The following is a 135,204-nucleotide window of genomic DNA, read 5'->3' on the forward strand; positions in this document are numbered from 1 at the left end:
ATAAACATTCATTAAAGTGTATAAAGTTCTTACACTGCAAATAAAAGCATTAATTCATTAAATCTTTATTATACAGTAGTTTTTTATCTTTACCTTTCTTTTTTTTTATAAATATTCTTTTCAATTTACCTTCAAACAATAAACATATGTGAGTAACTTATTAAAGAAAAGGGGTTTACCACTTTCTCATTTTTCATATATTATTTTACTTGTATGGGTAGAGACTTTGGGACAATCCAAACATAGAAGTTGGGACAGTGCAAGTATAGACTTTTGGGAAAGTGCAAGTAGACTTTGTAACTGATTATAAGCAGTTGAAATAGGTCAGCTCGTCTGATACGGGTTGGTGCTACAGGTGTGTAAACTCTCACACAGTGCAGGTATGTGCAGCCTGATGATAAATGGACTTCATTTGGCCTATAAAAGGACAAACAGCTCAGAATAACAGAAAACTTTAGCCGTTACGCTGAAATGAGTTTTATATTACAGTACATGGACAAAGTATATTTTGGAAGACCTGCTAGAAATGTTATTGTTTCTTCTGAAATTAAGGGTCTTTAATTGGAGTAACAGTCTCTGCAGTCCAGAGAAGACTTTATATGAGATTATGGAGCATTGCGGTGAGAATTTGATTGCAGGAATATTAGTAAGGTCAGGAGGCTGGATAAAAACCACCACTGCTCCACAGCTCAATACTGAGGACTTAAAACCCCTATTGCCAACATCTGACATTTAGCATGATGCTAAAATGTGTTTATCTGCTTTAGAGATTCATACTCTGTTAGCAGTTTGTCTCTTTTACAGGGCTCAGACAAGCTCTGAAGGTGCATTTGGACATCTGTGCCTTTTTCTGGTCTGAATCAGTTGATAAGTTTGTTTACTTGCAGCATTTTCTTTATTTTTTGGTCACACAGGCAAAAAACGTAAGCGCACCAAAATCTTCACCAATAAACCATGCAAGCGTGCTGACTCCCCTGATTTGTCAGAGCCATATATATATACAAATATATACAAATGTATATATATATATATATATATATATATATATATATATATATATATATACATTTGTATATTTGTGTGCAGTGTGAAGCTGAATGTGAAAAGATTGCATTTTGCACTTTTTCCCGTAGTAAACCGAGAGGCGTGGCCGCGAGCAGTGAATGCTGCACATACAGTGTTTAGTGTGTAAACAGCGTAGCATGGAGCAGCAGCAAAGACACTGTTGTTTTAAATAACGGTGATAATTATCAAGATAATAAATTAAGTTAAACAGCACCTGAACAGCCGTTTAAAATAATAAGTCGAGTCTAGATCAACGTAAGACTCATGTTCTCACCACAAACAGAACAGTGATGGAAAAATGTAATCTGTAATGCACAAAAAACCTTTTAAATTCTACTATAAATATATATAACAATCCAATTAACTAAAATAATTATATCTTTTTTTATTTCCGTTGCATTGGAAGCTTGAGTGTAATATTATATATTTTATATTGAGCATTTTATTTCATAAACTATCCCTAAACAGTAAAAAAAAAAAAAACATGATTATTTTAAATTACTTGTTACTTTACCTCAATGGTTCTAGTACTACTGTCTCATCCAGTAACTTGCCAGGGCCAAGTTACGTGCAACAAAATGTTTTATAGTAAATAAAATACATGATGTCCATTATAATGAATGCAGGGTCTGAAAGGGTTACTAACTAAACTAAATAGTTCTGGTGTGAAAACACCCTAAAGTAAAGCTGAAAGAAGCATTAGAAGGTGTCAAATGAAATGCTATAGTTGACTATTAATCATGTGAAAAGGTTTTCGCCACCTTGCTGTTCCTGCTCCCCGTCATCGTCCAATCCCAGCTTTCGCTGCCGCTGGACTGCGCCGACATCCATAACCATGATAAAACCAGCCCAGCCGAGTGTACACCATCTACCCAATCGGACCCACTTCAGCTGTCCGGGTGCACTGTGACATGGACACAGATAAAGGAGGATGGACCGTGAGTTCTGATAAAAATCAGTAAATTATAAAAAAATACACCTTAAAAATGGACTGTATAATATATCACTATACCTACATTTAGAGTATTATTTATACATTCACCTTAATATCAGAGACTATGTCTCCACCTTCTCAGTGTATAAAATAAGAATATCTATATTTTCCAGGTGTTTCAGAGGAGAATGGACGGCAGTGTGAATTTTTACAGAGGCTGGGATCATTATAAGACAGGATTTGGGTTTGCAGATGGAGAATACTGGCTGGGTGAGTGAACCAATTTGAACGCAGAGATACAAAACAATAATTTGTGTTTGTAATAGAAGCATGCAGTGTGGAAATATTTCACACTTCTACTCTGTGATAAAAACTCCTGCATGGAAACCGTGGCACGCCCAAAGTGTAATTACGGTGCGCGGCAGTGGACAAATATCTATTTTATTAAAGGAAACGAAACGAAAATCTGAGATGTCCGCCCAGACGGGACTAAAATTACCGGAGGAGCACGGAGTTCAGAGAAAAACAGTAGATAATTCAGCCTGTAATTTTCTCAGAGGACGTCTGAGAAAAAAACACCTACATGATCGTTCTGGACAGGAATAAAATCACAGAGGATAAAAACACACATAAAAAAGAAAATTAGCCAGAACCTGACTCCTTCCAGAACAACGATACCTGACTCTGTCCAGAACAACTAATGCCTGACTTGTTCCAGAACAACTAATGGCTGACTTGTTCCTGAACAACCGATGCCTGACTTGTTCCAGAACAACCGATGACTGGATCTGTCCAGAACAACCAATCCCTGACTCATGCCAGGTCCAACATTCTCCACCAATGGATCTATCTGTACTTGTTGATGCACACTGTGTAGTAAAGCATAAAGAGGAAAGTAATAAATTTAATTATTAGTATTATATACCTGCTGGTTTCAGGATTGGAGAACCTCTTCCACCTCACCCTGAGGAAGAAGTACGAGCTGAGAGTGGACATGCAGGACTGGGATGGAGGATGGGCTTCTGCTCAGTACTCTTCCTTCTCTGTGGATCCGGAGAGCTACGGCTACACCCTCCACGTCAACGGTTTTATTGATGGAGGAGCAGGTCAGTGCTGTTTAATAGAACTTTCAATCACAGTTACTTAGATACAACTTAAATTCAACATTCAATTCAATATTGCAGTACCCATTATATGTTTATTATATAAAACTCTACCATAATGTGCAGTAGATAATTAAAAATTGTCATGATAAATACTAAATTAGTAGATACTGAATAACCAACAGTATGTACCATTTTTTTCTGGGGTACAAAATAATACACAATTGATAATAAAAAAACATGTATATACAGGGGTTAGACAATGAAACTGAAACACCTGTCATTTTAGTGTGAGATTTTAGGTTTTAGCAGCCTGGTGTTCAATCTTCATTAATTGCACATTGCACCAGTAGGAGCAGAGTGTGAAGGTTCAATTAGCAGGGTAAGAGCACAGTTCTGCTCTAAATATTACAATGCACACAACATAATGGGGGACATACCAGAGTTCAAAAGAGGACAAATTGTTGGTGCACGTCTTGCTGGAGCATCTGTGACCAAGACAGCAAGTCTTTGTGATGCATCAAGAGCCACGGTATCCAGGGTAATGTCAGCATACCACCAAGAAGCACCAACCACATCCAACAGGATTAACTGTGGACGCTGTAAGAGGAAGCTATCTGAAAGGGATGTTCGGGTGCTAACCCGGATTGTATCCAAAAAACATAAAACCACGGCTGATCAAATCACGGCAGAATTCAATGTTCACCTCAACTCTCCTGTTTCCACCAGAACTGTCCGTCACCACAATCAATTATTGTGCTCTAAAACCAGGAGTTTCAGTTTCATTCTCCAACCCCTGTAATTGGTAAACACTCTTTTATTTAATGTAAAGCTACTATATGCGCTTCGTTCTTGCAGGTGATTCTCTGGAGTATCACAATGGACAGAAGTTCACCACCTTTGATAGAGATCAGGATGCTGCTTCTCACTATAATTGTGCAGCAAGGCATCGTTCAGCTTTCTGGTTCCAGGCTTGCCAAAAATCAAACCCCAATGGCTTATACCTGTGGGGACATGATGACAGCGCTTCTAGAACGGGGGTTCTGTGGTCCCACTGGAAGGGACATGATTATTCTTTAAAGTTCATCAGCATGAGGATCAGACCTGTGTCTTCAGCTGTTTAACCAGAAATAAAATATTCACACTGCAATCACAAGCATTAAATGTAGCCGTAAGTGGTGATTATTGGGGTCCAAGCACTTCTGAGTAATCTTGAACAATTGAAATAAACATTGGTGTACTTTAATAAAGACATTCCACGTTGTTAAAGATGCCAGTGGATGATTGAACCCACAACCTTGCAGTTCAAAGGTGCACCCATAGAACCTACAAAGGGTTACAAAGGGACTCAACCCCTACTTTGCAAAATTGACAAGCCTTGCATTATTATCACTTTTATGAAATATTACAAAAAAAAAATATTTCGTATCTTGACTTTGTGGAAATAATTCGTAAATGTGGTCACAATTTGACAGTTATATACAATATATCCAGCTATACACACAGTCCAGTCTTCTCTGATTATCTATGTACTGTAGCCAAAAGTTTTCTTTGAGCATTACACTAAGATTTCAAAGATTGTTTTAGGACCCGATTTGTGAAAATCCAGTGAAATGTGATTTTTTTTAACATAATTCTTGAATAATTTAGCTGTCATGCGGTGATTTAACCCTTATTTAAGATAAAAACACTACAAGATAATAGGGTAACATTTTTACCCAGACAATAGAGATCACACTGAAACCTTCCCAGCTGATTAACCCTCTTTTGGCCTACTATTGGTTGCAATTCATTACATAACTAACGTTAGCTAATCGTAGCTGAAGCTTACTGCTAACCTGGAGAAAATCAGCAGCTCGGCATCTGTCTTGTAGTCCTTCTGGACTCCAAAGACAACACAAAAAATTAAAGTGTGATGAACACAACGTGAAAAGACTGGAATGTAATGAACACCATATTAAAATTTTGGAGTATTACAACCCCAACTGTGACATAAAATATCAGTGTCAAAATAAAAGACCATACTACAGCAGTGTTTCAATATCTTCAAATCTAGTAGAAAGTCTTCTCTGTACAGTAGAACAGGAACAGCAGGATGCATATCAAGTTTTATAATCAATATTTAAATAAATCTCAGTCTGATATTTATTTAGACTTTTATTCTGAATGTTTCTGTCAGATTAAAATCAGATCAGAGATTAAATCTATCTGACACATACTTGGCAGCGCAGTTTACTGATGATCGTCTTTCTCATAAATCAGAGACACAAGCTTTAAAAATAGACCCAGCCGACAACTATCTGATCTGCCTTAAGAGAAATCTCCCTAAACACGACCAGAGAAAATCCCCAACAACAACATCAACACCCGGTACAGGAACCGGCATCTGGCTGAGGAAATTCACTTTCCAGTGGGCTGAGAAGATAATATTGAAGATCGTTTTAAAATCGACCAGTTCTCTTTTTATTTTTGTAAATAAATAATTGTAAATACAAAATAAAGTAAAACATGTATTAAATGTATCGTGCTACATTTCTGTCTTTGTATTTCTCCAAACCATGTACAGAACCAGTCAAAAAATTATTTCAGTATTTTTATTTATTTCCTCCATAGTAAATGAATAGTGAAGTGATCTATCAAATTATGAAGGAACACATAATGAATCATGTAGTAACTTAAAAACAGTGTTAAACAAATCTTAATACTCTTTTAATTCTGATGAACTAATCCTTTACAACAGAGTGTCACATCCTGGTCTTGTCTCATGTCGCTGTGTTATTCCCACGTGACCTGTGCCCCTCTGTGTCTCCTGTCAGTACTTTTCCACCTGTGTCTATTGTAGCTCCGCCCCCTAGCCCCAGGTGTTTCCACTTCCCTTGTGTGCTATAAAGCCTTCCTTTGTCTCTTGTCCTTCGTCGGTCTATGCACTAACCTCTGTTGTTTTGTCTCTCCGTGTTTCTCCGTGTCTCATAGCCCTAGTCGTTGCTCCGTGTTCACCTCAGTTTATCTCTTGTGTATGTTTTCTAGTTTCTTGTTTCATTCCTCGTTTCCCCAGTTCCCTGCTTAGTGTTTAGTTCCTTGTTCCTTCCCTGTATATATCCCTGCCTTGTTTAGTATTGTATTTATTTAGTCCCTCGTTTGTTTCTTTGTTTATTTACTCCCGGTTTGTTTGTTAGTTATTATTTATCTAGTTTAGTTCCTTGTTGTTATTCCCTGTTTGTTTATTATCTCTAGTTTGTTTATGTTCTCTAGTCTCCCTCGTTTATTTTTGGTTTATTATCTTTGTTATGTGTTTACTTGTTACTTTGTTATTTATTTAATAAATTATTATTTGTTTCGCCCTTACCTGCACTTGCGTCCGTTTTCCTCGTCTCCCTGCCTGGGTCATCCCCTTTCCTGACACAGAGAAAACTCTTACTCTTCCTGCTCTTTCCTGGGGCGGTCCTGATGAGTGCCAGTTTCATCATTATAATGTTTTTATAGTGTTTGCTATTGCACTTTGAGGGTACTTTCGAAGTCCTAATTTTTTTTTTAATTGAAAGAAAGATCATTTTAATTACAGTAATATTTTACCATGACATGTCCACAACAGTGGACCGCTGGATGTGTGTATATATTTATCAATGAAGAGATCACTTCAGTTTCTGAATCAGTTTCTCTGATTTTGCTATTTATAGGTTTATGTTTGAGTAAAATGAACATTGTTGTTTTATTCTATAAACTATGAACAATATTTCTCCCAAATTCCAAATAAAAATATTCTCATTTAGAGCATTTATTTACAGAAAATGAGAAATGTCTGAAATAACAAAAAAGATGCAGAACTTTCAGACCTCAAATAATGCAAAGAAAACAAGTTCATATTCATAAAGTTTTAAGAGTTCAGAAATAATCAATATTTGGTGGAATAACCCTGGTTGGTTTTTAATCACAGTTTTTTTTCATGCATCTTGGCATCATGTTCTCCTCCACCAGTCTTACACACTGCTTTTGGATAACTTTATGCTGCTTTACTCCTGGTGTAGAAATTCAAGCAGTTCAGTTTGGTGGTTTGATGGTTTGTGATCATCCATCTTTCTCTTGATTATATTCCAGAGGTTTTCAATTTGGTACAATCAAAGAAACTCATAATTTTTAAGTATTTTTTTTCCCCACGCTTCTGTATTTTGTTGTTCAAAGTACTGCAAACTGGTTGGACTGGTTTAGTCCTCACCTTCTTCAGACAGATCTGAAGCTGATAAATTCTTTGGCAGGCTGGATCTGATATACAGGAACGAGCAGCAGAGTTTCCTCATGCTCAGCAAGTTTGATGTTCTGATAAAATCATGTAAAATAAAGGTCATGGCATCTCATGGGCACCTAATAGGCATTAGCAGCCTGTGATGACCCCGTTGGCTCAGTCTTATTTTTATTCTTTGTGTTCAAAATGTAATTTTAGGAATTTGGATGATAAAATGAATAAATACGTCCCGTGTCTATGTTCACTTCTGTCGGATATTATACAGATAAATAGATAAAGTCCTTGTTTTTGAGAACTGAATTAAAGACTGAATAGCTAGCTAGCAATTCTGAATAGAAAGCTAAGTTCAGCTGACCAGAATCCCTTCTAGACAGTTAGCTTAGCATAGCCTAGCTAACCCAGCTAACAAATTAATGCCCTTTCCTTCAGTAGAAAGTTAATTTATTTTAGTTAATTTATTTTCAGTAACTATCACTGTACTGATAATAATATAGACATATATATACATAAACTCCTCATAGCGTAGCAGCCAACGCCAGGAGGCAGACTATGCAGAGTCTATGTATATATGTGTCTAAGCCATTATCAGTACAGTGATAGCGGTGCTCGGAGCTGAAGCTAGTAGCATTATGGGATGTAAACAGTGTTTTTAATAAGCTTCTTCTGCACTTTTTAAGTTATTAATGCCTGGTTTTAAATGTCAGGACTCTCCGGATTCTGGCAATGAAGTGTGGAGCTACTTTGAGCTGGATAACGGTGTAAAAAGCGATTTATCAGCAGGGTAAATTATGCCCCTAGAGCAAACCACTAGTGTGAAAATGCCCTTACTCTCATTTGATTTGAGTTTGCACAGATGCAACAATAGTTTTGAGTGTTCCAGTGTTTCTTGGTGACCAAAGTGAGCTAAATAGTTAAATTTGTTTGTAGCAAGTTGCAAGACTATGATATTTCAGTGAGATTTAATGGAATTTTGTTTAGAATTAAAATTCAGTAGTTTTTAGTCATCTTCTTGATGCATGATCCTCAACTTTTAGAGTTCAATGCATAATTTTATTTTAGTTTTTAATGCAATGTAAAAAAAAAATCTTTGCACAAAATAAACAAGAAACCGATATATTGCAATATATTGCAACCCGCAGGCATTGTGTTTACTGCGTGCAACACAGAGCATCTACCTGCTGCATTATTGCTGATTGCAGGTAATTTCTTTTGTTGCTATTAGAAATACTGGAGGATGACCTTCCAGAGCTGCGGGGAATTCACGTCATCGGTTAATTCCAGGAGAAAAAACGCAGACTAAACTCTATATAAATAAAGGTCAGTTTATTTATAAGCAGCATCATTTTCTGCAGCGACGACCGCAATCACAGGTAAGACTGCACAGCTTATTTAAACTCATTATGCAGTTTTTCACTTTTTGACTTTTTGATATAATGCAAATCTAACATTTTCTCTTCTCAGTCCATAAAAATGTTATGGTAAATAGACTAATAGAAATTATAGAAATGCACCAAAATTAATTAGCTTTTTCTTTTTCTTTTTCTTTTTTTTAACAAAAATAAGTTCAAAAAATTCCTAAAACATCTTTTTCCCAGTATGCAGCAAACCTCTAAAAAAACCCTTACCATTAGATATTTATAAAAGGACCCACCATAACCATCTGTAAAAAGCAATTAAACAAAACTTTTTTTATAGAAATGCTTAGTTTATGTATAGTCTATTTTGATTAAATGTTTCTATTTTAGTTTATATTCCTTTCTCTCTGTCTTATTTTTTTCTTTATTGTTGGTCATTATTGTTATTATTGACCTTTCTTGAAACCTGTTTTTATGTTTCTTTATTTGTTTTTTTACACAGAAGAAAAATGTTTGCACACATGGTGAGTTTGTGTTTTTGCCTTTTTTTTACTTTTCACCATAATATGAATTTTATGACGAGTGATCAAACTGATGAACTGATAAAAATGCACAGTTACTTAATAATAAATATTTTAACTGATGTTTAATTTATGTCCATTCTTTTCTTCTATTCCTTTATGTTTTTTCTTTGCATAACAACAAATTGGATGCAGTAAACAAACAAACAAACAAGCACAAAAATGCATTTATATATATATATATATAAACCAACTTTCTTAGATTAGATTTAGACATTTTGCTACACTTCTGCTGTAAAACAAATTATAACAGGTAAACAGCTGTAATGTAGTTTTTAAATTATATTTTTGAAACTGATGATAAATGATAAGTTTCTTTGATTTTATCAAATTAAAAACCTCTGGAATATAATCAAGAGGAAGATGGATGATCACAAACCATCAAACCACCAAACTGAACTGCTTGAATTTTTGCACCAGGAGTAAAGCAGCATAAAGTTATCCAAAAGCAGTGTGTAAGACTGGTGGAGGAGAACATGATGCCAAGATGCATGAAAAAAACTGTGATTAAAAACCAGGATTATTCCACCAAATATTGATTATTTCTGAACTCTTAAAACTTTATGAATATGAACTTGTTTTCTTTGCATTATTTGAGGTCTGAAAGCTCTGCATCTTTTTTGTTATTTCAGTCATTTCTCATTTTCTGTAAATAAATGCTCTAAATGAGAATATTTTTATTTGTAATTTGGGAGAAATGTTGTCTGTAGTTTATAGAATAAAACAACAATGTTCATTTTACTCAAACATAAACCTATAAATAGCAAAATCAGAGAAACTGATTCAGAAACTGAAGTGGCCTCACTATTTTTTCCAGAGCTGTATAAATATATAAACATGATGCATTGTTTATTTGTGCATGCTATGAAGTGTATGGAATAAACCATTACATTTTGTAGGATTGTTATTTGTATTTATTCTAATATTAATATTTTAATAATAAACTACTAAACTGTTCAGTTAAGCTTATGTTTCTTGATAGTCTCCAACGTCCACAAATACAAAAAATATACAGTTTTGTGATTTTAATATTCTCAACTCAAAGTGCTGTACACAGATAACTATAAAACATAAAACAAACACTAAAACCATCAGACAAGATAAAAATAAAACAAAGTAATTAATAATAATAATAATTAAAACAAATAAAAAAGTTAAAAAACATACTAAAGTCTCATTTTGGGTCAAAAGCCTAAGAATACAAATACTGACATTTTATGTTAGATGTGCATCTCAGGATGTCTTCTCTGTTATTATTTCTGTTCTGATTGGTTGTTCAGCTGCTGGTGGTTCTCGTGCTCCCCCTGCTGGTGAGTTATGCTCCAGCTAAATCAGTTCATATAGAGGTTCTTCCTCTGGACTGTGAGGATATCTATAATAACGGCTCGGTGCAGAGCGGGGTATACACCATCTACCCCTCGGGTCCTGAGGACGGGCTGCAGGTCTACTGTGATATGGGCTGTGACGAGTACGACAGCCGCAAGGACGGGAAGTGGACCGTGAGTAACTGATCAGGGGTTTTGTGGGAATGGTAAGAATTAGGAAGAGCTCCTCTGACTGTAACCAGATTTAAAATCTGATTTCCAGGTGATTCAGAAGAGAGTGGACGGCAGTGTGAACTTCTTCAGACGGTGGGTCGAGTACAAGAACGGCTTCGGGAGTCCGGAGGGAGAGTACTGGCTGGGTGGGTTTTCCAGAGGTTTTTCCCTTACTTTGATTAGGGATTGATTAGATGATTTACTGGAGAATTTAATGCACATTTCAATAAAGCCATTAAGGAGATGGGGTTGAGGAAGTGATGGGGTTGAGGGAGGAATGGGAGGTTGAGGAAGTGAAGGGATGTTGAGGAAGTCAAGGGATGTCAAAGAAGTGATGGGATGTTAAAGAAGTGATGGGATGTTGAGGAAGTGATAGGGTTGAGGAAGTGATGGGATGTTGAGGAAGTGTTGAAGTTGAGGAAGTGATGGGATGTTGAGGAAGTGAAGGGATGTTGAGGATGTGAAGGGATGTTGAGGAAGTGAAGGGATGTCAAAGAAGTGATGGGATGTTAAAGAAGTGATGGGATGTTGAGGAAGTGATAGGGTTGAGGAAGTGATGGGATGTTAAGGAAGTGATTGGGTTGAGTAAGTGATGGGATGTTGAGGAAGTGATGAAGTTGAAGAAGTGATGGGATATTGAGGAAGTGAAGGGATGTTGAGGATGTGAAGGGATGTTGAGGATGTGAAGGGATGTTGAGGAAGTGAAGGGATGTTGAGGAAGTGAAGGGATGTTGAGGATGTGAAGGGATGTTGAGGAAGTGAAGGGATGTTGAGGAAGTGAAGGGATGTTGAGGAAGTGAAGGGATGTTGAGGAAGTTAAGGGATTTTGAGGAAGTGATGGATGGTTGAAAAGAATCCTAAACTACTATATTCTTCAAACTGCAGGTCTGGAGAACTTGTTTCTGTTGACGTATGCGAATAAGTATGAGCTGAGAGTGGACATCGAGGACTTTGAGGGAGGCAGTTCCTACGCCCAGTACAACACCTTCTCCGTCCAACCAGAATCCAGCAACTACAGGCTGGAGATCGGAAAATTCGTCAACGGAGGAGCAGGTGAGCAACCAATCACACCTCTTGATTTACCTGTGAATTATCATCTCAAGAGTAATACACTTGTATCATCCAACCAACCGCAGAAGATACCAGAGCAACCACCTGGCAACACTGTAGCATATATTTTGCAACAACACCACCATAAAATTCAACTGAGATTGACAACTGCAACCACCTATTAACCACCAGAGATACGATAGCATCACCATAGGAACCACCTCGCAAAACCGTTGCAACTACCAGAAGATTGCAATGCCTTGCCAACTGCCTACTAATGCATAAGCAACACCCCAGCAACCACCTGAACCAGCAGATCAGCCACCTCTCAGAAACACTTTCACCCTAGTGGCCACACAGCATCAGCTCAGCCCGCATTTATAGTTGCATTATTAAGATGGCTTGCAACACCCTAGCAACCACCTGAAACATGTTAGCAACTGCCCACAGCAATCACCACAGATTATGGGTCCAATGGCAATAAAGATATTTGTATGTGTATATTTGTATGAAAGCAACCACCTGTAACACCTGCCAAGAAACACCATAGCAACCACTTTAGCAACTGCCTAGTGTGGCAGTGTTTGCACTTCCAATTAACATCACCTTAACAACCACTTGGAATACCTTTAGTAACTGCTTTGCAATACCTTAGCAACCACCTGGAATATGTTAGCAACCACTTAACAACATCTTAGCAACCACCTGGAATATGTTTGCAACCACTGTTAACAACATTTTAGCAACCACTTGGAATACATTGTTAGATGAATAGCAAAAACTTAGCTACCACCACAGAAATGATAGCAACTGCCTAGCAACAAATTAGCAACACCTTAACCACCACAGATATGATAGCAACCACTTAACAACAGCTTAGCAAAACATTTAGCAAAAATTTGCAAGCACTTTTTAAATCATAGCGTAGCACAGCACCCACTAAACAATGACCTGGGTTTTCAAAGCAACTGCCTACCTCCTTAACTCCTTAGCAGCCACTTGGTACACCATAGCAACAGCACAGCAACCACTTGTCACACTCTTCTGACAAAAACAGCTTAGCACTCAAGTTCAAAAATTTTCAGTGTTATTAGTGAGCTATTTCCCACCAACTTAAAGTTCATTCACAAACTTTTCCCTTTCTTGTTATTTTTATTATAAATTCTATTATTATTAATCTCGTGTTTTTTATAGGTGTTATAATAATGATGCGTGGTGTGATGCTCCCCTGCAGGTGACTGTTTGTATTACAACAACGGGCGAGACTTCGCCACCTTCGACAAAGACTACGCCGGCTGCGCCGACGCTTACGGCGGCGGCTTCTGGTACAACTACTGGCCGTGTCACTATGCCAACCCCAACGGCCAATACAAATGGGGCGCCGTGCCGAACTCCTACACAGGGGTCATGTGGGCCACCTGGAAAGGGTACTATTACTCCATGAAGACCATAGTGATGAAGATCCGCCGGATGTCTCTGGAAGAGCTGAACAATTAGCTTCACCTGACGATTCCTGACCGACTACTAACACATTCCTCCATACCGTCGCTGTCCAATGAAAAACGAGTATCTCCATTTTTGTCGATTTTTAGTTTACTACAAAATTTGAACAAACAAACAGTTTCGTACATTGTGCCAAAATTTCTTGATGAACGGTCCAATAGAAATACTTCAAAATGACCGTTTTTACATTGACTTCCATTGAAAGTTTAGAAGGTTTTTTCTCTCTCCTATAAAGATGCTATTTTGGAGATAAGTGGTTTTCATTGGAAAGCGATGAAATAACCCTAATGGATCAGTAATGGATCAGTACTTGTAAATAACTATAGAAGCTTAATCTCACGCTGTGGTTTAGGGCTAATTTTTTTTTATTCAACCTTATATTATTATATATTTGGGAATGATCTATATGGACTTTATCTGATGATTACAGTTTGGTGATTTTGGTGCAGATATTGTAGTTTTTACATATGTAAATCAAATACTTGTCTGTCTTAAAAACATATATCATGATCTGTACTTCTTCTTCTTCTTCTTCTTGTTCTTCAATTAAACACTATTTTTCCTAACAAATCGCAAAATAAATAATTGCACTCTGTTCCATGCTCTCTTCTTTTATTGTCTTCATAATAAACGATACTTATAATTAAGCTTCTTTCTATAGAATTGTCTTAAAAAAGTGCTTTAAGCTTTTGATTATAAACAGTTTGGACATACATTACACTACACTACCGTTTTTGACAATTCTTATAGAATCTAAACCGATATCGAGAATGGCTACAGTTTGGTATCTCAAAATAGTATGTCAAAACTTTATATTTCTGCATATATTTTATATCAGTGTTTTATACAGTTTTTTTGTCGAACAGTGGAATTAAGCTACTTTCAGCCAAAATCAGTTCAGTTAATATAAAAAAAAAATCTGTAGTAACACACTGCCCTTTCCCACCAAAGAATAGTAGATATAACGTCCTTATAAAGCAAAACTAAACAGGAATAAAGTCTAATAAAAGCATCTTCATCCGTTATTGCATTTAAGCACATTAAAAGCAGATCCATCATTAGTTATTGTATTTACATTCTACTAAAATACATTCATTTACAATCAGCATATATGCAGCTGAAACACTAGGAAACAGCCTAGTGCAAAATCCCGAATTATATTATTATCAACAATAACATTTTAATATTTTAACATATATTTATATGTATGTATATATGTATATACATACATATAACATTAAAGCTTTTAGAAAAAAAAATGTAGGCGTGGCCTAAGCTTTTGTTCTTAATGGCTTTATTTTTTCTCCTTACATTATTTTTAACTTTTATACTTTAAGTAGTTTTGAAACCAGTACTTTTTAAAATACTCTTTAATTAAAGAGTAAACAGCTTGAGTTAATACTTCTTTAACTTCTACAGAAGTATTTATTATTAAACTCTAGTATCTATACTCTTTTCTACAGAGTAATGAATGGGAATGTATATATATTTTATTGTATTGTATATTGGAGCGCTGCTATTGGTCAGGATTAGGGTGCAGTACCGCCTCCCGCCGCTGGGTGCCGGTAGAAGCGCTGTATTCTCTCTGTATCCGCGGTGACGTGTAGCAGTGCTGAGTCCGGAAGAGCGCGAGCGGCTCCGCAGCGCGAGGTAAACAGTATAGATAATTTATCGGTTATTGATTAATCTGCGGGTTTAATCCGCGCGAGGACCGAGCTCTCACACTCAGCCATGGCCCGGGTATCGCTGCTGCTGCTCCCGGTCCTTCTGTCCGTAACCCAGGCCCGGATACACCGACTCTTCCTGCGCGTGAGTAACTATACTACATTAATACTCAATAATACTACACTCAAACTCCACTAATACTCATATTAATACAGTTATCATTGTAATAAAAATAAACCGACTCTTCCTGCGCGTGAGTAACTATACTACCATCAATACTACCAATAATACTCATATAAATACTACAGTAATACTCTCATTAATACAGTTATTATCATAATAGAGGTAAACCGACTCTTCCTGCGCGTGAGTAACTATACTACATTAATACTCAATAATACTACACTCATACTCCACTAATACTCATAATAATACAGTTATCATTATAATAATGGTAAACAGACTCTTCCTGCGCGTGAGTAACTATACTACCATCAATACTACCAGTAATACTTCTATAAATACTACAGTAATACTCTCATTAATACAGTTATCATCATAATAATGATAAACCGACTCTTCCTGCGCGTGAGTAACTATACTACATTAATACTCAATAATACTACACTCAAACTCCACTAATACTCATATTAATACAGTTATTATCATAATAATGGTAAACCGACTCTTCCTACACGTGAGTAACTATACTACCATCAATACTACCAGTAATACTTCTATAAATACTACAGTAATACTCTCATTAATACAGCTATCATCATAATAATGATACACCGATTCTTCCTGCGAGTAACTATACTACTTTCAATACTACACTAATACTCATATCAAAACAGCTATCATCATAATAATGATACACCAAATCTTCCTGCGTAAGTAACTGTACTACCATACTACTACAATTATACTACACTCATACTCAATAATACTATACTAATACTCACGTTAATACAGTTATCATTATATTAATTATACACTGACTCCTCCTCCACGTGAGTAACTATATTACACTACACTAATACTCATAATACTACAGTAATACTCTCATTAATACAGTTATCATAATAATGATACACTCTCGACTCTTCCTGCGCGCGAGTAACTATACTACCTTTAATACTCAAAAACACTACACTTATTCTCACCTTAATACTACAGTAATACTCGCATTAATACTGTTATTATCACAATAACTATACACCGACTCATCATGCACGTGAGTAACTATACTATACTACCATCAACACTAGACTAATACTCCTATAAATACTGCACTCACTCTCAATAATACAGTTATCATCATAGTAATGATACACCGATTCTTCCTGTGTGTAAGTAACTATACTACCCTCAATACTATACTTATACTCTTAATAATACTCTAATTAATACAGTTATCATCACAATAAAGATACGCCGACTCTTCCTGCGCATGAGTAACTATACTACCATTAGTACCAGTTATACTACACTCTTACTCTTAATTCAGTTATCATCATATTAATTATACAGTAATACTCAATAATACTACACTAGCACTTCAGTTATATTACACTAATACTCATAAATACTACACTAACACTCTCATTAATGCTGTTATAATAAATAGACATTGACTCTTCCTGTGTATAACTATACTACCATAATACTTATATAAATGCTACACTAATACTTATAAATGTTACACATACTCACATTACTACTACAGTAATACTCTTGTTAATACAGTTATGATTATAACGACCATCTCTTCCTGCGCATAAGTAACTATACTGCCATAATACTACAGTTCTTGAAAGTTTTTAATGAAATTAAGTTTAATACAAACAATGTAAAAAATGTTTTTTTTTTGTTTTTGTTTTTTTATCAAACTGACAGTGCACAATCTTTGCAGTTCTGTGATGTAGCTATTTTTTAATCGACTATATTTAACCAGAATTTATTAATTGAGAATAACACATTGTGTATGTATTCTGCATGAGCAAGTTATAGGTGTGATATAAATATGATAAATGATGTTATATAATACTGTGTGAGTTATTCACTGTATGATGAGCTGTACTCACTGTTGAAATTTGTTAAATGGTAAAAGTGGCTTAATTAATCAAAATACTTGGATATTTAATCACATGTTTTTATATTTTGGATCTATCATCTATCATCTTATCCATAAATATTGTATAGAGCTCCATCATATCAGAGAACGCAGTTCCTCCACTGCTCTACAGATCAGTACTCTATAGAGCCCAGGCCTGGTTCTAGCTTTATCTGCTCCTGATAGTCCTATTCTATTGGCAGTACTTCTCTGTGTTTCAGCAGTAATGGGTGCAGCGTACAGTAGATGAATAATGTATTTATTATAAAGGGTGGTCTCTAGCGTTTGGGTGTTTTATGAACTCTCTGTGTAACTTTAAGATTAACATTGTTAACAATGTAAGTCTTACTCTAATTCTTCATATTTACACAGCGCCAGTCAAAAGTTTGGACACACCCTCTCATTTATTTATTTTTTTCTGTCCAATCAGAGCAGAGTATTTTAAAATAATGTGACTTTCTCTCTTTTCTCAGAACGAGACTCGGTTTGTGGTTCATCTGAACACGTTTGGTTATTTTGTTAATGGAACTCTGGAGGTTAAACTGGTTTCCCTCCAGCTCCCAGCAGAGGGCAGCACTGACTCCTCCACAGTGAGTGTAGAGTTTGTGTGTGATTTTTTTTTGTGGGTGTAAAATTGTTGTTTGTTTGTGTTTTTAATTGTCAGTGTGGATGTGTTAATTTTTTTATATTTGTGTGTAAAATGTTGCGTGTGTGTGTTAGATTTTGGTGTGTGTATGTTAAATTGTGTGTGTGTAAAAGTTTTGGTGAGTGTCAAATTTGTAGTGTATGTGTTAAATTTTGTCATTCGTAAAATTTTTGGGGTGCAAATGTGTTAAATTTTGTGTGTGTGTTTGTTAAATGTTTGCGTGTTAAATTCTTGGAGTGTTAATGTGTTAAATTTTGTGTGTGTGTTTGTTGAATTTTGTGTGTATGTGTGTTTAATTTTTGGATTTTAATGTGTGTGTATGTGTGTTATTTTTGGCGTGTTAATGTGTTAAATTTTGTGTGTGTGTTTGTTGAATTTTGTGTGTATGTGTGTTTAATTTTTGGATTTTAATGTGTGTGTATGTGTGTTATTTTTGGTGTGTGTTTAATTTTTGTATTTTAATGTGTGTGTGTGTTTGTTAAATTTTGTGTGTGTTTGTTAAATTTTTGCGTGTTAAATTCTTGGAGTTTTAATGTGTTAAATGTTGTGTGTGTGTTAAAGTTTGTGTTAAAGTTTGTGTTAAAGTTTGTGTTAAATTTTGTTTGTGTGTTTGTTGAATTTTGTGTGTATGTGTGTTTAATTTTTGGATTTTAATATGTGTGTATGTGTGTTTAATTTTTGGATTTTAAAGTGTGTGTATGTGTGTTATTTTTGGCGTGTTAATGTGTTAAATTGTTGGTGTTTGTTAAATGTTTGTGTGTGTGTGTGTTATTTTTGTCGCTTGTTAATTTTTGGGATTTTAATGTGTGTGTGTGTTATTTTTGGTGTGTGTTTAATTTTTGTATTTTAATGTGTGTGTGTGTTTGTTAAATTTTGTGTGTGTTTGTTAAATTTTTGCGTGTTAAATTCTTGGAGTGTTAATGTGTTAAATTTTGTTTGTGTGTTTGTTAAATTTTGTGTGTGTGTGTGTGTGTTATTTTTGTCGCTTGTTAATTTTTTGGATTTTAATGTGTGTATGTGTGTTATTTTTGGTGTGTGTTTAATTTTTGTATTTTAATGTGTGTGTGTGTGTGTGTGTGTGTTTAGGTGGGCTTCAGTCTGGCTCGGTCTCGAGTGAATGGAGTTCTTTCTTATACAGTAAGTTTAAACTATATAAAATAATTTATAATATATAAAATAAATTGTTTTATTTGATATTAGTTATTACATAAAACAGTAGAGTTCATTTCAACTGTATGTTATGCTGTGGATATTAAATATGTTGCAATATCTCAGTACTTTAATTGAATAGGAATGGTTTTAAGTTCTGTTAAGGTGGAAAATATATTGTATATATATTTTTATTTTAATGTAATAGTTTTAAGGTGGATATTCATTCTGTTAAGGTGGATTTTGATGAATTCAGGTGTATTTTAAAGTGTGTAATGTGTCATTTCTGGTGTAAAGTAAGTGTTTTAAGGAGGTTACTGTGTGTAAGTGTGTGTAAGTGTGTGTTGTGTTTTTCAGGCGGAGGACACAGAGACGTGCACTCTATTAAAATCCAAAAGTGACGATACACTCATTCTGTTCACCATCGACCCACACACCCGCAGGTACACACTGTGTGTGTGAGAGTGTGTGAGAGTGTGTGAGAGTGTGTGAGAGTGTGTGAGAGTGTGTGAGAGTGTGTGAGAGTGTGTGAGAGTGTGTGAGAGTGTGTGTGAGAGTGTGTGTGAGAGTGTGTGTGTGTGAGTGTGTGTGAGTGTGTGTGAGTGTGTGTGAGTGTGTGTGAGTGTGTGTGAGTGTGTGTGAGTGTGTGTGAGTGTGTGTGAGTGTGTGTGAGTGTGTGTGAGAGTGTGTGAGAGTGTGAGAGTGTGTGAGTGTGTGAGTGTGTGTGTGAGTGTGTGTGAGTGTGTGTGTGAGTGTGTGTGAGAGTGTGTGTGAGAGTGTGTGTGAGAGTGTGTGTGTGTGAGTGTGTGTGAGTGTGTGTGAGTGTGTGTGAGAGTGTGTGAGTGTGTGTGTGTGTGAGTGTGTGTGAGTGTGTGTGAGTGTGTGTGAGTGTGTGTGAGTGTGTGTGAGTGTGTGTGAGTGTGTGTGAGAGTGTGTGAGAGTGTGAGAGTGTGTGAGTGTGTGAGTGTGTGTGAGAGTGTGTGTGAGAGTGTGTGTGAGAGTGTGTGTGTGTGAGTGTGTGTGTGAGTGTGTGTGAGTGTGTGTGAGAGTGTGTGAGTGTGTGTGAGTGTGTGTGAGTGTGTGTGAGTGTGTGTGAGTGTGTGTGAGTGTGTGTGAGTGTGTGTGAGAGTGTGAGTGTGTGTGAGTGTGTGTGAGTGTGTGAGTGTGTGTGAGAGTGTGTGAGAGTGTGTGTGTGAGAGTGTGTGAGAGTGTGTGAGAGTGTGTGTGAGAGTGTGTGAGAGTGTGAGTGTGTGTGAGAGTGTGTGTGAGAGTGTGTGTGAGTGTGTGTGAGAGTGTGTGTGTGTGTGTATTAATTTATTTGTTGTTGTTCTCAGTGTGGAGGTAAAGTCGTTTAATGAGAAGGACAGCACCTTAACAGGTTACAAGGAAAAAACGCAGGGTGAGTACATTTACATAAATTCACACCGTTCACACTCGTTCCAGTTTCATAATAGATTCAGATTTACTCCTGTTTACACACAAATCATTTTAATAGCAGATCCAGATTAACTCTGATTCACTGTTTACATTCAGTTGACTTTTCCAATAGATTCAGATTAATAATCCTGAACTACTGTTCACACTTGATCCATTTTTACAACAGATCCAAATCAACTCTAGACCCTTTTTACATTCATCTGATTTTTAGAATAGATCCAGATTAACTCTTACCCCATATTTCCATACAATCCACTTTCACATAAGATCCAGCAACTCTACAGCCATATTTACACAAAATCCACTTTTACATAAAATCTAGAATAAATATAAATTATTTGCACATAGTCTACTTTCAGGTAAAACCCAGATTAACTCTAAACCCATGTTTACACGTAGTCCACTTTTACATAAGGTCTAGATTAACTCTAATGCCTTATTCCCACACATTCCACTTTCACATTAGATCTGAGTTATCTACCTGTTTACATAAAGTCTAGATAAACTGTAAAGCCTTATTTCCAAACAATCCACATTCATATAAAATCCAGATTAACTCTAAACCCATGTTTACACACAGTCCACTTTTACATAAAGTTTAGAATAACTCCAGAGCCTTATTTCCACACAGTCCACTTTCCCACTAGTTCTAAAATAACTTCTAATATGCCCTTGTTTGCACTTAATACACTTTCACAACAAATCCAAATCAATTTTAAAACCGTTTTAGATTCAGTTTAGAATAGAATCAGATTAACTCTTAAGCCCTGTTCACACACAATCCACTTTCACAACAGAGTGAGATTAACTGTAACTCTGCTTTTACATTAGTTCTAAAATAACCTTAAAGCCCTTTTCACACTCGGTCCACTTTAACGACAAAACCAAATAAACTTCAGCCCTTGTTTACACTTAAACCACTTTCACAGATGATCCGGATTATCATCTGTGAAAGTGATAATATATGTGTGTTTTAATATGTGTTTTAATGAGGTTAAAATCTCTTTTTAGGAAAGGAAGCAGGAAAAGGTGAAGCAGGAAAAGGTGAAGCAGGAAAAGGTGAAGCAGGAAAAGGTGAAGCAGGAAAAGACGAAGCAGGAAAAGACGAAGCAGGAAAAGGCGAAGCAGGAAAAGGCGAAGCAGGAAAAGGCGAAGCAGGAAAAGGCGAAGCAGGAAAAGGTGAAGCAGGAAAAGGTGAAGCAGGAAAAGACGAAGCAGGAAAAGGTGAAGCAGGAAAAGACGAAGCAGGAAAAGACGCTGGTAAAGAGGTGAAGGAGAAGAGTGTGGAGACGGAAGTCGTCAGTGTGACGGTAGGTAGACCTGTGATGATCAGTAGAGTTAAATCAGCTGATTATTGATTATTGATTATTGATCTCATGTTTAGGGGAAGGAGATGTATGGACTGAAGCTGGCTTTGATTAAGTTCAAAGAAAACTCCTACAACTTCACAGTGAGTCTTTCACCAATCACACCAATCACATTCACCTTCAGTAATAAAATCCGTTAAATAATTTACTATATATAATATACAGTATGTCCCATGTATTGGAAGCTATAGAACGCTGCACTGACCTGTGGGATATGTGGGCGGGGTCTCCTGCGTTGACTGTGGATGTGCCCAATTACTTGCCTTCCCTCCGTGGTGTCATGTGACTCGTTAGCGTTAGAAGGTCTCAGGTGTGAATGAGGATCAGGTGTGTCAGTGGATATTCAACACAGCACCTCATGGTAAAGAACTCTCTGAGGATGTGCTTTATATAAAGGTGGAGTATATAAGGCTATAAGAAGATTAATAACACCCTGAAACTGATATACAGCACAATGACCAAGACGGGTTCCGTTAGAACATTGCTTCACTGGTTCCACCAAAGACAAAGTTGAGCCCATGAGTTTAGCTTAATATCCAGAGATTGGCTGTAAAACCTAAAGGTATGAGTATGAGGTCATCCTGCAGTGATCAGACCACACAGAGAGTGCATGGCCCTGTCCTAGAAGGTAGCCTCTCCTGAAGCTGATGCACAAGAAAGCCTGCACACAGTTAAGCATCGTGGTGGTAGTGTGTCATCATGGAAGAGGATTCCAGTGATAACCTCTCTCTCTCTCTTTCTCTTTCTCTCTCTCTCTCTCTCCCTCTCTCTCTTTCTCTCTCTCTCTCTCTCTCTCTCTCTCTCTCCCTCTCTCTCTCTTTCTCCCTCTCTTTCTCTCTCTCTCTCTCTCCCTCTCTCTCTTTCTCTCTCTCTCTCTCTCTCTCTCTCTCTCTCTCTCTCTCTCTCTCTCTCTCTCTCTCTCTCTCTCCCTCTCTCTCTCTTTCTCTCTCTCTTTCTCTCTCTCTCTCTCTCTCTCTCTCTCTCTCTCAGTTTAACATCACTATCGGAGCTGAAGATCAGGGGCTCTACAACCTGAACTTCCACAACTGCCGCAACATGAGACCCGGCGTCCTCAGCCCGTACTCTCTCAACGTAAGCACCGCACACTAACACACTACTATATCTGAAAAATAGTTATTCTGGATTTATATATATATATATATATATATATATATATATATATATATATATACAGCTCTGTAAAAAAAATGAAGAGATCACTTCAGTTTCTGAATCAGTTTCTCTGATTTTGCTATTTATAGGTTTATGTTTGAGTAAAATGAACATTGTTGTTTTATTCTATAAACTACAGACAACATTTCTCCCAAATTACAAATAAAAATATTCTCATTTAGAGCATTTATTTACAGAAAATGAGAAATGAAAGTTCAGGGTTCAGAAATCAATATTTGGTAGAATAACCCTGGTTTTTAATCAGTTATTTTTATGCATCTTGGTATCATGTTCATCATGTTTGGGCAGGTGGAGATAGTGGAGAAGAACCCGGCTGGTTTTCTCTCGGCTGCTGAGATCCCGCTGCCTCGTCTCTACATCAGCATGGCGGCCATGTTTCTCACCGCTGCTGTAGTGTGGACGTACACCCTGCTCAAACACCGGTAAATATTCCACCGTATGAGCCTGTTCTCTGCTGCAGGGCTCAATGCATATTGAGCAATGCCGGTGACGTAACTCATCCAATGTTGTTAATCGATAGCAATATCAGCGGCGGGGTCTTTCAATGTTGATGCAATAGCAATGACGGTGAATTTTTCATTATTATATAAACACGGAGTACCACAAGGATCAGTCCTTGGACCTCTCCTCTTCGTCATCTATATTCTTCCTCTTGGGCCTCTGTTGCGTCACTTTAACCTAGACTTCCACTGTTATGCGGACGACACCCAAATTTATCCTAGCACTAGTTCTATCAATAACCCACCCACTACTCATTTATTTTCTAAAGAGTAATAAGACCGAGCTCATCCTGATCAGCACTAAGTCGGTCCTCAATCAAACTCCTACTCTCCTACCCAAGTCCGAAATTTAGGCGTTCTTCTAGATTCCACTCTCTCTTTTACAGCTCACATCAACTCTGTGGTGAAAACTGCATTCTTTCATCTGCGCAGAACAGCTAAAATTCGACGATCCCTTACTCAGTCCACTGCTGAAATACTCCTTCATGCTTTCATTTCCAGCAGACTAGACTACTGTAACTCCTTGCTCGCTGGCATTAGTTCTTCCTCTATCCATAAACTCCAGATGGTACAAAACGCAGCTGCCCGTTTACTCACTCACACTCGCACCCATGAACACATTACACCTGTTCTCCAAAATCTTCACTGGCTCCCTGTTAAATACAGGATTCAATTCAAGATTCTCTTACTTACCTATAAGGCATTAAATAATCTTGCACCTCCTTCTTCTTCCTTACAGACCATCTCGATCCCTTAGGTCTGCTACTGCTGGACTTCTTAAAGTCCCAGCCTCTAAACTCCGTGGCTTTGGTGATCGGGCTTTTTCCAGACTTGCTCCTCAACTATGGAATTCTCTCCCATCTGCGGTCAAACAATCCTCCTCTCTTTCCTTGTTCAAATCTACACTCAAGACTCACCTCTTTTCTCTTGCCTACGGCCTTCCCTCTGTTTAATGTACTATACCACTTATCCCTGCTGTCTGTTCTCGTACTATGTTGATTGTCTGTCTCCACTTGTTGTGTAATGTTTCTATTTGTTTTCACAAATGATGACTGTAAGCGTCTTTGGGTTTTAGAAAAGCGCTATATAAAAATAAAGTATTATTATTATTATTATTACTATTATTATTATTAATATATTTTTTTATTATTATCTGAATTGTGTTCCTCTGAAGTAATAAAACCTATCAGTCCTGCTTAAAAATTATAAACATTTCCAAACTTTAAAAAACGCTTTTATTGTGGTAATTTCTGCCTCTGCATCTCCTCTCAGGTTCAGCTGTGGTTTAGGTGTGGATGATGTTTCTGCGTACTCTTTGGTACGCAGAAACATCACAATATGCAAATTAGTCAATCAATAGTACCGCCCCCAACGAGCTGCATCTTACCGCTATCAGAGGCACACTTCTGCTGCAGCAGCTCAGCCAATCATCTCTCCGTTCTCCCCCACCTCTAAACCCATACATCACTCAGTGCCCCTTTAGCAATGCCAGGGACCAGGTCTTCTAATATATGCATGTAGACTATTGGAGGAAGTTTTAAAACAGTTTCCGTTTCCAGTTTTCGACAGGAAATCGCTCAGTACTGAGATGATAAATGTCCAGCAGTACTCTAATAAAGTACTGAATAAAGTACTGACTTCTGATCAGGTGTGTATTAAAGTACTGTGTGTGTGTGTGTTTTTTGTTTCAGGTACAGTGTGTTTAAAATCCACTGGCTGATGGCAGCGCTGGCTTACACCAAAACCATATCTCTGGTGTTCCACAGTGTGAGTATGTGGGTCTGGGCTGCTGTGTGGTCATGTGATCACAGTGTTCGTATTTTCATTGGATAACGATCTTTCTCTGTTTCTATCTCTTATTTAGATTAATTATCACTTCATCAATAAAGAGGGTCATCCGATCGAAGGCTGGGCGGTGATGTACTACATAACTCACCTGTAAGTGTGTGATTAATTAACCCTGACCTGCCGAAAGTCACGGGACAGGAACTAGATTAGTGTATTTGGTCTGATTGGACGTGAGGTGTTGTAATAGCTGGGTGTGATTCTCTGTTCAGACTGAAGGGGGCGCTGCTGTTCATCACTCTGGCTCTAATAGGAACCGGATTCGCCTTCGTGAAGTACATCCTCTCCGACAAAGAGAAGAAGATCTTCATGATCGTCATTCCTCTGCAGGTACAGCTGATTTAGTTAATTAGTTAATTGATTAATTGGTTGGTTGATTGATTTCTCGTAAAAGAAAAGAGTGATAAATAAATTGTAGACAGGCCTAAATCAGTATCACGATATTTAAACATTTTAGAATTTATCTTACTACAGCAAAAATAAATGTGATTTTTCAGACTTTGAGTCAAAAGACTAAACTCTCTGTAATGTTTTGTCTGTTTTGTAATAAAAAGTAACCTACCCAATTTACCTGATTTAGTTTAAAATGCAAACATAAAAAAATTAAACACAAATTTCCCTTAACCTTCTATGGTACATAATAAGATCACAATACGTAACAAAAATATCCTAAAATAAAGCCTAAAATTGAAATAGCAAAAACACTTTATATTCATGTATATTTTCATGTATATTTAAGAAATTAGCAAAAAAATAAAAATAGCAAAGAAGTTTACAAAGTGTGTTTATGTATAATTTTATGTATTTTTAAGAAAATTGCAAAATTATTTGCTATTTGTCATTTTTTATGCTATATTTGCTAAGTTTGTGTATTCATGTAAATTCATTTATATTTGAGAAAATAGCAAAAGGCACTTTTTTTTCTTTTTTTGTTTTGCTATTTTCTTAAATGTACATGAATATATACTTTGCAAAATCGTTGAAAATACATATTTTTTTCACCAATGAAGAATGCAACATTTTTTTACAGGCTAAAAATCTGTGAAAACTGCAGTTTTAGATAGACGAAATTCAGCGTTGCACTGCCAGAGGGTCATGTGACCAGTAGTTTGCATTTTCATTGGTTAGCATAGGGGTTCCAGGCTCTTAAAGTGGTGTTTATCAATATTAGGTTACCTCTCTTTCTTTACATAGGGTCAAAAATTCAATGTTGCCTCCAGTCAACACCGTACTATAGAGGGTTAAAGTGATGTAGTTGTTGTATAGGATATAGCATTGTATAGCAGTGTATATAATTAATGAAAAGGTGAATTTATTAATAAATGAAGTGCTTGATTTGATTGGCTCTTCAGGTTCTGGCTAACGTGGCGTATATCATCATCGAGGAGACGGAGGAGGCGTCGAGCGAGTACGCTCTGTGGAGGGAGATCCTGTTCCTGGTGGATCTGATCTGCTGTGGAGCCATCCTCTTCCCCGTCGTCTGGTCAGTGGGCGGAGTCAGGGGCGGGGTTTAGGGGTGTAATTATACTTTTAATGCAGTGGTATTTACCTACTATATACACTATTTTGCCAAAGGTATTCACGCGTTTGCCTTCATTTGCATGACCTTAAAGTACATCCCATTCTTAACCCATAGGATTTCCACTAGGTTTAGGAGTGTGTTTATGGTGTTTACGGTAAATTTTCTTCCAGAAGAGCATTTGTGAGATCAGATACTGATGTTGACGAGACATAAAGGTCTGGTTCTTGACTCCAATTCATCTTAAAACTGTTCTATCAGGTTGAGGCAGTGGTCATGTTGGAACAGGACGGGGACGGTCCCCAAACTGTTCCCACAAAGTTGGGAGCATGAAATTGTTCAGAATCCTTACTCTGCTGAACCATTAATTGTTACTTTCACTGGAACTAAAGGATGGAGCCCAACTCCTGTAAAACAACCTGCACATAATCCCCCCTCAGCCAAACTTTACCCTCAGCACAGTCCGGTCCCCACACTGTAATTCACTAAGCTTCTGAGAGCCACTACTTTTGGCAATGTAGTGAATGTTTAATATGATATATAATATGATTATATAATATAACACTCGCAATTCATCTGAAAACTATATTATGTTATAGTAGTTTACACTTTTTACATAGCCTGAAGATGTATTTTTTTCTGTGTTTTTATACTTTTATAACACTATTAAACTATTATTGCTGTCTCCGTCCCAAAAAATGCAGGAAAAAAACGGCATTAAGTGTTATTATCTAAGCGATTGACACCACTAATGTAAAAATAATTCAATTTTGGGAAATATTACATGCATTACTTTATTTGCAGTTAAATATCTGCCGCTTAAATAAGTGTGTATAGTGAAGGTAATGACTTAGAAAATGTATATTTACAACAGTGTACTTTAATAACACACTGCTAATGGTGGTGCTCTGTGTTTTCAGTGGGTGTTAACATATTCTTTTTATGAATTTTTTATATTACAGGTCTATTCGACACCTGCAGGAGGCTTCCACCACTGACGGCAAAGGTGTGTGTGTGTGTCTAGAGCAGGACTAGGCTTAAATGTTGTGTGTTACTGTGTTTATTATTTATTAATGTGTTTAAATGTGTTTGTGTGTGTTTCAGCTGCAATTAATCTGGAGAAGCTGAAGCTGTTTAGGCATTACTATGTGATGGTAAGAGTGTGTGTGTGTGTCATAATTTTGTGGCCAGATTTATTTATATTCTATATTCAATTTTCAATTAAATTGTATTAATATAGCGCTTTTTACGACAGAAGTTGTCACAAAGCAGCTTTACGGAGAAAAACAGGTCCGTGTCTCTTATGAGCAGCACCACAGAGATGCCAATTATTGTGGGTACAGTACAGTAGGTGGTGCTCTCTCTTTCCCCTCATCACTCCTAGGGTGATGTGGATCAGCACAAGGCTGCGTCTGTGAGCTGATGTATCAGAACCGAGTCGCTGTGCTTTCCTCCGAGCGTTAGCGCTGTGATGCTACTCGGTAATGTTACAGCATCAGCAGCAGCTCAAAAAAAGGCGGAGTCTGACTTCACATGTATCGGAGGAGGCGTGTCCTGGTCTTCTTAACCCCCCTGGTGTTGGAGCATCACTAGTGATAGTGAGTGGGTTGGGTAATTGGCCGTGTAAAATTCATGGATTCAAGGAGAATTTATTCTCATTCATATCACATGTATTTTCACGATCCAGTTTACACCCAAAGAGCTATTAAAAATAAAAACATATAAAATAGACAAAATAAAATAGATAAAATAAATACACAGAATAATATAAAATAAGAAAGGGAAGTAAAATTATTACAAAAAAAAGTATACATAATCTTTTTAAAAATATATATATTTATATTATGTGTAATTGATCAATAATTTATGAATTAGAATAGAGATTAAACTGTGCTGAAATGTGAATCAGTTACTGAATCGTTTAATAAAATATTAAACTGAAGATTAAAATACTAATTTATTATAATAATCATATATTTCTTAATCATTATATTTTCTGTGTGTGTTGTGTTTGTGTGTGTGTGTGTGTGTGTGTGTGTGTGTGTGTAGATTGTGTGTTATATCTACTTCACCAGGATTATTGCCATCCTGCTGAAGGTCACAGTGCCCTTCCAGTGGCAGTGGTGTCAGGAGGTGAGACATATTTTACTCCTGTTAATACAATTTAAAATATATTTTTTTAGCTATTTGTATTACAATTATAACTATAACGCTACAGTCTTTATACGTCTCTCTGTCTGTAGTTTCTGATCGAGGTCTCGACGCTGGTGTTCTTCGTGTTGACGGGCTTTAAGTTCCGGCCGGCGTCCAACAACCCGTACCTGCAGCTTCCTCAGGACGAGGAGGACCTGGAGATGGACGAAGTGTAAGATACTGTTTACACACACTATAAATTTCTATCTGACGTCTGTGAAAAATATATTTCACACTTCTACTCTTTAGTCATAAAACTCTTGCATCCGGACTGCAATTATAAAAAAGTTTTTAGGCTTTAGTTTTTCTCGGTCACATGACCTCATCGCAGTGTTCAGTAGCTCCTCCATTTCCACTTTCCACTGTTGTGTTTTTTTAACGTGGATCTCCGTGGAAACCGTGGCGCGCCCAAAGTGTAATTACGGTGCGCGGCAGTGGACAAATATCTATTTTATTAAAGGCGAGGAGACGAAACTCAGAGATGAGCGTCCGGACGGGACTAAAATTACCGGAGGAGCACAGAGTTCAGAGAAAAACAGTAGATAATTCAGCCTGTAATTTTCTCAGAGGACGTCTGAGAAAAACACCTACATGATCATTCTGGACGGGAATAAAATCACAGAGGATAAAAAAAAATACATAAAAGAGAAAATTACCCAGAACCCCCTGAGAAACTAATCCTGTCTGGATGGGGTTTATCTCATTTTATAGAGCACAGTTTAGAGTGTGCACTGTTAAATAACATCGTTAACGTATAACTTTGGGCTGTTAGCATGAGAACAAACCAGTGATCTTGGTGTTGAGTCACTATGCAGCAAGTTTGACTTAATTAAGTAATCTGAATGACAGTAAAATGCAAATTTTTGTCAGAAAATGAAAAAAAGAAAAGTAGGTTTTCATTAATATTGGCAATGAGCTTACATTGTAACCCCATTGTGTTTCTTATGTGAGGTATTCGCATGTGGCCACCGGGGGCGCCACATCTCCAGTGGTTCCAGTTTTGGTTTGGCTCTTTATGATGTTAAAAAGTCCAGCCTTCCCATCATTCCTTGCTCTACGTTCACACAGAAAACTTTAATTTGGACCAATTAGATTTTTCTTTTAGTCTGTTAACACTGCAATATATTTAATGTGATTTATTATTATGATTTATGATTATTATTTATTATGATGTAATTAATAAATATATTGTGTATTTTTTCTCTGCGCAGGGTTACGGAGTCGGGGGCGCTGGAGGGAATCTCGAAGGTCAAGAAGACGTCGAATGGCCGAGAGCGACAGAGAGACCCCGCCTTGTGATTGTGATGTCACTGTGGGGGAGGGGCGGAGCTTGGACTTTTAAACCCCGCCCCCTTTTTCTTTAATCGCCATTCCGCCTGTGGGAGCTTACTCAGCGACCCTGGCCTGAGCTATGCAAGAGGAGAAGAGGCGAGAACGGTTTCGGAGTTTCCGAACAGTTGCTGAGCTTTCTGTACGACGAAGTGTGTGTGTGTGTGTGTGTGTGTGTGTGTGTGTGTGTGTGTGTGTGTGTTAAGGACTGTTTATTTGTTGAGATAGGCCTTCACTCAGATCTGAAGGGCTTCTTCTTTCATATCTTCTCCTGATTCCTCCTCAAAGCATCACCCAGAGTTCCCAGCATTCCTTGCGCTTCGTTCACACAGTAAACGTACGATTATCCCAAATTCGATTTCTCTTTTAGTCTGTTCACACTGTAATATATTTAATGTGATTTATTTCTGACAGTCTGAACAGTTTACGCTCCTAAACTGAAGCTCATACGCTAAAGAGCAGCATTCGCTTCACGTGAAGTTTCGGTTTTATTTTCTCCAGCATCTCAGGAGCTAGTTTACGATCTTTATTTGGACACGCCCACTTTTTGTTTTCCTGTTTTTGCCGTTTCTTTAAACGTAATTTTTTTAAGCTTTTTATATTTTTCTTTGACGCTGCAGAAGCTACAATGTGGTTACGATATGAGACTTCTAATATTATTTGCCTTTATTTTGAAAGGGGTTATATATGATGCAGATGTGTTGTATGAGTGTGGCAGTGTGAACAGAAAAAAAAACATACTGAATCTGATTTTTTCAATCCCGATTTGGTCCAAATGTGGTACTGATATTGTTTATATATATTTCCAATACGTTAATTTCATCAGATTTTATGCAGCTTTTACATTTCACTTACTAATGTAAAAGAAGAACTCAAAAGTGGGTGTAAATGGGTGTAAACAACCCATTTTTCATATTTAGATTCATATTCTTAGCTTTAAAATTTTGGTCCCCATTTTTAAAACCCACTTTGTCGGTAATGTGACTCCTCAGTCTGAAGGTCCACAACAGTTGATTTCATGAGACGTTTACGTGAAGCAGAAGAGGAAAAAAAGCCTGAAGCACTGAAATTAACATTTCTAGTCAAAATTACCAAAAAAAAATTTTTGGTCAAAAAATTTGATGTTATAAATTATTTAATATTTTTACTAATTTAAACAAAAACGTTTTTTAATGAAGTGATCATTGAAAACAGAACTGAAACTTAAAAAAAAAAACTTTTGTTGTTTTTACTGTTCACATTGCCACGGAAAAACACATCTGCAACCAAAAAAATGTAACCAAAAATATCATTTTTGGCCACTTTATTTTTTTCACACTGCTGTGTGAACGCAGCCATAGTCCTTTCCACTGATTCTTTTTTTCTTGCTCTCTTTTTTATCTGAGGGCAGTGGAGCTCCAAAGATGTACAATCGTTTGTAGAAAATCTACTTTTTGTTTGGTTTTGTTGTTAATTCAGTCTATTTTTTTCTTCTTCTTTATTATTTAATATCTTCTGTAAAGCGCTAACAAACTTTTATCTGATTTTGTCTGATAGCTGATGTCCTTAACCCATCCTTTATCAGGAAGAGTTGAGGTGTACGATTTGTTTTGGAACTCGATTCTTTACTAAATCCAACCTTATCAGTTACAACCAAAAAATAAAATTACATAAAATTACATCCACAGTGCACAAACAGCTGGTCTGAAGTCTGGATTAGAGCCGGTTTAACTGTTTACCTGGGAGTTAAAGAAAGTATTGAACCTATTTTTACAGGTTTTCAGAAAAAATGTTAATGACAAATACAGTACCAGTCAAAAGTTTGGACACACCTTAAATTCAGTGTTTTTTTATTATTATTATTATTATTTTAAATTGTTCTACATTATAGATTAATACTGAACTAATCCAAACTATGAAGAAAAATATATAGAATTATTTAGTAAACAAAAAAGTGTTAAACAAGCTAGAATATGTTTTAGATTTTAGATTCTTCAGAATAGCTCTTGCTTTTTCTTGGCTGGATTTTCTCAGTCAGTTTTATGAGGTAGAGTCTCCTGGAATTCAGGCTTTCAGTTAACAGCTGTGCTGAACTCATCAAGAGTTAATTACTAGAATGTCTTAAAAAACTTAAATCGTTAAATTATTAAAATTTCTTTAATGTTTCCTCAAATTAAGTGACTGCAAAAACCATCAAAAAATATTAATATGATGGAACTGGCACTCATCAGGATCACCTCAGGAAAGGAAGAACAAGAGTTTAAGTGCTTGTTCACAGAGTATTTTAGTTTGTTTAACACTGTTTTTAAGTTACTACATGATTCCTTATGTGTTCCTTCATAATCTGATAGATCACTTCACTATTCATTTACTATGTAGAAAAATTATATAAAATTAAAAACATTACAGGAAAAGGTGTGTCCAAACTTTTACAGACCTTTTCTCCTGCCTATTGTTTATAGTTTCTTCTAAAATCAGCTGCTGGTAAACTTTCTACAGAGCTGGAAACTTTAAAATGGTAAATGTGTTTGACCAACTAGACCATGATGACCCTGATGTGATATAATTACTTAAATAAACAAATAAATGAAGTTTATTGTACATATGTATTATTACCTTTCCATTCACCATCAAACAGCCTACAGTGTTTAAAGTAAAGCTCAGAATGATGCACTAATAGACCAACAAACCTTTTAGCGAAGAACCTCCAAATAACATAAGAACCAGTGACTTAGAACCATATAGTGTAATTTCTGAGAATACAGCTCTGTAAAAAATGAAGAGATCACTTCAGTTTCTGAATCAGTTTCTCTGATTTAGCTATTTATAGGTTTATGTTTGAGTAAAATGAACATTGTTGTTTTATTCTATAAACTACAGACAACATTTCTCCCAAATTCCAAATAAAAATATTCTCATTTAGAGCATTTATTTACAGAAAATGAGAAATAATAGCCTGAAATAATAAAAAAAAATATTAAAAAGATGCAAAGTTTTCAGACCTCAGATAATGCAAAGAAAACAAGTTCATATTCATAAAGTTTTAAGAGTTCAGAAATAATCAATATTTGGTGGAATAATCCTGGTTTTTAATCACAGTTGTTTTTCATGCATCTTGGCATCATGTTCTCCTCCACCAGTCTTGCACACTGCTTTTGGATAACTTTATGCTGCTTTACTCCTGGTGCAAAAATTCAAGCAGTTCAGTTTGGTGGTTTGATGGTTTGTGATCATCCATCTTCCTCTTGATTTTATTCCAGAGGTTTTTAATTTGGTAAAATCAAAGAAACTCATCATTTTTAAGTGCTCTCGTTTTTTTCCAGAGCTGTATATTAAGGTGTTGTTATATTCGTTTTAAACGCCAAACGGATTCGTGTTTAAATTTCACAGTGTAGAATTTTATCCTGAAATTTCTTTTTTTTTCTCCTGATAGCGTTGGGGTTTTGAGTCTGAGTAGATTGTTGGATTTGTACAAGATATTCGCAGTGAAAGAAGAGTAGTGTTTTTGTTACCAATTTTTTTGTTGGATTCACTAGAGAAAATTAATGGCTTTGTGTGAACTTCTAAAATTCTAGTTTTTGACACATTGAAACGATTGTCCTGTTTGTTGCCGTTTTAGACCACTTTTGATCAGTATTTAAAAAAAAATGTTATAAAACAAGGGTAAATGTTGCTATATAGCAATTTACCACTTGTTCTTGAAAATTGTACCTACTAATATAAAGGAAGAACCCCAAAGAAAACACATTATCTGAAGGCTATTTTTATCCCATTTGTTATTTAAAGAACCAAAAGTGGTTCTTCCATCATCCCATCATTTAAAAATCTATTAATCTATTAAAGATCTATTAATGTTTTAAGGATTTAAAACATACATCAAAATCATATTAATAGACATCAGAATATTATTTGAGCAATGCTACAGAAGAAACCCCTTTTAGGTCCCTATAAATACTAATGGGTCAAAGAATTTCTTTTTTCGAAACACTAGAATCAGTTTCTTTTAAGTACCAAAAGTGGTTCTCAAATGCCATCACTCATAAAAAAAACACGAAGAACCACTTCAGTATTTAATTCTCTGAGTTTTTTTTAGAAATAGTAGAACCATTTTTGTGGTATTTAGTGGTAATGTTGGTTCTTTAAAACAAATAACACATTTCTGGAGGTTGTCCTTGTATATGAAAAATTGTCTTTCCAGTCAAAGAAGTATGGAAAGTGAAGTACTCAGGTGGTTATTTGAGTTTTATTTAAAGTGGTTCTATAGATAACTTTTACTTTTTGCTATAAAACTGTAGAAATTAATAATTTTCCCAGACACAAATAGAAATATCAGTAATTAAAATATATATATTATGAATTCTGACTGTTTGAACTGGGGACTGAGCTCAGGTAATCAAATCAAATGCTATATATTTAATTTATCCTGGTTGTGTTTGTAGCTGTTTACTAGCTTAGCGTGATTGAGTGCCTCTCAATCCTTTTTGCCTTTCATCACTTGTTTCCGTTTTAATTTCTTTAGTTTCTTTATAAGCCTCTAAAAACCATAAATGTATTATTTTAGATCTTTAAGCTTTCGTGTTTCTGACTTTTTCTCAGGTCAGCTGGAAACTCTGGACTAGCCTCAGCTTCACCACTGCAGAGATGTTTAGCTAAGCTATTAAATAAAGCTAGTTAGCTTGTTTTATGAGGACTTCCAGTCAGTTTGTTTATGATGGCTAATTTTCTTTGCTAACGTCATAATCATCAATTCTGTTCTGCTGTATGGATGATCTTTAAATAAATAAAAAGTTAAAATATATATTTGTATCGTGTCTCCATTAGTGGGGGATATAGGATTTATCTGATTAATGGGTCACAAGTCATATTTTTATTTCACCAGTCATATTGTGTTCAAACACTAAAAATCTTACACAGTAAAAGTAAAAAAATTGAGTTAAGTTAATTTTGTGGCAAAAGTTTTAGACAAAATTTTATGTATAAAAAAAGTAAAAAAGTATATGTTTTAAATTCAAAACAGAAATAAATCTAAAATTTGTATGAATATTTCATTTTGCCAGGTTTGCTTTCATGTTTGTTTTTGAGTATTTTCTGTCGATTTTTGTGTAAAACGTTTGCCACAAACTGACTTCACAAAAATCTCCGTACCAATTTTACATGCACAATTTTACAAACAAAATACTCTCAAACACACAGGATATAAGAAAAAAAACTATCATTTAATTCATTTTTTAAAAATCTTTCTTATTTTTTTTTACAAATAATCTCAGTTTAAAACATCGAAACATCTCTCCAACATAAACATTATATGTTTTTATTCTTATTTTAAATGACATTAGTATGTATCTACAATGCAGAACTTTTTTTAAATAATGAAATAATCCTAGTTTTTGTAATTCTAAAATATTCAATATTGATTTAGATTTTTTTTAAATAGTTTTTTTTATCTATATCTATATCTAATATATATTTTCATCGTTACACAGTAGATTTCCAAACATACATTTAATTTCTTACATTTTTAGTAAATGAAAGGTTGTGTGGAGTTAACACAAAAAAGCTAGATACATAGAAAGGTTATAGTTGTGTATCTAATGAACAAAACAATAAGTATTACTATAATGAAATGTAAGTAAATTTGTATTAATTATTATTATTATTATTATTATTATTATTATTATTATTATTATTATTATTAGGTTACCCAAAGTAAGAAACCAAACAATCACAGGAAACCAATGAGAATAAGAGTTTTTTTTAGGGACCAAAGAAACCGACTCGGTGGGCGTGGCCTGTGCGGCTGTGACCCCGCCCCTCCCTGTCAGGCTCTGCAGTGCTGAGTGAGGAGCTGCGCGTGCAGGGATGTGAGTATAATATTATATCTGCTGTTTATAGCCTCCTTTAAATAATATACTTTAGTATTATGTGGTGCCACAGTATTATGGGATGCCTTAGTATTATGGGATGCCTTAGTATTATGGGATGCCTTAGTATTATTTTAGTCCCACCCAGAATGACCGGTTTACTGTGTGTTTAATCCTATATCTTATTTCAGGTGTGTGTGTGTGTGTGTGTGTGTGTGTGTGTTTGCTTACAGTACGTTTGGGAACATTTATATGAAAACACACCTGTACAATGGGGACTTTGTATTAACTGGTGTGTGTGTGTGTGAGAGAGGGAGAGAGAGAGAGAGAGAGAGAGTGTGTGTGTGTGTGTGTGTGTGTGAGAGAGAGGGAGAGAGAGAGAGAGAGAGAGAGAGAGAGAGAGAGAGAGAGAGTGTGTGTGTGTGTGTGTGTGTGGTCCAGGCTCAGTCTGGCAGCTTCAGCCACTGAAGTATCCGCATTAGTGTCAACTTTCTCCGCACTGCAGCATCAAACACTCACACACACTCTCACTAACACACACACACACACACTTACAGTTCAGCTTTGATCTTGCAGTGTGTTTTGGTCTAAGTTCTCTGTCTCACTAATATACATTTTGCATTTCTGTATTGTTTATATATCAGGAGGGTAATTAACCCTTCTGCTATCTTTACATTTACTAATACCCTTTAAATGTTATCTAATTCAGGTAGTGCATGTTTTTATTATGAACTAATAATGGTTCTCACTTTATTACATTATTTAATACATATGCATTATTAGGTTGCATTTACTTTATTAAGAATTTTTTAAAGATTATTCATGTGAATGTTAATGTTTGTGTATGTAATGAATGTAATGTCCAAGAACATTTTAAACACTGAATAGGATTAATTGACCCAAAGATGGGAAAAAAGAGGTGGTAAATTTGAGTAATCTTAAAGAATATATACAGATTGCTTTATAAACTCAAATCCAGAATTTTGTAATTTAAATATTTTTTTATTTGAAAAAAAAAAAAAAAAATATATATATATATATATATATATATATATATATATATATATATATATATATATATATATATATATATATATATATAAATGTTTACTTTTCTTAATCTTAATATTTTGCAAAAAAATCCTACATTTTTCAAATTTAATTTCTAAAATATTTAAATTTGATTTTTTTGTCGATTTTTGAAGAGATTCACAAAAATGTTTTTTTTATTTAACAGTCCAAAAAAATATTACAATGTTTAAACGTAAATTAACCAGTAGATTTCCTAACATAAATTTAATTTCTGACTTTTAGTGACACATTTTGTGCATAGTTTTAGTAACATTTTTATTGGTATAATTATTTTTATGTTTATGTCTCTTAGGTCTCCTTTCTCTCTCCTGCTGTCGTTGGTCCTGGTGGTGTTGGCTGAGGGTGGAGTTGGGTAAGCTCTAGACTCTCAACATACGTTTCAACATACATTTCAACTTTCTACATGTTAACAAAAATATTGCCTGACATTCTGAAGTTAACAGGTTGTAATGCTAGATATTTACATACATATAGGTTACTCCCTGTCTAGGAAACTGACCATAGTGTTATATTTGTATTTGTTGCAGTGTAATAAAAGTGAACTACACTCAACACCTCTAGGGGGAGCAAAAATACCAATTTTAGTAGCATAATATTGTATTAAGATTGTGTGTGCGTTACAGGCCAAGCAACTCCACTAACAGCTACTGCACTGAATCTAAAGAGTGTCTGCAGTTTGATCTTCTCTGCAGGACGAAGGAATATGAAGTGAGCTCTATCTCAAATAAGAGTAAATGTATATGTCTTAGATCAAGAAGTAGAGATGTCCTGATCAGGACTGACGCTGATCCAGGTGTATTTTAATTGATTATAGACAATTTAAACCCAGATCTATTCCTGATCCTTTGTTTTTACCGCTGTGTAACAGTATGGGTGTTGTGTGTTGTGTAGGTGCGTCACTACTCCCCGACCCGCTGGGTGTCGACTGATGCTGAAGCGTATTTCATGGGTGTTGGAGCTGCCCTGGCCTTCAGACGCCTCTATCAGTACATCACTGGGGCAAACGAACGAGGTATGTGTGCTCTTTATGCTCCTCCTACAACTCCACAAGCCCCACCCTCTCGTAGCTCCGCCCTCTGGTGGTCAACCACTGCAACCTGCACTCCGCTAAGGTCTGTTCGTCCAAGTCCCACCCTCTTACGGTCCTCTCATGCAACCCCTGCCCTCTTAAAATCTGGCTCTCCAAACGATCAACTCCATCTGGCAAACCCCACCCTCTTAAGATCCCCCAGCAACCTCTACCCTCAACTCGAGAACTGCCCCTGTAACCAAAATCTTCTAATGGTGCAACCCCTAGCTTCTCAAGCGCCACACCATCAACCACCATCCTCTCAAAGTCCATCCTTGCCAATCTTCACCTTTTCAACGTCCATCACTATAATCCCCACCCTCTCAAGGTCCTTCCTGTCAAACTTCAACCTCTCAAGGTCCTTCCTGCCAATCTTTACCTTCGACAGGTCCATCCCTGCAATCCCCACCTTCTCAAGGTTCTCCTTGACAACCCCCATTCTGTCAAGATCCCTCCCTGCAATTGCCATCCTCTCAAGGTCCTTCCGGCCAAACTTCATCCTCTCAAGGTCCATCCCTGCAACCCCCACACTCTCTCAAGGTCCTTCCTGCCAAACTTTACCTTCTACAGGTCCATCCCGGCAATCCCCACCTTTTCAAGGTTCTCCTTGACAACCTCATCCTGTCAAGATCCTTCCCTGCAATCCCCACCCTCTCAAGGTCCTTCCTGCCGAACTTCATCCTCTCAAGGTCCATCCCTGTAATACCCACCCTCTTAAGGTTCTCCTTGCCAACCCTCGCCCTGTCAAGGTCCTTTCTGCCATATTTTACCCTCTCAAGGTCCCCCTTTGTCAAACTCAACCCTCTTGTGGTCCACTACTGCAACCCCTTAACCTCTCAAGATCCCCCAGAAACCTCCACCCTCTCAAGGATTGCCCCTGTAACCAAACTCTTCTCATGAAGAGTCACTGCAATCTCCACTCGTTTAAGTTCCTCCCTGCCAAACTATACCCTCTCAAGGCCATCCTCTGGCAACTGCTTCTCTCAAGGTCCCCCTCTGGCAACACCTACCCTCATGTGGTCCACTTTCACAACCACCAACCTCTCAAGTACCCTTAGCAACCTCCACTCTCTCATGGACTGCCCTTGAACTAAAATGCACCACTGCAAACCCCACCCTTCTATCCCTGCCAACCCCCTCCCTCTCAAGGTTTTTCCTGCTAAACTCCACCCTCTCAAGGTCCTCCTCGGCAATTGCTTCCCTTTTATGGTCCACTACTGCAACCTCCACCCTCTCAAGAATGTCCCTGGAAACCAAAATCTTCTTATGGTTTATCCCTGCAAATTACCACCATTTCAAGGTCCTCTATTGAATTCCCAGTCCTGTTGTGGTCCATCCCTGCAAGCCTCATCATTTTAAGGTCTCTCATTCAACCCTAAGCCTCTTGTGTTCCTACCCTGCAACCACCATCCTCTCATGGTCTGATCCTGCAAGCCCCACCCTCTTAAGTTCTGTCTATGCAACCTCCACCCTCCTAGGATTCATTCCTGCAACCTCAATTCTTTTATGACTGACTACTGCAACCTCCACACTCCCAAGGTCTGACTATGCAACCACCAACCTCTCAAAGTCTGTCCATGCAACCTCAATCCTTTTGTGGTCCATTACTGCAACTGCCACTTTCTCAAGGTTCTCTGTTGAGTACCCAACCCTTTTATGTTCCACCCCTGCAAGCCTCACCCTCTCAAACCACTTTCATTTCAAGGTCTTTCATGCAACCCTAACCCTTTTGTGTTTCACCCCTGCAACCACCAAACTCTCAATGTCTGCCCCTGTAACCTCCACCCTCTTAGAATTAACCTCTTATTCTCCATTACTGCAATCCTAAACTCCCATGGTCAACCCCACCCTCTCAAAGTCTTGCCCTCTGAAGGTCCAAACGGCAACTCCACCATCTCACGTATGGACTGTATGTTTGTTACAGGTGTTGAGATAGAGATGACCGCTCCAGTCATGATTAAAGTTCCAGAGCAGACTCAGATGTGGGGACCAGCGCTCTACACCCTGAGCTTCCTGCTGCCTTCAGCTTTCCAACACAACCCTCCCGCCCCCACCAACGATAAGGTCTGTTTCGGACGTATTTTGCACTACTTGATGCCTTGATTTCGAACCAGTCTACATATGAATAAGGTGTGATGTTGAGTTGCGTTTTGATGTTTTGTTGTGTTTTTCAGCTGTATTTCACAGACATGCCGGAGACTGACGTGTACGTGTGGAGTTATGGAGGCTGGATGCTGTCGATCACCTCCAGACTCCACGCCCACCTGCTGACTAAAGAGCTAAACAGAGTGGGCGCTAATTACAACCACACGCATCACTACGCTGTGGGATATGACAGGTATGAAAACTCATGCATTTAGTTAGTGCTAAATCATCTGAGATGTTTTAAAGGGTGCTGAGTGGTTTAGCTATTATTCAAGCTATTCGATAGAAAATACTGGCGTTATGGAATATTAGCATGGAAACGTTAAATGTAACATTCCCAAAACATATTGTGTAAAATATGAAAACACTGACACAAGAAATGTTGCAGCGACATTACCAGAAAACATTAAACAAAAACATGTTAAGAGCATCCATTGTGTGCTGAAGGTCTTGCTGCATGACCCACATTCTCTTGAAATTCAGCTTTTTTCCTTCAGATTTTGCTGGAATAATTCAGAATTTATTGTTTCAACATTAAAGGCCCAGACGCAGCAAAAAAAAAAAAAAAAAAAACAGGCCCAAACCATGATACTACCACCATCATGTTTAATTTTTCTTCTGAGGTCATTTGCAATCTCTTTTATTCGTGCCATGATTCACTTCCATGCTTCCACAAATGTGTGGTGAAGAACAAATATTGCTAGATTCCTGCTTTTTTTTTTAATGAAACAAGCTCCGCCCATTTTTGTTCCTAACTGGACGAATGTTAACTGTAATTTTCAGTTCTACTTAGTCAAAAATTGTTAGCCAATACATAATATTGGATAAGTGATGTTAAAGTGACAGTACCATAACATTTAAAAATGTCAAGCACTGATATTCTTAAGTACTAACATCTATTTATTAAGTGCTGAGGGTCGTTGTCTTGCTGCATGATCCACATTCTCTTGAGATTTAGCTCACAGATAGATCCCTTTTCTTTGTATAAAACAAGCTCCGCCCACTCACATTCTAAACTAGACCAATGTAAACTGTAACGTTCAGAAAATGGACAATTCTGTCAACTTGTGGCAAGTTATTGTAGTTTAAAGATAAACAAACTACAGCAAATTACAATAAATACAGTAGATAGATTGCTAATGTTAGATGTTACAAACTGAATGAAATTGTAATGGTGTTTATATTTGTGTGTTTGTTTGTTTGTAGTCCTCTAAAACTCTTAAACAGGCATAACGAGGTTTGGTACCTGGTGGAGGAGGAGCCAGTGTGCAGTAGAACAACAGAGGAACCCACTACTCAGAACTCAACTGTTACTGCTACTGATACTTCTACTGATACTCCAACTACAACTTCTGATTCTACTACTTCTATTGCTACTACTAATGTTACTGATACTTCCACTGCTTCCACTGCAACCGTCAGTAATACCACTGCTACTGTAACTGATTAACCAGTAATCTCAACAACAAATCCAGCCGATGTCCTAGACTACTGGTTCCCAACTCTGGTCCCGGAGAACCTCCAGTCCTGCACCTTTTAGTGTTGACCCTGATCCAACTAATCAGCTTTTTTCATTAAGCAGTGGTCTAATTCATAGTGTTCTACATTTCTGCATAAATCAGACCAAAAAAATTCATTTGATTTTCAAACTAAAGTCCTAAAGATAAAGAGAAACAGAACCATATCAAAGAAGTGACGCAAAAATATCAGATTTCTCATTTACTTACGTCAGGAAATTATCCAATATTACACGCATGCAGCAAAAGTAAAGTTCGACAAAGTCAGGACTTTGACTTGGCCCAATTCCAAAATATTAACTTAATTATAATGTAACCGGTTTTATTGGAACGACTTTGAATGGCTGAGGGTCATTGTCTTGTTGCATGACCCATATTCTCATAATCTTGAGCTCAGGGACGGATGTCCTGATATTTTCCTTCAGAACTTGATGGAATAATTTAGAATATATTGTTACATCAATAACGCAGCAAAACTGACCCAAACTAAGATACTACCATCACCATGTTTCACTCTTCTTCTGCGCTTTTTAAAAAAATGTTTGCAAACAAATCTTTAAATTTGTGGTAAAGAGCTAGACTAAGTTAAATCCCTGTTAATTAAATAAAACAGACTCCGCCCACTCACACCTGACTAATTTAGTCTTAATTTTTCTGCTAATCCTAAAAGGCAACATATTTTTCCACTTGCAGATACTTTATATAATATTAAATAATTTCCTCAATAAATAAATGATAATGTTCTCTATTAGTGTACACAGGGTTCACAAGTACCAATATATATATATAAATATACTGTAGGCCTGTTATGGTAATTACATTGTGTTACTTTATCTATTTGTCGTTCAATATATGTACATGACGTCAATAATTTTTGATGTCTTCAGTACGGCCCGTTGTTTTTGTTAGCCCAATAATGTGATTAATTTTTAAACTTACTTTAAACAGCATTGTTAAATTATGTTTTGATTTAGTATATTTAACATCAAATTAACTGTTAATTCATTGCTTTAAAAAAGGGTGTAGCTGCATCTTTTTATCATATCATTGCATTTACAAGTGGCATAAAAGTGTCCTAAAATTACTGTTATTACTTATTGCAATTATTTTTTTTAAAATAAATATATATGCCTATTAGGAAAATATTCCGTTTTTTTTATTCTGAATGAAATAATTGCCTTAAGTAACATTATAGCTCTTAATTCAAATTCCTGCAGAAATTAATACATTTACTGGCATCAATGAAAGGCATCATACAGTGACATATACAGTACTATGCACTATGTTCAAGAAGCTGTCCTAACTAGCAATAAATATATATAATTATATTTAGTAATTTGTGTGAAGTGTAGGTAATCTTGTATTCTTTTTGAGCTCAATAATTATAAATGTATTTTAGTACAGGTTGACCTGCTGTATATGGAAATATTGCACTTATTAATTAATCTGTATGATGTGTTTATGTCTATGCAGTGGAGTTAAATAAAATATAAAATATAATAAAATAAGAGACTGGGTACGTTTTCACTGCAGTTTATTGTTTATTGTGTTCACGGTTAGTCAAAGCTAACCGGGTTCAGCTTACAATTAAATTTGAGAAACAGTGACATCAGATCCTGCTCTAATCTGATTGGTCGAGAGGTTCTTCAGGTACAGTGATGTCACTCAGGCCAGGAGGAGATTCAGTAGGCTTCTTTTCTGTGAAGTAGAAACAAGTATGAGAGAGCATGAGATCTACCAGAAATAAAAGTAGAATGAGATGCTGAGGAACATTTTATTAAATATTGGACACTTCTGAAAAATTCAGACATTCTTACTGTACAAGTATGTTGCTCTACATAAATCATCAGCAAACATATTACATTAAATACATATTGGAAATGGTCATCTTTCGTTTACATTTTTTTACTGTCTGAAATCAAAGAATTTTGTAATTTTAAGTTCTTAGTTAATTTACTCTATAAATTCATCATTCCAAGCTGTGCATTTTCAGCCTACCACATCTCCCATAAAGAAAATACATATAGGTAAAATATATGTATAAATATATTTTAAAATATAATGTAAACTTTAGGAATTTTTGCAAATAAATGCATAAAAACTGCCAGAAATGTATAATTGAAATATGGGTAAAAATACATTTTAAAACATATTTAGTACATACAAATTGGCCAATAAATATTTCCTTGATTATATTTTCAAATACCTTTGTTTTAGTTCAGTTCCCAAAAAACAGATAATCTGAAATACATCTTAGTGTGTGAAAATTCCATTGCCTTGTTTGTTTTTCCATGTGGGTAGTTTCCCCAAAATAATATATATATATATATATTATTATTATTAATTACATTTAATTATATTATAATTTTTCCATAAGGATCCCATACCAGCCGTGCAGCATCAAGCCCCCATCTTCACGCTGTTTAACACAAATACACCATCACCACAGTTTATTTTAATGAATATACTCAATATCACAACAATATCATCCACACTTCCAGATGATTTTACTGAGACTTCAGGGGCCGTACATTACCCAATCACGTTCTTTATCTGCTTTACCTACTTCCAAAAACATTGACATAAGATTGACATCTTAAAAAAAATCTAAATAGTTAAATTATTTTCAGCAAGACAGCAACAATGAATGCTGAGTTGCATGAACAAATCTGCAGGACTTTTGTTTGTATGTTTGAATTAAAAAAAAAAAAAAAAAAAAATATATATATATATATATATATATATATATATATATATATATATATATATATATTTCCACAATTCTACCTTTTTACCTTAATTATGAAAATCATTTTTATACATTTATTCTACAAAAACAATATGTAAAAGGTCAACTTCTGTTGAAATTATTTAAGAATTAATATTCTTTTGTTCTCTTTGTTTTCTTTATATTTTTATTTCCTAATAATTTTCATATTCTCACTTTATCTTATTTACACAAAGAAATTCTTAGCCCATGTTTAGTTGCTTTTGTCAGCTTTGATTTAAAGTTCCTTCAAGCAAAGAAGTGCAGAACTGGGTCTGAACTCAAGGTCCAGATTTAAAGACCTCAGCTTAAGGGCTTACAGAGCCAATTCATAACCAGGAACCAAGACCGTCAAGAAGGCCATTGGATACATTTAAATCTTAATAATCCTAGACCATGACGCATCCTTACCATCTGCTTTCACATCTGGTACCGACTGGACCTCAGATTCACCTGACTTCACTTCTGCTGATGCAGCTGAGGATTCAGATGCTGCTGATGGTGCTGCTGGTGCAGCTTGTGGTGCTGGTGCTGCTGGTGGTGCAGCTGAAGATGCTGAGCTCTGTACCCACATCGACGATCGGTAACTCATTCCAGGGAACTTGCTGAGATCTCCGGCAAACTCCAGCAGTGATTTGTAGGTAGAAATCTCTCTCTCCAGCTGAACTTTGGTGCTGAGCAGAAGCTGGTAATCTCTGGATTGCTGCAGAGCACTTTCCCGAACTGAGGCAAGCTCACCCTCCAGATTCCCGGCCAATCGACTCAGAGCCAGCAGCTGCATCTGCTTCTGCCCCTGAACGTCCACCAATCGCTGCTCCTGCTGGCTCTTCTGCAGAGAGACACAGGTATCAGAGGTGGGTTAGAAGGAACTGTGGAATTTATTGGGTGGGATAATTTAGATTTGGATGAGACTCCAAATCTAGTGCAATAAGAGGTACTTGGATGGAACTCAAAAGTGGGGACTCTGTGGGTTGCTTTGTTGGAAAAATGGGAACTCGAGGTGACCAAGTTTAAAATTGGGACTCGATCAGGTGAAAAATGGGGACTCAAGTCGATCAGGTAAAAACTGGGACTCTGGCAGATCAGGTGAAAAATGGGGACTCGGGTCGATCAGGTGAAAATGGGGACTCTGGCAGATCAGTTGAGAAAAGGGAGCTCAGGTAGATCCAAAGAAAAATGGGGATTTGTGTAGATCAAGTGAACAATAGGTATTCGGTTAGATCAGATGAACAATGGAGACTATTAAATGGGAAATATGGGGATTTTCACTGATTGGGTGGAACAGGTGAAAAATGGGGACTCATGTAGATCAGAGGAAAAGTGGGGATTTGAGTAGATCAGGTAAAAAAAATGGGTAATATGGTAGAACAGGTGAAAAATGGGGACTATCAATGATTGGGTAGATCAGGTGAAAAATCGGGACTCCTGTAGATCAGGTGAAAATTTGGTACTATCAAATAGTGACTATCAATGATCGGGTAGGTCAGGTGAAAAATTGGGACTCATGTAGATTGGGTGTAAAATGTGGATTTGAGTAGATCAGGTAAAACAAAATGGGGAATATGGCAGAACTGGTGAAAAATGGGGACTCAGGAAGATCAGGTGCAAAATAGGGACTATCAAATAGTGGTGACTATAAAATGGGGAATATGGGGACTATCCATGATTCAATGGGGACTCTGGCTTGCTTTGTTGGAAAAATGGGAACTCGAGGTGACCAAGTTTAAAATGGGGTCGGGTCGATCAGGTGAAAAATGGGGACTCATATAGATCAGGTGAAAAATTGGGACTATCAAATGGGGAGTATCAATGATCGGGTAGACCAGTGCTTTAGTGTTACACTCTGGTAGATCAGGTGAAAAATATGAAGTACCATGTTAGGTTAGGTAAAATGAAAGAGAGGTCAAATTTCACCAATACTAAATAGCTCTATGCTGGACTTGGAAATGGCTAAAGTGTGGTTCAGATCAGGTGTCTTACCTGCAGCAGAAATGCATCCAGTTCAGTCTGTATGGTGAGGATCTGGTCTCTGCTCGTAGAGATCTCAGAGCTTCCACTCATGGTAACTTCTGCAACCTGGGTCGTCTCCACATGCTTAGTTTCCAGCTAATGAAAACCAACAGTATTAGTGTGAGTGTTTAAGGTGCATTTGTATGTTTATCTAGTGTACCAGGTGCAGGACGTACAGTAGCTTTTAAAAGTATTTATACACCTTTTTTTCACCTTACAAACAAAAACTAAAATGTATTTTATTGATATTTTGAGTGATAGACCAATACAAAGCAGCACATAATTGGAAAGTGCACCGAAAATTATGCATGGTTTTCAACATTTGAATCGAATAAAAATCTGAAAAATAACTTGCCAATGTATTCCTCCACCCAATAACAATGCTCAGTTGTGGATCTCTGCAGCTCCTCCAGAGTGACCATGGGTCTGTTGGCTGCTTCTCTGAGCAGTGCTCTCCTTGTTCAGAGAACTATCCTTTGGGTGAACCATGGCCATGTCTTGTTAGGTTTGTAGAAACAGTTGTAGAATACTTTTTCGGGTTCATTTTTGGATGACTGTCTGAATTCCTTGGTCTTTTGACCAACTGATTAAAATGAATGATTGTATTTAGGGATTTCAGTGTAAAAGAGGCTGAATACTTACACTACCGTTCAAAAGTTTGGGGTCACATTGAAACTTCCTTATTTTTGAAGGAAAAGCACTGTACTTTTCAATGAAGATAACTTTAAACTAGTCCTAACTTTAAACAAATACACTCTGTACATTGCTAATGTGGTAAATGACTATTCTAGCTGCAAATGTCTGGTTTTGGTGCAATATCTACATAGGTGTATAGAGGCCCATTTCCAGCAACTATCACTCCAGTGTTCTAATGGTACAATGTGTTTGCTCATTGGCTCAGAAGGCTAATTGATGATTAGAAAACCCTTGTGCAATCATGTTCACACACCTGAAAACAGTCTAGCTCATTACAGAAGCTACAAAACTGACCTTCCTTTGAGCAGATTGAGTTTCTGGAGCATCACATTTGTGGGGTCAATTAAACGCTCAAAATGGCCAGAAAAAGAGAACTTTCATCTGAAACTCGACAGTCTATTCTTGTTCTTAGAAATGAAGGCTATTCCATGCGAGAAATTGCTAAGAAATTGAAGATTTCCTACAACGGTGTGTACTACTCCCTTCAGAGGACAGCACAAACAGGCTCTAACCAGAGTAGAAAAAGAAGTGGGAGGCCGCGTTGCACAACTAAGCAAGAAGATAAGTACATTAGAGTCTCTACTTTGAGAAACAGACGCTTCACAGGTCCCCAACTGGCATCTTCATTAAATAGTACCCGCAAAATACCAGTGTCAACATCTACAGTGAAGAGGCGGCTGCGGGATTTTGGGCTTCAGGGCAGAGTGGCAAAGAAAAAGCCATATCTGAGACTGGCTAATAAAAGAAAAAGATTAAGATGGGCAAAAGAACACAGACATTGGACAGAGGAAGACTGGAAAAAAAGTGTTGTGGACGGATGAATCCAAGTTTGAGGTGTTTGGATCACAAAGAAGAACGTTTGTGAGACGCAGAACAAATGAAAAGATGCTGGAAGAATGCCTGACGCCATCTGTTAAGCATGGTGGAGGTAATGTGATGGTCTGGGGTTGCTTTGGTGCTGGTAAGGTGGGAGATTTGTACAGGGTAAAAGGGATTCTGAATAAGGAAGGCTATCACTCCATTTTGCAACGCCATGCCATACCCAGTGGACAGTGCCTGATCTGAGCCAATTTCGTCCTACAACAGGACAATGACCCTAAACACACCTCCAAATTGTGCAAGCACTATTTAAAGCAGAAGCAGGCAGCTGGTATTCTATTGGTAATGGAGTGGCCAGCGCAGTCACCAGATCTGAACCCCATTGAGCTGTTGTGGGAGCAGCTTGACCGTATGGTACGCCAGAAGTGCCCATCCAACCAATCCAACTTGTGGGAGCTGCTTCTAGAAGCGTGGGGTGCAATTTCTCCAGCTTACCTCAACAAATTAACAGCTAGAATGCCAAAGGTGTGCAATGCTGTAATTGCTGCAAATGGAGGATTATTTGAGGAAAGCAAAGTTTGATGTAAAAACAATGTTATTTCAAATAAAAATCATTATTTCTAACCTTGTCAATGTCTTGACTCTATTTTCTATTAATTTCACAACGTATGGTGGTGAATAAGTGTGACTTTTCATGGAAAACACAAAATTGTTTGAGTGACCCCAAACTTTTGAACGGTAGTGTATGTATGTCAAACTTTTCATATTTTTATTTAATTTAAACTTTGAAGACCATGCATCAACTTAGTTTCACTTTACAATTTTGTGCTACTTTTTGTTGGTCTATCACTGAAAATCTCAATAAAATACATTCAAACTTGTGGTTTTAAGGTATAAATACTTTGGTGAACTGGAATGTTGCATAAGTAAGTGTACCTTCTTAGTGTACCAGTTCTCGATTTCTCGGTGGTTCTTCTCTACGATGGTTTCGTACTCAGAGCGAAGGTCGGCCAGTCGGCGAGAGAGATCCATAGAGTCGGCCGGCTGAACGTCCACAGTCAGAGTTCCTGCCACCTGCCCACGAAGACTCAGCACCTCCTGTAGACCAAAGGTAAAAGATCAGAGGTCAGGAATTTCCCATGATTGTTTGCTTTTTTGTCTGTCATCATCTCTCTCACCTTCTGATGGTTGGTGTTGATTGTATCACGGTCTTTCAGAAGGATTTGAAATTCCTGCAACAGGGTAGCGCTGTTTAGCTCATATTCTCTTCTGAGGGCCTTCAGGGCGGCGACGTCTCCCTCTACAGTCTGCCTCACTGCAAGTTCATTCTCGTACCTTAACCAAAAAACACATGGAAAAGATCAACTTCTAAATAAAGACTGAACGCTATTGCTCTGTTTTTACCCTCCAGATTTTGATTTTGTTTCAGCTAATCTCCCAAAGCCAAGGAATGCTATCAAGGTAGGCTTCTTTTATCGTCTATGTTATTAAAGAAAGGCACAATATCCTTAAAAATGCTCAAGCAATTTGATAAAGCAATTTTTGTACCCTTCACAGCCTTCTTTTACCCATAATTCTCTGTATGTACATAGCAAATGCAAAAAAACAGCACCATAAAAATTGAGCGAAAATGGCAAAAAAAAAACAAAGCTTCCAGAAATCAATCAATTAACCTTTATATTCACTCTGTAATCAAATTAAGCTAACAAAAAATAATAAAAGACTAAAAAAATAAGCCACTAAAAAGAACACTAGGATTATAAATAAAGTAAATGGTAGAAATAAGTTTAAAAAAAATCACAAAATAGATAAAAGGACAAAACAGATAAAAAGGTAATGGAAAAACTCAACTAAAACAGTTACAGGGTGTCTGAAGGTAGTTAGAAATTCAACGTTTGAAACTCATGAACAGAGTTCATTTTCATAAGTTTTTATAATTATAATTCATCATTTCTGTCACGTTCTGTGCTACAAATGCAAAAATTAGGTTGGACCTTTCAGGTGACATTATCAAAAAGCCTGATGTTAAAATACGTTTGTTTCTTATTGGTTTACAATAGTAGGCTACTGAGGAGGACCCCCACCCTATCTTTAATATATCTCAACATATATATGTGGGATTACCACCTCAGATCCACAAAATTCCTGGACACTAAATTAACTGTGCAATCATGTTAGGAAAACCAATCAGTAAATAAACTGTGGTTTATCCGTCATACTAGTAAAACAGCATATATATATATATATATATATATATATATATATATATATATATACTTTATGCAAAGCAATGGGCTTACTTGATTCTGAAGTCATCAGCTGCCAATTTGCCGTTATCAATCATCAGCGCCAGGCGGGAGCATTCCTTCAGAAATCCTGTAAGCTGTAAAGAACAAATATGAGAGATTTCAAGAAATTGTAAGAAATTTTAGTCTGCTGTCAATATGGACCTTCTGATTAGTTTTAAAGAAACCAGTTTAAAGAAACCAGTTTCATATAGAGCATATGCACCCACTTGGTCTCGAACAGGATGTAGTTGGGTCTGGTAAGCCTGCAGGTCGTAGGTGACCTGCACTGTGTTAGACTTGAAGCCTTGTAGCTTCTCCTCCAGCTCATGGTTGGCGGTCTCCAGTCGTTTCACCTTGTCCAGGTAGGTGGCCAATCGATCGTTCAGGGTCTGAAGCTCTAGTTTCTCATTGGTGGTAAATGGATGAAGGCCACCATCTGCAATGGAACTTCCTCCAGTCCAGAAACCAGCACCGGCACCAGCACCACCACCTCCTCCACCACCACCACCAGCAGCCATTCCAAACCTGCCACCACCAAAACCAAATCCACTACCAACACCACCACCAGAACCAAAGCCCATCCCAAACCTTCCACCACCACCACCAACACTACTACTACTACTAACTGCCATTCCTGACCCAAACCTGCCACCACCAGTGCTAAAACCTCCACCTACAGCAGAACCTACTCCGTACCTAACCTGGCTTCCAAGTGCACCACCCACCCCTCCGCCCAAAGAGTAGCCATAGCCATAGCTGGACCTAGAACCCCCTCCACCACCTCCTCCAACCCTAAGAGATCCAGACCCAATTGAGCCAATGTTGGAGTAACTCTTCTGAGAAAGCGACAAACGACCCATCGCCTTATCTTGTTGAGGGAAAAAGAACTGCTGAGATGGTTTCTGGAGAAGCTGATGTGGAGAAGGGTTCTGAACCTGCCAGTATTTTTATACCCTACTCCAAACTTCTGCATTTGCATGACTTGAACCTTGAGGGCTTCAACAGCATTAGTAGCTGTTAGTGCAAAAGATTCCCACAGCTCTCAGTTCTTCTGTAATGTTCTTATAAGTAATTTTTGACATGATTTTGGAAGTTCTTCATTGATTTCACAAATGCATGCTGATTTCTTGTATTGCTTACTTCAACAAATCAATACAAATTCAATAAAACAAGTCTAAAATAAGCAAACAGTTTAGGGTGAGCTTCCCTGAGGGAAGCTTCCAGTCATTTGGCTCATAATCCCTTCCAAAAGCGTGGGAAACCTCCAAATGCAAAATAAGCAATTATCAGTATGCAAAAATCATATAAATGTAAAACTTTTGGCTCTTTATTCTGTGGTAACGTTTCTCAGACTAGATGGATTAAACCAATAATATAATCTACTATTTTTTGCATTAAAAAATATAGTTCAGTCCAAGACTACACTTAAACCCTGTATAAGAAACAAACCCATAATTTCCAAATAATTGGGGACACTTTTCAAATGAAAATCTATTTTAAGTTGCACACATTGCTGACATATACAGTATGTGCAAATGCACACACACACACACACACACACACACACACACATATATATATACATATATAAATATATGTATATATATACAGATTATCTAGTCACTGTAAAAAAGAAGTACTAGACATATAGAGCTGCAACTAGTGATTATTTTGGTAGTCAACTAATCTGATGATTATCTCAACGATTATTTCTGCCACGTCCACATCTCAGGTAAAAACAGGTAAACATGGGATTTAAAAGCTGTTTAATTGTTTAGACGTTGAAATGACTGATATTTAGTGAGGAAATATGATGTAATCAATCTGTGGGACTGAGATCATTGCACTTTGTCTTACCCATCATTGCGTTTCTTACTCTAGAGTTTTAAGTAATGCATTATTGTTGCAATTAATTTCAGAGGAAACAATGCAAAAGAAGAACCTGTCCAAGTATTTTTATATACTGAATGGAAATGTTTCAAAATGACATGGACAAAAACCTCTCTTTAATAATAATAACTTAATGTTTTTTATTTTACAGTTCATATATGAAAATGCAGCTCAAAATGCTTTACAATAAAGTTAAATAAAATAGAAAAATCATGTAAAACAAGCAATATCAAACCAATAAAAAAAGTTTAAAAGTAAAAAGTGAAGGTTTAATAAAATAATATTTAAAAAAAACATGAAATATTGGAAAATATAGAATAAAATAAAAACATAAGAATAAAAATAAGAATAACAAAGTCAATCAGATATATAAAAATATATATAATCAAATAACAGAAAAGAAATTAATAATAAAACACTAAAATAAGAATAAGTTTAAAAAAACGTTTTTTTGCAGATTTTTTGCTGTTTTTAAAGCTACACTCCAGGTCTTGTGCTTCATCCTGTGAATATTTAGTAAAGCAGCTCATGATGATCTTAATGCATGATTCAGTGAGTCAGTGAATGATGCAATAAAGAAGTTTAACTGTGAAACAAATACTGAATTGAGCACTTAATTGATGCACAGAAGAAAAAAACTGTAACTCTTTCAAATAAGGGTCTTTTTATCAACAGTTTTTACAGAAAAATCTCATGTCTCAACTAATTATTAACTCACAATAGTTGAGACAGTGTTCATTTTTACTAATGTTTTAACTAATGTTTCAATTCAGAATTACTTTTAACATTCCTAAACATTACAATTATGTAACAATTTAACTATGTTTATAACTGTCTTAAGTGCTCTTAATTAACCTACACTTATTGTAAAGTTATAGTAAAAAAACTAAAACCAATTCAAATGTCTTTAATATGCAAATTATCCTGCACATTTCATTACATTTGTTTATACAGTTTAGATAGTGTGAGAAATGGGCTGTAAACCCTTTGGCATTTTCTTAGATTTCGCAACAGTGGCTCAAAATATATGATTTTTAATGTAAAAATAATAAATGCTACTCAAATAGGCCTGTAAATGGATTTTTTCTTTTCAGAGTATTTTCACCTGATAAAACATTCACTACACTGAAGTAGAACGCTGTGGTTGTGTACTGGACCATAACACTAGTGAACAGTTAATAAAAAATCTCAAACATAATTGAACATTTTTACAGCAGTAATAAACATTGATAAATATGTAATTAATGATGAAAATACTTATATTTATAATAAAGCCATTAAAATCAGAGTCTCACATTCCAAACAGATACCAGAGTATAAAACTTAGTTTTCTGTTTACACTTTTCTTTCCACCTTAAAACACACACATTCCACCTTAAAAAGGATGCACATGTGACTGAATAGTAGATGCTTTATGCACATAAAACTAAACCTGGACTCTTACATAAAACATGTTCTGTTCCACCTTAAAAACTGAAAACGTTTAGCTTAAGTTCAGATCTTCAAAAACACATCTTCAGTCTGAAGCCTGTGTGTTGCCACATCAGAATTTAAGGTGGAATAGTTAAATTTGCCACATTTATGGTGCAGGGTAACTGAGCACCATTTAAGGTGGTACGGTTACTTAGCACCATTTAAGGTGGAAGGGTGATTTAGCACCATTTAAGGTCAAAGGGTAACTTTGCACCATTTAAGGTGGAAGGGTAACTGAGCACCATTTAAGGTGGAAGGTGCAATGGTATGGTTACTGGACACCATTTAAGGTGGAAGTGTATCCAAGCAACATTAAAGGTCAAAGGGTAACCGAGCACCATTTAAGGTGGAAGGGTAACCGAGCACCATTTAAGGTGGAAGGGTAACTGAGCACCATTTAAGGTGGAAGTGTAGCCGAGCACCGTTTAAGGTCAAGGGGTAACTTAGCACCATTTAAGGTGGAAGTGTTACTGAGCACCATTTAAGGCAGAAGAATAACTGAGCACCATTTAAGGTGGAAGGGTAACTGAGCACCGTTTAAGGTGGAAGTGTAGCCGAGCACCGTATAAGGTCAAGGGGTAACTTAGCACCATTTAAGGTGGAAGTGTTACTGAGCACCATTTAAGGTGGCAGGGTAACTGAGCACCATTTAAGGTGGAAGGGTAACTAAGCACCATTTAAGGTGGAAGGGTAATTAAGAAACCATTTAGGGTGGAATTATAAATTAAAAACCTTATCTAACATCCTAATGTGAGTGATTTACTGAAAGGAACAAAGTGTATTGAGAAAACCAGCAGATACTACTTACATATAGTAAGGCTTGTGCAGGTGCTACCTTAATAAAGATGCAAACTACCTTACCAATATTATGGTCTGATCCACTTTAGAAGCGTTTGAAATTGTTGGCCTGTTAGAAGATTTTTCCAGGCATGGACACTGTAAGTTGTAATGTAGTGTAATTTTAATATTTAACATTACAGGTAAAACTGGAGATACATTTAGTCTATGTAAAGTAAAAATGTATGTAAAATTGGGAATGAGACTTTAGAATGAGAGATAATGTTGTGTTTTTTTTTTTGTAGGTAAAACTGTAGATACATGGTTTAAACCCCCTAAATATTTACCCATTTAAGGGAAAAAGTAGTGCATCCTGTACAAAGGAGTAAGCTAGAATATAAACCAAACAAAACTTACAACACTAAACTATCCTGACCAAAAAACAAAAATTAAAAACGTAAAAGTGCAGCTTTCTTCTTACCTTACTGAAACTCCATATGGAACAAACCAACAACCTCTTATAAAACAAAGATAGAAACTACAGGTAAAATACCTTAAAACCAAAACACATCCCTAAAATAAAGAGTAAAAACTCATTAAAACCAACTTAGATACCATGCAGGAAAAAAAACCCAACTGAGATTTAAAAACTAAACTAAAAACTAATCTAAAAACTAAACTAAAAACAGCACAAGGTGACAACAATCCTCTGCCTACGGCAGCCATCTTGGATTCCTGTGTTTAAAAACTTGGCTCCTCCCCTCAATTCTCCAGCTAGGCCTCCTATTGGTCAGCAGTTGGTGGGGTGAGCAGCACTTCCTGTGGAGAGAGGAAAAACAAAAGCAAAAAAAACAACAAAAAAAAGAGCGTTTGCAGGAAACATCACTAGTTAAGACTAATTAAGTACACATGTACGGTTTTCCTAATTATTAAAGCTTTTATCTTAACTATTGTCAATTAATAATTAATTAAGACATTCTGTTTTAAATACAATCAGTATACACCACTGTATTAGGGGTGTGAGCTGAAATCTGATTGGTCCCCTGAAGTGCCCATGTCTTGTCACTCATTTTGTTTATGTACAGTAAAAATGTATGTAAAATTGGGAATGAGATTTATTTTTGGCCGAAGGATTATTCAAAAATATAAAATCTGCATTTAAAATTGCAGATTATTTACATATAGAGTAAAATCTAAATATACAAGAATCTATAGAAAATCCATTTAACACAAAAATGGAATTAAAGACTTTTAAAATCTAAATGCAAATATTTTCATATATTTTTTTATATATTTTTACTGTTTTGAAAAAAAAAATGTTTGCAGATTTAATTTAGTTTTTTTGTGTTAAATATTTGGCACAAAATAAAATTAATATATTTTACTGTATACGTTTTTTTTTTAATACGATTAAAATGTTTGAACATGGTGTGACACTGTTTAAATAATACTTAATAATAATATTCTTCTAATAATACTGCGTAAATATTGTGGCCCCCTGATAATTGCTTAATTCCTAGATTATTAATACTTTTATAGTGTACTTATAAATGCCTACAATCAAAATGATCAAACACCTGCAAAAAAATTGTAACAAAAATATAATTATCAATGCAAAAAAATAAGTGTGAATATTTATTTGTGACAAACCTTCAACAAATGTACAGTCAGAAATGTTTTTACTTCAGTAAAACATCAGTAATATCTCAATCAGTAGATAATTATATGTAGTCAATATAACAATATAATAACACACTTAAAATAGATAGATAGATATTTTTATTAGAGATTAACAGAAACATTACATTCTGCAATAAAGCCATGACTTCTTTACGTTCAGTAACACTGTTTACCCTGGTGAGAAAAAAAATACTTCATTGTACTAAAAACATATTGAGAAATGTCTAATTAAGCTTTAAACATACTAACAGATTTATGTACTTACTTAAAATATATAAAAAGTACATTAATATTATGCTTTCATCAAATGTTTGAAAGTAAACTTTGATCATACATTTTAAAAAGTACAATATAGTGTATTTAAACTACACTTTTAGTTTAATGTAATTCAATACACTTCTAAAATACTTATTTCCAAATATACTTTCGTACATTTTTAGCAAAATGTGTTAAAAAACTATTTTTACAGAAGATGACAAAGTACAATGTAACATGAAACTTTTTAGAAAGTAAATTAAATTACTACTATTATTTGAAAAAAATAAAATAAAAAAATGTATAACACGCAAAAAAATTGTAGTGCAGTATATTAAATGTATATTTTTATACCCAACGAAGTATATTATAGGTGTGCTACTTAAAAAAGGACAGGAACAAGAAGCATGTAAATTAAATGTATTATAAATTTACTGTAACATATTTAAAATATAGGGTTACCTACATGAAGTAGTTTAAATAAGTATGTTTAAATGTTAATTAAGTATATTTAAAATAGTTGCATTTTATTACAGTTAAGTACACTTAGCTCAATTGCAAAATGTAAGACATTTGTACTATTTTTATACTGTAATTAAAGTATAATAAGTACAAAAACAGTTGTTTCATTTCATCACTCTTTAAACTGATTAATAATGATGTGGCTACAAGAACATTTTAGTACTTTAGTGCACTATAGCACTATAATAATGCTTAGTGTACTTTTATAATCTACTGTTTGATCACTAGAGTAGACCAGGAAGAATCCCACGTGGACGTCATCGTGAATTATCCAACTCTCCACCAACTCTGGCTGTGAAAAAGAAAGAAATATAAAGAATAAGATGAAGATCTTAATGCTTTAATAAGTGCTAAAAAGATGAATTCAACATTCTTTCCAAAATAACCGTATTTTACGCTGTTTCTGTACCTGTAGTGGAGGAACCCTCGACAGATCTAGTCCAGAAAAGCCTCGTAAGGAGATGAAATTGAACGTTTGTTCCTCAGAGATTGTTCCCCTCCATCCTCACCTCCTCCACCTGTTAAAGGTACATATATTTGTAAGAAAAGTATGTGAATCCTTTGGGATTATACTTGGATTTCTGCATAAATTGGTCATTAAATGTGTTCTGATCTTCTGATCTGACGTCACAACAATAGACAGTCTGCTTAAACTAAAACCACACAAAAATTATATAATCAAGCTCTCAAAGGATCTACGTTCAAGAATTGTTGACCTGAAGCATAAAGCTGGAAAGAGTAACAAAAGTATCTCTAAAAGTCTTGATGTTCATGTGTCCACGGTAAGACAGACGCTCTACAAATGGAGAAAGTTCAGCACTGTTGCTGCTACTCTCTCTAGGCGTGGTAAAGTCCTGTAAAGATGACTGTAAGAGCACAGCTCAGAATGATCAATGAGGTGAGGAAGAATCATAGAGTGTCAGCTGAAGACTGAATACAGAAATCAGAATACAGGCACATGCTCACATTTTTGTTGACAAATCAATAAATACAAGGGCGTAGGAGCGGGCTTGATATTGGGGGGGACACATTTGCCAATATAAACCCAAGCCCATCCTATTGTTTCCTAGAACAACATTTGTGGAAATTACTTTTAATTACAATTAATACATTTTGTTTATTATTAGTTAACATCCAAGTAAAGGTGATTTTACAACCTAAACATGTTACTCCACGTTACAGTTACTGTTGTTAGAAATAATTATGCATGCAATGTCTGAATTATATACATATGACAAAAATGATCAGTTATCACCTAATGTTTAAAATAATATAACAGATTTGTTTATTATTATTATTATTATGTATTGGCATGTCAATTCTGTTGTATATTTAAATCCTGCGCTTTTTTTTTTTACTGAGAGCTCTTCTTAAGATGGTGACATTTTATGTAAAAGAATGTAACTTTACGTTTCATAGAGATTTTTATAAACGCCAGGACATGTGGTCTTACTGTGAAATACAAATGAACAGAAGTCACGTTACAGTAGTGTTTCTCAACCCAGTTCTTATATATTCTACTGCATATTAAAACTGTTCTGCATATCAGAGCTTCCTCTGCTTTAAAGACATTTAATAAAGTAAGTGGTGGTATGATGTGTTTAATACACTGCTGGATATACATAATGATTAATGTAGGCTCTATAGAGGGCTAAAGGGTTTTAACAGGTAAACTCAGTAAATGACTGTTTATTAGCTGATCAGCTGGATCAGGTGGAAAACACTAGTTTAGGGCAGTGATGATCAGGGTTAAAAAACTGCTTTAAACTACAAACATAAAGTACTGTACTAAATTCTGACTATCCACTACATCTGGCTTCTAGATAACTAGTTATCTAAATGAATTTTCGTTCATTATAGCTCACAGTAAGTCCTGTAATCCTAAATTAATAAACACAGTTTGAAAATGAAATAGTGATTAGCTGATCAGGTACAGGGCAAGTTGAACATTATATATATAGTTTATTTTTTCTTTAACGTTGACTTCCAATCTAGCTAATTCCAAAGTTAAGATAACTCACTCACACAGCTGCAGTTTATTAATCACAGTGGGTTTAAACTGTGTTTTGATTCAGAGACGTGTATTTTTAACCAGCTATCAGAAACATATCATCACAGTTGAAGTGGTTAGCCTATCGTTACCTTTCTTTTAGAAAAATCTCCGTATATCCAGATCTGTTTTAAAATCAGCTGAAGCTGTTGCAGCCCGATCCCGCTGCTAAATCTCACAGCGAGGGGGCGGGGCTTCCCCACTAGCACACCGCGGGCCGCAAAACCAGCAAGCTGATTGGCTGTTTCTACTGAGAGGCGGGACTTAATTCCTGAACCGGCTCCGTGATTGGTCCAGTCTGTCTTCTCATTAATAGTACAGCTGATCTGAGCGAAACAATATAATTTTTGGGGGGGACGAATCCACCTGTGTCTAATATTGGGTGGGACATCCCCCCGATTCCTACGCCTATGAATAAATACAATAAGAAAAACATTAAATAAGAATGGAGTTGATGGGAGGACACCACGGAGGAAGACACTGCTGTCCAAAAAAAAAAAACAGCCACAGATTTGCAAGTTTGCAAAAGAGCACCTAGATGTACCACAGCAGTACTGGCTAAATATACTGTGGACAGATGAAACCAAAATTGAGTTGTTTGGAAGGAAAGCACAACGCAAATTCTGAAAACCTCATCCCAACTGTGAAACATGGTGGAGGGAGCATCATGGTTTGGGGCTGATTTGCTTTGCTGCTTCAGGGTCTGAACAGATTTTGCCGTCATCAACGGGAAAAATGAATTCCCAAGTTTACCAAGACATTTTGCAGGAAAACTAAAGACCACCTGTCCTCCAACTGAAGCTCAACAGAGGATGGATGATGCAACAGAACAACGACCCAAAACTATGGAGTCAAAAAAGGGTCATAAAGATTTTGAGTTTGTAAAACAGAAGTCACAAATGTACTGAAACTTGTAACTGCGTTTAAACAACTGCATGCACGAAAATCCAAATCCACAAATTAACTGGAATGTGCAAACTTGAAACAGAAAGTAATATTAATAATAATTCAAATGTGCGAATGTGAAAAAAATATTTTAATTATATATAAATATATATTTTTTAATTTGTAAATCCAATCTCTTGAATGTGTGAATCAGTACTGCTCAAATGGCTTAAGCTGGATCAGACCAAAAATCACATGGAATTTGTGAGGTTGTAAATGTGACAGTAGGTGTTTTTCACTGTGGAGCTAAAAATCCTCTCATTCATCTTCTCTGCTGCGTGTGCGAAGCTCTAGCTGCAGTTGCGAATTTTGACCCTGTTTTGACGCCTGATTGATGGACCAATAGGAAAGCTTTATCCGGACCAATCAGATTACGGGGTTTGTTTAACCAATCAGAACAATGGGTGGGTCTCTGCAGGTCAGACTACTGGGCGTGTCGAAAGTGTGACCGCCATTTTGGAGTCGGTCACCATGCGCCCCCCAGTGGATCAATTTACACTGAGGAAGAAGTTTAATAAACCGATAATATTCATAACTCTACCAATTTTTATATTTTATATTTATATCTACCAATATATTTGTGTGGTTTTAGTTTAATCAGACTGTGTTTGTCTGTTGTTGTGACGTAGATGAAGATCAGAACACATTTAATCACCAATTTATGCAGAAATACAAGAATAATCCCCATACTTTTTCCTGCAACTGTAAACTACTTAAAACTCAAGACAATACAGTTTTCAATAAGATTTCCAGAAATGTGCATACGCAATTCTCCAGAGTAAATGAGTCAATCATTTTCAATACAAGAAACTTCCAAAGAATGTAAAGAAACACTGTTAAGGAACCAAGCATTGCGATATTTCATTGTACGTTTATGATTAAGATCTTAGTAGACAATACCTTCTCCAGTGACACCTGCTGGTGATGGCTGGTGCTCACCTGAACCTTCGACCTCCACTGCAGCGCCACCTGCTGACCAACAAAAGACATCCACAACCATTAATGACCAAAAACGGCATCACATCCTCAAGAGAATGGATTGGATTGGTAGCTTTAATTCATTCACTCTTTTAATAAGTACAAAACCAAAAAACTCATGAGATTGGGAATCACTAAGAGAAACCAAGGAACTTTCCAAGGGAACTCATAGATCACCTTCTCCACCTTCTGCCGATGAAGCTTGAAGGTCTGCAGAAACTTCAGGAACCACTTCAGCGGCAACTGTTGACCAAAGAAAGAAGATCAATTCATGCAAACTTCTAGAAAACTTCACAACGTCATCAATGGTGAACGGTCTAGACCTTCTACAGAAGAGTAGCTTTTCTTCAGGGAATTACCCAAGTCTGGGTATGTTCTATTCAGTGGAGACTATCTAGCATTACATCAAAACACCCATTACAAAAAATAAGTAAGCTTTTAGTTTCCTTTTTTATATCTATCAGTGACATACTAAACGTAATTATACTTAATATATATTTCATATAAAGTCTTATAAGTATGCTTTAAACATAAAACCACTAGACACGTAGTTTACTGAGAGTATACTTAAAGTAAACTAAAATTTGTGTACTCACGGTATAACTTACGTTGCTTAAAAGTATACTTAGAGTACATTACTAGTCTCAATCTAAGTTTTTTTTGCCCATATTAATAAACTAGTTGTATACTTAAAGTGTACTACTTTTACACCCAAAGCATATACTTAAAAGCATACTTTTATATACTAAAATTGGACCAGTCTAGTCCCAAGATGTATTGAAACAGTACACTTACACTTCTACTACAAGTACACTTATCCAAGTATACTGTATACTATACAGCTCTTGAAAAAAAATAAGATATCACTTAAAAATTGAGTTTCTTTGATTTTTACCAAATTGAAAACCTCTGGAATATAATCAAGAGGAAGATGGATGATCACAAGCCATCAAACCACCAAACTGAACTGCTTGAATTTTTACACCAGGAGTAAAGCAGCATAAAGTTATCCAAAAGCAGTGTGTAAGACTGGTGGAGGAGAACATGATGCCAAGATGCATGAAATTAAAAACCAGAATTATTCCACCAAATATTGATTATTTCTGAACTCTTAAAACTTTATGAATATGAACTTGTTTTCTTTGTATTATTTGAGGTCTGAAAGCTCTGCATCTTTTTTTTTATTTCAGTCATTTCTCATGTTCTGTAAATGTGTTGGTAAGGGACAGCAGATTATGATGACTCACCACTAGAAGAAGACTCTGCAGCAGTAACAGATACTTCAGCACTGCGAGTCTGCAGAGTCGGTACATTAAGCCCAGCGATCTTGCTGAGATCTCCGGCTCTCTCCAGCAGTGATTTGTAGGTAGAAATCTCTCTCTCCAGCTGAACTTTGGTGCTGAGCAGAAGCTGGTAATCTCTGGATTGCTGCAGAGCACTTTCCCGAACTGAGGCAAGCTCACCCTCCAGATTCCCAGCCAATCGACTCAGAGCCAGCAGCTGCATCTGCTTCTGCCCCTGAACGTCCACCAATCGCTGCTCCTCGTAGCTCTTCTGCAGAGGAACAGTAAAAACAAGGTAAAATCAGGCGAGTTCTACAAATCTTCCACTCGGAGTTCTGAGCAGAGGCACAGTTTAAAATTACACAGCAGGTAAAGCTCTTCAGCGCTAGTTCTAGCAGGAAACGCCCAGGGGATGGCTCCGCCCCTTCTGTAAAATCTGTAAGGGTCCTGATGCTGTATACCCAGGCCGATGACGGGGCCTACTCCAAAGACTAACTTTACATAAATTGTTATCTAATACATTATTAATTCTATTTGAAATTAAAGCTGATATTATTGCACACTTTCCTCTGGAGTCTTCCTGGTGGAACTCAAAATAGACGACCAGTCGAATAAGGTGTCTACTATTTGGTGTTGCAAAGAACATATAACAAATAACCAATCCCAAACACCTCCAACCAATAACCCATTAAAGAGAAGAAAAACATTGGAGGAAGGAAAACATTCCCACAACCAAAAAGGAACATTAGGGGAATGTTCTGAAAATGCAATTTTGAATATTTTTAGAATATAAAAAAAAAACATCTGACAATGTTCTCAAAACATTCTGAGAATGTTTTCGTAAACTTAAAAACACATTCTTGGAACATAAAGAACATTGAAAAAATAAACATTATGAGAACGTTCCTAAACAATTTTCTGGGAAGGTTATTTTAAAGTTGCAAATAAGGTTAAGTATATTATTGAGAATGTTAGGAAAACTGGACAGATTTAATTGATCGTATATAGCGTTCCCACAACCAAAAAGAAACGTTTTAAAAGAGGTTCTGAGAACATTGAGAAAACTGGACAGATGCACGTTATAAACAAATGTCCTAAACAAAAAAAAAAAATGTTGCAAACAAGTTGAGGGGACGTTCGGGAAACGTTTCCTGTAACCTTACTAAAACATTCCAGAAAACATTCCTACAACCTGAATATAACGTTATGGGAATGTTCTAAGAACCAGATTGTGTAATCTGCGAGTTCAGACAGGGGAGTAAGGGTTGAGTAAGGTGTGGAGTTTTACTTTACCTTCAGCAGCAGAGCATCCAGCTCCGTCTGCAGATTCAGGATCTGTGATTGGCTCGTGGAAATCTCAGCGCTTCCAGTTACGGTAACTTCGGTAACCTTTCCAGTGCCGGTGACGTTCAGAGATATCTGACAAGAGAAACGTGATTTCACAACCTGCAGTGATTTTAACAAACATCTGAGGTTTTGTGTTTAATGAAATCTGTACCTTCTTGGTGTACCAGTGCTCGGTTTCCCGGTGGTTTCTCTCCACGATGGTTTCGTACTCAGAGCGAAGGTCGGCCAGCCGGCGAGACAGATCCACGGCATCGGGTTCCTTAATGTCAACCGTCAGAGTTCCTGCTACCTGCCCACGAAGAGACAACACCTCCTGCAACAGCGATAAAAATCATCTCTTAATCATTTTCTGTTGGGTTTCCTGAGGTTTTAAGGATCAGAGGTCGGAGAAAGACAGCATTTTGTCCTTACGTCCTCAACTTGTGACTTACTTAGTCAACCCTGTTTGGCTTAGATAGAGATAGATAGATACATTATTGATCCCCGAGGGGAAATTCTAGACTTTCAGTATGATGTCTTTTCTGAAATTCTCCCTCAAAAAAGTTCCACTTTTATCTTGTCAACTAACAGAATATTTTCCCCAAAGTTCTGAAGATCATTAAGATGTTTGTTGGTAAATGTGAGACAGGTGTTTTTTTATTGAATCATTAACTCTGACATTAACTGGCAACTTTTGGGATCTCCTGGATGAGTTCTTCATGCCCTTTTGGAGTAATTTTGTTCGGTCGGCCGGTCACTCCTGGGAAGGTTCACCAGTGTTTCATTTGTGTTTTCTTTATTAGTAAATTTATTAGTCTCAAAGCTTTAGAAATTAATGATTTTATAATCTTTTCCAGACTGAAATATGATAAATAATATTGTTTTTTTCTCATCTGTTGTTGAGTTTCTTCAGATGGGGGTTTAATAATAATAATGTGCTGCTTTTTGTTGAGATCTTTTTTCTGCTTCATGTTGTCAGACAGATTCTATTTAAGTGATTTCTTGATTCTACAGGTCTGTAATCAGTAATTAGGTCTGGTTGTGGTTAGTAGTGAAATTGAACCCAGCTAAAAAATTGTTATTGATCACAGTTAAATCCTCTCTTAATAAATTAAATCATCATTTAAAACCACTTTTTGGATTTATTCAGGGTTTATTTGTCTGATTTTAAAGCTTGTTTGATAATAGGAAAAATGTAAGTATGACCATCTCACCTCCTGATGGGTTTTTTCAAGCGTTTCTCGATCTTTCAGTAAAATCTGATAATCCTGTTTCAGAGCAGAATTCGTCAGATCGTATTCTTTCTTCAGAGCCTTCAGAGCGGCAACGTCTTCCTCCACCACCTTCCTCACAGCAAACTCATTCTCATACCTGCACACATTAACAAAGATAAAATATATTAAATTAATGCGACACAGATTAATCCCTGTGTAGTCTTCAAATCCCCTTGTCCTAAAGGTCAAAAATGACCCAAATGAAGACAGTCTGTAGACCTTTTCGGTCTTCAGTTTTCATGGAAGTATAAATGAAGGAAAATTCCAAGCTAAAGAGATTATTTTAGGGGGTTCCTCTGCTGTTAAACATGGTGGTGTTGTATGTATAATAATATTACAGGAAAAAGGTTCTACATAGAGTCAGTTCATTCCCCATAAAACACCAAACCTTCAATTCGCCCATTAACTAACCATCCACCAAATTGCAAACTCTTCACAAGAGTCATCAGGTGGGTTTAAGACAATACAAGGGTTCAAACAGGGGTTTTAAAACTTATGCATCATAATAAAAGTAGGTTTTAATGCCAACAGAGCAGAGCAGAAGCACGGATAAAAGTTTCTTCCTCTAAAATTGCTTCTAATTTTAGTCAAGTCAAGTAGTTTTTTTATATTGTCAGTACTGCATATGGTACAGGACATACAGAGAATTGAAATTACGTTACTCTCCTTCCCAATTTTACAGCAAGTACAGAAAATAGATATATAATATAAAAGAATGGGAGACACTATATGTACAATAATACAACAAGGACACAGATAGACATATGGGAGACAGAAGACAAAGATAAAATATATAATATATATATAATTTTGCTGATTTTGCTCATTTTTCCCCCTCTCCATTTGCTGGAAGCTCAATGCAACCCTTGGCACTGAACGCTTCAAACACTAGTTGCCAAAGTTCAATAAAATCTTTAACATTTTTGCAAAATACAAAATACCTACTTCATTCTGAAATTATCAGCGGCCAGTTTGGTGTTATCGATGGACAGAGTCAGACGTGAACAGTCCTTCAGAAGATCTCTGATCTGTGAGGAACGAATGAAGTAGATGAAATTTGGGCTAATTTATAACCATTGGGTTCAACAAGAGATTGAACCTTTCAAAAAGGACCGAGAAGTCGTGAACCCACCTGGTCCTGAAGAGGCTGTAGTTGGTTCTGGTAGGCCTTCATGTCGTAACTGACCTGCACCTTGTTGGCGGTGAAGCCTCGTAGCTTTTCTTCCAGCTCATGGTTGGCGGTTTCCAGTCTCTTTACCTTGTCCAGGTAGGCGGCCAATCGATCGTTCAGGAATTGGAGCTCCAGTTTTTTGTTAGTGGTGGGCGGTTGAAGACCACCTCCAGAAGACCATCCAGAAGCAAATCTACCACCACTAGCGCCAGCACCACTAGCGCCACCACCTCCTGAAGCCAACCCAAAACCACCACCACCACCTCCTGAAGCCAAACCCAACCCAAACCTGCTTCCCCCAACACCTAAACCTCCACCAACACCAGAACCTAATCCAAACCTTTGACTTTGAAGACCACCACCCAACCCCATCCCCACTGAGTACCCATAGCCAGTCCTCGCACCGTCTCCTCCACCCCAAAACGACCCCGACCCAACTGACCCAACCCTGGAGTAGGACATGGAGCGTGAAGAAGACATGCTTCTGGTTCTGGAGACGAATCAAAAATCTGAAAGAACTTTAGCTTTAGCTAGATGAAGCTTCAGAAACACCTGAACAGGTGTGTTTTATAGCCAGGCGGCACTTTTACTGATTGACTGCTTGGCACGGTGGCCCGGTGCCCACTGCCCGAGGGGTACCTGGGTGGCACGGTGGTAGAACATCGGATTCCCACACCTTGCGCTGGCATCTGCTTCCCTTTGATCTGATCACTTTTGCATATGCAAGTAAAAAAAAGTAATGCATTTGCTTCAAAGATCAATTGAACCCTTGAACATTAAAAAGTTAAAAGTAATTAAACAAACTTTAATGCTATTAGTCACGAATGTGAACCTCTGATCCACTTTTGAGTTTTGAGCATGGGAATGCGTCAAATTCAAAAATTGAGGGCAAGCAAATGCAAAATTCGACTTTCCCACAGGCAAAATTCAAAGTATGAGTTAATAATGCTGTAAACATAGTCTTATCCAAACGTATGTTCGCCCTAGTTCTTGAAATAATTCATGTAATTCTTGACTTACTGAAGTATTTAAATAACGTACATTTACTGAGATGTAGAGATGCACAGGGATATACGAGGAATGTGAAATTTCATATATCATAAAACATTCAATATATGGATAACAGCATCATAACACATGATTTTTTTCTGCACCTCTGGAAAAAATAAAACAGCGATTTTACCAATTGAAAACCTCTGGAATATAATCGTTATTTTTGTAATATTTATTTTAAACAAAAAAAAGTTGTTTTTTTTAAGTTAATGCAGTTTAAAAAATAGACAAAACTTTATAGATTTTTGTTTCTATTGATTTTTGCAAATGTTTGCAACTGTTCTATTTATACTAAAATAAAGCATTTGTTAAAAAAAGCATATTCTTAAAATTAATAACAGATATTTCAATGTTTTTTTATATTACCAAAAATATAAATATATAGCAAAGATATTCTAATATGTTTTGATATTATTTTAGTGCAATATCGATACACTATACAGCTCTGGAAAAAAAAATGAAGGTCGCACTTCAGTTTCTGAATCAGTTTCTCTGATTTTGCTATTTTTAGGTTTATGTTTGAGTAAAATGAACATTGTTGTTTTATTCTATAAACTACAGACAACATTTCTCCCAAATTACAAATAAAAATATTCTCATTTAGAGCATTTATTTACAGAAAATGAGAAATGACTAAAAAACAAAAAATATACAGAACTTTCAGTGCTTTCAATGTTTAAGGATAGCTATAATTATGATGCACAAAAAATAAAAGTCAGAGTCAGAACTGTGTTGTGGAAAATGTTTTATTGACCCCTTATTTAGCTTCAGCCAGACTGAAGAAAACTTACGTAACTTACGCTCTCCGATTTCTTTAGCAGTCATGCGCAATTACGAACACACACACACACACACACACACACACACACTCATATACACACACATACTTACGAAGGTTTAGAGAGGACAATGAAAGGGAGAATATTAGACAGATGTAGGTGCCAAAAGATTAGGAACACCGCTGTACAGAATACGGACAAAAGTATTGGGACACTTAAACATTAAACACACAGGAGCTGTTATACAATCTCATTCTAAACCTGCTTATATAAATAAATCATTAGTTTAATATGCTAATTATGTATTATTGTTTATACCTATGCCATTGTTTAAGTATTGCTGTCAAAAATGGTAAAAATGTATAAAAAATAATAAAAATACATTTGTAAAACATGTCTAAACTTTTGACCTGTTATCTGCGAATAATGATCTCTGGACTATATTAAAATTAACATAGAATTAAGCCTATTTTAATTTTATATACTGAAAACAAATATTTTGTGTCAAGATTTGATAGTATTTTAAAGGAATAAGTAATACTATTATTATATTACATTATTATATATTATAAGTAATAATATTAGTATATGTAGTGATAATAAATATTGATATGTTTTTTTAACATTTAATTTTATTATAATAAATGTGTTTTTTAACTGATAACTTTTACAACTTTTATATTGCTGCCAAAAAAACAGTAAGAGGAAATGAGGGAAAAAATTAAATTAAGTAGTCCACATTTTCAGATATTTTTACTTTTTTATTTGGACCAAGTACCTTTAAATAATTAGACTTTTTAAAATTAATTTAGACTTATTTCAAATTAATTACTTGTTATTATAAAACATTCACATTATGTCAATATTCACTAGTATGTCAAAAAAAATTGTTCGGGTCAATTTGATTGTAAATAAGGACTTTAAATAATGGACATTTTGACACAGTACTTCAAAGCATTTTCTTAAATGTTTTAATTTCTACTTTGAAAATCTAGATTTTAATATCTTAAAACTATGTCAAAATTTTATGGATACTAAAATAATTAAGCAAAAATCATAAACCTATAGGTTTCTTTGGGCTTCAATGATACCTGAATCTGAAAAATGAAAAAGTTGAATTTTAGCTAAACCCATACTTTCACTAAGAACGGTTTTTAAAGGACAACTAAATGGATAGTGGCTGAATTTTATATAACTGTGGTAATAGAACAGAATGAAATGCCTCAATTTCTAGTATGAAATTTTGGGATTTTTTTTTTATATGCTTACAAAGTGTCCCAATACTTTAGTCCATATAGCTTCCTGTAGCAACACTCATAATAAACCTTTTTTACACACTTCGTTTTCTCCGAAACGACTAAACAAACTGTCAACCTGACCGTTAGACTGAACTCAGGGTTGAATAACGAAACGCTAACGTGGCTAACAACGTCCAGAACGCAGCAGAACAAGAAACCAAGGAGTTAGCGTAAATCATGCTCATGCTAAGTGCTAACTCCCACGTGTGAAAACGCTAATTTGTGCAAAAGAGTGTCAACATGGCCTGCTAACATCCAATCACCGCTAGCATGCTAACATCCACTCACTGTTAGCATGCTAACATCCACTCACCGCTAGCACGCTAACATCCACTCACCGCTAGCATGCTAACATCCACTCACTGTTAGCATGCCAACATCCACTCACTGTTAGCATGCTAACATCTCACTGTTAGCCACGTTAGCATTGAAAATATACAGCAGATTTATATGTAGCGGTAATTTATACAGCGTGTACCTGCTAACTCCAGGAGAGATGATGAAGAGATGATGTTGCAGGAGGACAGATGTTCAGCAGATGTTGAGATGTTCAGGTAAAAGTCTAAAGCAGCTCCATAAAGATCATAAGATCTCCACTAATCAAATTTATCAGGATGAATTTGAGAAATTGATTTTTTTTTTTCCTAATTATTATTATTTCTGGCAGCAGAATTTTAACTTTTAGATTTATTGTTTCAAAACAAACTTATTTTCCTAATTATTTTTTAATTGTACTTTTATATTTTGTCTTTGCATCAGAAAGTTTTGTTGAAATATTTTCTTAATTCTTATTTATATTGGATTGAATCTATTTTTTTTATTTAAAAAATATCTTCAAATTATTATTTTGTTGAAATTGTTGAAAATTTAGCTCAGTATCTAAAAGTAACTAAGTTTTCAATAAAAAATAACATAAAATGATGTTTAACTAAAGTGTTAAACTATTATACATTAGTGATCTTTTTATCAATTTACTTATTGTTTTGCAAACAAACAATAATTTGTGTCAAAATGTAACAGTATTTTAATTACATGACAATAAATGTAGTTTTACCTGCTAAAATGTTTAAATCTGCTGCAAAAAACAGAACGAGGAAATGAGGGAAAAATTTAAGTAGTCAAAAATTTTTTTTAGATATTTTTACCTTTTTAATTTTTACTTTTAAATATTGAATCTGGACTTTGAATTTAAAATTAATTATTTGTTGTCTTAAAACTTTAATGTTTTTACATAATAAGTCAAATATTTCTGAAATTACTGAATTAATTTTGCAAAAATAAGTAACTTTTTTGACATATTAGTGTATTAAAGTTTTTACGTTAAATTTTGTAAATACTGCTGCCAAAAAAGAGAGGTTTGTAGGGACTTCTGAGAACTTTCTGTTTGTGGGAAATAACAAATATGGGTCCCAATTTTAAGTTTATTACTAAATGTAGAGCAACACACACTCTCAAACTCTCATACACACACTCTCATACACACAGCTTAACTTAACATCTTAAGTGTTGCATTAGCATTAAAACAGAATAAATTACATACAGTCGATACAAATCGTTGTTCCATCGATTTTCCAACAGTGTTTGTTCGGATTTCGCGCGTTTCCCACGTTCTAACTGTAGAACCTTTGCAGATGTTGTAGCTTCTTAAAAACACTACTAAAACACACTAAACTCGGAGCTTTTGGACGTTTAAATGTATAAAAGTTCACAAGAGGATAAAGGAAAGGTCCGGATCTCCAGTACTTTTAAGAGTTTAGACTCTTGTGGGTTCTCCAGTTTAACCAGGAGCTAGAAAAGTGCAATCAAACAAAAAGTTTACAGACATTTTCAACAAACATCACATGCCCACCCCCCCGGAACTGCGTTCTCAAAGCCTTTCAGAACCTAAAAAAACTACAAGAACCATGGAGGAACACATCTGACCAATCGAACAGACTAAAACAGGCCTTTGCCCAATCAGCAGCTGGCTGTTAATGCATCTAACCAATCAGAACTTCAACCGATTCGATCTTAAACAACCCTGTAACCAATCAGCAACCAATCATCTAAATCTAAAAGCCTACGACCAATCAACAGCTGGATTTAAGGCCAAAGGTGAGCATCAGTGTCAGTTAGGGAGATTAGCGAGCCAAGATTTGTGGTGGATATACTGAAAGTTCTCTTTAGAAATAACCTGCCATAACATTAAAACCACCTCTCTAACATTGCGAAAGTGTCTTGTGGTAACTGGAGCGCTAACGCTAACATTGGCATCAGATACTTTAAATTAATGTAGCAGCAAAAAACTCATTTCTACAATTGAACCAGGTTAGTCAAGATGCTAACAGAAGGTTTTAACTGAGTTAAAGCTATGATGCTAACAAACACATTAGCCCAGCTCAGCAAGGTTGGGAAGGTTTAGCTGTGATGCTAACAGCAGACCTCAGCAAGGATGATGCAGGTTAACCACAATGCTAACAGCCAGCCATGGCAGGGCTAGAGCTGCAATGCTAACAGCCACAGCACCCAGACAGCAGAAAAGCATGTTAGCTGCAATGCTAACAGCCTGGGCAGGGTTAGTGCCACAACGCTAACAAACACAGTAGTTAAGCTTAGCCAGGTTGGTTCACAATAGTTAACCATGGTTATAGCTATAGCCGGACTTGGAAGGTATGAATCAGAACAGGTTAGCCACAATGCTAACAGACACAGCAGCCAGACTCTTAAGGTTTGGAGCAGGGTAGCTGCAATGCTAATAGTCAGCCTTGGCAAAATTGGAGCTACAATGCTAACAGACACAGCAGCTGGACTTGGAAGGTATGGAGCAGAGCAGGTTAGCCACAATGCTACCAGAGGCATTAGGGTTAGGACACAACTTTTGGCCTCCAGAGGGGTTAGCGCCACAATGCTAACAAGCATAGCAGGCAGACTTTGAAGGTTTGGAGTAGGTTAGCTGCAATGCTAATAGCCAGCTTTGGCAAAATTGGAGCTGCAATGCTAACAGACACAGCACCTTAACTTGGAAGGTACAGAGCAGAGTAAGTTAGCCACAATGCTAGTAGCCAGTCTAGGCAGAGTTAGTGTCACAATGCTAACAGACACAGTAACCAGGTTTAGCAGGATTAGAGCACAACGTTTGGCCTCCAGAGGAGTTAGCGCCACAATGCTAACAGGCATAGCAGCCAGACTTTGATCATCAATGTTATATAGTGTATAATCACTTTCCCAGTGAATATTTGACAGTGGTTTTAATGTTATGGCTGGTTAATGTATTAGGTTAGTGTATCCAGTGCCCCCTGCTGGATGTTTGCAGAACATAAACCATCATGCTGATCTGTTTGGGGTCGGTTTAAGGAACTTATTATTTCAATAGAAATTAATGCAATTCATGCTTTGGCCTTGTATAAACCAAAAAAACATTCACGTTAATCGTTCGGATATAAAATAAATTAATTCAAAGTCATTAATCCATCAGAATATGCACTACCGCACAGTAAACAGTGTGTATTCACATGTAAAGAGTGTCTCTCTATGTTGTTACATTTAAAAAATGAAAGTAATTATCAGTGATTTCCAGTTTTTTCTGTTATGTTGTGTTCGACACCATGTACACACATCAGAACTGGTAGCATCAAAGGGTCAAACGCAAGGGCGGAAAACACCTAGCCTAAACACTGCAGTGTGTTAGCTTCAGGCTAACATCCCAGATAGCAAAATTCTGATCCAAATGCTTAGCTCACATCCGAGCTAAGTGCTGCATGTGTCAACGCCCCGGATGCCAAGTATAATATAGAAATCAGCCAGAGAAGCATGTGCAAACACTCTGGTTGCCAAGTATAATAAAGGAATTGGCCCGAGTCACTCAAGCCAACACCCCGGTTGCAGAGTATAATGCAGCAATCGGCCCAAGCCACTCGTGCTAACTCTCCGGTTGCCAAGTATAATGTAGGAATCTGCCTGAGCCACTTCTGTCAACACCCCAGTTGCTGAGTATAATATAGGAATCAGCCCGGAGCACTCATACCAACACTTCGGTTTCTGAGTATAATATAGAAATTGTCCCGAGCTGCTTTTAAAAATGTTTTGGTTGGCAAGTATAATATGGGATTTATCCCAAGGTGCTTGCGATAACACCCCGGTTGCCAAATATATAATATAGAAATTTTCCTGGGCCTCTCTTGTTCGGTTACTGAGTATAAGTAACATTCTGCATTGGCTGATGTTGAGTCAAAAATAAAAAGCAAAAATCACTTGGGCCATTTCCGGGCCGAACACATCAAACCAGGCCTGAGTTGCATTAATTCCAACTTAAAACTGGGCATTGATCTGATTCTGATCCAAATGCTTGGCTCACATTCCCAGATGCCAAGTATAATTATAGAAATCGGCTCAAGCCCAATGCGCCAACACTCTGGTTGCCAAGTATAATATGTGGATCTGCTTGAGCCACTTTTGTGAACACTACGGTTTGTGAGTTTAATATAGGAATTGGCCCGAGCTGCTTGTAATAATTTTCTGGAGTATAATATGGAATTAATCCCGAGGTGCTTGCGCTAACACTCCGGTCCCAAGCCACTTTTGTTAATACTCCAGTTGCTAAGTATACTATAGAAAATGGCCGGAGCTGCTTGCAGCACCACCCCGGTTGCTGAGTATAATATAGGAATCGGCCCGAGTCACACTTGCCAACACCCCGGTTGCCGAGTACATTATAAGAATTGGCCTGTGCTGATCTTGTTAACACTCCAGTTGTCAAGTGTAATAAAGGAACTTTTGCAGAGCTAATTGTGCCTACACCCGGTTACAGAGTATAGTATAGAAAGTGGCCCAAGCTGCTCCCACCAACGCTCTGGCTGCGTAGTATAAAATGAGAATTGGCCATAAAACGCTTTTCTCAAAACTCCGGTTGCTAAATATAAACAACATTCTTACCAATTCTGCATTGACATCAGCCGATTCTGCCGTATTTTAGCCAAGCTCAGGACAATTCCTTATGCTATCTGGGATATTAGCATTTCGGCTAGTGGTTCGATTAGGACACTTAGAAGCACAGCAGCTTCTGTTTACTATTGTACTTTTCTATAATGATGAATTCTCTAATAATGCTCTGAAAAGGTCACTCTATTGTAAATTACAGTATTACATCCATTACATTTCCTCCACATCATTAGCATAAAAGGAAGTAGTTTTCTGTTAATCTAGCCGTAGTTCAATTCATAAAAACACTCGATCATTCCTGGCTAAAGTACGGGATCGATGAATGGATGTCTGTTCATGAAGATATTGGCAAATTCGTTGGGTGTGGTCTCTTTATCGTGGGTGTGGTTATGTAATGTGGGTGTGGTCTCCTCTATTTGGGCGTGGCTGCTTTTTTAGGCGTGCCCTGTTTCTTGGTTTGCCACAGCTGTGCAGGGATGGTGAAGGCGTCCACGCTCATGCTAACGGTGCGAGACGGCAACGCGCTGAACTGCTTCCTGTCTGAGCTGTACTTGTAAATGGCCTCCACGGCGGAACAGGAAATGGCACGGGGGCCGACGCCGCACAGCCGCTGGAGCTCCTCTGATTGGCCGTCCAGGGTGTAGATGGCTCGGAATTGACAGTTGTTGTCGCGGAGGAGGATGAGGAAGTGGTTGGCCGAGCTTTTTTCCATTTCCTAAACAAAGAGAATGAGGGGTTCGGTATAGAAATGATTGAATTCAATACTTTAAACATTTTATTCACTCAAACTGATGACCCTTTTTGTTCTATGGGCCTGATTTTATACTCTAGGTTTAGTTATCTAGACCCTTTTAGTTCTATGGGCTTGTTTTTATACTCTAGGTTTAGTTATCTAGATCCTTTTAGTTCTATGGGCCTGATTTTATACTCTAGGTTTAGTTATCTAGACCCTTTTAGTTCTATGGGCTTGTTTTTATACTCTAGGTTTAGTTATCTAGATCCTTTTAGTTCTATGGGCCTGATTTTATACTCTAGGTTTAGTTATCTAGACCCTTTTAGTTCTATGGGCTTGTTTTTATACTCTAGGTTTAGTTATCTAGATCCTTTTAGTTCTATGGGCCTGATTTTATACTCTAGGTTTAGTTATCTAGACCCTTTTAGTTCTATGGGCTTGTTTTTAATTACTGGGTTCAGTTCTCTGGACTTTTTTCAGACGCTGGGTTCGATTCTCTGGACTCTTTTTGTTCTATGGCCTTGGGTTATTCTCTAGGTTCAGCTTTCTGGATCATTTTGGCTTCCCACTATGGGCTCGTTTCAGACTTTAGGTTTAGTTCTCTAGACTCATTTTATGCTTATTAAGTTTGGCTTCTAGACTCTTATTGTTCTATGGATTTGCTTTTTGACTTCTGTTTGTTCTGTGGACTTTTTTAGACTCTACATTTGGACCCTCTGGACTCCTTTTGGATTCCTTTTGGTTTTTGGTTTGGTTATTTGGACTGTAAGTGATTTCCACCAAAAAGAACTCTGTTCTGGAACTGGTTCCCTTCCAATTTGGTGGAAGAGCCCTATGTTTGGACTCTGTTTGGTTCTTTAAATCCGTTTGTACTCTGGGTTTCAGCCTCTGGACTCTTTTTAAACTCTTGATTTTAGTTTAAGGACTATTTCTGCACCATGGGCTTGAACTTCCTGACTGATTTGTTCTATCAGCTTGGTTTTCAGACTTTGGCTTGGTTTGGTCTTTTGGACTGTTGGTGCTTTTCCACTATGTTTGGACTCTGGGTCTTTGGACTCTTTTAGACTCTAGGTTCAGTTATGTAGAGCCTTTTAGTTATATGGACTTCGTGACTGACTTTGGGTTCAGTTCTCTAGACTCATTTTTATGCTCAGAGTTTGACTTCTAGACTCTATTTGGACTCTTTTGACTCCTTTTGCTTTTTGGTTTGGTTATTTGGGCTCTGGGTTTCAGCCTCTAGACTCTTTTTAAACTCTTGATTTTATTTAAAGGACTATTTCTGCACCATGGGTAGGGCTGGGCGATATGGAAAAAAATCTTATTACGATATAGTTTTTCATATCAGCCGATATCGATATGTATCACGATATAAATCAAATCACTTTCTGTTACACTTAAAGGTTTCTTTTTTACTCAGAAGTGACAGAATAAGGGAGTTATGGCCAAAATCACTAGCAGGCTCAGAGCCTTGTGGACAGACACTAGGATGTTAACATCTTGCCAGGTGGGTACAGCTTTTAAATTAATTTTAAAAAGGGGACAAATATATAAACTAAAAAATATGTAAGACCCTTTACATTATATGTCTGTTTAATTTAAATTGCAATAGCACTTTATTTTTTTTTAATAAAATTATATTTAATCAAAAGATCATTCCCCTCCCTGAATGCAGGCAACTACATAAAGCAAAATACAAGAGTATATCACAGTGTTCATTTTGACAGGTGATTTTGATACAGTCTTAGTCTTTTCACTAAAATGTATAATAGTTTTAGTTACATTTTAGTCTATCGGATATTATTAGTTTTAGTCACATTTCAGTCTAGTTTAATTTTGGTCATATAAAAAGTATGTATTACATATGTTTTACTGTTTTTCTATTTTCTATTTGTTGTAATTTTAGATTATTTACTGCTTATGTTTTTTTTTAATAAGAGCCTTTAGGTTTTTTTTACATTTAAATTAAGCTAACATTTAAATATTTTAAAGTAAGTGACCTGTAATGGAGGTGGGAGGAATAAAGTCAAGTTTCTGAAATGATCCACTTCTACTGCAGTACAGATTTATACTAACATTACTGGCTTTCAGTAGACTAGACTTACATTACTTAAGTGTATTTAAAACTCCAGTTCAGTAACAGCAATGTTTAGCTCAGTTCAAATACAGCTAGACAGATTATATAATCTTCTGTATTTAGTAAAATATCCAGCATAACAGACTCTCTATCTGTTAAAAACTAAAAACACAGACAGAGGAGAATTCTGCCCTCAGGGTTTTCTAACAGAAACAGTGAGAGTTAGGAAAAAAGATGGAAAGTGCTTCCTTTCTGTGTGTTTATATACTAACCCCTCACTCGTGCTGAAGTTAACCTTAATTTACACGAAACGTGGATTAACACGGCTAACGTGCGTTACCCATTAGTTTATTAGAATGTAAAAAGCAGTGAAAGCATCTTAGCTAATGATGACAGATTGCACAGATCCCTTTTACACCGTAAACATCGCTAACTTTAAACTGGAGACAAGCTAATCTAACTAGCAGCAAACAGAGCAGCGTTACCTGCCTTCAGAAATCTGAACAAGCTCACCTCTCTAAATATCTTGGAGACGCATGCCTCTTATTTAAGAGGTGAGTTTTCCAGTGTAGCGCCGCTGAATAGTATAAATGAAGTTTATCCAGTAAATGGGAGAGAAGGAGCCGCTGTGTGAGGAGTTCAGAGTGGAGGGGCTCGGGGGGTGGGGCGGAGGGGGATGGTGGAGAGGGGAGGGGAGGGGTTGTACTGGGCTAAGCAGCAGTTCAGCGTGCTGCCTGATCTCGTGCTGCGCCTGTTCACAACGCTACTTAAACGGGAAATAGAAAATTTAGTTTATCGAATTTCTCGCCCCGACTTATCGCGATATATAGTTTCCTCGATAACTATCGATATCGTTTTATCGCCCAGCACTAACCATGGGCTTGAACTTCCTGACTGATTTGTTTTATAGGCTTGGTTTTAGACTTTGGGTTGGTTTGGTCTTTTGGACTGTTGGTTCTTTTCCACTATGTTTGGACTCTTTTAGACTCTAGGTTTGAACCTCTAAACTCTTGATTTTATTCTCAGGACTTCTTGGCTCATTTTAATCTATTTATTCTTATTCTTGATTCTTCTTGCTGCTTTTCTGTGAACCAGCCTGTGTTTTCACAGTTTTAGTAAAACCAAGAATATGTCACAGAATTATTGGGTTACATAAAGAACATAAAAAAAAATCCCACTGGGAATTAACCTTTTGGGTTAAAAAAATAATTTTCTTTGGTGCAAAAGCACCGAGTGTTTAAAACTGCACTGATGTTATTTCATTGTTCATCACCAATTTTTTTTTGTTGTTGAGAAAACTGAGAACATCACCAGAATGTACAAAGCACTGCGCAACTGTATTTTTAATTATGAAGAATCCAGATTCTCTAGAAATAGTCAAGCAACATTTGTAAAACCCAGAATAGAAACACTATATTGTGGTTTTAATAGGATTTTACACTTATTTACCTCAATAATCTTGTTCTTCTGTCCCTCGTTGACTCTCCCGGCGAGGCAGCAGCGAGAGAGGGCGCTGTGTATGATGAATTTGTTGGATTTGAAACTCGGCTCTTTAAATAGTTTGGGGCCTAAAGGTAAAGATATAAAAGCTGGAATTAATGATAGGTAGTCCCACAGATTCAGAACATGTTGCTATTGTTAACTTTCAATGGAGGTTTACTCACTGTTTCTTTTAAACTCAATTATTAAAAGGGGTTTGAAAGAGTCTATCCTGCTTTTGATGGAGTAACTGTCTCTACTGTCCAGAGGAGAAATTGTACACAATTTTCGAGATCAAAAAGTTGACTTCCCTAAGCCTGGTATTAGGAAAAAATGGTGACAATTTCTTCATGTTTGTTCATCTGCTCCAAATCGTCCAATTCTTTCGGTAGTACTTCTTCTTCTACAGGTAAAAAGCAAGCTGTGTTTTTGCATTTGTACATCTGTGTGAGCAATGGGTGCAACCTAACATACTGTAGTTAAACACAGTGTTTGATTAAAGAGGTGTCCTCCAATTGTTGGGATGATTTGAGGAGTTGTGTATGAGGTTGACTCTTGTCACCGTCAAAAATCTAGTCAAAAGTCTTAATTCTCTAGAAACTAAAGACAGTTACTGCCAACAAAACCAGGATAAACTTTTAAAAATGATCTTGAATTAAGGAGAAATAATGAATCAGGAGTAGGTGTCCAAAAACTTGGTCCATATTCTGTTTGTATATAAAAAATGTAGGATACTGTGAGGACATCCTCATATAAAATAATAAATAAGATGAATTAATAAGAAATACATATGCAGTGTTAGCCTTTACCAGTGTACTCTGGGATTGATGCTGGAGAAGAAGCATTGGAACCGTTTTCCCAGTCTTTATCTCCGTTCTGATTGGACGGACGGCCCGGTGACATCAGCTTTGATGGCGAATCAGAGGTGCTTAAAAACGAGAGGAAAGTAAACCCGTTATAAACATTTAAATTCATTGGTTTATAATTGTAGATTAATACTAAATACTAAACTCATCCAAAATATGAAGAAAGGCATATAGAATTATTCAGTCAGATTTATGAGGTAGAGTCTCCTGGAATTCAGGCTTTCAGTTAACAGCTGTGCTGAACTCATCAAGAGTTAATTACTTGAATTTCTTGTCTCTTAATAAAGTGTTTGAGAGCATCAGTTAAAGTAAAGTAGTGAAGAGGTAGAGTTACAGGTATACAGTGAATAGTGAATATTTGAGTAATGTTCTAATCCAGATTATGAGAAGAAACAACTACTCAGCTAAATAAAGAACAAATCAGTCAAAGGTCAGTCAATCCAATAAAGAAGAGTTTCAAGTACTTTAAAAGTGTCCTCAAGTGCAGTCACTGCAAAGACCATCAAAAACGTTATAATGATTAAACTGGCACTCATCAGAACTCTGTTGTACAGGATGAGTTTATCAGAGTTTCCAGCCTCAGAAACAGCAAGTTAATAAACAGCTCCTCAGATAAGAGTATCTAAATACATCACAGAGTTTTTTAGTTTGTTTAACACTGTTTTTAAGTTTCTACATGATTCATTATGTGTTCCTTCATAATCTGATAGATCACTTCAGTATATAGGGAAATTAGGTAAAATTGGGATTTTTGAAAGTTAGAGATGATGAGGGATTTTCACATGCACCAAATACAGGACGAATGAAGGACGGAGGAAGATCAGCAAAAGAAATAAAGGGATAAAGGAATAAATGAATAAAGGAATAAAGTAATAAAGTAATAAATGAATAAAGTAATAAATGAATAAATAAAGGAATAAAGGAATAAAGGAATAAATGAATAATTAAATAAAGGAATAAAGGAATAATGAATAAAGGAATAAATGAATAATTAAATAAAGGAATAAATGAATAAATGAATAAATGAATAAAGGAATAAAGGAATAAAGGAATAAATGAATAAATGAATAAATAAAGGAATAAAGGAATAAATGAATAAATGAATAAAGGAATAAATGAATAAAGGAATAAAGGAATAAATGAATAAAGGAATAAAGGAATAAAGGAATAAATGAATAAATGAATAAAGGAATAAAGGAATAAATGAATAAATAAAGGAATAAAGGAATAAATGAATAAATAAAGGAATAAAGGAATAAAGGAATAAAGGAATAAATGAATAAATGAATAAAGGAATAAAGGAATAAATGAATAAATGAATAAATAAAGGAATAAAGGAATAAAGGAATAAAGGAATAAATGAATAAATAAAGGAATAAAGGAATAAATAAAGGAATAAAGGAATAAAGGAATAAATGAATAAATAAAGGAATAAATGAATAAATAAAGGAATAAATGAATAAAGGAATAAATGAATAAAGGAATAAATGAATAAATGAATAAAGGAATAAATGAATAAAGGAATAAAGGAATAAATGAATAAATAAAGGAATAAAGGAATAAAGGAATAAATGAATAAAGGAATAAATGAATAAATGAATAAATGAATAAATGAATAAATAAAGGAATAAATAAAGGAATAAAGGAATAAATGAATAAATGAATAAATGAATAAATAAAGGAATAAATGAATAAATAAAGGAATAAATGAATAAAGGAATAAAGGAATAAAGGAATAAATGAATAAATGAATAAATAAAGGAATAAAGGAATAAATGAATAAATGAATAAAGGAATAAATGAATAAAGGAATAAAGGAATAAATGAATAAATAAAGGAATAAATGAATAAAGGAATAAAGGAATAAAGGAATAAATGAATAAATGAATAAATAAAGGAATAAAGGAATAAATGAATAAATGAATAAAGGAATAAAGGAATAAATGAATAAAGGAATAAAGGAATAAAGGAATAAATGAATAAATGAATAAAGGAATAAAGGAATAAATGAATAAATAAAGGAATAAAGGAATAAATGAATAAATAAAGGAATAAAGGAATAAAGGAATAAATGAATAAATGAATAAATAAAGGAATAAATGAATAAAGGAATAAATGAATAAAGGAATAAATGAATAAATGAATAAAGGAATAAATGAATAAATGAATAAAGGAATAAATGAATAAATGAATAAATGAATAAAGGAATAAAGGAATAAAGGAATAAATGAATAAAGTAATAAATGAATAAAGGAATAAAGGAATAAATGAATAAAGGAATAAAGGAATAAAGGAATAAAGGAATAAATGAATAAAGGAATAAATGAATAAAGGAATAAAGGAATAAAGGAATAAAGGAATAAATGAATAAAGGAATAAAGGAATAAATGAATAAAGGAATAAATGAATAAAGGAATAAAGGAATAAATGAATAAATGAATAAATGAATAAAGTAATAAATGAATAAAGGAATAAAGGAATAAAGTAATAAATGAATAAAGGAATAAAGGAATAAAGGAATAAAGGAATAAATTAATAAATGAATAAAGTAATAAATAAATAAAGGAATAAATGAATAAAGGAATAAATGAATAAATGAATAAATGAATGAATAAATAAAGGAATAAAGGAATAAAGGAATAAATGAATAAAGGAATAAAGGAATAAAGGAATAATTAAGTAAATGAATAAAGGAATAAAGGAATAAAGGAATAAAGGAATAAAGGAATAAAGGACAGGGTCGGTACCTGCTGTTTCTGTCAGTAAGCAGCGGGCCGTTAGTGGGGGTGATGTTAGCTTGTTCAGCTACAGAATGAAGGAAGAGAGGAAAGCGTTCAGTTTTATATCAGAGGAAAGTGAGGAGGCAAAACTGAGGTTAGTATTAGTTTTATAATAATAAATAAAAAGCATTGAGTTCTATACATAACATAATATTTAAAATATAGTGGTTTTAATAAAAGACGAATTATTTTATTTTCCAGAACGTCTTTATGAATGTTTCTGCAGTAGTTGTGTAAATGGTGTAAATGTGTGATTAGAGCTGATTAATGATGTTTATTCAGCTTTAAACCTCAGCTCTTTCCCCAGCTTCTCTTTACGTAGGGAGTGTGTGTGTGTGTGTGTGTTGGTTTTGCTGGTCTTGTTGGGAGTGTGTGTGTGTGTGAGTGTGTGTGTGAGTGTGTGTGTGTGTGAGTGTGTGTGTGTGTGTGTGTGTGTGTGTTGGTTTTGCTGGTCTTGTTGGGAGTGTGTGTGTGTGTGAGTGTGTGTGTGAGTGTGTGTGTGTGTGAGTGTGTGTGTGTGTGTGTGTGTGTGTTGGTTTTGCTGGTCTTGTTGGGAGTGTGTGTGTGTGTGTGTGTGAGTGTGTGTGTGTGTGTGTGTGTGTGTGTGTGTGTGTGTACCTGGTTTCTCCTTGCGTGGGGAGTGTGTGTGTGTGTTGGTTTTGCTGGTCTTGTTGGGAGTGTGTGTGTGTGTGAGTGTGTGTGTGAGTGTGTGTGTGTGTGAGTGTGTGAGTGTGTGTGTGAGTGTGTGTGTACCTGGTTTCTCTTTGCGTGGGGAGTGTGTGTGTGTGTTGGTTTTGCTGGTCTTGTTGGGAGTGTGTGTGTGTGTGTGTGTGTGTGTGTGAGTGTGTGTGTGTGTGTGTGTGAGTGTGTGTGTACCTGGTTTCTCTTTGCGTGGGGAGTGTGTGTGTGTGTTGGTTTTGCTGGTCTTGTTGGGAGTGTGTTGTTGCTTCTTGTTTTTCTGTTTCAGAACTTTCTCCAGATCAGCCATGATCTTCAGCTGGTGCCGCCGCTCGTACTCCGCCCGGGTGAAGGCGCCACGCCTCTGGGGCGTGCCCGGGGGCGTGGCCTGAGTTGGTAGGGGCGTGGCCTGTGGGGGCGGGGGCAGGGTGGGTATGGTAGGTAGAGACTGGGAGAGTGGCGCGGTCATGGAGGCGCAGAGATCATCTGTAGAGGAGAGTCGACTGAGGGGGAAACAGAGGTTTAAAGTTATATATTTAAGTTATTAATATACATTCAGCCTGGTTAGAGACTGTAGGTACTGTATATATATATATAGACTGTATAGGGATCTTGCCTGATGTCCTGCTCCTGCCTCCGTTTCCTGATCTCCTCGGCTCGTCTCTGCTGCCTTTCCAGCAGTAGAGCTTTCTTCAGCGCCATCTGTTCCTCAGAGAGACCTCCCTCCTACATATATATACACACACACATATATATATATATATATAGAGAGAGAGATACAGATAAAACACAGAGAACTCTGTAACTATTAAAAGTAGAAGTTCTTTCTTTTCTTTAGAGAAATTACAGATGAAGTCAGAGAGCGGTGAGGACTGTTTCTACACCTTCAAATAAAGACTCTTAGAAACTGGAGAAAATAAAAACTGCTACAGGAAGACGTCTGGCTGACCCACATGGAAACAGCAGCTTTAGCCTTTAGCTCAGATTAACATGATTAAGAACTGATATATGCAAAATAACATAAGCGTACAAAGATTGTTTAAAACGATCATTACCGTGACCGTCTTAATCCACACTAACCTTAAAGAAGATCCCGCCCCCCGCCCGGCTCTCCGTCTCCGTCTGGTCGCTCATGGAGTCGGAGGAGAAAATATCCGTCTGGTCCTGATCCGTCTCTCCCTCCTCCGTCCTCAGGGGGGCGCTGAGGAGCACATCGCTCTCGAACGAGCATTCAGACGGGGGTCCTGAACTGCTTCCCCCGCATACGCTCACAGTGCCCACCACTGCGGGAGGAAGACAACACCGGAGAGTTAACCCTTTCAGAACCTGCGTCCATTACAATTGTTCCATTACAATAATCATGTATTTTCTGTATTTTTAAATGGTTTGTTAACACTAAGACTATTTGAGCGCTTAATGTTAATGTTGTTCATCAGAATAGACCATGAACCAGCCAATCAACAAGTTTATAAACCACTGAAACAGCAGAGTTAGCTTGGGGAAACATTAGCACTAGAGGAAGCCACTGAGGCAATGTAACAGCTAATATGTACTAATTTAAAGAATGTGATTTAGATCACTTTTTTAATCATGTTTTTACTGTGTAGGGGTGGTTTATGAAATAAAAAGGTCAGAATGAAATATAAAATATTACACACAGGCTTCCAATGCAATGAAAATAATAATAGTAAAAAAAAGCTGTAAGATAATTCAGGTCTGAAATGGTTAATATTTATCTCTATAACTGGGGAAAAATAGCAATTTTGTTAATAAATCTGAACATGTACCAACAGAAGATATGATCACCAACAAAACTCACCAGCAGGGAGAAGTAATACGAAATAATAATTATAATGTCAATGTTTAGCAGTAGGGAGCAGAAAACAATTAACATGAAAAACGACAAATGTTGATTCTTAACCACAGTGACCAGTATTTACATTGACTTAATTATAAAAGTCAACATTAACCAGCAAAGAAAAGATAAAGCCAATTTTATTACCAGCAGGGGGCAGTAAGCATGATTGGCAATTCTGAACCTCTAAATACTCCAAATCATAATAATGAATAATTACACAGTTATAATTGTCAGTGTGAATATGTACCAGTAGGGGACAGTAATTAACACTGATAACTACAAATATTAACACTTTATTTTACTTCTGTAAATGTTCAGATCTACCACTAGGGGGAGATGATAACAAGTAATAATAATAATAGATACAATAAAAGTCCATATTTACCAGACGGAGGTGGTGGTGGAATGGTGTCCAGCTCCAGAGTGAAAAGGGGCGTGTTGTCGTTGCTGGAGACCGAATCGGAGCTGCTCTCCTGGGCCGGAGCCTGAGCCGGTTCTGGTTCCTGTTCCGGTTCCTGAGGGGTCTTGGGTCCTCCCAGTCTGAGGGAGGAGCTAGTCTGGACCTGGCACTGACTGGGAGAAACCCGCCGCAGGTGGGGGAGCGTGTCGACGTTCTGGGGTGGCGTGAGGACGCGCATGAGTGGTGGGAAACTGAGGTCACATGGTCGAGTGGGGTGGTGCCTTTTGGGACTTTTAGGGGCGGAGCTATGGAGTTTACGAGGTGTGGTGGAAGCAGAGACTTTAGGAGACTTGGGGGATTTGGGTTCGCTTGACTTGCGCGGTGAACCGGCAGGTGACAGGTCGCGGCTGGAATGAGGTTTCCGAGCTGGGATCGTCGCTGAGGTTTTTGGTTCGGCCGAGATGACCCATGCCTTACTGGGAGGCGGAGTCCTCCTAGAGGAAGTTGTGGTTTTGACCGGAGGTGTTGAAGGTGTCTTCTTTCCCATCAGCTTCTGTTGCTGTTCCGTGAGTCGCTGCATGTCCTTCTGTAAGGACTGCAAGGCGGAACTGAGCTTGGACACCGCCTCGTTGTACTCGACCAACGGCAGCTCCTTGTCCAGTTCTTTCTTAGGTTCCACCGAGAACGTGACCTGCTTTTCCAGTTTTGGTGGAACCTTCTCTTTTTCTTCTGCCTTCTCTTTCTCTTTTTCCTTCTCCTTCTCTTCTTCTCGCTTCAGGTCCTCTTCCATGCGAGTCAACCTCTCATCCAGACTAAGTGTTTCTGCCTCTTTGGCATCGCTGCCGTTCGCGTCGTTCGCCCCCTCGCCTTGTTCCCGCTGCAGTTTCTGGAAGGCAGTCTTGCCCAGCCTCTGCCTGTGTTTGGCGAAAATCGCCTCAATACGTTTTTTCTGATCCTCGATGGCTCTTCGCTTCTCCTCCAGACGTGCCCCCAGTTCCTGAGCTTCAGCAGCTCCGGCAGGGCTCATCACCATCGGACTCGAAGGCTCGTCCAACCCTTGTGCCCTGGAGGCAACTGGGGACTCTGGAAGCTTCTTCCTTTGCTCTGCAAAACTTGTCATGCGACCTCCTTTGGGGCCATTGGATGGAGTTCCAGGGTTGGACCTTGTGGAGAAATCTTCTGAAGCATCCGAATCGATGCTCCCATCTCTGAGAACCGAGTCGTCATCTCTGGAACAGTCCACTCCAGGTCTCCTGGTCCCACCACATGCTCGCCTTCCACTGCCTCCGATTGGTCGGTACATCATCCCTGACCTGCAGGGGGCGGAGCTGCTCAGTCTAGTCTTGTCCTCCTTATCCGGGGAGTGCAGAAAGAATCCCGCCGGCGCCCCCTCTGGTTCGTTTCGCACAGATCGACCTGTATGGATGACCTGCAGCGCCTCCTCAATAGTGGGCAACTCCCCTAATGGTGCCTGGCCAATCAGCTTGCTCAGATCTTCTGGGGGCGTGTAGGGGGCGAGGTTGGTGAGGCTGTCGTTGCTGACAGAGCGGAACAGAGGGTTGCCCATGACAACGTCCACATCGCTGTCCAGAGGGAAAGGGATGTTGAAAGTCACAGCGGAGAGTGGGCGACTAGGAAAGAGAACATTCAAACGATTTGTTGGCGCTAAAAGAACAGATCAATCTCTAAAAAAAAGGGTACAAATGTTCCTAATTCGTTAAATTAAAGATTTAAAGAATTAAGCACTACAAAAAGAATCTGCCAATGGGATAAGCAGGTATTTCTTTGTATGATTTCTTAAAATAAGCAAACACAAGTGTCAAAATGAGTCAAATAAGATTTAAATCAAGTGGAAATCACAGATTCTGTGACTTGAATTATGACTTTTGTGCTTATTAAAAAAAATGCTCATCAGAGAAAAAATAAGATATAATGCCTTGAAATTAGATAATTTTACTTTGCTTAGATTGTGTTTATTGTCAGAAATGAAGAATTTAAAGACAAAATAAACTGAATTAAAACATGAAAAGCAGGAGCAGCGTACCTGATCTGCTTCTTACTCCAGCCTCGACCCTCTGAACAAACAGAACAAAATGAAAAGTGAAAATTAAAGATAAAATCCTAGATAATTAAAAAGTTCAACACTTTCCAGGATGCTGTGCTTCCTCACCTGATTTTCCCCCAGGAGACGAGGGTAAGAGCGGCTGCTTAAACAGGAAGGATGGAGAACCGCTGAAAAACAAGGAAATTCCACAATGTAGTTCAACAATATGGGCATGATTCTGGGCGCTAAGCTTGTTAGCAGATTGTTAGCAGTTCATTCTGAATGATGGTACCTGGGTCCACTGATGGGACTGGTGCAGTCCTCCATTCCAGATGCATCTAAGGTGCAGAAAAGAACACAGAAGTGAGAGTGAGGATGGGTAATTTTACATTTTAAAGTCACTAGTCCTCGACTGAAGCACTTTGGTGCAATCCCATTTCACCACTTAGCCCTTAGTTTTGTGTGTTCACATCTAGGGGTAGAGTGTCCTGATTTTTGTTAGGCTGGAGGGGTAGGTTAAGGTAAGTGTTGGGGCTACATGGTCCTTCAAACAGAGATTTTTCAAAGGTACTCCCAAAAAGAGGACTATGAGAATCACTGGCAACATGGTGCAGCACAGCCAACCAAAGAAACCTACAAGTTTGAGCATTTTTTTCCTTGTTGAAATTCACGATAACCACTATATTTCCATCGTTTACGGCCATTCATAACAAGCATTAAAATATCTCTAGTAGTTCATCTCAGTAGCTAGCTCTCTGTCCAATTTCACCTTAAATTATGCAAAAGTGGGGGAATTTAAGGTGGATTAAAAAAAAGAAGCTAATGTTAGCTTCCCTTCACACAGGAATTGCCTCTGTAATGTGTGTAGATACCTGTAAGATCCAGATTGTGTAAGGGCTTGACGAAATCTGGCTTTTGCACTTCAAACACCGCCAGTAACTCGGAGAGGAAGCACATGATGTTCACCTGAAGATTAAAAATCAGTAATCATGAAGCTTTCAGCTGAAACAGTCAAGCTGTTTAAACAAATTTAAACAAATAAGATTATGTCAAAAGTGCAGATTTAAACCAAACGACATATTTCAATAATAATGCTTAGGGTTCTCACCCGTAACAATGGTGGGGCGTAGAGCAGGTCCTCCAGCACTAGGGGGCAGCAGCTTTTCAGGTGACTGTCACAGAACTCTCGGATCAACTGCAGGTTATGTAGACTGTCCGCAACGGACATCGTGTCCTTCAGACAGACGTCTGGAAGACAAACAACAATGGCTTTTGGAACAAAGATTGTTGAAACATTTATGAACATTCAGGCTAACATAACAGTCTATAATTATCAGTAAGATATACCAGAATAGTCCAGTTGGTCATCCCAGCTATTAGAGAACATAATAAGAAATATTAGCCAAGTTTTTTAAAGATAATATGAGTTTGTGAAGCTTTTTAACCTCATTTGTTATGTCAGTAATGCTGGTAAACCACCTTAGTTAAATTGGCCATGACGGTTGACAATATAGTCCAATATATTGGTCAAGTTGGTCATGTTGATAAGGTAGCCTGTTCATGCTAGTACACCAGATCAGAGGAAGTTTACTAAGCCAGTAAATGAGATGTTCTCTTACCCTCCAGGGGCAGCAGCTGGGGGCAGTAGAAGTGTATGGTAGCAGCGATGGCACAACCGTTAGACAGATCTTTCACTCCGGACACGACGGAAAAGGTGGGAGTCTGTTTAGAGCGCACTTTATCTTTCCTATAGCGGATCTGAGAGAAGAGTAAAAAAGAGAGAGAGAGAATAAAGAAGAGTAAATCTTGAGGACGATTTACTCAACTGCAGAATCAAGAGTCACTGTAGTGAATCAGGTTCTTTCTTAGTTTGTTCCCCTTCACACCTAGTATTACCCACACGTCCTCGGTGATCTGATCACCAACGCATCAGTTACGATGGGGGCGGGGCCAGATATGGTAAGAGTCTTCTATAGGTCCACCTTCTACACCTTCTGGAGCATACCTAATTTCCGCTATACCACATCGTCCACCGTCTACATTAACCACATCATCGCCCCTGCTAAAACATACCTAATTTCTGTGATACCACACCGTCCACCGTCTACATTAACCACATCACCGCTGCTGCTGGAACAAATGTAATTTCTGCGATACCACACCGTCCATCGTCTACATTAACTACACCACCACCCCTGCTGAAACATGCGGAATTTCCGTGATACTACACTGTCCTCTGTCTAAATGAATTGCATCACAGCCCCTGCTGGAACATACGTAATTTCTGCGATACCACACCATCCACCGTCTACATTAACTGCATCACAGCTCCTGCTGTAACATACCTAATTTCTGTGATACCACACCGTCCACCGTCTACATTAACTGCATCACAGCCCCTGCCAGAACATACCTAATTTTTGCGATACCACACCGTCCACCTGGGTTAGCTAAGCATGCCATAATAACAAGCTAACGAATAAAGGTGATACTCGTGGCTAGAGAACAAGCCAAACTAGCAGCTCATCTGGATTTGGCTGTTGACTCCGCCCACAAAAAAAAACTGGAAAGCCAGCCCCGCCTCCAGTGGAATGTTTTTATTCAACATATGTGATTGATGATCCAGGACACCTGTTGATACCAGGTGTGAACAAGTCTTTAGACTGAATCTGATTTACTTTAGTGACTCTTGTGACTTTCTTGTGATTTATCTTTGATTGGGTGTCCAATAGGAATCCCACAGTGCAATAGGAATCACTCCTATGACAGATCGCTGTTGGGCTTATAGACAGTAGAATAACAATAGAATAACAGTAGAATAACAGTAGAATAACAGTAGAATCACATTAAAACAGTTATATAATAAACACTAATAGAATCACATCACACTGAAAACAGCAAAACAGCAATGTGTGAAGCCAGCCACTAGGGGGTGTGATCCCATAGGTTTGTGCAGAGCAGCTAATAGATTATCTCACACACACACACACACACACACACATACCTGCACACACCTGAACACACCTGCACACACCTGCACACACTTCAAACACCTACACACACCAGACAGCAGCAAGACAGGGCCACAGCTACAGGGTTGCAGTGAGAGCGAGTGAGGGATGAAGAATGGAGGGAAAGAAAAGCAGAACAGGTGTAAACGATGTTGCTGTGAAGCACAAGCTCAGTCACAGTCGCCACCTAGTGGCCAAGCAATGGAAACACAGGCAGCGCAGCGGGTCAGGAGTGAGGGAGTGAAAGAGCAGAAAATAATAATAATAATAAAATTCTCTAAACTCTAATCTCTACAGAAAACAGAAACAAAACAAAACCACTCACTAATAAACTGAACTAAAGCCCCTCCCACCAACCAGCTGCTAAACAACCAAGGAAACAAAGGAAAAGAAAGATTACAAAAATAAAGAAATGCCGAAAAAAGAATAAAAATAAACTTAAATAATGTAAAAGAGTCAAGTGTCAATGACTTCACAACCAGAGCACATAATAACACAGATTATACTAATCAATATCAACAGAACTCTGAGAGAGAGATAAAAGAAAGAAAAACAATTAAACAGAAAATAAGAAAATAATCTACAAGACAGAAAGAGAGGAAAAAGAAAGAGAAAAAACAGGCGAAAGAACAGAATGAATAAATAGAAAGAGACAAAAAGTAGAGAGAAAAAATAGAGAGAAAATAAGAAGAAAGAAAAAAGTCTAAGAAAAGAGAAATACAACAAGAGAAATACAACAGAAAAAAAAAATAAAAGACAGAAAAAGAAACAAAGATAGCAGAAAGAAAAGACAGGAATAAGGCAATAGAAAACAACAAAAAGAAAGAAAGAAAGAAAGAAAGAAAGAAAGAAAGAAAGAAAGAAAGAAAGACGAGAGACAAAGCAAATCCCAGATAAAAAGAAAATTAGAAAGAAAGAAATATTATAAACGAAGGAGAAAAGAAGAGAAGGAAAGAAAACAGAGATCAATAAAGAAGAGTGAGAGAAAAACTTGAAATAAACTATAGAGAGAGAAAAAAATTAGAGAAAGAATAGAATGAATAAGAAGAAAGAAAAAAGAAAAAAAGAGAAAAAAGAGAAAAAGAAAAAAGGACAAAACTAAGAAAAGAAAAAAAGGAGAAAGTGAGAAAATGAAGTGAAAGAAGAAGAAGAGGGAAGGAGAAAAACCTAAAGGAAAAGTAAGAACAGAGAGAATAGAGATAGGAAAGTGAGATTGTTAAAAAAGAGAATGAAAGAAAGAAAACACAAGTTTAAAAAAACTTTAGAGAGAAAAACTAAAAAGACAGAAAGAAAGAAAGAGTGATTAAAAGAAAAGTGAAGGAAGTGTCAGCAGGTCCATCCAGCCGCGAGGTTGGATTGGGGGTGGAGGCTGTGTGTTGTGTTGTTGTTTGTTTGTTTGTTTGTTTGTTTGTTGGCGTGGTGGTTGCTATGGAGACAGCAGGCTGGCGGATACGTTACCACAGGAGGTTTTTTCCCCGACTCCTTCAAACAAAAAGCGATGGCATGCTGGATGCAGGATGGCAGAGAGAGGAGGACAGGCGTAAATGCCACGGTAACCGCCGCCACGGCAACCAGAGTCACACACACAGTTACACCAGGAAGAGGAGGAGCAAAGTAAACGCAACAAACAGGAAGGGGCGGAGTCTTAGGAGAGATTCCGCATGCTTTATGCCGTTTCTACTGGCCCGGTTAAGGTTAAACAGAATCGATGGGCGGGGTTGCGGTGGCAAGCCCTTCATTTTATTGGCTGAGGGTTGGGAGGAGAGGGAAGAGGGCTTCTGATTGGTCAAAGGAGGATTACTGTAAATGTACGAACAAACGTATAGAACAGACAAAAAACAGTAGAAAATCCAGTAGCCAATCAGAATGGTTCAGATAAGGCACATGTGTGAGGCTCCGCCCTGCTCCAGTCGAACAACGTAAATAAAAGTGAGTTATCGTTACTAAATAAATTACACAGATCATCACTTACGATAAGAAATCTACTGTATTCCACAGATGGAAACACATTTATAAATTCACAAATACAAATTCATATCATAAATAGGGGTGGGACAAAATATCGATATTGCGATATATTGTAGCGTTTCAGTTAAGAAAGTTATTACTAAAGTTACTGCTTTATTACTCCACATGGTGGCGCTGTAATCAAATGAGTAGAATTAATATACTTGCAGTGAATAATATTGTTTTTGAAATCATGTGAAACTAAACCAATAAATCCATAATTCCTCGTATTTGATTATTTAGCAGTATTTTATCTTCTTTAGTAACACAGATGTTGTGAAGTATCGTAGAGAATTGTCTTGTGATATATCGTGTATTACAGAATCACAGTATTGTGATATCACTGTTATCATTGTGAGCAAGTATTGTGATTCCCACCCCTAGTCATAAACACTAAGATGGTAAAGTGAGAGACAGAATGAGGTGGTAGAACCAAAGAAGAACCCTAAAAGAACCAAAAAAGACAGAAAAAATATCAATCAATGATTTCCAGGACCAGATTGAGGAAAGAATTTCTAATTTAAGCAATTTCCCTTAACCCAAATGTAGCCAATCTCATCCAATGATTTTGCATTGAAGCTAGGAGGCTAACGTCCAAATGCTTCTGGAGAACACTTCTAAAGTTGCACCAAATGCTGACAGATGTGCAAATGCACCAACAAGGCTTGTCTATTATCTGTACTGTAGAGAGCTAATGCCAAATGGAACAGGATTCTCTAGAACCCAACTGGTACCATACTTACCTAATCTTAGACATGGAATAGAGGGGTATAAACTCTAGATGGAGCGCGTATGAGTTGGGGAGTTGTTGGTCAATACAATCAAATCCTCAAGTAATGCTCTAAATTCTAGTAGAAAACCTTCTGCCTTGGAGAGTAGAGCAGTGTACACTTAATTTATGTCCTAATACTTTGGTCTATATGGCTAATTGGCTAAATTTGTGATGAGGTGAAATTTGAGTAAATTTGAGGTGTTTCTTGATTGAGGTTTACTTTAAGATCTATTGCAACAAAAAGTAACAAAAGTTAATGGATAGATGTAGAAAAGTGATAATGTTTGGTGAGTAAGGTGGATCTTGGGCTCTAGTTTGATGACAGAAAGCTTATTTAAGAAGCTTATCAAAATCAGTAAATTATCAAGTACTTGTTTCAGAATCAGAAAAGGTTGGAACAGTATGGAGATCTGAATCTGAAGTGGAAAAAGCAGCTTTTGGACTTGTTGAGAACAGTCTGGAGGGTCCTTTGGTTTCCTTAGGTCCATCTTTGGTCCATTTCTTTCAAAAACGAAAGCTCTGGATTATTGATTTGTTTGACCACAATACACTGTGTTTCCACTGTTGAGTGATGGTCCATTATCCATTATATGAGACCAGTAGAGAAATGTAAGGCACTTCTGGACATGGTGAACACAAGGCAATCAATATTAGTGAATGTAACTCTGTATTGTAGAGCTTGATAAAGTTAATTGTTGCATTGCCATCTAAGGGATGTTCAGCTTTTCCATACTGTACCAACTTTTGTCTGATTTAGGGTTGCATGTTCTTTTAATATACGCTAAGAAAAAAAAGCTAATTGCAGCTTGTGGACACATACTGTACATATTTCCTATTTTTGACCAATCCATGACAATGGAAACATTTTCCCTATCCCTCTCTACGTCTTTAAACCTTAACGGTTTTCTATCTTTTCTAGAGCCCAGAGAATTACACTCTATCAGTAGGTGTGTATTATTGAGTACTCACTGGGACCAGCTTCCAGTACCATCGCGTTGGACACTGTTACGCAGAAGCAAGGGAAAAAAGAGAGAGGACAGGAAGAGTTGTTAGTAACAGGGTGGAAAAGGTTAGTGAAGAAGGATTAGCAATAAAGGTAAAGTGCCTAATTGTGATGAGCCTATTGCAGTTACTGAGATACTAGAGGTTATCCTGAAATCCTCCCACCAACTGCAACAATGGTAGTCGATTGGGGATCTTAAAGTTTCCCAAAACATATGTATAGTCTGAAAATGCCTTGGAACCTCCTAGTGGTCACATATGATAAATGAGTGCTTTGCAACTCCAGGCTATTAATTAGAAACTTGAAGGTACCCAAAGGTTATGTGCAGAAACATAGTCTAAAATACCCTTGACTGCCTACAAGGCTACTGCCTAGTCTCTCCTTGGCCAAACAATAAAAATGAGTGTCCTGCTAGCCCAGGTAATTGATTTGTTAGCTTAAAGGTACCCACGACGTATAATCAGGACCATAGTCTGAGAATACCCTGAAATCTCTAAGCCTTGTAGAAATTCCTGCAAGACTTATTACGGCCACTCATGGTAACTGTGTGCCCTACAATTCTAGGCAATTGATTGAGGATCTTGAAGGTACCCACAACTTATGCGTAGTCTGAATATCCCTTGGAATCTCCTAGTGGTCATATACAGTAAATGAGGGCTTTGCAACACCAGGCAATTGATTGGGAGTTTGAAGGTACCCAAATGTTATGTGCAGAAACATAGTCTAAAATACCATCAAAGATCTAAGCCATGTCAGAATGACTGCAAGGCCACTACCTAGCCTCTCCATGGCCAAAGAATATAAATGAGTGGCCTGCAACCCCAGGTAATGTATTGGTTAGCTTAAAGGTACCCAAAATGGATTTGCAGAACCAAAGTTTGAGAATACCCTGGAATCTCATAGCTTTGTAGGAATTCCTGCAGGGATCTTCACGGCCACACATGGTAAATGAGTGCCTTGCAACCCCAGACAATTGATTAAGCATCTTGAGGGTACCAAAAACCTATGACCAAAGACCAAAGTGTGAATATGCTCTGACTTCCGATAGCCCTGCAGGAAAATCTGCAAGACCCCTACCCACTATCTAGCCTCCTCATGGCCCTGCAAGCCCAGGCAATTGATTGGGGATTTCAAAGTTTCCCAAAGGTTAAGTGTAGGACCACAGTCTAAAAAAAGTATCCTGGAATCCTTAAGCCTTGTAGGATTACCTGCAAGGTCACTATCTCAATTCCTAATAGTCAAGCAATGCAATTGAGTGTCCTGCGACTCCAGACAATTGATTGGGGATCTAGAAGGTACCCAAAGTTTATGTGCAGGGCCACTACTAAACTTCCTCATGGTCACATATGGTAAATAAGTGTCTGCAAGACCAAAACCAAGACACCTCATGACCCATGTAATTGATTGGGGGATTGGCCATAGTCTGAAAATATCCTGGAATCTGCAAGCCATGTAGTAATTCCTGCAAGGTCACTATCTATCCTACTTATGACTACACAAAGTAAATGAGTGCCCTGCAACCTCATGTAATTGATTGGGGCTCTTAAAGATACCCAAAATTAATGTGTAAGACCAAAATTTTAGCCAAATATGAAATTTGACATCTACCTTTAGCCCAGCCATGTAGCAAGCACACATGTCCAGATGGGCGGGCAGCCTTGTGTACAGTGCCCAGGGACAAGAGAAGGGTCCAAAGTTGGAATTTGCTGAAGGACCCAACAAAGATATGAAACAAGTATTTATGTCCTGTCATCTGTTGTCAGGAAGTTTGCAAGAACACTACCAAGAATTCGTATTGCCAAAAATGGTAAAGGAGAGCCTCAAAACACCAAGCAATTAGTTGGGGATCTTAAAGGTACACAAAGGTTATTTGCAGGACCAGAGTCCTAATATTTCCTTGCATTTGCTAGTTGCAGAAAAGTCTAGGAGGACAATGATTGAGGAAGCTTACCCTGAGAAAGAAGCAAGCTCTGGAAAAACTTTAGGTTACTGTCCAAAAGCACTTGTGTTAGTAACTTGAGGTCCTATTACACATCACGTTACACAAGAACAGATACTGTCCATCTAGTACAGGTGTCTTAAAATCTGCATTAGAGATGAAATTCCAAAATACCTGGTGATGGAAGCAAGACTAACTGACTAATCTGGAAGTTTCTATGCAAGTTCTTGCACAAGACAAACACCAGGAACATCATATTAATGACTTTATATAGCGACCAAAGTAGTAAGGGCCTAGAACATCTCAAACAGTTGAACCAAAAGACTTTTTTCTCTCCTACAGGGCTTTCAGGGAGTGTGGATCCTGGTTAAATAATAATGTTTTACTGCTGATTGCAAACCTGTAATGTACGGATGCTCTTGAACTTTGTGATATGAACCGAATTCAAAGTACATAACAAAATTGCAGATCTGCAGCTGAAGATCACACATTCTCAAATGTGGACATCTACATCCCAGATGTTTGAATCTGGACTTTAAATCCAGTCTCAAATTCTGGATTTTGTTGTCGCTAGAAGTTAAGGGAATAGTTCAACCACAAACTGGATTCAAGGTCCAGACTTGAAGACATTTGATCTGCATGGTCTGGGAATAGCAATTGAGCTTTCTACAAAACTGTACAGCTGTTAGAATGGGTGACAAACTGAGGAACTGTCAATATCCTTCTTGCAGGAAATCAATATAATCCTCTTCGCAGGAAATACACCAGCCAAGAACACGTTGCAATTCTACGAGCTGGTGATTGATGGTCTTGGAAGTGTTTCCAAAGTGATAAAACCAATCACCAATCAAATGGGGGAGGGGATCATTAGACAAGGTGCAAAGACAAGGAGCAAAGACAAGGTCTGAAAACAGGCTTTACTAGGAGGGCAACAATTCGGTGAATTCAACCAATGAAACCCAAGGTTGTATGACTGCATTAATTTCCTTCACTGGGACCTAGAGGCAGTTGCAGTCTTACTTGGTACATTTTAAAACTTTAAAACTTGACAAGACCTGCAAGCTGATCGACAGCAGAATTTAGGGTTCCATCACTGTCCGTCAGTTCAGATTTGTATCAAGAAGATACCAGAGTACCATCTGCCCAAAGTGGGGACACCTCTATAGACACTGCTGGCTGCTGGTCTACAGAACATCTTGTAGACCAGCTGTAGATCTATATGTTTGAGAAATATGTCATCATTAGGTTTTGTCATGAATATGAACAGTTCATATGTATAATTACTACTAGCATATGGTCAAAGCAGTAAGCACTGGTGCCATTGCTTGATTTTGGAGTAATAAAGAGCTTTGGTCAGAGTGCCATTACGGTGCAATACTGGTACAGTATAATCACACTAATGGGTCAGAATGGGCTCTGGAATAATTATGCACAAGATATTCAACATAATCCAATATTAATATTCATCATTCCAGATTCCAAGCTCTAGATTTAAACCTTGTTAATCCAGAAGAAAAGAGAATTCTCCCAGCACATCTGGAGAACATCTTGTAGACCTGCTGTAGATCTATATGTTTGAGGAATATGGGATGGAAAATGGCTGTATGGGTTTGTTTATGTGTTGGGTACTCACTGTTGGTTGGACGGGTTGCAGATCTGTGCAGGTCGGTGGTTTTGGTACGTCCTCTGTCTCCGTACTCTCCCTCATCTTCTGGTTCAACTGTGAAACACAACACACATTTTGAACCTGGAGAGGAGAACATATGTAAAAGCATAGACATGAAGTTAATTTCCTTCAGGATTAATAAAATAACTATTTATATATTTATCTGCAAAATATGAAGTGCTACAATGTGAGAATTTGGCACTGTGTTCTGACTTGTAGACATAAAAATAACAGGAAAAGTGAAGATCAGTTCCGGAGTCCTAAAATAATGTTATAGAATGAACCTCAGATTTATTATTGTGATTATACAATAATCACAGATCCATTATCACATTATTGATTAATTTTAAGATAAAAACAGCAGAATTATCAATTATTCACACCAGAAACACCATCATTAGATTTCGTAATGAATATGAACGAGTTCATATTTCATATTTACGAGTACTTAAGCAATAATACACGAGAGGGATTGCTAAAAACAGGGATTGCTATCTCAGTATTATACATTATAGCACGAACCTCGAGTGTATTATTGCGATTATACCAGAGTTCCATTATCACTGTTTATTGAAAGATTTTAAAGAGTTAAAGAGGAGGAGAAAATAGGACCTGTTTGGTTATAAAAACTCAGCCAGTTAAAATAGTTCCATTGCTGCTCTGTTTGTAGCTGCGCTGTTTGGTTTGTAAGCGCTGCATCGTTGCTAGGTTACCTGTATGTGGTGAGTAATACATGGAGAGCTTCGGTTACAGTGCATTACCGGCTGATAACTGCACTCATAAAACGCCTCTTACACATTGCAGGGTCAGAACTAACTGTGGTATAATAGAGTATAAAGCCAAATATTATGGATAATATAATTTAAGGACTGCATTTAGTCTCGTAAGCAGTTGCGCTGTTGATAAATGGTGGAGTACTGAAGAGCTTTGCTCAGAGTGCCATTACCGTGCAATACTGGCACTCCTACGATGTCTCTTAGCTAATCACACTAATGGGTAAGAATGGGCTCTGGAATAATTATGCATGAATTGTTCAACATAATCCAGAGTTAATAATTATCATTCTAGACGCCAAGCTCTAGATTTAAACCTTGTTGATCCAGAAGAGTAGAGAATTCTCCCAGCTCGCCCCCTCGCCAAACTGATCCGCCTCCTTCGCCATCTTTATCGAACCCACAGTCTCCGTGGCCGCCAGCGTCATCAGCGTATCAATGAGTGCCAAGTGGGCGTCCTGAAACCAATTAAAGAAGAGCAAAACAACCAGTAAAACAATGGTAAACGTAACCATTTAAATACAGATTAAGGATATCTAAGAGTAAGAATTCTTTCAAAGTCAGTTGAGGATTAGTAGAGTGAGACCACAATAAATATAATTTAATATCTAAAAATTTGGTAGAAAATAATTTGTTGTATTGAAAATCAAAACTTAACGTAGCTAACTATGTTATCTAGCTTGCCGCTAACCTTAGTTCTCTCCCCGGTAACATAGCTAACAAGCCGCTAACGTTACTATGTTAGTTAGTTCACTGCTAACCTTAGTTCTCTTCTCAGTAATGTAGCTAGATAACTCACTGCTAATGTTAGTATGTTAGCTAGATCAGTAATCCGCCAAAGTCAGAGCTCAACTGACTCTTAAAGGGAATGATTAGAGAGACAGTCTGATTGGTTTATTATTTTACGTTACGCATAAAATTAACCACGTCCATGATTAATTAATGTAGCTAGATAACTCACTGCTAATGTTAATATGTTAGCTAGCTCTCCGCTAACCTTAGTTCTCTCCCCAGTAATGTAGCTAGAACTCTCTGATAACACTAGTATGTTAGCTAGATCAGCGATCTGCCAAAGTCAGAGCTCACCTGACTCTTAAAGTGAATGATGAGCAAGAGACACTCTGATTGGTTTATTTCACGTTACGCACAAAATTAACCCCACCCATTATTAATTAAGAGAATTAGTACATGACTTTTGCTTGTTTCGAGCTGAGCAAGGTGTACTTTTCCTGTCGTTATGATAGCAAAGACACACTGATACACCCTTAATTAAGCTGCTCTTATGTGTGTATGTTTAAGACGAACAGATTTGTATCAGTTTTTGTCACATAGTGAAGTTTATCCTAAAGACTTCTCTCTTTTCTTGCGTTATGAATAATGTTATTAAAACTGAACAAACGTTCGTCACTTATGAAAATTCCATCACGCACCAGGTTGATGGGTTTGTTGGTGAGCTGGGCGTCTGTGACGGGTTTTTGGGAGAGCGTTGGTGCCAGGCCGCGGTGCTGGAGGAGCCGCAGCAGGCTGGCGTGGTCTTTAGGGGGCGCCGGTGAGCCGGTTTGGGTCTGTAGGAGGGAAGTGATGGTGCTGCAGTACGGCTCACTGGACAGCAGGAGGCGCTCCACTGCAGGACCGAGAACTTCCCCATGATGATCATCAGCTACGGCCTCCAACACATCGGCCGGGATGTTCTCTGGAGATCACAAACCAAAATAGTCAAAATAAGAGTCTTTTTTTAGGTTGTTAATCTTTTTTATGTTAAATAAATACTTATATTTTTTCAGATTATTAAACATAAGCCTGTCAAAATATCAGTTTTGTATTGGATGATATATTATCCTATGAGTATTTTTATTCCACTTTGGACTTGCAGGAAAGCAGAAGCCACAGATGTCCATGTATCCCTTGATTAAACAGTGTGAAAGACTGGTTGTTTGGGTGGGTGGAGCCTACTCGCTCTCTTACGAAATGTTGTCTTATTGTTCTTTGCAGAATTGTTTTAAATCTGCCACATTGGAGGGCTTTTGAAGCATGTTTAAAGTCATGCCACAGCATCTCAATCAGATTTAAGTCTAGACTAAGTCCTGCAGTTTTTAGATGTTGTTTAGTGACCTCCTGGATGAGTTGTTCATGCCCTTATTAATTTTGGTCGTCCGACCGGCCACTCCTTGCAAGGTATACCAGTGTTCCATGTTTTCTCCATTAGTGAATAATAGTGAATCACTGAGTCTTAAAGCTTTGTTTTCTTATCTGTTGTTGAATTTCTTCAGATCAGAAGATAATATGTTTAATTTTAAGATCTTTTATTTGCTTTTATTATATTTTTTCCTTTAGTAAATGAAATTATTATTTCAAACTTTTTTTTAAATATTTACTCATGTTATCTTTATCTGATATTAAATTATAAATACAAGATATTTATACATATTGTCACCTATAAATGCTCACTTGTTCTAGCTTTACTGTGCTGGTGAGTCGGTGGCTGATGGTGTTCGTGTGAAGAAGACTCATCACGTTTTATCTTCATCACACTGACAGTACAATTCCCTTGACCCTCTCTCTCGTGTGGTTGATGTGATGTGATGTCAGATTTATCAGCTCTGTGAGAGCAGAGACTGTAGCTCCGCCCCCTCAGTGTATAACATCACAATACCTACATTTAGAGTGTTAATAATATACAGCTCTGGACGAAAAAATAAAAGATCCCATAAAAATGATGAGTTTCTTTGATTTTACCAAATTAAAAAGCTCTGGAATATAATCAAGAGGAAGATGGATGATCACAAACCATCAAACCACCAAACTGAACTGCTTGAATTTTTACACCAGGAGTAAAGCAGCATAAAGTTATCCAAAAGCAGTGTGTAAGACTGGTGGAGGAGAACATGATGCCAAGATGCATAAAAAAAAACTGTGATTAAAAACCAACCAGGATTATTCCACCAAATATTGATTATTTCTGAACTCTTAAAACTTTATGAATATGAACTTGTTTTCTTTGCATTATTTGAGGTCTGAAAGTTCTGCATCTTTTTTGTTATTTCAGTCATTTCTCATTTTCTGTAAATAAATGCTCTAAATGAGAATATTTTTATTTGTAATTTGGGAGAAATGTTGTCTGTAGTTTATAGAATAAAACAACAATGTTCATTTTACTCAAACATAAACCTATAAATAGCAAAATCAGAGAAACTGATTCAGAAACTGAATATACTGCACATATACACACATACATCACTAAATATATATGACCCATATTATAAAGCTGGTGTATGTGATGTAATATAGATAGAGTAGTGATATGTCTTCTTTATACAAACACAATCAGTCCTTTCACACACACACACACACACACACTCCTACACACATTAACACACACACTGAGGGATTCCCACATTCAGAGCGCTGGTGCACGACAGCAGCAGTAATGTGGAGGAAGGAACCCTGACTAAACACTGGCCTTCTTCAAAGCTTATATAACCATCTCAACAACACACACACACACACACACACATATATATATATATATAAATACACACACACAGCTCTGGAAAACATTAAGAGAGCGCTTCAGTTTCTGAATCAGTTTCTCTGATTTTGCTATTTATAGGTTTATGTTTGAGTAAAATTAACATTGTTGTTTTATTCTATAAACTACAGACAACATTTCTCCCAAATTACAAATAAAAATATTCTCATTTAGAGCATTTATTTACAGAAAATGAGAAATGACTGAAATAACAAAAAAGATGCAGAGCTTTCAGACCTCAAATAATGCAAAGAAAACAAAAAGTTCATATTCATAAAGTTTTAAGAGTTCAGAAATAATCAATATTTGGTGGAATAATCCTGGTTTTTAATCACAGTTTTTTTCATGCATCTTGGCATCATGTTCTCCTCCACCAGTCTTACACACTGCTTTTGGATAACTTTATGCTGCTTTACTCCTGGTGTAAAAATTCAAGCAGTTCAGTTTGGTGGTTTGATGGTTTGTGATCATCCATCTTCCTCTTGATTATATTCCAGAGGTTTTTAATTTGGTAAAATCAAAGAAACTCATCATTTTTAAGTGAAATCTTATTTTTTTTACAGAGATGTGTATGAGAAATGAAAGGTTTAGGTTTCAGACACATTCAAATAGGAATTCCACTGGTTTTCCAGAATCTTCTAGATAATTAGATAATAATAAGTCACTCTCAGGTCCTGACACTGCAATACAAATCACATATAAATATATTTTATTGATTAAGTTATTTTAATTGATAACGTAGCACATACTTGTGAAGTGGAACTAAAATTTATATCAAATAAAAATCTAAAAAATATTCAGCCCCCTTTACTCTTTCAAAGTTCTTGAAATTCTTGTTTTTGAATTGACTGACCTTCATTTTTTTAATCTTTATTTAGTTGAGTAGTTGTTGCTTCTCATAACCTGGATTCGAACATTACTCAAATATTCACTATTCACTGTATACCTGTAACTCTACCTCTTCACTACTTTACTTTAACTGATGCTCTCAAACACTTTATTAAGAGACAAGAAATTCAAGTAATTAACTCTTGATGAGTTCAGCACAGCTGTTAACTGAAAGCCTGAATTCCAGGTGACTCTACCTCATGAAACTGACTGAGAAAATTATTTGAAAAATGTAAAATAAAAAACATATTCTGGTTTGTTTAACATTTTTTGTTTAGTAAATAATTCCATATATTTTTCTTCATAGTTTTCATGAGTTTATTATGAATCTTTTGATTATGTATATGATATATGATTATATATTGGTACTGTGTTTCTGAGGGGTCTTTGTTGTCACAGTTTGGCACAGTAACCCAGATGGTGACGTCACACGCACCCATACATATCCCAGCCCCACCCCCTTTTAACCCCCTTCGTCATTCTGACTGAGCCTGCGACAAAATGCACGAGCTTTACTGAGTCACACGCGCACCAACGCACGCACAATCGCAGGGGTGCAACGCTTCACTATTACACCCTAATAAACACTAATAAAAAACACAACGCATGCACGCGCCCTTCACGCGCACCGCGTCCGTTCATCTGTATTCCTGCTGATGCATTACACACGCACGCGCGCGCACACACGCATTCTCTAAGGCGTGTCAGCCTCCCAGTGTCTCAGCACACGCACGCACGCACGCGCACACACAAAGCCGCAAAATCAATCTCTCGCCTCGTTATTATTATTATTGCATTGTTTCTACTACAACATCTCCACGCGCGGCAAGCACGCGCACCTATTGTCAAAGGCGCACCTTGCGGCTCGAGCCCCCCTCCTTCCTCCCTTTCATACCTGCGCGCCCGTAGGCCTTGCCGATGAGCCAGCGCACCCCCGCGCGCGCCCTCGCCCGGCCCGGCTCGTACCGGTCCAGCGGGGTGATCTCCGGTACCGGTACATCAGGCTCGAGCTCCGGCCTGCGCGCGCCAGCCGCGTCCACCATCGCCAGAGCCAGAGCCGAGCGCGCACACAGCCAGCCCGTATCACTCCTCCCGAGCACCCACACTCAGCGCAGGCCACGCCCCCTTACCCCCCCCAACTGCGCTGTGATTGGTCGGAGGCGCTCACACTCCCTGGATGGAGGATAGAGGGATGAGGATGGAGGGAGGAAGATGACAAAAGAAAAGATGACGAGCTGTCACCATCTCCCAGCAATCCTTTCACTTATCTAGAACAAGACCTATCCAGAGCAGGACCTATCTAGAATAGGACTTTTTTGGAACGGGACGTACCTATCTAAAACAGATCCTACCTATCTAGAACAGGACCTCTCTAGAAAATGAACTCTCTAGAACAGAACCCATCCAGAACAGGACATATCCATTTTTTAACATGACCTATCTAGAACAGAACCTATCCACAACAGAACCTATCCAGAACATGACATATACAGAAAAGGACCTATCTAGAAGAGGACCTATCCAGAACAGGAACTTTCTATCTAGAACAGTACCTATCCAAAACTGGACCTATCCAGAACAGGACCTATCCAGAACAGGACTATTCAGCTCAGACCACGCCCTCCTGCGCTGTGCGGTCTGATTGGCCAGGGGAGGGGTTTCACCTAAAGCGATGCTTTAGAATTTCCTGTATTTCTGCACAAATATGATCTAAAACATCATCAGATCTGCAGACTCTTGGTATTTTAATCTTGTATTTTAATATTATGTAATTCTGTGTTCCTTAATCATTTTCATCTCTTTAATATTAATCTACAATGTAGAAAATACATTAAATAAAGAAAAAGATTTAGAAAAAGAAGAAAATGTGTCCAAACTTTTGACTGGTGGTTTATCTCATTTAGGCTGTTCAGTGTTGTGGGTAAAGAGCCCCGCCCACCCCTGACCTGACTCCACCCCTGGTTTTCACCGTCGCTGATCACGTGATTGTTGTGAACCAGGAAGGAGCACTGGTAGAACGCAGTGCAACGCTATTAAGTATCATGTGTGACTGGGTTTTGGACGATTGGTTTCCAGTTTAAAGGTCCAATAGGAGGATCTGGTGGTCCTGAGTTCTTGGATACGTTCTGGGTAAGTTCTAAATGTGTTGTATCTGGTTGTAGCTGTAGGTAGTGTTGGGCTGGTGGTGTTGGGTAAGTTCGGAGTAAGTTCTGAATAAGCTCAGGTAGTGTTTGGTTGGGATGGTTAAAGTGTATCTCAGAGTTTTCTGGAGCTCTGTAAACACAGGGGCTGTAAACAGCAGCAAATCAAAACTGGATTAGATAAACATTTAGGTCTCTACACATTCTGCAAGACATTTTTATATTTGATATACATTTTATATAAAATTACAGCATATTATAGGAGACATTCACACATTAATGAATGAATGTAGTTATTTCTTGGGAATTCTACTTAAATGTGTCAGATATTGGTCTAGTTTAAGCTTCTGACGGGCAGGTTTTAGACAGACTTTAGGCAAGATTTTTGGGGGTGGACCTGGCAACCCTGCTCTCAGTGAAGGTCTCTGGAAGTGCCGGAGCTCGTGGTAAACTCATCCTCTGTGTGGTTCTCTATCACTCCAGAACCAGAAGAAGCCACTAAACGTGGGATTTAAATGCTGAGAATATGTTTAAATGTATAATGAACTGATGTGCAGGGAGTTCAGGTGTTGTCTTGTCTCTTATCTGGTGTGTTTACACATTTGCTTATTAGTTATTAGTTTATTTTACAGCTGCTAGTTCACTTTCTTTATTTTTTTTTTTCAGGTTTTATGAGAAAAGCTGGTCCTACATCCTGGAGGCTTGATTATCTAATGGGTCTGTTGTCATGGAGGATCATCAGGCACCTACCTGCCTTCCTGAGATCATCTCCAACCAGTCCATTATTACGGCTCAGAACGCTGGGGTTGCTGTCGTCCCTCAGGTGATTGGCTGCCGGATCAGAGATCTTAACATCAGTGTTAATGTTCACTCAGCAGGTAAAAATAATAGGATTTTTTACTGGTTTACTGGAACCAGTCGTATGTTTAATATTTAAGGTTAAGTTTTGAAAATGTAGCCACAATGCAGTATAGTTAAAAAGACTGTCTGTGTTTTATTATTAAGGTTACGTTTTAAAGATTTACAAAAAATGAAATTTGATACAGTAAGGAACCTAAAATGATTGTTTTAAATAAATGTTCTATTTGTTTAAATTGTCATTTCATCATCTCAGTATCACATAATTTTAACAAAATTTATAGGCCATTTGAATCAAAAAATTGATCTGCAATCGAAAATCGTTTCTAAATCGAATCAAATCAAATCAAATTGCCAGGCCAAAGAAAACACAAGAAAGTTTGAAGGAGAGAGGTAAAACCATCTTAACCGTAATTGGAAATCAACGTTAAAAGGATTTATTTTTGGTCATTTTGGAGATTTTCGATTGGTGCTTTCATCAAAAAATGGTAAATTATACAGTAAAATTATGTAGTAATGAAATGGAGACACTTGGTACTTGATACTGTTGGTTCTTAACTATAATATGTAGATACTGAAAAAAATTATATGTTATATTATTGTATGCATGCTTGTTTTAATGCACTATACCTTTTGTCTATGGCTGTGTTGTTAAGCCCTTTGAGTTTTCAGGAAAGGCGCTATATAAATAAAATAACATTTATTATAATTATTATTATTATTATCATTATTATTAAATAGCTAGACACTGAGAGATTTGCACCCAACCTAAATATGCTACATTTCAGTTTTGTGGTAGATATTTGTTACATTATTATTGTTATTTGTAATAAATGATTATTACATTATTTTATTATTACAAAATCAGGGTTTTGTTATACTTGTTTCTACTCAATATATGCCAATTTTGTACCTATACTAAAGAAAACTTCAACTTTTAACTTTTAACTTTTGTTGCTGTAGTATATTTTTTTAACTCTTTAAAAATGTCAGTGTTTTTTCATATTGCCAAATGTATTTTATTGGAAAAATACCCTGAAATATTGTGATGCTATTTTAGGCCCATATCGCCCATGCCTACTCCTTACTACTATTGACTTTTAAATTTCATTTTGTTTTTCAGCATCCGAAACTGTGTCGGGGACAGTGACAGAAAGACTAAAATCTAGATTGAAAAGTAAATTTGATGTGATCTTCGAAGGAGTCGCCAAGAGAGGAAACCCAACGTTATTACGAGACGTCTACACAGAACTCTACGTAACGGAGGGAGAGCGTGGAGGACTGAATGCCGAACACGAGGTCTGGCAGATTGACAAAGCGTTTAATGCACCTTCTGAACGGGACATAACCATCAGCTGCAACGACATCTTCAAACCGTTGACAGTCAGAAACTGTGAACGAAAACTAGGAGAAGACGTTCAGAAGAGACAACCCAGAACTGTGGTGACTAAGGGAATCGCTGGCATTGGAAAAACAGTCTCTGTGCAGAAGTTCATTCTTGACTGGGCTGAGGGAAATGCCAACCAGGACATTGATCTTCTGCTGGTGCTACATTTCCGTGAGCTGAACTCAATCAAAGACGAGAAACTGAGTCTTCACAAGCTTCTGCTCTACTTTGACTCTGAACTCAAAGAATTAGAGAATTCTAAGTATTTCAGCTGTAAAATCCTGTTCATTTTTGATGGACTGGATGAAAGCCAGCTTCCGTTATGTTTTGGACGTAATGGAAGAGTCTCAGACGTCTTCAAACCAGCATCGTTGGATGAGTTGATGACTAACCTCATTGATGGGAATCTGCTTCCCTCTGCTTTGATCTGGATAACTTCTCGACCGGCTGCAATCGACAAGATTCCTCCACACCTCATCCATCGCATGACGGAGGTACGAGGGTTCACAGATACTCAGAAGGAGGTTTACTTCAGGAAGAGATTCACCGATCAAAACTTGGCCAGTAAGATCATCTCCCATGTGAAAGATTCCAGGAGCCTTGAGATCATGTGCCATATTCCCGTCTTCTGCTGGATCACAGCTACAGTCCTGGAACAAATGCTGAAAGGAGACCATGAAGAAATCCCTTCATCTCTTACCGAGCTCTACACTCGATTCCTACTCATCCAAACAAGTGAGAAAAAGAAGAAATACCTCTGTGCGAAAGATACCGATCCTCGGAAGCTGTCTGAAGATGATGTTCAGCTTATTCTTAAACTGGGGAAACTGTCGTTCGACAATCTGAAGAAGCACAACATCGTGTTTTCAGAAGATGATCTCAAACAGTATGACGTAGACGTCTCTGAAGCCTCTCTGAGGTCAGGAGTGTTCACCGAAATCATCAAAGAGGAGGATCCGATGTTCTCTGAGAAGATGTACAGCTTCGTGCACTTGAGCTTTCAAGAGTATCTTGCAGCTATCTATGTTCTCCACACATTCGCTAACAAACGAGAGAACGCTCTGCAAACCACCAGAATCGGCGAAAACAATGAAAACAATGAAAACAATGAAAACAATGAAAACTATGAAAACTATGAAAGCTATGAAAGCAACTTAAATAATGAATGCAGAGAAGAAAACTTTCCAGATTCGTTTATAGAGAAAGTTCCTCAGCAAGAAATGACGCTGTATCATTTACAGAAGTACGCCGTTGACAAAGCTCTGAACCTTTTCTGTGGGCATTTAGATCTTTTCCTTCGCTTCCTCCTCGGACTCTCAATGGAGTCCAACCAGAAGCTGGTTCCGGCTGTGAGGAACTGTAGAAAGGCAGTGTAAGTGTGTGATCTTCAACAGCATGATATATGATAATAATAACTCGAAAAGTGGTGGATGGTTACGCAGCTAACATGGCTCCCACCGTTCATAATGGTGGTTGCTATGTGGTTTCTAAGTGGTCGCAAGGAGGTTGCTAAGTAGTTGCTAGGTGGTTGCTAAGGTGTTGCTATGCTATCTGAGGCATTACAGTGTAGTTGTTAGGTGGTTTCTAAGGTGTTTCTATGGTATCTGTTGTGGTTGCTAGGTGGTTGCTAAGGTGTTGCTATGGTATCTGTGGTGTTGCTAAGTGGTTGATAAGGTGTTGCTAAGGCGGTGCTATGGTATCCATGGTGGTTGCTATGGTGTTGCTATGGTATCTGTGGCGTTGCTGTGTTGTTGCTAGGTGGTTTCTAAGGTGTTGCTAAGGTGTTGCTATGGTATCTGGTGGTTTCTATTGTGTTGCTAAGTGGTTGATAAGGTGTTGCTATGTGGTTGCTAATGCGGTGCTATGGTATCCTTAGTGATTGCTATGGTGTTGCTAATGCGGTGCTATGGTATCCGTGGTGGTTGTTAAGGTGTTGCTATGGTATACGTGGTGGCTGCAAAGGTGTTGCTAAGTGGTTGCTAAGGTGTTGCTAAGCGGTTGCTAGGTGGCTGCTATGGTATCCATGGCGGTTGCTATGGTGTTGCTAGATGGTTGTTAAGGTGTTGCTATGGTATCTGTGGTTTTGCTGTGTTGTTGCTAGGTGGTTGCAAAGGTGTTGCTATGGTATCCATGGTGGTTTCTATGGTGTTGCTAAGTGGTTCCTAATGCGGTGCTATGGTATTCATAGTGGATGTTAAGGTTTTGCTATGGTATACGTGGTGGCTGCAAAGGTGTTGCTAAGTGGTTGCTGAGGTGTTGCTACGGTATCTGTGGTGGTTGCTATGGTGTTGATAGGTGGTTGCTAAGGTGTTGCTTAGCAGTTGCTAGGTGGCTGCTATGGTATCCATGGTGGTTGCTATGGTGTAGCTAGGTGGTTGCTAAGGTGTTGCTAGGTGGTTCCTAATGCGGTGCTATGGTATCCATATTGGTTGTTAAGGTGTTGCTATGGTATATGTGGTGGCTGCAAAGGTTTTGCTATGGTATCTGTGGTTTTGCTGTGTTGTTGCTAAGTGGTCGCTAAGGTGTTGCTAGGTGGTTCCTAATGCGGTGCTATGGTATCCATATTGGTTGTTAAGGTGTTGCTATGGTATATGTGGTGGCTGCAAAGGTTTTGCTATGGTATCTGTGGTGCTGCTGTATTGTTGCTAAGTGGTTGCAAAGATGTTGCTATGGTATCCGAGGTGGTTGTTAAGGTGTTGCTATGGTATACGTGGTGGCTGCAAAGGTGTTGCTAAGTGGTTGCTAAGGTGTTGCTAAGCGGTTGCTAGGTGGCTGCTATGGTATCCATGGTGGTTGCTATGGTGTTGCTAGGTGGTTGCTAAGGTGTTGCTATGGTATCTGTGGTTTTGCTGTGTTGTTGCTAAGTGGTCACTAAGGTGTTGCTATGGTATCCGTGGTGGTTTCTATGATGTTACTAAGTGGTTGCTAAGGTGTTGCTAGTGCGGTGCTATGGTATACATGGTGGTAGCTAAGGTGTTGCTATGGTATACATGGTGGCTGCAAAGGTGTTGCTAAGTGGTTGCTATGTGGTTGCTAGGGTATCTGTGGTGGTTGCTATTGTGTTAATAGGTGGTTGCTAAGGGGTTTGCTAAACAGTTGCTAGGTGGCTAGCTGTTTTTTTATATTCTGCAGTGTATTTATACTGAACCTCTTACCTGCCGTAGTTTAGTGTCTTTAAACTTCTGTAAGAATCAAATAACAATAATATTTCCTAGGTTTGTTCCAGATAGGATTAACACTGATCTAATATAATAATATAATATAATATAATATAATATATTTGGATTTTTGTCTCTGCAGACTCTCCGGCTGCAGGTTAAGTGAGAGATGCTGTGAGACTTTAGCTTCTGTTCTTCAGAATCCTGAAGCAGTTTTAAGAGAACTGGATCTCAGTCTGAACGATTTAGAAGATTCATCTCTGGCGTTTCTTCAGGTCGGTCTGAACAGTCCATACTGCAGACTGGAGACTCTGAACCTCAGTCACGTCAACCTGGAGATAAAAGGAGCAGATCTTCTGCGTGCGATTCTACTGGGTCCTCACATCCAGCCACAAATTCTCACGTGAGAAATTCCAGTTAATTTTATGTATATAAATTATTTTAAACCCACTTGTTACAATAATCGAGTTATGGTATATGAATATTTTTTTGTCTGCTTGCTTTACTACAAAGAGCTAAAATGTGTATATTTTGCTAATAAATCAAACTTGCACTGTAAGCTTTAAGTAAAAAACCTTTTCTTTCTCTATTTTTTAGACTCTTTTCTTGCAGTCTTACAGATGACTGTGCTGAAGTTCTGCACTCGTCTCTTCTGTCGTCAGAGTGTCGACTGAAAGAGTTGGACCTCAGCTACAATTTCTTCACCCCTGATGGAATAAAAGTGGTGCTTCAGGGTCTGCAGAGCCCTAGCTGTGATCTAGAGATATTAAGGTGAAAGTGTGTTTTAATGTTTACGGACTTTTAACTGATGTCTTTGAGTTCTCAGTATTCATTTATTGTTTATGTCTTAAAGGCTCTCGGGTATTACTCTTGATGCAGATTGCTGCATTCATCTGGCCTCTGTTCTCAAACACTCGCTTTTGAGAGAGCTGATTCTGGACAGAAGTAACGTCAGAAATGAGGGAGCAGAGTATCTGTGCAGTGGACTGATAAGTTCACACTGTCAACTACAGATACTGGGGTACGTATCTAATCGTATCTAATTTGAGGTTGGGAGGGTTAGTAATCAATGCATTTATTGCTTTATTTACATTTATTTTATAGGTTTATAGGTTTTTTTTTGTACTGCTCTCTCTCAGGCTGCGGGACTGTAAGCTCTCTCCGAAAGCTTGTTTATATCTGACCGTGGCGTTGAGCACTTACTCAGTTTTAAAAGAGCTGAACCTCGGAGAAAACGACCTGCAGGATTCAGGAGCCAAACTTCTCTCTACTGGACTGAAGAATCCAAACTGTATCCTCCAGAACCTGCAGTGAGAAAAGATGTGCTGAAATAGTAAAATTAATTATAATAGCAGCAGTAGGGGTGGTAAAAGTAGTAGTATTAATAATAAGGAATAGTAATATTAGTAAAAATAATAGCAGTATTAGTAGCTGTAATAGTAGTAATAGTAGGATTAGTAATAGTAGTAGTTATAATAGTAGTAATAGGAGTAGTAGTATTATTATTATTATTATTAGTAGTAGTAGTAGTAGTAGTAGTAGTAGTAGTTGTAGTAGTAGTTGTAGTAGTAATGTTGTATTAGTAGTAACAGGAGCAGCAGTAGTATTAGTAAAAGTATAAGTTATAGTATTAGTTGTAGTTTTAGTATCAGGAGAAGTAGTAGTTTTAGTGTTATTAACAGTAGTAGTAGCAGTAGTAGTTTTGTATTAGTAGTAGTAATAGTAGTAGTTTTAGTAGTAATAGGAGTAGTAGTATTAGTAGTAGTAGTAATAAGAGTAGCAGTAGTAGTAGTAGTTGTAGTAATAATAGGAGTAGTAGTATTAGTAGTAGTAGTAATAAGAGTAGTAGTAGTAATAAGATTAGCAGCAGTAGTAGTAGTAGTAGGAGTAATAGGAGTAGTAGTATTACTATTATTATTAGTAGTAATAGTTTTAGTAAAAGTAGTAGCATTAGTATTATTATTAGTAGTAGTTGTTGTATAAGTAGTAATAGTAGTAATAGGAGCAGTCGTAATATTAGTTTTAGTAGTAGATTTAGTATTAGTAGAAGTAGTAGTTTTAGTGTTATTAGCAGTAGTAGCAGTAGTATTTTTTATATTAGTAGTAGTAACAGCTGTTTTAGTATTATTAGTAGTAGTATAGTAGTATATTGTGGGGTGGGGGCCACTTCATTAAAATATCTAAAAATAGTTATTTTTATTATTATTATTATTATTATTATTATTATTAAGTAAACATATTTGATTATGTTTAATATATATATTGTATGTGCTCTCAGGTTGTCTGGTTGTTTGATCACAGAGGAAGGCTGTTGTTCTCTGTCTGCAGCTCTGAAGCTAAACCCCTCCTACCTGAGAGAACTGGATCTGAGCTACAATCACCCAGGAATATCAGAACAGCTGCTCTGTGATAGACTACAGGATCCACACTGCAGGCTGGAGACGTTACAGTAAATAAAAACATTCATTAAATGTTCTATTTTTGATGTTATCTCAAATTTGTTTACATTTTTGTCTTTAATTTTGGGGAAAATACATTATACAGTACAATATATAAACTCTAGTAGTAGTAGTAGGTAGTCTTTTAATGCCTTTTGGGTGGTGTTATTCCACCCATACCCCGAGATGTTTTTTTTTTTTTTCTCTTTTGGTCTGACCAAACAGATTTATGACACCTTTTGGGCCCAAACTGAAAAGTCTAAAAGTCCAAACCATATGTGGTATGTATGGTTTGAAAGCCCTCTAAAATTCAGATTAAAAACTCAATAAAGCTCAAAAATAAGACTAAACAATTGTGCAATATTTAAAGCCTATATGGTCTTTATTATATAAACATTAAACTTTTGTATAAATCTCTCACTTGCAAATTTGGAACATGCCCTGAAATGTGGAAATTATTTTCATAGCGTTTTTGGCTAAATTGACTGAACTGAACTAAAGTGTGTAATTATTTATACCATACCGACAGTTTACGGGTCTTAAGTAAGACCAAAACCATACATTATTTTTTATTATTATTATTATTATTATTATTATTATTATTATTATTTTATTTATTTATTTTTTAATGAAGGTATCTATTAAATACATTTTATAAGCAGAAATAACAAATTAACAAAGTATTGAAAGAACTGTTGGACCAAATGACCGAATCTAATGGTTTGCAAACTCTAAAGTGTTCAGAAGAGTTGACTTTTTTTTTTTTTCTTTATAGTTTGGACCATGGAGGACATTCACGAATCAGAGCTGGTCTTTGGAAGTGTGAGTGTTTGTTTTATTTCATTATGTTTTATTGATTTTTTTTTTTTTTTTGTGCAAAAATGACAGCCTCATCATCCATTACGTTTTTACTATTTTTTTTATTTATATATGTTTCCTCCCAGACTTCCAGGATCTCAGAATGGATCAGGTAGAAGGAGTTCTGATTCGTTCTCCAGACGGGAAAGGAGTGTCTCGTTTTCCCCATTTTCCTACGTTTTCAATCGTATATAATTCCGTTAATACCGACTCGGAGTGGGCGCGTGGGCGCTGTGGGGACGGGCTGATGGGGGGACGTTTTTACTGGGAGGTGGAATGGACTGGTTTGGTCAACTTGGATTTAACCAGTAATGAAGATTTTCAGCCCAAATCTTTAGGACTAGCGTTGATGGAAGTGGCGTGTAAGATCTCGCGTACGGATCGCTGCTACCGCAAGACGATTCCTGTAGCTTTAAAGTTCAAAACGCACAGAATCGGACTGTTTCTGGACTGGCCGGCGGGAACCCTGTCCTTCTACAGCATTTTCCCACAGGGAGCAAATCATCTGTACACTTTTCACACAACCTTCCGTAAACCAATGTACCCAGTGTTCCATCTGGCACCACCCAACTGGAGGAATGGGATCTCATCGGTTATTCTCGCGACACCGTCGCCTCACTCTGTTCTGCAAACAAGAAATCAGCTGTCTGAAAGACTTACAGCTCAGTTTTAGGATGTTTAAAATGAAAATTAACTGGTAAGATCGCGAAACAAAGTTACAAAAAAAAAAGAGATTAACACTATTTTACAAAAACTGAAACAAAATTGCAATGTTATGTTTTATCACTGTTATGTAAAACTGTTGTGTTTTATATGTTGGTCTTTTAAAAGTAATAAAGCAATGAAACATTAAAAAATGTTTGAACATGTATTTTTTGTTAAAAACGAGTGAATTATCCTAATTGAAGCATTGCCTGTTAGAGGTAAGGAACACCATTACACTAAATATTGATAGAATAATTAGTAATGGAGTTAATAATGAACTATTCACACTACTTGTAAGTATGTTTTTGGGTTTCAGACTTTTTTGGATAATTAAACATGAACCGGTTTAAATTAACCCCGGAAAAGCATTGCTGATCCTGACAAATGAACATAATAGGAGGGTTAAACGGTAACACTTTATAATAATTTTCATTTATATATTTGTGTTGTTTTGTGTTGTGTGAGGTTTTGATTTATTTGCATTTCAAATTGTTACCATGGGTGAAATGGAATTAAAATGCCTTGCTTGTATAATTATTTTTATATGATATTTTTATATATTATTTGTTAAAGTTTTATGATTTCGTATTTGGAAATACAAATTTCAGTTAATTTGATTAAAATGTAAAGTTTATTGATGTTAAACAAAAAAAACAGCACATTAAACAAGATGCATAATGTTTTATTAAGGAGAGCAGAAAAGGTCTATAGTAGAAAATGACATTATCACAATGATCATCATTTAAAAAAAAAAAAACTTGAGAAGTTTTAAAAAGAAATTTAAAGTAACCCTCAAATGCTAGGACAGCTTTTACTAATGGAAATATGGAGCACAGCACTCGACAGTGAGGAGAAAATCATCCAGTTAAAATCTGTAGATCTGGGGTGGGTTTCCTGAAAACGATCAATCTTAGCGAATAACGAACGAACTAAGGAATGACGTGTGTAAAGAACGAGCCAGTTCTGCGAGTGTTTCCCAAAGAGCTTCGCAAAGTGAAAATTAACAAACGAGGTTAAAGAACGTCTTTATTAACTCCTCCCCCGAAACAGCGCACTCAATCGATCCACAAACATCGATTCAACACTGCAATATGCAGTATTTATTCACTATTACACCCTAAAAACGTAGAAATGTGATGGAATCAACAACATTATACATATTCGGAAATTAAATTACAAAAGGATGTACTTAGGCATTAATAAAATACTCCTAAAGATATGTAAGACTAAATAATTTGACAAAAATTACTATATTATAATAAACAAAAAATACTATATTAATGCCATAATCTATTTTAAAACATAGTGACCTTTTTAATTTCATAAATCATCCCTAAACAGTATAAACATTATATATATATATATATATGTTTTAGATATATTTTATATATGTTTTTATTTTGCTTAGACCGTGAGCATCATCTGCAGGAATTTGTTGATTGCAATCATTGCAGATTTAATGTCAAGAGCTCTACCATCACTAATCTGGATTTTAATTTTAATTTATTTGTGGGTTTGATTGGTCAATTTAAATATGTCCAGTTAGACTACAAGCAACAGACAAAGTTGGCATTACAATATAATATAATATAATATGACATAATATAACATAACATATAATATAATCGATTTAACCACAGAAACAAAGAAAGAATTTTTTTCTCCCTCAAATTTGGCGGCCCCTGGTGTTTAAGGAGATGAACTGCATGCAGAATCCCCTGTAAGTAGTACTTTAAGAATAACGAGTGGGTGAGGTTACTCGTTAATCTGCGAGCGAGTTTACGTAGTACTTTAGTTACACACGGCTTTGGGAAACACGCTTTAATTAACGATCAATCTTAAGTACGAGTTAACGAAGTTCTTAGCGTTACGAAGCTTTCGGGAAACCCACCCCTGATCTTTACTTTTAAAGAGGAGAAACCCATCCTATGGGTTTAAGGTAGAGGTCTGATCTTCATACTGATGAACTTCAGACCGTAGGCGTAGCCCTTCCAGTGGTACCACACGTTCCCAATAGCATTATATGTGGCATCCTTTCCCCAAATGTATACTCCGTTGGGGTTGGCGTGGTGGCAAGAGTTGTACCACCACCCGGCGAGGTACTGCTTGGCGCAGTTAATATCTTTATTAGTATCCTGGTCCTTGTCGAAGGTGGTGAACATCTGCCCGTTATGTAGCTCCATAGAGTCACCTACAAATATATAAAAAAAATGGGATCATGGGTTATTGTTGTTTTGCACGTTTTGACTCCATGAGGTATGAGATATTAATCAATCAATCAATCAATCAACTTTTATTTCCACTTGATAAAAACATTGAGGGTCACCCTCTTTTTTTATTGCAGCCTTTAATTTTATTTACAAAATTAAAGGGACTGAAAAAGAAGTTTAAATTATAAAAACAAGCAAACAATAAAATATTTTATTAAGAAGAAATAAAATGATATGCAGACAGGCTAAAATGTATTTTTTTAATGAGCTTCTTCTGCCCTTTTTAAGTTATTAATGCCTCGTTTTAAATATCAGGACTCTCCAAACTCTACCAATGAGGTGTGGAGCTACTTTGAGCTGAATAACGTTGTAAAAAGTGATTTATTGGGGTAAAATATGCTCCAAAACGACAGCTGGACAAAAGCACAACATTTCTGGATCTCAGAAAGCTGCAGGAGAGCGGAGGTGTGCTATTCAACAAAGATAACAACTTTTTATCATGTTTTACTACAACAAAAGTCACTTTTAACTTTTTTTTTTGTTCTCTTTAACATATTGAGTGTATTAAACCAAACATCAAGTCATCATCTTAAAATGTTATATCTTCATAACTTAACTGAGTTAAAGCAAAATGACAATTTAATTGAGTCGCCGATTTCCTTCCAGTGTAGGATCTTCTTCCTTACCTGCTCCTCCGTTGGTGAAGCCTTTGATGTTGAGTTTGTAGCCGTCAGTTTCAGATTCCACGGAGAAATACGAGTACCGAGCGTAAACCTTCCCTCCTTCAAAGTCCTGCAGATCCACCCTCAGCTCGTACTTCTTCTTGCGGGTGATCTGATAGAGGTTCTCCAGTCCTGAGGAGGTTCAGGTCCAACATTTTAAAAAGTAATACTCATTTCTTACACAAACATCTCATACAACAGTCAGTCACCCCTAGTAGTGATATGAGGACAACAGGGTCTAAACTAGAACCTCCGTTCAATCGTTTCAAACTGTTTTACTACAGTTAACTTTAATCATTTCATCATTTTATATCATAAGTACATTCCTATCAACTACTTGCTTATGGTATTTATACGTTATAAATCAGGTGTGTTGCTCTACAGGGTGGAGGTTTGGGTATGTGTTAATTCAGATATTAACCATGTTCATCCAGAGTTATTAAACCTAAAACCAGAGGTGGAAAGTAACTAATTACATTTACTCACATTACTGTAATTGAGTAGATTTTATGAGTAATTTGTCATTTTTAAAGTAGTTTTTAAAATAGGTCATTTTACTTTTACTCAACTACAAGTAATTTACTTCGCTACATTGGAAAACTCCCCGTTACTGAGTAACAAATGAAATGCTGGGAAAAATACCAAATTGTCTGAATAAAAATAAATTGAGTTTTGTTCTCCAACTTTTCCCAGCAGTGTTTATTACGGTTAGCGGGAGAGACGCTGTGTGAATCAGCTGTGCAGGCGAGTTATGCTACCTATCCATATGTGCTTCTTTGCGGCACTGCATGCGCCGACCAACATTCTTTAGTATGTTTTCATGTTTTTCATGGTAATTCCTTAAGTTTTTATTAGGAACATCTGCTTGAATGTTAAAAAAACATGTAAATAGCAGTTAAAGCATAGCAATGGCAAGTTAAAAAATAATAATGAACTGTACAACTATAAAAATACAGTTCATAACCTTTTAACTTTCTAACAGTAAAGAAAAAAAATGGATGATAGAAACCTATGCCTCTTGTTCTTGAAAATGTTTTATGGGGTGGTCTGAACAAATACTGCCTGAAAGATCCAAATTATTTAATGTATTAATTACTTAATTTATGATTTGTACTTTTTTACATCAAATAAATAAAACTATGTAATATTTACTCAAAGTACAGTTTAAATTGGGTACTTTTACTTTTACTTGAGTAGAATTTTAGCAAAGTAAAGGTTCTTTTACTTAATTACAATTTTTCAGTACTTTTTCCACCTCTGCCTAAAACAATGTCGTACATTTTACAAATACTTCACTTTTACCTTTTGTGAGAAATATCTAGAGAAACTGTATTACCAAGAGCATTGTACAATATTTAGTACTGTGAATTCTCTCTATATCAGTTCTCAATTCCAAACAGACGATATATCCTTCTATTTTTCAGCAATAATAAATTAATATTTGTTATTTTAAACCCCGACATTTACTCTGACCTCTGTTTTTATAAAGGTTAATAAACAGCATCACGTTAAATTCATACCCAGCCAGTATTCTCCATTCTTATTCCCAAAGCCTTTCTTGTACTGATCCCACGGCCTGTAGAAGTTCACACTGCCGTCCATCCTCCTCTGAATCACCTGATTTATAAAAAACAGTATTTATTTATAAAGTCAAAGACATAAAAGTCTTTTACACTGTACCAGTCAAACGTAATTTAATTATTTTAAAATGTCCTGTATTGTAGATTAATACTAAACTCATCCAAACTATGAATAAAATCATATGAAAGTATTTAGTAAATTAAAAAAGGGGTAAAACAAACTAGAATATGTTTGTTTTTTTTTACTTTTTTAGAGAAGCTTCTCTTTGAATTGTATTTTCTCAGTCAGCTTTATGAGGTAGAATCACCTGGAATTCAGGCTTTCAGTTAACAGCTGTGCTGAACTCATCAAGAGTTAATTACTTGAATTTCTTGTCTCTTAATAAAGTGTTTGAGAGCATCAGTTAAAGTAAAGTAGTGAAGAGGTAGAGTTACAGGTATACAGTGAATAGTGAATATTTGACTAATGTTCGAATCCAGATTATGAGAAGAAACAACTACTCAACTAAATAAAGATAAAAATGAAGCTCTGTATCCTCAAGTGCATAACATAATAATGGTTTAATTTAGTTTTAGTGTTTTGGCAAAAATGTATATTCATTTACTTACAGTATTTTTAGTTGTAGATGATGAAAAACTAAAAACATTTTAGTCTAGTTTTAGTAATTTACTTATTACTTTTGGTCTAATTTTAATTGACAAAAACTAACATTTTACTCAGGTTTTAGACATTTATGTACTATTAGTTTTAGGTTAGTTTTAGTGTAGTTTTAGTCACGTAGTTATTCGTTTTGGTCTAGTTTATGTAATTCAGTTATTAGTTTTAATGTAGTTTTAGTTGCCGAAAAACTAAAAACATTCATTTTGTTATTAGTTTTACACATTAAAACATTTTAGTCTAGTTTTATGCATTTAGTGTTTAGTTTAATCTAGTTTTAGTCAGCGAAAATATAAATAAACATTTTAGTTTAGCTTTATTCATTTTGTTATAGATTTTCTAATTCATTTTATAGAGAACTACTCAACTAAGTAAAAGAAAGGAAGGTCAGTATCCTCAAGTGTAGACGCAAAAAAGACCATCAAAAACGTTATAATGATGAAACTGGTTGTAAGGTTGTGATAAGGTAGAGTTGGTATACAGTGAATAGCTCTATTTGAATAACGTTTTAATCTATATCATCAGAAGTAATAAGTAAGTATTAACTAAGTAAAGAAAAACATACTTTAAGATTAAAATCAGTATTTTGGTTTGTTTAACACTTTTAATGTTCTACATGATGCATTATGTGTTCCTGTGCTGCAGTTAATGTAATATAGAGACACTGTAAAACACACCGTCCACTTGGCGTCCTCTGGTGGTCCTCCCTCACAGCCCATGTCACAGTACACCTGTACAGGTGTGTCTCCTGTAGGGTAGATGGAATAAACCCCGCTCAGAGTTTGGCTGTTAGCGTAGATATCAGAGCAGTCTGCCGGAAACAACTCCTGAGAAACTGGTGCAGAACCAGCCAGCAGGGGGAGCAGTAGAGCCACAAACACTCTGCCCTGCAGGAAGAAGAAGGAAAAAAAAATCCTAAATTGACTAAAATATAAAATGTAAACCCCACCCACTAGAGAAAGTACCTGTCAAAGCTGGTAACATGATACAACATGAGTTTGGGAAAATATTATATAAAATATAACATTATAGTGTTTCATTCTTAAGTAAAATAACCTTTTTAACCCCAAACAAATAACAACGTAACTCTATAATACATGCATTTGATGACACTTAATTTTAAGTAATGAAGATGAAAGTCCACTATGACTTACTGTCATTTTGATTTCCAGCAGTTGTTTCAAAACTTAATCTTGATTCTGAAGAAAATGTTAAATATGGATCTAGACAGAAATCAAATTAAACATTAATTTTTGTGTTTAACATTAATCTTAAATGTTATCGGTATGGTTTTAGAGGCTGCACTACGGTGGCCGAGAAAGCCCAGCGCAGTGCAAATTGAAAAGCGCTGCAAAAGCACAAAACACATCCATCAAAATTACAACACAGGCGCAGCAAATAGAAAAACGCGCTGCAAATAGAACCACAACACAACGGAAGTGAGTCACAACACAACGGAATTTTCCCGGGGGACCTTAAAAGATGCTGTACCAGCTGTATACAAAGGACAATAAGTGGCAAACAAGCTTCTGAAAAGTAAGTTATGTTTATTACCTGTGATTACCACGGTTGTGTGCATATTATTAAAAGTTCTGCTTCACAAAACGCCTTGTTTGCCACTTATTGTCCTTTGTACACATAGTGAAGTCCGAGACGTTACTGAAGACGCAGCTTAGCTGGTACAGTATCTTTTAAGGTCCCCCGGGAAAATTCTGTTGTGTTGTGACTCACTTCCGTTGTGTTGTGGTTGTATTTGCAGCGCGTTTTTCTATTTGCAGCGCGTTTTTCTATTTGCAGCGCGTTTTTCTATTTGCTGCGCCTGTGTTGTAATTTTGATGGATGTGTTTTGTGCTTTTGCAGCGCTTTTCAATTTGCACTGCGTTGGGCTTTCTCGGCCACCGTACTGCACGGGTCACATAGCTAACAATGAACAACAAACAAACAACTTTTTAGTATTAAAGTGCTATGTATACATTTTGTTACAGTCAAACAACATCCAAATAAAAATATTCTGTAAGTGTTCTGTAAACTGCAGTCCACAGTATGTCCACTCTAACACCATGAAAACATTTATCCTATAAGTAACACAGTTAAACCTTTAAAGAATATTCTGTAACATTCTAAAAAAAACAAAAATGTCTTAATGTCTCAATCAATGTCATTTAATAATTAGTTAACAGTTTCATTTATAAATACTGCTAATTGATGTACCCATATCGTAAAGTATTACATTATATTCTATATACTGTATGTCTATATTCCATCGATGGAAATTACACACAACTTTCAAAACCATTCTAAAAAACAGAAAATGTCCTTAAAATGTAATTTTATCTAGCAACTTAACCTAATCTCCCAGAGGGAATAACTGCTGTAATGTAGGCCTAAATTAGGGTACCTTTAGGTCCTTTAAGGTGCATTTGAGTCTACAATCACTCAGAAAAAGTCAATTTAAAACAAGAAAATGTAAAAATGGGGACCTACCTGTAAGTCCTCTGAAACTCTATCAAGCGTCGGTCCTGTCCCTGCTTTTAAACCCTGCTGGACCCCACAATGGGGTGTGGAGCATTAACATTTCTTAAGGGAATTCACCTCATTTGGCTTTCAAAACACTACGAAATGTTTAATTTCCCAGACGTTTGGGTTCAAATATTGAAACACCTGAAACACCTAACCGCAAACATTTATACAGTGACAACAATCGAGAAAAAGCCCTGAAACGATTAACAACCTCAAACCACAACTCCAGCCAGGAGACATTCACAATGGGGACATTCATAAAAAGAGTTTATTTTGCTTTTGTTGGAGTAACTGTATCTACTGTCTCTGGATGAAGGATTTCTACAAAATGGCATTGTATCACTAAACAGCCGCAATGTTCAGATCAGTGATGTTGCAAGATGATGATGATGATGATGATGATGATGATGATGATGATGACCACCACAAAAAAATCTTATTCTTTTGGCAATAAGAATACAGCTCTGAAAAAAATGAAGATTTCACTTCAGTTTCTGAATCAGTTTCTCTGATTTTGCTATTTATAGGTTTATGTTTGAGTAAAATGAACATTGTTGTTTTATTCTATAAACTACAGAAAACATTTCTCCCAAATTACAAATAAAAATATTCTCATTTAGAGCATTTATTTACAGAAAATGAGAAATGTCTGAAATAACAAAAAAAAAAGATGCAGAGCTTTCAGACCTCAAATAATGCAAAGAAAACAAGTTCATATTCATAAAGTTTTAAGAGTTCAGAAATAATCAATATTTGGTGGAATAATCCTGGTGGTTTTTAATCACAGTTTTTTTCATGCATCTTGGCATCATGTTCTCCTCCACCAGTCTTACACACTGCTTTTGGATAACTTTATGCTGCTTTACTCCTGGTGCAAAAAATTCAAGCAGTTCAGTTTGGTGGTTTGATGGTTTGTGATCATCCATCTTCCTCTTGATTATATTCCAGAGGTTTTAAATTTGGTATTTTTTTTCCAAAGCTGTATGTTTTCTACTTTAGATTGTTCTCTTAGTATTTTAATCTTGGTTCCCACTGTGAAAATTTGTTTTTGATTCTGGAACCTACCTTTTTTGCGGAAACATGGCAAAAAACGATTCAAAATTAGGTCCAGGGACCAGAACTGTGCCGGTTCCACGTTGGTGTAAAAACGTTAACAGTTCATCAGGATTAGATCAGGAGATTAATGTGGAGGACTAACACTTTTTTACTCTTTACTACATAATTCAATATTTGTACCTTAATCGTTTGTAGGTTGTTAATATTAATCTACAATGTAGAAAATACATTAAATAAATTAAATAAAGAAAAACACTGAATGAGAAGTGTGTCCAACTTTTGAATGCTACCGTAAATTACTGTATCTGGACCCAATACAAACCCTTAAACCAAAGCAGAATAATGCTAACGATTAGCGTCAGGGCTATAACTAAACTGTAGGTTGATTTAAGTTGCAGTTTTTACGTAACAGTCAACAGTACAGCCAGAGAGAAGAATGTGGACCAACTGGATCAGAGTCACCTGTGCTGGATCTGCCCATCAGCCTGGATAAGTTTAACCCAGCTCAGATAAGCTAACACATGTGACCAGGTGGCTCTTCATAAAAAATAAAACACAATTACAGGACAAATAACCGTTTACAGTTTATGATTTACCCTAATTTTTCATTCAATGTTTATTGTTTCCTACATTGTAAATGAACAATGATGTGATCCAGACTACGAGAGAACACAAAAGGAATCATGTAATAACTTAAAAGTGTTAAACAACAGTCGGTCCTGATGAGTGCCAGTTTCAACATTATAACATTTTTGATGGTCTTAGTAGGGACTAAGCATTACTGAAATATTCACTATTCACTGTATACCTGTAACTCTACCTCTTCACTACTTTACTTTAACTGATGCTCTCAAACTTTACATTAAGAGACAAGAAATTCAAGTAATTAACTCTTGATGAGTTCAGCACAGCTGTTAACTGAAAGCCTGAATTCCAGGAGACTCTACCTCATAAATCTGACTGAGAAAATCCAGCAGAGATGCTACCTTGAAGAATGTAAAATATAAAACATTCTATTCTTTTTTTGTTTACTAAAGAATTCCATGTTTTTCTTTATAGTTTGGATGATTTTAGTATAGATCTACAATGAGGAACATTTTAAAATAAAGAAAAAATACTGAATTTAACAGGTGTCCAAGTTTTTAACAATATATATATATATATATATATATATATATATATATATATATATATATATAGTACACGTTAAATTCAGTGTATATATATATGTATATATATATATATATATATATATTTTTTTTTTTTTTTCCCAAAATAGTGTGCCACCTGAAGCTGCTTCCTGTCTTACCTGTTCAAATACCACAGAGGTGTGTGTGTGTTTTAAACAGTTCTTCTTCTTCATTTGCCTTTTCATTTTATCTGATCAGTCTAATGGAACAAGGAAGAACCACAGAAAACACTTCTGAGAACGACAAACACTTCACACAGTTTACACGTTTCACACTGCGGTAAGTTTACTTTTGTAATTTTCTCAGTGTCTATAGGACCTCTGTGTGTAAATGATAAACAGAACGAATGAAAGAGTGTGTGTGGTGTTAATGTAATAGTGTATAATTGTTATGAGTGTATGTGAGGGTTTATGTAATAGAGTAAAATGGTCCAGTGTATATGATGGTGTGTATACTGGTGTATATATACAAAGGTGTATATAGTGGTATATACAGCTCTGGAAAAAAACCTAAAATGGTGAGTCTCTTTGATTTTACCAAATTAAAAACCTCTGGAATATAATCAAGAGGAAGATGCATGATCACAAACCATCAAACCACCAAACTGAACTGCTTGAATTTTTACACCAGGAGTAAAGCGGCATAAAGTTATCCAAAAGCAGTGTGTAAGACTGGTGGAGGAGAACATGATGACAAGATGCATGAAATTAAAACTGTGATTAAAAAGAATAAAATAAAATAAAAGGGTTATTCCACCAAATATTGATTTCTGAATTCTTAAAAAATTATGAATATGAACTTGTTTTCTTTGCATTAGATAGATAGATAGATAGATACTTTATTGATCCCCGAGGGGAAATTTTGGAGGTCTGAAAGCTGAGCATTTGTTTTTTGTTATTTCAGATATTTCTCATTTTCTGCAAATAAATGCTCTGAATGACAAAATTTTTATTGTCAATATTGTTGTTGTTGTCCGTACTTTATAGACTAAAACAAAAATGTTCATTTTAATCAAACATATACCTGTAAATAGCAAAATCTGAGAAACTGATTCAGAAATTAAAGTGATTTCTCTTTTTCCAGAGCTGTATAATATATATATATATATATATATATATAATGTTTAATATAACTGTATATAATAGTGTGTGTATATATAGATATAGATATATATATATATATATATATATACATATATATATATATATATATACATATATGTATATATATATATATATATATGTATATATATATATAAATATTTATAATAAAATGTTCTTGTTACTCTGTTGCAGTGGAATGGGTGTCTCCAGCTCTAAAGCCGATTTGTTCAGTCCAGAGGAAAAATCCAGAAGTGAATCTGCTGTGTCATTTGATGGACTGAAGGGGGCACTGTTCAACAAGAAAAAGAAGAAAAAGAAGAAGAAGAAATCTCTGCAGTTTTTGAGGAAACTGTCTCCAGGCAAACGCCGGAAGGAGACACCGTTTCTAAGGAAGCTGTCACTAGGCAACAGGCGGAAAAGTTCTCCGTCACTGAGTAAAGTTCTTCAGCCCCTGAGGAGATTCACCATCAAATGATCTCCCACCAAGAAGAGCCAAATCTTTAGTTAATATTTACTATTATATACTTATAACTTTTAATCCAATTTAATGAGTGAACTGTTTAAAGTTATAAGGAAAACCTTAGTCTAAAGGGGGACAGAGACCAAGTTAAGACTGAGTCAAAATGGGGACCAAACCCAAGTTAAGACTGAATCAAAATGGGGACCAAGACCAAGTTAACACCGAGCCAAAATGGGGACCAAGACCAAGTTAAGACTGAGCCTTTGGTTATAATCTTCACCTGCTTTACCTGTGGTTATAATCATAATAGTAATTTTACTGTTGTATTAAAATGGTTTTAGCAAATTATTGGTGAATGTTTATCAACAGTACGAAATGCAATGAAGTCCAGATGGGGACCAAGACCAAGTCAACACTGAGTCAAAATGGGCACGAGGACCAAGTCAACAATGAGGCAAAATGGGGACCAAGACCAAGTCAACAATGGGTCCAGATGGGGACCAAGATCAAGTTAACATGGAGCCAAAATGGAGACCAAGACCAAGTCAACACTGAGTCAAAAGGGGGACCAAGACCAAGTCAACACTGACCCCAAAATGGGGACCAAGACCAAGTTAACACTGAGCATTTGGTTATAATCATAATAGTAATTTTACAGTGGTATTAAAATGATTTTAGCAGATCATTGGTGAATGTTTATCAACAGTAAGAAATGCAATGAAGTGTATTTAAAAATGAGTTAAATAATAAAAATACATTCAAAAGGGGCTTTATATTTCATCTTTATTGTAAATATTATTAAAAAAATAAATGCATTTTTTAAGTCAGGCAAACCTAATACAACTTTATATAAACAGTTCTAAACAAAAGAAGTTTAAGGGCACTGCATTAATTACTTATGTACAAAGTTTAAAAAGAGTCAATGATAGATTACATATACACATACTTACTGGTGTGCAAACGGTACATTTGTGAACCGTTGACTAACCTGTAAATTTGATGTAAATAAGTTATAACTTTTGTGCTTTTTAGTTTTATTTATTGAAGTTTACATATTCTGTTTTTTTAAATAAAACAGAAACATTTTTGCATATGATTATATATAATATTAACAATAACCATCAAAATATAAACAAGCTGCCAAAAAGTGAATTTTATTAGATTCACACAGGCCACATCTGGCCTCAAATTCATATAAAGGGCCGCAAGGGGGCGCCATTTCATTAGAAAGGAGTCACTGAGAATTTTAAATAGAAATATAGCTTACTTAAAAAGGCTCAAATTTTCTTTGGTAATTAATTGAAAACTAGGCAAAAATGTATACGAACATGCTAATGCTATGTTCCATTTACCTCAGATGCTGGAACTGACTAAATTCCAGGTAAACATTCCAATAATTTTACACTATTTAAAAATTTACACTGGACACTAATAGGCATTAAGAGACATATTATAGATGTTCCTATACAAGTTAGAATACTGTAAGTCTATATTCTATACAAAACATGTTCATATATATTTTTTTTTTACCAAAATCATGCTCACATAAAGATAAAGAACTTATTTATAACTAAGTGATTAAATTTAACCACAACTGGTTTGACATTCATTTACCAGTATTTTCCTTTCAAAACATGTCCTAGTTACATTGCCTCAGATTAGCATTGTTAGCAATACAGTGAAAATATAGTGAAGTATTTAGTATTCTGTGCATTCAAACCCTGTTCTAGCATGTTAATGGATAGAAATTTGTAAAATAATAAAAAAGTGATAAAAAAAAAATAAACTGCATAATAATATGGTTTTAATACTGCTTGTGTGTGAGGTGGCCATCTTGAATCCAGAATTGGGGATAGCAAGGCTTTCTTGACTTATCAAGTAGGAAATTTTGACTTGTGGGGATGTTCCCGTTTCAATTTCCTATGTGGGACTTGGACATTTTGACGTTTAAATGGAACAAAGCATTAGATGCTGTTGCTGTTTTTAGCTTTGATTAGCATGTTTTAGCCCATGTAACTAATCGTACAGTTATAAAACCAACAAATATCTACTGTATTAAAGATTACCCAACACTTTGACACAGTTTTAGGAATGAGTGGAGTCTGGTTTAGACCTGTAATTGGTATGTTGCGATCTATTGTCCGTGCTAAGCTAAGATAAGCTCCTGTTACTTGTTTTGTTAGCCACATCAACCTCATAGCTCCAGGTATACTAAACACAATTTAGGAATTTAAGGTACTTAAATTCCTTAAATTAACAGAATTGACAGTTAAAACAAGTCAGTTTATGATTTTAAAGCTGCCCAGTGATGTACAGTGAACGCTACATTACACTATATTACTTTACAATTTACCCTTTTTTCTTGTGATGCTAGAACAACAAAGGTATGTATTCGGTTTAGTTTTTTTCTTCACAGTTGGTCCAAAAACAAAGAGAGAGAGAGAAAGTCCAGACAGTAGCAGATGAGTGGCCGGTTTTGGTCAGTTTTTTTATTGCTACATTAACGATAAAACCAGCTTCGCTTCAGCAGGACTCAGCTCACGCTGGAGTTCTGAAGATCGTTAGCACCTTGTAGCACCAGGTGAGTCCCGTTCGGGTGTCTGTTTGGGTCTTCTTCAATGCATGTCATCTTATGTGCCTGTATGTACACACAGAAAAGTGGAATCTGTAATAATGCAATGCTAATATCTGAAAATGTTTGTTTTCCCAAAAAATACACTTCAAATCCACTGGGAAAGGACAAGGTCAAATCAACTGTCTGAAGCTTTATAAACCCCGCATCCACAGAACTTTATTACTGAAGTAATAACTAAAACTAAATAACTAATAAAGTGCTAAATGCTAAAGCACAAGAGGCTAAAACACTGAAGTCCTAAGGCGCCAACACAGCATGTTAGCACGTTAGTATTTTAGTGCTTCAGTGTGTTAGCGCTTTAGTGTGTTTAGTGTTTCAGTACTTTAGTGTGTTAACGCTTTTGTACTTTAGTGTGTTAGTGCTTTAGTGCATTAGCATGTTAGTATTTTAGTACTTCAGTGTAATAGCGCTTTAGTACTTTAGTGTCTGTTAGACTAAAGCGCCAACACACTGAAGCACTAAAATACTAATGTGCTAGAGTACTAAAACACCAACACACTAAAGTACTAAGGCAATAACACACTGAAGCCCTAAAACAGAAAATACTAAAGGCTAAAGTACTTAAGTACTAAAGCACGAACACATTAAAGGATAAAACACTAACACACTAAAGTACTAAAGGCTAAAGCAATAAAGTGCTAAGGCGCTAACGCATTAAGTACTAAAGTGCTAAAGTGCACAAGGATAAAGCACTGAAGCGCTAAAGCGACAGTTTGTGAAAATGTGACTGTCAATGTTATCCCAACCCAAAACACAGCTAGTTATGTCTGCTATACGCTTGCATAAAAGTTTAGCTTTGTTAGCATCAGCGCTAAACTGTATTTTGACGCTTTGGGGTGGGATAAATTTGACCAGGTTTAAGCATTTAGTGCACAAAAAAAATCAAAGACAAAGACAGAACGAGACAAACAGTAGCTGCTTGCTTTTTCAAGCGAGTTTATTTTGGATAAAAAAATAATAATAATCTGGAGAAAGTCAAATCCATTTGAGTTGGAACAAAAATAATAATCATAAAACAGCAAAAACACTGTAAAAAAATCTGAAAAACTAAACAGAAACAGACAGAGAGACAGAGAAAGTGAGGCAGCAGAGATACGGGGAGGTCTGTAATCTGAGGCTAAAGGCTAAACCACACTCGCTCTTTCAGGCAGCTGCCAGGAAAAGATCGCTAACAGTCGAGTTTACACCAAACCACAGTATCATGCCTCCCCCCCCACAGGGGTCTTAACCAGAAACACCCCCCACCATCCCCTAACTCCAACCCTCACCCACTCAGACCAGTTTCAGCTTAACTTAACCAGTCAAAATACTGAGAATAGTGTACAGATCAGTGGAGGTGGAGATGGAGATAGAATGCCTAAAGCTCTAAGCCCCGCCCCCGCATAAAGTTATCACACCAAACGTTAACGAATAGCCTGCCCCAAAGCCAGACACATCATTTCACCAGAGTTCTGAGAAGATTTTGGATCTAAAACTGGTTTCAAAAATCGCCCGTCATTAAACTGGTGGAGGGATACGTGTGCAATATGCAGGGAGTAGTGTGGTGAAAAAATAGTCCCTGATGAAAACTGCATTAGCTCAAATTATTCATTAGTTTACCATCATCATCATTCCATATAAACTCAGAAGACTGGTGTAAGATTGGATTGGAATTGTATTGGAATCAGAAAGATTCCCTTACAGTGAATCACAATTTCACACCGAACTCCCAGAATTTTGCAGCAATTTGAGAAAAAGTGTGAAATTTGAGTAATAATATATTATATATTAATCTAAATACTTATCAAAGCTATTTCTAACACTCTAACAGCCAAACGAACCAGTACAAATCTATTCAGTTGCACTTGTTCTGTGTCAATTGCTATAAATAGACTGAATAGAATATTTATCCTGTTTTAGCTGATTTTAAATGGATAGATTGTGGTGTTTAGCCTGATTTAGCTGTTTTGGGGTTGACCGATTGTATTTAGCAGGTTTTCATTCATTTCTTAATTGTTGTAGTTGGTTTTGCATGAACTGATTGTGGTGTTTAGTCTGTTTTAGTTGGTTTGAAGTTGAAAGATTGTGTTTAACAAGTTTTAGCTGATTTCTAATGGATAGATTGTGTTTTTTAGCCTGTTTTAGCTGGGTTGGAGTCAACAGATTGTATTTAGCAGGTTTTAGATGATTTTTAATAGATAAATAGTGGAGTTTAACCAGATTTAGCTTATTTTATTTGATAGATTGTAGTGTTTAGCCTGTTTCAGCTGGTTTGGAGTTGACATTGTATTTAGCAAGTTATAGTTGACTTTTAATGGATAGATTTAGCCTATTTTTACTGTAGTTTTAGCTGATTTTAATGGATGGACTATGGTGTTTAGCCTGTTTTAGCTGGTTTTGCATGAATTGGTTGTGGCATTAAGTCTGTTTTAGCTGGTGTGTATTAATTGATTGTGGTGTTTAGCCTGTTTTAGTTAATTTTAAGTTGACAGATTATATGTAGCAGGTTTTAGGTGATTTTGAATGAATAGATTGTGGTGTTTAGCCGGTTTTATCTAGTCGGGTGTGAATTTGCTGTTTACTAAACCAGCTGAAACAGGCTAAACACCACAATCTATAAGATCTATTAAAAATCAGTTCTATCACACAGAGGGAACTGATGGTTTCTGGGAGCGTATAAATTGGACACTCTTGAGTTCATGCCTTTGTGAGGATGTGCTGGTTGGTGTCTGAAGGGGTGGGGGACAAACAAACGACCGGAAAGTGGTTAGAAAACAATTCGGCGTAACGCAAAAATTCTCCCTGACTCATCGAACGCAACGCTAAAATGTTTCCATCTGTGCAGCGCTGTTAATCTGCCGAGGAGGACGGATGTGTAAATATTTAAGTGATTACTGTACACACAGACACAGACGAGCTCGTAAACCAATCACATAGCGACATTAGCATGACAAACACAGCGGGGAGTCGCTAAACATCTGCTAGCGCCGGGTCAGGGGGCTGGCAGTGAGATCGACTCCACTTCAGAACAACCTGAGCGACGCTGAGGTCATTAACACCAAAAATGTGGAGCTAATCTCAAGCTGGGGTGCATTAGCGCGCTAGTTAACACATTTCCACACGTACATTAGCACTGAACACTATATGGGCTGCTAGCACAGCTGCTAAGGTCATTATCCTGTTAAACCCCTGAATTTAGCATGACTAAAACACACCCCAACACACACAAACCATACAGTGCTGGAATTACACTTAGCTTAGCATAGTTTAGCTTAGCATAGCATTACAAAAGCACCTGAACAGGCATTAAAACGCTACATACTGAACACACCGAACATTAGCACAGCAAAATACAGTCGTAGATCTGCAGGATGGGAGGAACAGCAACAATAAGAATCAGGTGAAAAAGAACAAAATAAATCATTCATAAATCACAAAAACGAGAGTTTAGTGGATTCGTCGCGTGAATGGAATAGTCTGATTTTGTTCATCCGATCACGAGGATGAAGCGCAAGACAATTTACAAGCTATCCACGAGTCTTCCAACTCTTGTCGCCTTCTCTGGATAGCAAAGAAAAACAACAAAAATCATAAAAAATAAAGAAAGAAAAAGGAGAAAAACATTAAAAACAGACAAGATTGGGTCTATTTACAGCACAGCAGAATGAATGCAAGCATCGAAAAGCTATTAAAAACACTATAGCTACTAAATACTGTATAGATATGCATAAATACGACGCTAAATATGTATAAGTTCTATAATTATTTTAGCTAAATAGTAAAAAAAAAAAAAATCCCAAACAATATACACACTTAATGTTCCCACCCACCCATCCTCCAGAATGTGGGACTCTTAATAAAAATATGTTAATATTCCTGAATATTTTTTGAATGCTTAACAACTGTTAACATTCTTAGATTAACTAATATAAATATCCTATATCATTTCCAGTTATGATGTTTATGTTCCAAGTGTAAATAAGTGCAAAAATAATCTGAGAGGAACTTGAATATCATTTTTCTGCACATTTCAGATCATTTCTACTAATTTACTCAATTAACATATTTTTCACTTTGTTAAATTTTTTTAATTCAGTAAATAAACAGTAATTTTGTACAAAAATGTGCAGAACTGAATTATTATGCACTCATTCACACTTACAACACCATTAATATAACTATACATGTTAAACACAAAAGGAATGGTCTGCTTGCACTGTTGCCTTTCACTGATAAACTATTTAAAAATGTCTATACACTTAATTAATAATTATATAAATGCTAGATTTAGGATATTTTTGTTTATTTATAACCAAACTGATCTGTAGAAATAGCTTCCATCTCTACCGTGGTTTCAATTAATTTCTATTATTTACATTCAAATAGTTATGTATAGAAAACTTATGATTTTTAGAATTAATACATTCAAGAGAAATTAAATTGGTTAAAATAACTATTTAAAAAAGTGATTTCTATAATTTTTTTGTTGTTTTCAACTGCCTCAACTAGCTCAATAAATTAAATGATTTAAATATTAGGTTGCCAGTTTCCACCAATTCCCACCAATACCTTGACCTCCAACCATGACCTTCAGTATAATTCAGAGTACAGATCATCTAAACTATGTGAATATTAAACCAGTTTAAAACAAATTCCAATGTGAATGCCTTTCTGATCTGAAGAACAAATTCTAGGATTGGTTTCCTCCACTCATCAAAGGTCAGTTCCATTCTAATGATAGTGTTCAGATTTATGTTAATGTAACTGATATGATTTTTGAAACCAATTCCAATGTGAACACCTTAGATTTCTCTGATCTGAAGTTACTGATCAAAAGAAACATTTATGTGGTCAGTTTTCTCCAAGCTTCAAACATTAATTCTACTCTAATAGGGTCACTTACATTTGCAATATTGTAAACTGTGGGATTTTTAAACTGGTTCAAACCAAATTCCAATGTGAACACCTGAGATTTCTCTGATCTAAAGTTACTGATCAATAGAACCGTTTCTGTGGTTGGTTTCCTCCAAGCTTTAAACTTCAATTCCACTCTAATTATATAGTTCATGTTTATAGTAATGTAATCAATGTGATTTTTAAATCAGTTTGAAACTAATTCTAGTGTGAACACCTTGGACTTCTCTAATCCTGATCTTTCCCAATCTGCTTTGTTGACTCCTTACACTATATGGACGAAGGTATTGGGACACCGACTCATTGGGACACCAAGCACTGCTGTGAAGATTTGATTGCTCTCAGCAACAGGACCTAACTCATCCCAAATATATTGGACGGCGCTCCATCAGTTCCACAGCCTAAAACTAGGAATTTATATGCTTTATATCTTGATTCTCTAGATCCAAATAGTTCTATTGTTTTGCCAATACTTTGCTTTTACAAGGACTAGAAATCCTGCCTATCTATTTTACCAATGGGTTGCAACCTAAAAACATAAAAAGTACATTTAAAGCACTGTAAATAAATCACTGTAATAGTTGAGGCATGATTTTTAAACAACACTAATGCTAATCATGCTAAATGCTAATGCTACCACTGCTACCACAATGGCAGTTTCTGGCAGCTTTCCCACCCACATAAAAATTGTAAAAAAAACGACCTCACTTATTGAAGGTTCTCAACCTGCAAAACAGAGGCCTGCTGCGTGATTCGACCTTTGGACTCGAATGGAGATGAACGAATGAAGAGCTTGCCAACTAGCTAACGCTAAGAAAGGTTCTCCATGTGTGGAACCGTTCCTAGCGCACTCGCGCCTGCGGTTACACTCACACCCCATAGCTGCACACTGCGAATTTCCCTTGGACGATGCTATTCGTGTTGGTGGTGAAGTAAGTGCTAGTAGCTAAGCAGCTAGCTAGCTAACGCTAACGCGAGTGCCGGCGCGGGTGCAGTCAGTGGCGGAGCGAGGACTTGGCGTCGGCGTGGTGAGTGAACTGGGTCCCGTTGCTGTCGGAGTGTACCTCTTGGTCCAGGGTGTTGAACCGGACGCCGGCGTGCTGCCCCTTGTGGCCGGCGCGAGGACACAGGCAGCACAGGATACGCTTGAAGGTGCGGCGCATGTCCTGATCCCGGTACGAGTAGATGATCGGGTTCATCAGGGAGTTAAACTCGGCCAGAACCAGGAAGTACTTCTCAAACTTCAGGACGATGATGCCGCAGTTTACCCCGTCCAGCAACAACAGGACCAAACCTGGAGTCCAGCAGATCACGAAACAACCTGAGAAAAGAAAAAGAAGAGAAAGAAAGATCATAAGAGCAAAGGATGAATTAAGGATAAAAGTAAAATTGAGTAAAAATGCTGTGTTAATGATATTAAATCACGTTTAATCATTGATAAATAATATATAATCCTCAAAAAAATATCAGGGTAACGCAGCATACACATCCACAGCTACTACCACAAAACCACTTCCTGTTTCATCATCGGTCACCAAATCAAACTGTGCTACTCAGTAAAATTAGCTTGCAGTTCTGTTGTATAAAAAAGGCACTTTTCCTTTAATGCATTCCTTCAGAGCTACAGTGACCACTGCTCTCTTTACTGCTGTTAAAGTGGAAACATGATGAAACCGGTCCAATGGCTTGGCCAAATTCACTCAATTTAAATCAGAGAAATTGCTTGTCTTAAATTTAAATAGTTGTAAAATTAATTTGTGTTTCTGTGATTAAGAGAAATTTAACATAATAATTTTGAAACAATACAAATTCAGAAACCGTAACTAAGGTTTCATGTTTGCAATAAAACGTCTGTTGTAAAATATAGTAGCTTGCCTGGCGATTTGTAG

At 36.7% G+C, this 135,204-nt stretch overlaps 10 protein-coding genes across 36 annotated transcripts in view; 5 read left to right on the forward strand and 5 right to left on the reverse strand.

Moving 5' to 3' along the window:
* LOC103022726 (microfibril-associated glycoprotein 4) overlaps positions 1 to 4,373 on the forward strand; it is an 8,040-nt gene extending 3,667 nt beyond the window's left edge. Inside the window, exons 3-5 of one of the 2 annotated variants that reach the window (XM_049469446.1) lie at positions 2,173 to 2,269; positions 2,938 to 3,105; positions 3,961 to 4,373. In XM_049469446.1, the coding sequence (XP_049325403.1) occupies positions 2,173 to 2,269; positions 2,938 to 3,105; positions 3,961 to 4,226 (531 nt within the window). In that variant the 3' untranslated portion in view covers positions 4,227 to 4,373. Of the gene's footprint in view, positions 63 to 2,172; positions 2,270 to 2,937; positions 3,106 to 3,960 lie in introns of those variants that run through there. The other variant, XM_007238346.4, reaches the window with a different exon arrangement.
* A 4,281-nt stretch (positions 4,374 to 8,654) lies between these two features.
* On the forward strand, positions 8,655 to 14,016 carry LOC111193498 (microfibril-associated glycoprotein 4). Its single transcript, XM_022674454.2, has 6 exons — positions 8,655 to 8,712; positions 9,200 to 9,221; positions 10,559 to 10,777; positions 10,866 to 10,962; positions 11,702 to 11,869; positions 13,101 to 14,016. The coding sequence occupies exons 2-6, from the start codon at positions 9,207 to 9,209 to the stop codon at positions 13,361 to 13,363; spliced, it is 762 nt and encodes a 253-aa protein (XP_022530175.2). The 5' UTR covers positions 8,655 to 8,712; positions 9,200 to 9,206; the 3' UTR covers positions 13,364 to 14,016.
* A 942-nt stretch (positions 14,017 to 14,958) lies between these two features.
* On the forward strand, positions 14,959 to 32,899 carry LOC103025861 (protein GPR108). 21 transcript variants are annotated; one of them, XM_049469425.1, is made up of 19 exons: positions 14,959 to 15,178; positions 17,624 to 17,740; positions 18,883 to 18,933; positions 19,303 to 19,388; positions 20,280 to 20,344; positions 21,394 to 21,456; positions 21,547 to 21,692; positions 21,767 to 21,832; positions 22,740 to 22,841; positions 23,232 to 23,365; positions 25,135 to 25,210; positions 25,308 to 25,381; positions 25,501 to 25,618; positions 26,641 to 26,771; positions 27,770 to 27,813; positions 27,912 to 27,961; positions 28,857 to 28,940; positions 29,051 to 29,172; positions 30,212 to 32,899. In XM_049469425.1, the coding sequence occupies exons 1-19, from the start codon at positions 15,101 to 15,103 to the stop codon at positions 30,297 to 30,299; spliced, it is 1,695 nt and encodes a 564-aa protein (XP_049325382.1). In that variant the 5' UTR covers positions 14,959 to 15,100; the 3' UTR covers positions 30,300 to 32,899. The 21 variants fall into 21 exon arrangements, with proteins under 21 accessions (XP_049325382.1, XP_049325383.1, XP_049325390.1 ...); XM_049469426.1 differs by having other exon boundaries at positions 21,562 to 21,692; XM_049469433.1 differs by having other exon boundaries at positions 21,607 to 21,692.
* A 3,224-nt stretch (positions 32,900 to 36,123) lies between these two features.
* Positions 36,124 to 43,102, forward strand: soul5l (heme-binding protein soul5, like). The gene is made up of 7 exons (XM_007238349.4): positions 36,124 to 36,169; positions 37,554 to 37,613; positions 37,885 to 37,969; positions 38,153 to 38,273; positions 40,255 to 40,394; positions 40,505 to 40,668; positions 41,682 to 43,102. Coding segments are annotated over exons 1-7 (816 nt in total). The 5' UTR covers positions 36,124 to 36,167; the 3' UTR covers positions 41,926 to 43,102.
* Positions 43,103 to 43,509: 407 nt separating this feature from the next.
* Positions 43,510 to 51,486, reverse strand: wu:fk65c09 (keratin, type I cytoskeletal 14). Its single transcript, XM_007238348.4, has 7 exons — positions 50,800 to 51,486; positions 50,585 to 50,667; positions 49,463 to 49,619; positions 49,221 to 49,382; positions 46,740 to 46,865; positions 45,171 to 45,588; positions 43,510 to 43,690 (listed from the first exon to the last, which is right to left on the reverse strand). The coding sequence occupies exons 1-7, from the start codon at positions 51,430 to 51,432 to the stop codon at positions 43,614 to 43,616; spliced, it is 1,656 nt and encodes a 551-aa protein (XP_007238410.3). The 5' UTR covers positions 51,433 to 51,486; the 3' UTR covers positions 43,510 to 43,613.
* Positions 51,487 to 56,474: 4,988 nt separating this feature from the next.
* LOC103026766 (keratin, type I cytoskeletal 47 kDa-like) lies at positions 56,475 to 67,221 on the reverse strand. Its single transcript, XM_022674444.2, has 10 exons — positions 66,158 to 67,221; positions 65,971 to 66,053; positions 64,966 to 65,122; positions 63,924 to 64,085; positions 63,719 to 63,844; positions 62,390 to 62,696; positions 61,320 to 61,385; positions 61,065 to 61,133; positions 57,579 to 57,687; positions 56,475 to 57,461 (listed from the first exon to the last, which is right to left on the reverse strand). Exons 1-9 carry the CDS (start codon positions 66,674 to 66,676, stop codon positions 57,605 to 57,607), a joined length of 1,572 nt encoding a protein of 523 aa, XP_022530165.2. The 5' UTR covers positions 66,677 to 67,221; the 3' UTR covers positions 56,475 to 57,461; positions 57,579 to 57,604.
* Positions 67,222 to 67,977: 756 nt separating this feature from the next.
* On the reverse strand, positions 67,978 to 103,853 carry LOC103027056 (calmodulin-regulated spectrin-associated protein 3). 5 transcript variants are annotated; one of them, XR_007427934.1, is made up of 21 exons: positions 103,639 to 103,853; positions 99,757 to 100,019; positions 98,644 to 98,784; positions 97,521 to 97,607; positions 93,915 to 93,947; positions 91,625 to 91,672; positions 88,775 to 88,913; positions 88,264 to 88,403; positions 88,028 to 88,121; positions 87,448 to 87,493; positions 87,282 to 87,343; positions 87,156 to 87,186; positions 85,097 to 86,742; positions 83,934 to 84,136; positions 83,470 to 83,579; positions 83,052 to 83,356; positions 82,143 to 82,200; positions 79,339 to 79,457; positions 78,500 to 78,618; positions 72,319 to 74,958; positions 67,978 to 72,109 (listed from the first exon to the last, which is right to left on the reverse strand). XR_007427934.1 is itself a non-coding variant. In XM_049469403.1 (20 exons), the coding sequence occupies exons 1-20, from the start codon at positions 103,784 to 103,786 to the stop codon at positions 74,656 to 74,658; spliced, it is 4,095 nt and encodes a 1,364-aa protein (XP_049325360.1). In that variant the 5' UTR covers positions 103,787 to 103,853; the 3' UTR covers positions 67,978 to 74,655. The 5 variants fall into 5 exon arrangements, 4 of the variants coding, with proteins under 4 accessions (XP_049325360.1, XP_049325361.1, XP_049325362.1 ...); XM_049469403.1 differs by having other exon boundaries at positions 67,978 to 74,958; XM_049469404.1 differs by lacking the exon at positions 91,625 to 91,672 and having other exon boundaries at positions 67,978 to 74,958.
* An 809-nt stretch (positions 103,854 to 104,662) lies between these two features.
* LOC103027349 (NACHT, LRR and PYD domains-containing protein 3-like) lies at positions 104,663 to 114,442 on the forward strand. The gene is made up of 10 exons (XM_049469451.1): positions 104,663 to 104,873; positions 105,551 to 105,762; positions 106,866 to 108,501; positions 110,430 to 110,690; positions 110,885 to 111,058; positions 111,141 to 111,308; positions 111,427 to 111,597; positions 112,566 to 112,736; positions 113,501 to 113,547; positions 113,670 to 114,442. Exons 2-10 carry the CDS (start codon positions 105,612 to 105,614, stop codon positions 114,254 to 114,256), a joined length of 3,366 nt encoding a protein of 1,121 aa, XP_049325408.1. The 5' UTR covers positions 104,663 to 104,873; positions 105,551 to 105,611; the 3' UTR covers positions 114,257 to 114,442.
* A 512-nt stretch (positions 114,443 to 114,954) lies between these two features.
* On the reverse strand, positions 114,955 to 121,673 carry LOC103027665 (microfibril-associated glycoprotein 4-like). Its single transcript, XM_049469556.1, has 6 exons — positions 121,670 to 121,673; positions 120,613 to 120,644; positions 120,136 to 120,345; positions 118,741 to 118,837; positions 117,185 to 117,352; positions 114,955 to 116,479 (listed from the first exon to the last, which is right to left on the reverse strand). The coding sequence occupies exons 1-6, from the start codon at positions 121,671 to 121,673 to the stop codon at positions 116,223 to 116,225; spliced, it is 768 nt and encodes a 255-aa protein (XP_049325513.1). The 3' UTR covers positions 114,955 to 116,222.
* A 4,899-nt stretch (positions 121,674 to 126,572) lies between these two features.
* The window catches only part of lpar2b (lysophosphatidic acid receptor 2b), a 27,827-nt gene continuing 19,195 nt past the window's right edge, over positions 126,573 to 135,204 (reverse strand). Inside the window, exons 4-5 of one of the 2 annotated variants that reach the window (XM_022674450.2) lie at positions 134,380 to 134,636; positions 126,573 to 128,425 (exon numbers count right to left, since the gene is read on the reverse strand). In XM_022674450.2, coding sequence (XP_022530171.2) covers positions 128,321 to 128,425; positions 134,380 to 134,636 — 362 coding nt within the window. In that variant the 3' untranslated portion in view covers positions 126,573 to 128,320. Of the gene's footprint in view, positions 128,426 to 129,341; positions 131,963 to 134,379; positions 134,637 to 135,204 lie in introns of those variants that run through there. The other variant, XM_022674451.2, reaches the window with a different exon arrangement.

This window comes from Astyanax mexicanus, chromosome 21 (genome assembly GCF_023375975.1).
Source record: "Astyanax mexicanus isolate ESR-SI-001 chromosome 21, AstMex3_surface, whole genome shotgun sequence".
Classification (NCBI taxonomy): domain Eukaryota; kingdom Metazoa; phylum Chordata; class Actinopteri; order Characiformes; family Acestrorhamphidae; genus Astyanax; species Astyanax mexicanus.

Excerpts from the sequence above, each read along its gene's own strand:
- LOC103026766 (XM_022674444.2), bottom strand. The coding sequence starts at position 66,676 with ATGTCTTCTTCACGCTCCATGTCCTACTCCAGGGTTGGGTCAGTTGGG. Across the intron at positions 62,697-63,718 it reads TGGATGCTCTGCTGCTGAAG|AAGAGCTACGAGGAGCAGCG; the intron begins GTAAAGTAAAAC and ends GTTCCTCTGCAG. Across the intron at positions 61,134-61,319 it reads ATCGGCAGAAGGTGGAGAAG|GTGGCGCTGCAGTGGAGGTC; the intron begins GTGATCTATGAG and ends GTTGGTCAGCAG.
- wu:fk65c09 (XM_007238348.4), bottom strand. The coding sequence starts at position 51,432 with ATGGGTCGTTTGTCGCTTTCTCAGAAGAGTTACTCCAACATTGGCTCA. Across the intron at positions 50,668-50,799 it reads TACATCCTGTTCGAGACCAA|CTTACAGGATTTCTGAAGGA; the intron begins GTGGGTGCATAT and ends TGTTCTTTACAG. Across the intron at positions 45,589-46,739 it reads TGGATGCATTTCTGCTGCAG|AAGAGCCAGCAGGAGCAGCG; the intron begins GTAAGACACCTG and ends GTCTCTCTGCAG.
- LOC103025861 (XM_049469416.1), top strand. The coding sequence starts at position 15,101 with ATGGCCCGGGTATCGCTGCTGCTGCTCCCGGTCCTTCTGTCCGTAACC. Across the intron at positions 25,382-25,500 it reads ATGTACTACATAACTCACCT|ACTGAAGGGGGCGCTGCTGT; the intron begins GTAAGTGTGTGA and ends TTCTCTGTTCAG. Across the intron at positions 28,941-29,050 it reads AGTGGCAGTGGTGTCAGGAG|TTTCTGATCGAGGTCTCGAC; the intron begins GTGAGACATATT and ends CTCTGTCTGTAG.
- LOC103027665 (XM_049469556.1), bottom strand. Across the intron at positions 120,346-120,612 it reads TGCTGGAAATCAAAATGACA|GGCAGAGTGTTTGTGGCTCT; the intron begins GTAAGTCATAGT and ends TTCTTCCTGCAG. Across the intron at positions 116,480-117,184 it reads CTTCACCAACGGAGGAGCAG|GTGACTCTATGGAGCTACAT; the intron begins GTAAGGAAGAAG and ends ATATATTTGTAG.
- LOC103027056 (XM_049469403.1), bottom strand. The coding sequence starts at position 103,786 with ATGGTGGACGCGGCTGGCGCGCGCAGGCCGGAGCTCGAGCCTGATGTA. Across the intron at positions 83,580-83,933 it reads GGGGCGGGATCTTCTTTAAG|GAGGGAGGTCTCTCTGAGGA; the intron begins GTTAGTGTGGAT and ends ATATATATGTAG. Across the intron at positions 83,357-83,469 it reads AGGCAGGAGCAGGACATCAG|TCGACTCTCCTCTACAGATG; the intron begins GCAAGATCCCTA and ends TTTCCCCCTCAG.
- LOC111193498 (XM_022674454.2), top strand. Across the intron at positions 10,778-10,865 it reads GCAAGGACGGGAAGTGGACC|GTGATTCAGAAGAGAGTGGA; the intron begins GTGAGTAACTGA and ends TCTGATTTCCAG. Across the intron at positions 10,963-11,701 it reads GGAGGGAGAGTACTGGCTGG|GTCTGGAGAACTTGTTTCTG; the intron begins GTGGGTTTTCCA and ends TTCAAACTGCAG.
- soul5l (XM_007238349.4), top strand. Across the intron at positions 37,970-38,152 it reads GCAGGACGAAGGAATATGAA|GTGCGTCACTACTCCCCGAC; the intron begins GTGAGCTCTATC and ends TGTGTTGTGTAG. Across the intron at positions 38,274-40,254 it reads CACTGGGGCAAACGAACGAG|GTGTTGAGATAGAGATGACC; the intron begins GTATGTGTGCTC and ends TGTTTGTTACAG.
- LOC103027349 (XM_049469451.1), top strand. The coding sequence starts at position 105,612 with ATGGAGGATCATCAGGCACCTACCTGCCTTCCTGAGATCATCTCCAAC. Across the intron at positions 111,059-111,140 it reads TGTGATCTAGAGATATTAAG|GCTCTCGGGTATTACTCTTG; the intron begins GTGAAAGTGTGT and ends TATGTCTTAAAG. Across the intron at positions 111,598-112,565 it reads TGTATCCTCCAGAACCTGCA|GTTGTCTGGTTGTTTGATCA; the intron begins GTGAGAAAAGAT and ends ATGTGCTCTCAG.